The sequence below is a fragment of the Mustela erminea genome, chromosome 4 (genome assembly GCF_009829155.1).
Source record: "Mustela erminea isolate mMusErm1 chromosome 4, mMusErm1.Pri, whole genome shotgun sequence".
NCBI lineage: Eukaryota > Metazoa > Chordata > Mammalia > Carnivora > Mustelidae > Mustela > Mustela erminea.
Window position 1 is genome coordinate 83,153,291 of NC_045617.1, and position 144,179 is coordinate 83,297,469.

The following is a 144,179-nucleotide window of genomic DNA, read 5'->3' on the forward strand; positions in this document are numbered from 1 at the left end:
GGTTTTGTTAATCATAAAGGGGTTAATGCATATGTAATTCTAAAGGCAATATCTTGCATACAGAAGGTGTCAATATTTAATTACTTTTGAGCACAAGATTTCCTACCATCTCCCCCACATAAATCCTAGCTTGAGAAGAAATAAGGAGAAAGGAAGAGAAAAGGGAGGTCTCCCTCCAGTCATATATCCCCCTTCTAAGCCCTTAGCTGTGGAAGTTAGGAGCCCTGGGAAGAAAGGATTCGGGAAGGCAGGAAGTGGTATACCAGAAGCCACCCTGGAAGAGGAGAAATCCCTCCCGATGCAAGGACCAGGGCCCTTTATATTCTTGTGTAAAGCTGCAGCTCAGGAAAGAAATGAGGTGTGTTTCTTAGAAACAATAAAGAGAGCAAGGTTCAGTGGAAGTCAAGACACATAAGGCAGCCAGCAACCCCTGGGCACAAAAAGCAGACATATGTCAGCTGGTCTGCAGAATCTGATAGGTGAACGCACCTACACCCCCACACTCCTGCAGGCCGCACTGACTGCCCTGTTTCCACTCAGCCAGCCTTACTACCAGAAACCCAGGAGATACGTGAACAGGCAAAGCTCCAGGAGCAGTGATCAGCAGTTGGAAAACATAACTCAAAAATATGCTCCTCCCATATTACGTTTAGCGAAATATTTCTATTGGTGAAAGACAACTATCACATGATCTCCCTGATATGAGGAGGTGGAGATGCAACGTATGGGGTTTGGGAGGTAGGAAAAGAATAAATGAAAGCAGATGGGATCGGGAGGGAGACAAACCATAAGAGACTCTTAATCTCACAAATTGACGGTTGCGGGCAGGGTGGGGGAGGTGGGGGGGAGGGGTGTAGGGAGAGGGGGTTGGGCAATGGACTTCAGAGAGAATATGTGCTATGGTGAGTGCTGTGAAGTGTATAAACTTGGCAATTTACAGACCTGTACCCCTTGGGCTAATAATACATTATATGCTTATTTAAAATTAAAGAAAAATTAGTAAAAAAAAAAAACCTCCTCCTCCCAATAGCTACAAATACCACAGAGGCCTGCTTAGGATAAACTGCACAGGAGATAAGTGAGGCTTGTATGAAACCCATGCATCTGTACCAAATGACAGGAAAGAAAACACAAATTAATGCTGAGGGTACAAATCTTTGAATGGGAAGATAATCAATTAGTGGTAATGTCAGTTTTTAAATGACTTTTTAAGAATAAATCAGTACTCAGCAACATTCTAACACAACTCATTATGACAGTTGATTAGCTTCTTTGAGAAATTATGGTGTGGTTGTGAGAAACATATAACAGCAGAAAAATAGGTCCTTTTGCCCGAGTCTGCTCATGTGCATGGAACTGATGGGAATGAGGTCATGTCTCTTTGAATTTATTGAAATACCTTTTTAACATGGTGGCTCTTTGATAAATGGTCTTGGGTCAATTTTTTGTGTGTGAGAAAAATATAGTTGTCTTACAACATAAGAGAAAGAAAAATAAGATTTATGAATGCATGAAAATACTCGTGTTGGCAACCCTCAAAGTCAAACACAAAACCTAGAAGCCATAAAATGAAAGGTTGACTCACTATGTAAAAATTAAAACCTGACATATGAAGAAAGGCCATAAGTACCCTTTTTATAAATGACAAGGCTTCTATTACAAGATGTAAATTGATCACATGCTATGACCTCCTATTTGGCCAAAGACCTTTGGAATTTCTGGATATAAAATAAAAAACTCTTCCCTAATTATATGCCAAAACCAAGAGGAAACCCTCTCCTAAACAGGCACTGGGGGATCCCCACCAATGGACAACAGGCCACAGATGGCAAATGATGGAGAGTTGGATATTCATAGTTATTCATCACTCAGGTTTTACAGTAATGATTCAGTGACAGTCAAAGATGAACGTGGACAATTCAATATGCTTCCTTCGACAGTGCTTTTTTAATGGATCTGTGCTTTGCTTCACATTCTAGTCTTCATTCATGTCCCAGATGAACTCCAGGGGAAAATCCTTCATCTCCCTTTGGAAAATCTTGTCAAACCTTTCATTCTGCTCAACAGTCAGGTGATTTTTCCAGTCTCCGATGGTACCTGGGAGGAAAAACAAGTCAACTGCATCAGTGAAGATTCCATGGAAGAGGGGGCTTGATACCTTAGTGGTGTTGGGAGAAGCATTTCTGGCACTCTCATTTTTCTCCCCAAAAGGGCCCCCCACTGACTCCTGCACATGGCCACACCCCATCACTCTCTCACCTCCTGGCCAGGGGGCAAACTCATCCTGGCAGTTCTGCTGTAATTGAAGATCACTAGCCCAACTTCTCAGCTGGCAGCCAGCTGGAAAAGAAGAAAACCCTTGCAACTTGTTTACTATTGCGTTCCAGGCTAGCTTGGGCTCTGGTAGTTTTCTGAACTCCTTTAAAAGTTCCACACAATCACATATCGATGAGCTAACATTTATTGATGAGGACACAGATGCTCAGAGAGACATGGAAAATGCCGCCCGAGGTCCTACACTTTGGGTCGGCTCACCTGTAGTTACTCCTTTGTTACCCACTTTAGGTTCACAACAGTCTTACTTTAAACTTCTAGATATGGAGTCCTGATGACACACAGAGGCTGACAGAAGCAGAGGCCAGAACAGAAACCCTGATCTTCAAACACACTGCACTGTAAACAAATAACTGAAACAGAAACTCTAAGGAAACCGGAGACACAAACCACAACAGTGCAGGACCCTCAGCTAGTGCAAATGACGTCCTGCCCTGTTGCACCTCACCTAAGAGAAGAGTGCGTGTTAGTGCACAATAAACATAAGGGGACGCAAGTCACTTCCACAGGTGGTTTGGCTCCTCTTAGCCATTCCAGTATGTTATTTTTAGGTGTGTGAGAGACAGAGGAACACAGAACATTTTCTCTTTTCAAACAGAAACAAGTTGCAGATGCCAGGACAGGGATAGTTGAGAAGGGCCTTAGCATCAACAACACGGTAGGGTTTGTGGGGCATAACAGGAAGACAAGTCCCCCCCTCAGGTGGGCTCCAAGGTACCAGTGGTCATATTTTCAAGTTGAACAGGAAAAGACATAGGAAGAGATTTAGTGAAGTAAATCCTAATTTAGAGAAATTAAGGTGCATATTTCTTGCTACTTGACACAGTGTCATAGAACCTATGATCGAACGCAAAATTTATGTCTCTAATTCTGTATTATACATTATTTGTGTACTAAAATCAGAAAATATCACTTAGCATGATGGTATGACATAAAAGAAATATTTTAACATGTTCAAATGAGTTAGTTATATAAGGAGTTATACATTTAAAATCCCAGTCACAAGAAGTATGAGATATTGAGATAAATTAGATATTCCTACAATTTTTATGACGTAAGAATCTGGTTTCCTAGAGGACACATGACAATCCTGCCCAAGAACAAAAGTGCAGTGAATGTGTGTTCTTAAGTCAACCCTGGAGGAGACTGAGGGTAAAGCACAGAGAAGGAAGAGCAGCCAGTGAGGGCCACAGACCTGTCATTACCTCTCCATCGCAAGTTGAGCCCACACTAATGAGGGGAAGCAGTTTAACACTAAACAAACAACCATTTTGTGGCAGACATTGTGCTAGGAATCAGTAGATTGTCAGGGGGCCATGAGGAAGACCTTATAACTGTAAGTTACTCATTAGATTTATTCAGAGAACAAATACTAGAATCTCTTGTAGAGCACCAGAAGAAATCATAGGAAATAATCTTCCTAGCGAAATGAACAGGCCCATGAGGGCCCATGATATTAGGAAAGTCCACCAACAAGCTTAGAAGCTACATTCTGGCTCATTGCTATCACAGTGCCACGTGGCCACTCTGTGTTCACCCTCACCTCTGCGAAGGAAATGACCTTTTACATTCGGCCCATATCCAATGGCTATTATATTGTCATAATTTGCCAGTGGGTCATCCTTCATGTTCTCAAATGTGGCCTGTCTCACAACTGCATCCATATCCTCTTCACTCAATCCTTTCCCCAGAAACTTGCAGATTTTTGACACAGAACCTCTGAGATCCTGAAATAAATCAGAGTATGATATTATGCACAATATAAGAAAGAAAACACCAATAAAAGTCATAGCTAACTATTGTTATAGGAGTGAAAAATCTAAGTGCTTATGCTGGCTGGAAAAATGGAGTTGGACCATGAGAAGTGACTTGCTTATTCCTTCTTGGTAAACTCATCTTTCACTGTGCACTGTTCTAGAGCACATTTGGGTTCATTTAGGAACACTCATATTCATTTTATCTGCGTGAACTCAGCAAGTATTGGGGGAGCAGATACTTATATCAGACACTGCCCGTGCGAAGGAGCAAGGGCACAGAGGCACAACAGGGAATTGGAACTGGGAAGTCAGTACAAAGACCTATGGGCAGAGAGTAGCTGTGTAACAGAATTCAGAAAAAGTCTCAACAGAGATGACAAATTTGTCCTGAGAATTCAAGCAAAAAGAGGCGGTTTCTAGATAGTCACACTGAAGGGGTGGAGTCCAGACAAAAGAAAGAATATACGCAGTGTTGGAGTTTATGGAAAGTATGGATACCAGGTCACAGGACCATCAGAATTTGAGTTTCCCTGGTGGAGCTTCACAGGCACATGGCTCAGGTGAGAAAGTGGGGAGAAGAGGCTGGAGGCAATGGAGAGGCTATAGTGTGGGGAAGGTTGTAAGGCCAATCATAGTAGGAGTCTCCCTTCAGTAGGTGTTACAGACTCAACAAGAGAGTCCAGGCAGTGTGTCATGAGCTTGGGGGAGGGGTAACAGAAACCAGGGACAAATACTCAGCAGGTGGCAGCCCTTAATCTTGCCTGGTTTGCAGCTCTTTCTCTTCTTTCCTGCTTAGAGATCCCTGGTGGTGTTCAGGCAGCAGTGCCCAGTCCCTGTCCTGTAATGATCCTGATTGATCCAAGATATTCATGGTAATCCCATTGCCCTTTATGAGACATGCATCTAGGGTGGTCACAGACTCCATTTTGGTATTGAAACAGAAAGATGAAATCAAATAGAAGTTTAAAAGAGTGATTTTCCTCCTAGTGATGATAGCAAAGCAAGGCAAGGAAGTCCTTCTTGTCCCACTTCCCTCTCTTTCTGCCACACATGCTGTCATGAGGACATCACTTTGGAGCTACAACAATCATACTGCTGCTATGAGAGGAGACATCATTGCCACACTAGATATGATAGGAAAGAAGGACAGAAAATGCCTGGGACATTCACGACATGCTGGAGTTGTCAGAACCAACATTAGGATAGCCTGCCTCTGGGATTCAGTCAGTCAGTAATAGAAGTTCTTCTGTTTTAATGTGTTCATCGTTGACTACTGGGAGCTACATTCCCTCTAATCATACACAGACATTTCATTTAATTTTTCATGCAGTGCTTAACCACATACAGATAAGATTAAAGTTTCCCATGAGATGCATCCCACAATGATGAATATAACATCTAGAAGTTACTAGAATCAAAATGTAGAAAATTAATTTCATAATCCATCAACGGGTGACCAAAAATCTGGCTCATGATAGTCAAACACATGTATGGCCTCATAGATAAATAGACAATGCCTCACACACAGTTTTTGAAAAGAAAGGTCCAATTAATTAATTGTAAATGACCACCTGGTAATCAAAGTACAGGAGTGATAGAAGAAAAATGTCTCCTGTACAACTAATCACGGATCTCAAATTTGATACTGTTTTTGGGTGTTCTACCCACGAACGATCAATTCATTCATTCAGGGTGCCTTTCAGCTGCCATGTAGTCTCTGACGTCATGTTTCTCACCTTCTTCATCTCCTCATAGGTCATGAACTGAATGTTGAAGAGGCTTCTGTGCTCATACCAACCTTTGATGTGGTCAAACCAAAGGCTTCCCATCACTGTGGGAAAAGCAGGTACATATTTAGGTAAATATGTTGAACAGGTTGAAAAGAAGCTACAGTTGTTGGAGATGCAGGAATCTTTACTAACAAAGAAGGAAAAGGAAGTCTATTGCTACATTTCAGATTTCATCTAGCACCTGGTAATGGGAGAGCTAGCCACCTTCCCCTAGGAAACAATTACATGAACTCAAGGAGCAATCGGTCCCTTAAAAATGCATTTCATATAGACAGAAAACTATCTTCCCATGGGGAGAGAAAAACTGAAACTGGAAATCAGAGAAAAGAATCCTCTCCTTTTTGCTCCTCCCCTGTCCCCAAAGACACAGGGAGCTATTTCCCTGCTGCATGCAACATGAAAGCTCCCTGGTGGGTCACTTGAGCTCTGCACAGAGACTAATGTTAGTTAACTCTCCTGTTCCAGATCCTCATCTCTACCTCTGTAGGCCTTTCCCCCTGCTCAAACAGCCACACTGGCACCTCAGAAAAGAATCAGGGGGCACATGCTACCTCCCAGGATAGAGTATGCAATGCTTAATCATGGGGTTGTGAGTTCAAGTCGAACACTGGGCATAGAGAACACATACAAATGGCTATCAGACACATGAAAAAATGTTCATCATCCCTAGCCATCAGGAAGATTCAAATTAAAACCACATTGAGATATCACCTTACACCAGTTAGAATGGCCAAAATTAGCAAGACAGGAAACAACATGTGTTGGAGGGGATGTGGAGAAAGGGGAACCTTCTTCCACTGTTGGTGGGAATGCAAGTTGGTGCAGTCTCTTTGGAGAACAATGTGGAGATTCCTCAAGAAATTAAAAATAGAACTTCCCTATGAGTGTGCAATTTCACTACTGGGTATTTACCCCAGTAGTAAAAAAGATACAGATGTAGTGAAAAGAAGGGCCATCTGTACCCCAACGTTTATAGCAGCAATGGCCATGGTCGCCAAACTGTGTAAAGAACCAAGATGCCCTTCAACGGATGAATGGATTAGGAAGATGTGGTCCATATACACGATGGAGTATTATGCCTCAATCAGAAAGGATGAATACCCAACTTTTGTAACAACATGGACAGAACTGGAAGAGATTATGCTGAGTGAAATAAGTCAAGCAGAGAGAGGCAATTATCATATGGTTTCACTTATTTGTGGAGCATAACAAATAGCATGGAGGACAAGGGGAGTTAGAGAGGAGAAGGGACTTGGAAATTGGAAGGGGAGGTGAACCATGAGAGACTATGGACTCTGAAAAACAATCTGAGGGGTTTGAAGTAGCAGGGTGGTGGGAGGTTGGGGTACCAGGTGGTGGGTATTATAGAGGGCACGTATTGCATGGAGCACTGGGTGTGGTGCAAAAATAATGAATACTGTTATGCTGAAAATAAATAAAAAACAAATTTAATAAATAAATAAATAAATAAATAAATAAATACTTAATACAAGTTAAAAAAGAGAGAGAGAAAGGAATGTGGAACACAATTTTGTCAAATAGAGCTTCCCATGCAATATGCTGTGCACAGCCCAATCCTGTGATCTAAATTGAGATGCTTCTAGCTGAGCTAGAAGAGAAAACTGTAAGCTCATGAATCCCCTTTGCCACGGTTAGATGTAAATATTTTCTGGTGATATAACTGTAACTTGATGGTCCCCTGTGAGGGAGCAGGAGTAAGCAAAATTTGTAACAATGGCTGGTCATGGTCATCCATGACAACCCTACCAACTGGCTTGATACATTGATTACTGACTCCCATTTGACTCTCTCTCATCATCTTCTCCCTGCCAAATTCACTAAGTGTAAAAATTTACATGTTGCTTATGCTATAAATTATAGTTACCTCTTCCTTCGAGAAATTGTTTCATGAATTCCTCAAAGGTACCTGTAAATTGTAACACCACATTCTTTGCAAAGTGAAAATATGAGCACATAACATCCTTAGGGTTTCTGTATACATAAATAATCTGGAAAGAAAGGAGGCATTCATTATTTCCGAGGCTTTCATTCTCTCATATTTTTGCCCTACTACCTTCCAATCAGATGAAGCCTATTGTCTTAACTTTATACTTTCCTAATTACGTTATGTGTATACTCAGCCCTCTTTGTATTTTGGGTTTCCCCTTCTCAGCCATGCCTTTTCCCTTACAATTGGCCTAGTGACTATCAATTACTCCTCAAGGCACACCTCCCATGGTACCTCTTCTCAACTCACCCTGACAGAGAGCAACAATAGTCTATTGTCCCTATAGCAACAAGCTAATACATGTGACAATTACCTGTAAGTATAAAATTATATAACAATAGGAAAAACATACTAAGTTATTTTGCCCAGATAATCTGCTATAAGGGCAACCTTGAGCATCATAGGGCATTTAACATCATCCTGGACCTCATCCCACTAAAGACCAGCAGCATCACCAACCTAACCAAAAATGTTCCAAGCATTCCAAATATTCTGTGGGGCAAAAAGTCTTTCATTTGTGAAACTGTGTGATAGATAAAAGCAATCCAAAAAGGGATCCAAACCATGAGTGGAGAAGCGGATATGTAATGAGAACAGAAATGATCAACTCATCCCTCTTTTCTTCTTAAGGAGGGAAGGCAGTGAGTGGAAGTCTCTATTGTGGAGATCTATGATTGGCAATGGTTTTCTGGAGCCATTTACTGGGACAAGTGGAGCAGAATGCTACTAAAGTTTGAGAAGACAGAAGACAATAGCAAGCAGTTGTTTTAGGAAGGTGGAGGGAGCAAAACACTTAAAAAGTAAAATTTGAGGATTGAGGCCATAAAAGTAAAGCGAAGATACAACTTTTAAGTGTATTGTTTTTTTTCCCTATCACACTACCAGAATCATGAATACAGGTACAAATATACACGTATTGGGTTTCACCAGAATTGGGTGTTGGCAGATGATCATAATAGAGTTGACTACAGCAAGAGAATTGAGTCAAAAGTGATTTGAATGTCAAATATGGAGCCATTGGTGGATGTGGAGAAGAGGAAGAGATGGATGAGAGAGTGTGGAGAGGGAGTGGAGAAGTTGTGGGGAGGGGTACTGGAACTCTGAATGTGGTGACTGGTCACTCCAGGGACACCTGAAAGGAGTGGGAGGCAAAGGAGGCAGCTCTCAGAGAACAAGGTACTTCAAGTCAGGATTCAAGTTAGGGCAATTACTGGTGATGCCTTTGTTCATTCACTCAACTCTACTACCCTCTGGACACTCCTCTGTGTACTGCAAACTCCATCTCTCTCAAGGGTTTACACTCTGGCTAGAAATGGACATAAATAAATAGGTAAACAGATGGGAGATGGCGTCATAAATAAAGGCAGGCTTATCACCCATTATAAACTCTAGATGTTGGTGGAGGAAAAGGTCGCTGGAGGTGACATCAACACTGAGAGTTGTGGCAGAGCTAGGCATTTGGGAGGCCAGTGTAGATTCTGAGGGGTCAATGTGAAGGAGACAACCTTGCCCTTGCATGACCCTGAGAATGAGTGCCTCCTTCCCCTTGACCCCGCTGGGGCAATTTGGCTCACCCTTGTCTGGCACTCACAGAAAACCACTCACATCAAGTTTGAACTAATCCCATGAGTGATAGGAGTGCTAGTAGGGAGGAAGGTAATGAGTAAAGAGCTGAAATTACCAATGGGTAGAGGTGATGATCCAGGGAGAGGGAGAGATAGGTACAATTGAAGAGAAAATAGGCAAAATAGGGGAAGTGTGAAAAAGAGAGAGGGCACACAGAGCAAAGAGAAAGAATTGCTAGCATTGTCTATATCATTGTTACTACAGCTGATTCAAGTACAAAAGAACATCTTTTGGAGAAGTGTCTGTTCATGTCCTTCTGGCCATTTTTTGACATGATTATCTGTCAAATAGTTTGAAGAATTCTTTATAGATCTTGGATATCAGTCCTTTGTCTCTAGTGTCATTTGCAAATATCTTCTTCCATTCCGTGGGTTGCCTCTTTGTTTTGTTGACTGTTTCCTTTGCTGGGCTGAGCTTTTTATCTTGATGAAGTCCCAAAAGTTCATTTTCTCTTTTGTTTCCATTGTCTTTGGAGACGTGTCTTGAAAGAAATTGCTGTGGCCAATGTCGAAGTGGCAACTACCTATGTTCTCCTCAAGGATTTTGATAGATTCCTGCCTCACATTGAGTTCTTTCATCCATTTTGAGATTCTTTGTGTATGGTGTGAGAGAATGGTTGAGTTCATTCTTCTGTACATAGTTGTCCAATTTTCCCAGCACCATTTATTGAAGAGACTGTCTTTTTTTTTTCCACTGGATATTTTCTTCCTGCTTTGTCGAAGATTATCTGACCATAGAGTTGAGGGTCCATATCTGGACTCTCTACTCTCTCCCAGTGGACTATGTGTCTGTTTTTGTACCAGTACCATCTGTCTTGGTGATCACAGCTTTGTAGTAGTTTGAAATCAGTCAACGTGATGCCTCCAGCTTTGTTTTTCTTTTTCAACATTTCCTTAGTGGTTCAGGGTCTTTTCTGGTTCCAAATAAGTTTTAGGATTGTTTGTTCCAGCACTGTGAAAAATGCTGGTGGAATTTTAATCGGGATGCAATTGAAAGTATAGACTGCTCTGGGCAGCATAGACATTTTAACAATGTTTATTCTTCCAATCCATGAGTATGGAATGGTCTTCCATCTTTTTGTGTCTTCTTCAATTTCTTTCATGAGTGTTCTGCAGTTCTTTGAGTAGAGATCCTTTACCTCTTTGGTTAGGTTTATTCCAAGGTGTCTTATGGTTCTTGGTGCTATACTAAATGGAATAGATTCTCTAATTTCCCTTTCTATATTTTCATTGTCAGTGTATAACAAAGCAACTGATCTCTCTGTATTGATCTTTTATCCTGCCACATTACTGAATTGCTGTGTGAGTTCTAGTAGTTTGGATGTGGAGTCTTTGGGTTTTCCATGTAAAGTACCATGTCTTCTGTGAAGAGAGAGAGTTTGACTTCTCTGCCAATTTGAATGCCTTTTATTTCATTTTGTTGTCTGAGCAAAGATGCCCTTCAGTAGGCAAATGGATAGAGAAAATATGGCACATATATACAATGAATATTATGCAGCCCTCAGAAAGGGTGAATACCTAACTTTTGTATCAGCATGAATGGGACTGGAGGAGATTACGCTAAGTGAAATAAGTCAAGCAGAGAAAGTCAATTATCATATGGTTTCACTTACTTGTGGCGCATAAGGAATAACATGGAAGAACATTAAGAGAAGGATAGAAAAAGTGAATTGGGGGAAATTGGAGGGGGAGAATAAGCATGAGAGACTGTGGACTCCAAGAAACAAACTGAGGGTTTTGGAGGGGAGGGCAGTGGGTGGATGGGTGAGCCTAGTGGAGGGCATTAAGGAGGGCTCATATTGCATGGAGCATTGGGTGTGGTGCATAAACAATGAATCTTGGAACACTGAAAACGTCAAATAAATTAAGATGTAAAAATTTTTAAAAAAAAGAATTTTGAATAGAACTCCAAGAACTAAATAAAGTGTGCTACAAATTGCAAAATCAATAAGTTTCTAAATAAATATACCATTTAAAAATGTTAAAAAGATTTAAAAATTTATATGAAATATTATTGATGGAAAAGCATACATATCATATAATGTTTTAGAAGCAAGAAAGAAATAATAGCAGTTTACTGTGTGAACATAATAATGTTATTATTATGTTATTATATGTCATTATTATATGTCATTATTACATGACATTATTACATGACATTATTATATGTCATACCGTATGAACATAATAATGTTCAATTACATGGTAATTACATGTAATAAAACAAATGCATATTTGAAACATAAAAAAATGAAAGAATATATATTAATGTGATAATATAACACACTCTATAAGGTAAATTAAATGCACACATATATATACTTTCATTTTTTTAATGTCTGTATTATTTGTACAATCAGAAAACAAAGGGTGCAAGATACAAATCTGATATTATAAAAAAAGAAGGCTATTGAAAATTGAAGTAAAGGGGTGCCTGAGTGGCTTAGTTGGTGTAGCATCTGCCTTCAATCCAGGTCATGATCCCAAGGTCCTGAGATCAAGCCCCACGTGGGTGTGGTGGGGGGGAGGGGGGTCACTGAGCAGCAGGGAGCCTGCTTTTCCCTCAACCTGCCCTGCCTGTTCTCTCTTTTTTTCTCTCTCTCTCTCAAATAAATAAATAAATTCTTTAAAACAAAAAAGAAAACTGAAGTGTGTATAATGCTACATTTGCCAACAGCTGGATGAATGCAGTGTTGATGTCATGAAATGAAATGAAATAATGAAAAAGAGCAGTTAGCTCTCAGCAGTCAGAGCCCATTTCCTACTTTGGCTTTTTTGTTCTTCAGCCCACTGGGAACCAAGTAGTATGGCAGGTGGGTAGAGAAGAGACGAGGGGATGGCCTTTCCCCAAAATCCACTTTTCGAAAGTTGTACTCAAGGAAGGGTACTTGATCCATGGTTTCCAGTTTTCCAGCACCTTTGCGATGGTCCTCAGAATAAATCAGACTTAATAATTGCTGAAACCAGATGGTTCCTGTAAAGAAATAATTTTGTTTTCAATGATGATCCAAAATGGAGGTGATGTATCATTAATTTTTTTAATCAGAGTTTGTTACTATAATAAGTACAATGTAATTTCATCTGAATGAGATCGTTAATATATGTAAAATGCAGTGTGGGAGAAAGAAAACAAATATGGCCTTTCTTTTCCTGCTTCAGGAGATGCTCCACTTGAAACTCCGTGGGCATTTGTCCCACAAATTTATTCATTGTCTCTTCCGTGTTTTCTTCTGCTTCATATACAGGACTTTTAAATGATCTTCTATGCCTGTCTCTCTATTTCCTTCCCCAATCCCAATCCTAGAAAATGAGCCAAAAGAATCCAATGAACAGGATTCTTTTGTAAGGAGGCATTTCCCAGCCTTCTGCTCTTCCCCTCATCTCCTTCTGTACCCATGGTCTCCACTTCAGGAAATACTGTTTATTATAAATCCCTAAAGGAGGCCCCAGAACACCCATCTGGAGACAGGAAGGAATTTAAGAAACAAAACAGGTTAACATAGAGGGGGGAAAAGAGAGAAAGGGAAACCATAAAATAGTCCCTTAACTCCAGAAAACAACTACAAAGAACAGAAGTAAATGACAAGAATCATGAGATGGATGAGGTCCATAAGGAACTGGAGCGCCAACAAGGAAATGACCCATTTACAGAAGGAGCTGGAGCGCCAACAAGGAAATGACCCATTTACAGAAGGAGCTCACAGCCATTGAGACTAAGCTTGAACAGAAAAGTAGTGACCAGCACAATCCACTCCAGGCCTGCCAGATGCAGGACATCAGGTGGGCACTGTCTAAGGGCACTACGCAAGGCGTTATGAGGGAAAGTGTAGCTCCTAGGAGGAGGATTCAGTGAGTGGTTCCCAGTGAACCTCCAGTTCTCTGTGTGAGAAGCCCTCATTGAGAGTGACTTCAGAGACCTGAGTGAAGATCCAAGAATGCCCAGGCTGAGGAGATCAAACAGGAGGTGGATACACTGCAGCAGAAGCTGAGTGAGCAGCGAGTGTACTCCAGCATATAGCTGGCCCTGACATGAAAGCCGTGGAAAAATTAGGAAGTGTCTGAGACAAGTTCCAGGAGCCCTCAGATCCGTTGGGGGAAGCCCAAAAGCAAGCCAGGAAAGCCAAGCAGGTATTTGAACAAATCAAGAAGAAGCACTTTGAGTGCTTCAGTGCTTGCTTTGAATCTGTGGCCACCAACATTAATGAGATCTGCAAGCCTTATCTGGCAACAGAGTGTCCAGGCATTTCTGAGCCCATAGAACCCTGAGGAGCCCTACTAGGATGGCACCAGCTACAACTATGTGGCTCCTGGCAAACGCTTCTGGTCTATGAACAACTTGTCAGGGCGTAGAACAGGGGCAGCTCAGGCCTTGCCACAACTACACTAGAAGCCAGCCTCCTTCTTCATCGTGGGTGAGACCGATGCTGCCCTGGATGACACCAGCATTGCCAGGGTGGCAAATTACATCAAGGAGCAGTGAACTTGCCACTTCCAGGCCACTGTCATCTCTCTGAAGGAGGCTGAGAACCTTCTTGCTGCCTACCCTGAGCAAGGGAATTATATGAGCAGCAAAGCCCTGACCTTCCAGCTCACCATGTACCCAGATGCCACCGCCAACCCCAATGAACAGTAGCAAAAATTCTGCCCTCCTGCCCTGTCTCTGGCCCTAAGCTATGCCTCTTTTAACCTCTGCATATTTAGCCCCAACCTTCCCCTTCCTCTTGTCCCTAACTGGTATAATTATGGGATTCAGGCACTGCTGACAAATATCAAAGTGGAACAGAGGTGATATTAGGTCTGGAGCAAAAATTCCTGAGCTACAAGGAGCACCCAGAACTTTGGAAGGAAGTGCTCAGCTGAACTGTGCTGAACAGGGCCATCTGTCCATTAACCCCATCCCCTCTCCTCGACCTCCCCCACCATCACCCATAATCATGGGCCCTTGGGCCCTTTGCATCTTACTTGTATGTAGGTATGTATGTATGTATATATGTGTCCACATGTGCATATATGAGTGTGTTTGCAAAATAATAAAGATATTGGATATCTTAGAAGGAGTCCAGACTGAATCTGATTTGAAGAGAGATCTGTAACAGCACCCCAGGGTGTCATATAGAGGTATTTAGGCAGACGTATTTAGGACCTCATCAGAATCAGTCAGGTGAAACTTCCCTCCTTCACTCATTCGTGTTTTCATTCATCTGTGTATTGATCAGGCATATCCTCAGCATTCTTTATTTGTCAGGCTCTTTTCTCAAAATACAGAGCTGAATCAGATATGATTTCTACCCTCCTACTGAGGAGATGCAGTGCGTTCCTGATTTCTCTGGTCTGCAGAATCATATTTGTACATACTCTGAATGACAGAAGAGGATGATCACCTCCAGACTTCCCGAGCTGAATCTTGACAAATTGGTAGGATTTGGTTGGGCACTAGGAGCAGAGCCTGGGCTCTAAGGACAGACAGCTGTGGGTTCTAGTCCCTTTTTAAAATCACTTATTAGTTTGATGTTGGGCAAGCAAGTCTTTTGACTTCTTGTGCCTCCGTTTCCTCATCTGTAAAAATGGAGCTAACAATATGATCTACTCTGTAGGATGTAATGATGTCAAGCTCTTTGCTGGGGCCTTATCTGTGCTTGGAGCCCAGTACACGCCGACCCATCAGAGGACAAGCCTTCTCATACTTAGACCCCTGAGGGCTCTGATCCCGATTGTTGGGGATAGAAGGAGCCTCCAAACCTGGGACATGCTAAATGCCTAGGTTACTGAGAAAGCTCCAGGGCCCCACTGGGATTTACCTGGTAAGTGAAGGGCCTAAGGAAGCCTCTAGCTTCAATCATGTATGGTATCCAGGTGCCTGGGCTCCAACCTAAGTTGTAAGGAACTAGAGGAGAGGTAGACTGGGCCACATCCTGGCCAAATGTGTGTGAAGGTGCCTCTGGGAACTAAGTGTGTCAGCTGCAGGGACCGTGCAGAGGAAGCACAGCCTGCTGCTATGAGGTCAGCATTTGCTCGTTCACAATGTCAGACCGTCACCTTGTCCTGATTGTCTACTGCATTCTTGTTTTATAAATGTTCCACCAGATCTGATTACTCAAGTGTCCCATGAATCCATTCTCTAAGACATAGATTTATAAGAAGATCTCGCCCCTTTTGACTACCATTGGCCATCCCTCTCAAACTGCTGTTACATCTGCTAGACTCTTTTAAGACTTCGATATATATGAGTTCATTGAAACTATTACGGTGTATTTAATACAAATGGTATATTGAGTCGCTCTGCAACGTGTTTTCTTCACTTAACATTGTTTCTGAGATCTATGCGTGTTGTTTTTGCTAAATGTAACTTCAACTCATCCTTTGCAACTGCCTAATAGAGTGTGATCATATGACTCTAACACACCTTCCCCCTTTCTTTTGTGATAACTAGTTAAGACAGTTTTCCACTTTTGCTATTACAAAACACGACACAGAAACATTGTGTGTGTGTGTGTGTGTGTGTGTGTGTGTGTGTGTGTATGTGTGTTTACCATGGATTGCTTCCTTGAAGTTCAATGCAGAGTCATAGGCTATTCATACTTTTGTTTTAAAAAGATACTTCTAAATTGCTCCCCTTTACTGTGACTTATATTTTTCTGGAAGTTGTCCTAAGTGTAACATTGCTGCCTCCTTGAGATTCATCCTACGTAGTGACATCTGTAAAACCACGGAGTTGATGTGCTAATCATACATTTTTCTAATACATATGAAAAGGCATAACTGAAAAAAGTTTTCTGTGCAGCAAGGAGAACTATCCACAAAATGAAAAGGCAGCCTATTAAAAGGGAAAAATATTTGGAAATCATTTATGATTAGGGATTAATATAAAAACATATCAAGAACTCATATGACACAATAGCGAATATAACAAAGACAATTAAAACATGGGCAAAGGCTGTGAATAGACGTGCATGTATATATACATGCACAAAGATGAACATATGCATTATACACATGTCTATATGTTTCGGTCTGATCTGAGTGCTATAGCAAAAGTACACCCAAATAGTTGGAGATTATTACACATTCTGGAAACAGTGTAAGTTACTTTCCTCCTTCTCATGCACTTGGTTATTAAATACAATTTCAACTCTCTGTCCAAAGTAGCTGCCTAAATGGTAAATATTTCTGCAAACTTTCCAAGCCCACTTTAGCACCTTAGTGTTTGATAGGGTGTCTTCAACATAGTTACTTCAGTATTTTCTCCATTTCCTTGTCCACATCAAAAATAACTTCTAGAGACACCTGGGTGGCTCAGCTGGGTTAGCATCTGCCTCAGGTCAGGTCATGATCCCAGGGTCCTGCTTCACCCTCTGCCTGCCACTCCCCCTGCTTGTGTGCTCTCTTGCTGTCTCTGTCTCTCTGACCAATAAATAAATAAATAAATCTTAAAAAAATAACTTCTAGCTACATTGTAAAAGATCTATTTCATAAGATATTAAATTCAGTTGACACTATAATATCCAATAGATTATATGTACATATCCATATAGAATACTACTAATAAAACAGAGTTCCCACATTATAAAAGTATCATGTTACTTCTTAGATTAACTATCAGAACAGAGAACTCACCAGATTTGGGGTATGTGATTATGAAGACATCATTTTCTCTGATTTCAAAATTATCTAAATTTTCTATAAAGCCAATATCAAGTGGTAAACGATTAAAATAATATCCTTTAAATTTGAATAAGAATTTCTCTATGTCTTCCATATTTCAGTCGCCTGCAAAAGAGAGACAAAATGATTGGAAGGAAATTAGTAAAATTTTGTTTTCTTCCCTTCTGTCTCTCAGTTGTTGACCATATGCTGAGAAAAGAAACTGATATCTTGTTTTCTTCACAGTCACTGCAAACTGGCTGGCTCTAAAAGTTACTGTCCTGGATTCTGAGTGTGAGTTTGGTCCAATGCCAGGAGCCACCTGTTCACAGGCTAAAGGTTAGTTTTATGGGTATGTGCTCCATTTTTATAGCTACAGGGAAAATGATTTGAAAATAATTTTTGTAGTTGCAAAAAGATTCTTTAATCAAAAAGCACACATATATATGTATACACACACATACAAATGAACATACAAGTTGGACTTGAGCAGGCTTCAGACACACTTGTCTCCCAGCACTCCATCATCACCTGGGCTTTTTCCCCCCATAACTGAAGTACAATTGTTAGCTTTCAGCAGGTTTCTAGAAGCTTTCCTTTATATATTTTCTGGGTGGGAGTTATCTATTGATGAGCTCTTTGGTAACTTTAAATTGTGTTTTCTTTCTAACGTGCCACTTGTTTAGAATGACTGGGGTAGTGCAAGCATGAGTTAACAGTCACGACTGTCTTCTAGGAAGTTTGACAAACTGCATGTGAGCAATTCAGCTGTCCATTATGATAAAATGAACAAAGGCACAAAGTAAAAGTCTGAGAGAAAACCCTCAAATAATGGTTGACACACTGAAAGTGCAAATGTAGTCTCAAGAGTCATCATTTATGTGTACTTTTTGCATTTCATTACTACCCCTCACTGACCCTAGGAAAATAATCTACTTTGGTGCTATGGAACCTGAGGTTACGGCAGACTTGTGGGTTCTTCCAGATGACTCTGAAGTGACTTTTTTTTCTGTTTCCCAAAGTAGTTGGACATAGGAACAGCTGAGAAAATCAGAGCTTCAGAATCCCACAGTTTGAAAGCAATTCCAGGATGACCCAGAAAGGGTCATTATAAGACAAAGGGAATAAGAAATCTTTAAAATATATTGTGACAGTCACACTGTTAATAAAAAACAGAAAACTGATAAACTCTCTTTACAAAGGAGATTTGGGGAGTCTGTGAGTCAAGATGGCGGAGAAGTAGCAGGCTGAGACTACTTCAGCTAGCAGGAGATTAGCTAGAGATTATCTAAAGATTGCAAACACCTGCAAATCCATCAGCAGATCGAAGAGAAGAAGAACAGCAATTCTGGAAACAGGAAAACCAACCACGTTCTGAAAGGTAGGACCTGGCGGAGAAGTGAATCCAAAGCGTCGGGAAGATAGAGGGTGGGGGGGGGCGGCTCCTGGCAAGCGGCGGAGCAACGGCGCACAAAATCAGGACTTTTAAAAGTCTGTTCCCCTGAGGGACATCGCTCCAGAGGCTAAACCGGGGCGAAGCCCACGCGGGGTCAGTGTGGCCTCAGGTCCCGCAGGGTCACAGAAGGATCGGGGGTGTCTGAGTGTCGCAGAGCTTGCGGGTATTGGAACGGGAAAGCCGGCTACAGAGACAGAGCCGACAGTAAGCTCACAGCTCGGTGTTACCTTGAACCAGCCACAGGCTCGACAAGCTCGGAGCGCGGCCGGAGGTCAGGCAGACGGGAGTAACTGGGCGCTGTTCTCTGAGGGCGCACTGAGGAGTGGGGCCCCGGGCTCTCGGCTCCTCCGGGCTGGAGATCAGGAGGCCATCATTTGTATTCCCATCCTCCGGAACTCTACGGAAGGCACTCAGGGAACAAAAAGCTCCTGAAAGCAAACCCGAGAGGATTACTCACCCCGGCCCCTGATAACGGCGGTGCAATTCCGCCTGGGGCAAAGACACTTGAGAATCACTACACCAGGCCCTTCCCCCAGAAGATCGACAAGAAATCCAGCCAATACCAAGTTCACCTACCAAGGAGTGCGGTTTCAATACCAAGGAGAGCAGCAGAATTCCAGAGGAGGAGAAAGCAAAGCACGGAACTCATGGCTTTCTCCCTGTGATTTTTTTTTAGTCTTGCAGTTAATTTAATTTTTTTCTTTTTCATTTTTTGTTTTTTTTCTCGCCTTCTGGTAAAATATTTTTTAACTTTTACCCTTTTCTTTTTTAACGTTTTTTAACTAGTTTTTCTAATATATATATTTTATTTTTTTTATATTTTTCTTTATTCTTTTTTTTTAATTCTTTTCTTTTCTTTTTTTTTTCTTTTTCTTTCTTTCTCCCTTTTTGAACCTCTTTTTGCCCCCTTTCACCCCCTCACGATTTGGGATCTCTTCTGATTTGGTTAAAACATATATTCCTGGGGTTGTTGCCACCCTTTTAGTATTTTACTTGCTCCTTCATATACTCTTATCTGGACAAAATGACAAGACGGAAAAATTCAACACAAAAAAAAGAACAAGAGGCAGTACCGAAGGCTAGGGACCTAATCAATACAGACATTGTTAATATGTCAGATCTAGAGTTCAGAATGACAATTCTCAAGGTTCTAGCCGGGCTTGAAAAAGGAATGGAAGATATTAGAGAAACCCTCTCGGGAGATATAAAAGCCCTTTCTGGAGAAATAAAAGAACTAAAATCTAACCAAGTTGAAATCAAAAAAGCTATTAATGAGGTGCAATCAAAAATGGAGGCTCTCACTGCTAGGATAAATGAGGCAGAAGAAAGAATTAGTGATATAGAAGACCAAATGACAGAGAATAAAGAAGCTGAGCAAAAGAGGGACAAACAGCTACTGGACCACGAGGGGAGAATTCGAGAGATAAGTGATACCATAAGACGAAACAAAGGAGATTTGGGAAAGCTGCAAAGTAGCTGGAATCATCAACATGAATTGGTAGCCGGGGAAGAAATGGGGACCAGACAGGGAAGGTGAGAGGAAGAGAGAGGAGGTAAGTTATTCTGCCACTAGAGTTATTTAAGCTCCTCAGCATTGCCATCCTTGGTGTTCGAAGAAACAATGTCATTTACAACTCCATACCCATTGGGCTCTAATGTTAACTTCCATTATCAAGGAGCACTGGCTCCCTAACAGAAGCCAATTCCATGTCTTGGGATCAAAACAATATCAAGAGCCTTAACATCTTGACTTTTTGCTGAAGGAAACATAATTCTACCACCTTATACTCTACTTATATTACATTCTAGCATAATTACTACTCTCATGGTGAATTAAATATTTCTTTTAGTGTATGTTCTTAAATGTCTAAATAAATATTTAGAAATAAATATTTGATTTCCAGTTCATTGGAAATCAAAGCAAAAGAAAGACAGTGTAGTCTTGCTTCCTACAGAGGAGCTGACACTTTACACATTTTTAGCCTAGTGTTTAGAAAAACACCAAACACCTAAAACTGCATAACTATTAAGTACAGACAAGAGAAAGGAAGCAGAGAGTATGTTATCCCAAAAATATCAATTTGGCATGTGGATGATGTTTTAGTTGAAAACAATTAAGAGCCAGCAGACTCACAAGAGCTTTCTACCTTCTGCTTAAAAGGATTTAGATAGGGAGCTACACCAGGAATAGAGTTCCTACCACAAGTTACTTTTTCTATTAGAAAGACTCTTTTGATGGCATGGTACACATCTCTACCACATACGGGCTGTCTTAATCTACCTGTGAATTGTCTTCCCCCTCTTTCATTTCTGAAGCATTTCACCCCTTCCTCCTTAGCTTAGGATGGTTTATAAGACTAAGTTGTCAGACTGCCTTTGACTCATCATGACTTTGTGGGTCTCCCACACAAATGAAGTTACATTTCTCTTCTGTGAATCTATCTGTCTTATATCAATTTAATTATTAGACCATCCAGAGAACCTAGAAAGGAAAAAGGAAACTTTTTTCATCCCCAAACTAGAATGAGGCTACTCACCTTAGAGTTCTTTGAAATGAAGTATGAACTTCTGATATGAAGGCAAGTGAGAAGAATAATTGTGTGCCATTTAAGGGGAAAGACACAGATAAAAACTAAGTTTTCCCCTAAGAGATTTAGCAATTCACCAATTAGAGCTCCCAGAATTGAACTCATTCAGGAGGAGGGATTAGGCTGATGTTAACCAGTAGATCACCAAAAGGTCTAGTGAAAAGCACAGAGGTGTTTACCATAAATAAAAGGAGATAAATGCTTCAAGCAGCTTGGTGTTACTCAGAGATGCTGGGTAGGGTTCAAAGTCTCTGCTTTTGAATTATAGCAGAAAGTATGCATGTATTCTCTTGCTGTCCCACTCATGATACTCTAATGGCCAGAAACAAGTAGTACAATGGATTGAGTTGCTTCTTCTTCAATAGCACCAGTATTGGTGTCTTTGAATCTTTGTGTTGTTTCTTATGGAACAGAATGGAGAGTAAGTGTAAAGTGTGAACAATTTGAAGTTGAGGGAAAAAATCCACATCTGCAAGAAGAAAGTACAAGTATTTTGAGGGATTAGACACTTTTCCAAATTCTCCAATATGCTTGACACAGACATAATATTCACTTAACTACCAAACACCATTTACCTGCCATTAAGCCCCTCCACTGTGTTCCTATTGGCAAATCTTTATACCACTATATCACAGAGCGAGAGATAGGTCCTGGGGTTGGCTCCTCAAGGGCTGTTTTGTGTCTTCTTTGTCATGGGTTCCACATTCTCTCCAGTTAGTTTGTTTTCCAAATAGAATGGACATAAAGGATAAACATTCAAAGGTTTACTCAAATTCCCTCTCTATGTACTTGGATTTTTGACCTTACATACTCTTCTCATCTATTGTTACTTCTTCCTGAACAACAAACATCTCTTCACATGCGCTCAGATAAATCACCACTCGCTGGCATTTGTTGATGTCATGGCATGCACACTATCAGATCTGAACATGACTCAGGCACTTCCTAACGTATCTCCTCTCACTCTTCTTCTGTAAACACTTCACCAGGCAAAGGTAGCTTGTGTTTCTCACTTATAACGACTCTCAAGAACTTTAGAGTTCATCTTTGGTTTCATCTTTCCTATTGTCACCTTTCATTAAAAAGAAATCTGATCTAAGGAAGGCTTTAATCCCTTTTGTTGGAGAAGTTTTACTGTTCAGAAAATAAGTGTTTAATGTGACAGAAATTTGGCCTGGCAATTATTCAGAACACCTTTTCCTCACAGTGTTCTCTGATGAAAATGTAACATATTCCATGAAGCAAAAGTTGTGGATTCCTAGAAAGGAATAATTGAGATTCCCTGAAATAAATAACTTGAGGTTGGTGGGAATGCAAGTTGGTGCAACAACTTTGGAAAACAGTGTGAAGATTCTTGATCCCAGTGCCCTGGGATCGAGTCCCGTATCGGGCTCCTTGCTCGGCAGGGAGCCTGCTTCTCCCTCTGCCTCTGCCTGCCTCTCTGTCTGCCTGTGCTCACTCGCTCTCTCTCCCTCTATCTCTGACAAATAAATAAATAAAATCTTTAAAAAAAAACATTTCAAAACAGAACTACCCTATGACCTGGCAATTGCATTACTGGGGATTTACTCAAAGGATACCAATGTAGTGAAAAGAAGGGCCATATGTACCCCAGTGTTCAAAGCAGCAATGTCCACAAGAGTCAGACTGAGGAAAGAGCCTAGATGCCCTTCAACAGAGGAGTAGACAAAGAAGATGTGGCCCACATATACTCTGGAATATTACTCAGCCATCAGAAAGGATAAATACCCAACTATTACATCAACATGGATGGGACCAGAGGAGATTATGCTGACTGAAATAAGTCAAGCAGAGAAAGTCAATTATCATATGGTTTCACTTACTTGTAGAACATATGGATAACGTGGAAGACATTAGGAGACAAAAAGAAAAAGTGAAGAAGAGGAAATCAGAGGCGATGATGAAGCCTGAGAGACTGTGGACTCCGAGAAACAAACTGAGGGTTTTGGAGGGCAGGGGATAAGGGGATGGGTGAGCCCGGTGATGGGTACTAAGGAGGGCATGTATTGCATGGAGCACTGGGCATTATACATAAACAATGAATCTTGGAACACTTCATTTAAAACTAATGATGTACTATATGGTGAGTAACATAACACAATATAAATAAATAAATAACTTGAGGAAAGTAAACTGAAACTTCTGGTTAAGTTAATTTTCATTATTTGCCAAACTTTGAGGGTGAAAAGTGGAAAAGTTTCCTGCTTAAGGGTTTTATGCACAACCTCTGACCTATTATTGACTGACTGCCATGCTGTGTTGGCCTTGTCTTAAATAGAACACAAGAATTAAGAAAAATATATATCTGAGTAGTAACATCAGAATGGGGGTAGACTCCACTGAATTAGTTTTAGTAAGTCACCATATAAAAAAATTAAAATAAAACAAGAAAGCAGAACAACCACTTCCAGGATAAGATCAGAATCCTAAAATATCTAGTTTTCAAAAAAAAAAAAAAGTACCATATGCCAAAAACCAGGAAAGTATGATACACATACAGAAATAAAAAGCAATTAATAAAAACTGTGTCTGAATGGACCTAGATGCTGGACTTAGCAAACAAATCAGCTATTAAAAAAAATATGTCCTATTTGTTGAGTCACTACATCTCAAAAAAATTTTGATCTGACAGAAGAAAGAATTAGGAAACATGAAGACAAATCAACAGAGAAAATAATTACAAACAATAAAAAGAATAGAAAGACAAAGAATGAAGAAAACTGAACATAGCCTCAGAGACCTGGAGAAAATATCAAGCATGCCAATGTAAATGCAAGAAGAGGAAAGGGCAGAAAAGAATATCTGAAGAACTTATGACCCAGATCTTCCCAAATTTGATGGAAAATACTAATCTGCACTTCCATGAAGCTCAACAAACAAGCAGGATCAAAGTGAAGGGACTTAAAGCTACACAGATCATAGTTAAATCACTGAAACATACATTTTAGGGTCCTTTTATTTCTGGGAAGGGTGCTTTCGGTATTTTGAGGAGGATTGTGTTACATCTGTAGACAGTGTTGAGGCGTAGGAACATTTAATGATATGCATCCTTCCAATCCACAAACATGAGACGTTTTTCCATTTGTGTGTGTCTTCTTCTTGGACTTCCTTCCTCAAAGTCATGTAGTTTACATTATGCAGGTCCTTCAGTTCCCTGGTTACATTTACAAAGATTTCTTTGGTTTTGTTGCACCTATGAATGAGATACCTGTGTTTCTTTTTCAGATATTTCATCATTAGTGTAAAGGAATGAAACTTTTCTGTGTATTGATTGTGTATCCTACAACTTTACTCTGATTATGGATTCAACAGTTTTTTGATGGATTCGTTGAGATTTTCTATATATAAAGTTGTATCATCTGCAAGTGGTGGCTATTTTACTTCTCTATTTCTGACTTGTATGCCATTAACTTCTTTGTCTTCCCTAACGGCTCTAGCTAGGGCTTTTAATATGAGAAGAGTGGTGAGAGTGGGCAGCCATGTCTTGCTCCTGATCTTGGAGGAAAAGCTTTATTTATTTGACAGAGAGAGAGATCACAAGTAGGCAGAGAGTCAGGCAGAGAGAGAGAGAGAAGCAGGCTCCCACTGAGCAAAGAGCCCGATGCGGGGCTCGATCCCAGGACACTGAGATCATGACCTGAGCCGAAGGCAGCGGCTCAATCCACTGAGCCACCCAGGCGCCCCGGAGGAAAAGCTTTAAACCTTTCACTACTGAACATGATATTTGCTGTGGCTCCTCATAGATAGTCTTTATTATGTTGAGCTATATTTCTTCTGCACTCACTTAAGGGTTCTTAGCACGAAAGGATGTTTTCTATTTTCAGTTTTCTTTTTAGCATCTATTGAGATAATCATGGTATATTATCTTTGATTTTATTGCTATATTACATTTATTTAGTTGTGCGTGTTGAATGAAACTTGCATACTAGAGATAAATCCCACTATATCCCAGGGATATACTACTATAATGTATTTTTTCAATTTGGTTGACTTTTTTGTGCAGAATTTTGCATCAAGAATATTGGTCTATATTTTTTGTTTGTTTGTTTTTATTTTAAATTCAATTAGCCAATATATAGTATATCATTAGTTTCAGATGTAGAATTCAGTGATTCATTAGTTGCATAAAACACCCCATGCTCATTACATCACATTCCCTCCTTAAGCCCATCACCCAGTTACCCCATCCCCCCACCCACCTCCCTTCCAGCAACTCTCAGTTTGTTCCCTACAGTTGAGACTCTCTCATGGTTTGTCTTCCTCTCTAATTTCTTCCTGTTAATTTTTCCCTCCCTTCCCCTATGAAACTCTGTGCTATTTCTTTTATTTGACATATGAGTATATGCATAATTGTCTTTTGCTGATTGACTTATTTCAGTCAGAGCAATACCCTCCAGTTCCATCCATGTCAATGTAAATGGTAAGACTTCATCTTTTTGATGGCTGAGTAATATTCCTGTGTGTCTGTCTGTCTGTCTGTGTAGTAAATATGTACTATAAATACTGTGCTTTCTATTGTGCTATTTCTATTCTTTCTGCTCCTTCTACAGTTTGACTGTTGTGGACATTGCTGCTCTAAACATTGGGGTGCTGGTGCCCTTTTGGAGCACTACATTTGTGTCTTTGGGCTAAATACTTCATAGTGCAATTGCTGGGTCATAATGTACCTCTATTTTTAACTTCTTGAGGAACCTCCATACTGTTTTCCAGTATGGCTATACTAGCTTGCATTCCCACAAACAGTGTAAGAGGGTTCTCCTTTCTCTGCATTCTTGCTAGCATTTATTGTTTCCTGTCTTAATTTTAGCTATTCTGACTGGGGTAAGGTGGTACACCATTGTGGTTTTGATTTGCATTTCCTTGATGCCCAGTGATTGCGGGGCATTTTTTTCATGTGTCTGTTGACCATTTGCATGACTTCTATGGAGAAATGCCTGTGCATGTCTTCTGCCCATTTCTTGACCAGATTATTTATTTTGGGGTATTGAGTTTGACAAGTTCTTTATACATCTTGGATACTAGCCCTTTATCAGATGTGTCATTTGCAAATATGTTCTCCCATTATATAGGTGCATTTTACTGGTTATGGGTCTGTTTAAATTTTCTGTTTCTTTTGGTTTCAATTTTGGTAGTTTGGTGTCCTTGTCTGATTTTGGTACAAGGGTTAACAGTGGCATTACAGAATGAGTTTGGAAATGGGCCTTCACCCTGGATATTTTGGAAGACTTTGTGGAGGATTGGTATTGTTTCCTTCAATGTTTGGTAGAACTCATCTATAAAGCCATCTGATCCCAGGGATTTTGTTTTGGGCTGATAACTGATTCAATTTGTTGACTTCTCACTTGTCTGTTCAGATTGCCTATTTCTTCTTGATTCAGTCTTCTAGGTTGTTTGATTCTACAAATGCATCCATTTATTCTAGATTATGTAATTTGCTGGCATATAATTGCTCACAGTCATCTCTTATGCTTCTATGTTTTATTGCTGTAGTATTACCTGCAATGTCTCCTCTTTCTTTTCTATTTGTTGTTGTTGATGTTGTTTGACTCATCTGTCTTTCTTCTTTGTTAGTCAAGGTGAAGTTTTGTCATTTTGGTTGATCAGTCTTAGTTTTGTTGATACTTTTTATTGTTTTTCTGGTCTCAATTTCATTTATTTCTGCTCTGATCTTTTTTTTTAAGATTTTATTTATTTATTTGACAGACAGAGATCACAAGTAGGCAGAGAGGCAGGCAGAGAGAGGAGGAAGCTGGCTCCCTGCTGAGCAGAGAGCCCGAGGCGGGGCTGGATTCCCGGGTCGTGGGATCATGACCTGAGCTGAAGGCAGAGGCTTTAACCCACTGAGCCACCCAGGCACCCCTCTGCTCTGATCTTTTGATCTTTATTATTTCCTCCTTCTGCTTACTTTGGGCTTAACATGTTCTTCTCTGGTTCCTCAAGCTGTAAAATGGAGTACGTTATTTGGTCTCTTTCTAATTTGTAATATGTGATTAATGGATTTATATGTCCATGTAGTACTGTTCTCTCTGCACCCCGTAAGATTTAATATGATGATCTAAAAAAGTTTTGATATGTTGCATTTCCATTGCATTTGTTTTGAGATCAAGTTTTTTTTTATTTATTTTTTATTATTTTTTATTGTGTTATGTTAGTGACCATAAAATACATCATTAGTTTTTGATGTCATGTTCCAAGATTCATTGTTTATGTACTAGACCCAATGCTGCATATAATATGTGCCCTCCTTAATACCCATCACCAGGCTCACTCATCCCCCACCAACTCCCTCCCCTCTAAGACTCTCAGTTTGTTTCTCAGAGTCCACAATCATGTTTTCTTTTCCTTATAATTTATTTTTGACTCACGAGTTATTCAGAAGTGTCATTCAATTTCTATATATTTGTAGATGTTTTTGCTTTCTTATTGTATCATACAAAGTCAGCAAAGATGGTATAAATTTAATCTTCTGAAATTTCTTAAGATTTTTGTATCCTATTATATAATCTATACTGCACAATAATGAGATGAATGTATATTTTACAGGTGTTGGATGGAATCTTCAATGGATGTGTCTTAAGTTGGTTTCTTCTAAAGTATGTTTCCATTCTAATGTTTTCTTGTTGATTTTCTGACTGGATAATGTGTCTACTGCTGATAGTGGCGTGATGAAGTCTCTTAGTACTACTGGATTGCTATACACTTAGCCCTTAAGCTCTGTTAGCATTTGCTTAATATTTTTCATTGCTTCCATTTTGGGAGTAGAAATACTTGTGGTTTTTATACCTTCTTGATGTATTGACCCTTCACATTCATATAATGACCTTCTTCTCTTTTGTTACCACTTTTGACTTGAAATCCATTTCATTTGTTATAAAACAGCTATAAAACAGCTCCCGTCTTCTTTTGGTTTTCACTTGTTTGGAATGTAATCTTCCATCTCTTCACTTTATGTCTTTAGATGTAAGTCTCCTGTAGGCAGCATATAGTTGAGTCTTGTGTTTGTTTTTTATCATTCCAACCACTGTGTGCACTATTAATGGGTGAGTTCATCCATTAATTAGGGTACATAATTAGGGTAACTATATTAATACATAAGGAATTTCTTTTATCTTTTGCTTTCTGATTATTTTCTATTTATATTGTTCCTTTTTCATTCTGTTTCTATTCATCTTTGTAAAGTGGTGGGTTTTGTCATGATTTGCTCAGTCTTATTGGTGTGTGTGTGTGTGTGTGTGTGTGTCTGCTCCAGATTTTTGTTTTGTGATTTCCCTGAACATTACATAAAACGTGCTAGTCCTTTTTCTCCTGCTAGCAACTCATACTGATTTGTGTCTGCTGAGTTTTGCCTTGTGCTTATATTGAGGCTTACATAAATAATGCTAGTCTTATATCTGCTGCTGGAACTCATATTCATTTCCCTATAATCATTCCACACTTTTACTCCTTCACTTTTATGTTTCTGATGTCAAAAATTACCTCTTAAAAGTGAAGATGCTACATGGGGGGGTTTGAGGGTAGGAAAAGAATAAATGAAACAAGATGGAACGGGGAGGGAAGCAAACTGTAAGTGACTCTTAATCTCACAAAACAAACTGAGGGTTGCTGGGGGGGAAGGGGTCGGGAAAGGGGGGTGGGGTTATGGACATTGGGGAGGGTATGTGCTATGGTGAGTGCTGTGAAGTGTGTAAACCTGGCGATTCACAGACCTGTACCCCTGGGGATAAAAATACATTATATGTTTAGAAAAAAATTTAAAAAATTATCTCTTATTATGCGGTGAATTCCTTAACCGATTGCACTTCCCACCACCATTTTCAATACTCTTCTTCCTTAAACTTTATTCTATAATTGTTTAGCAAACTATTCTTAAACTGAGCTAATTTTCCTATATTGACAGTCTATATCATCTCTATCAGAATTTTGTGTGATTTCATTTTTTGCATGTCACTCGTGTCTTTTCATTTCAGCTTAAAGAGCTCTTTCAGCCTCTCTTACAAGGCAGGTCTCGTGTGGCAAACTCCCTCAGCTACTGTTTGTCTGGGAAAGCCCTTATTTTCCTTCATCTCTGATATCTTTGGTGGACAGAGTATTCATGACTGCCATTTGTATCTTTCAGTAACTTGAATCTGTCTCTCCTTTGTCTCCTGGTCTGTAGTATTCCTGCTGAGAAATCTGCCCAGAGGCTAAGGGGTGAGGTGTTCCTTTGTGCACCAATTCTTTTCCCCCTGCCTCGAAATCTTTACCCTTGGTTTTAGACACTTAGAATGTCTCCTTGAGGAAGATTTTTTGGCATTGAGATGATAAAGTGTCCTATTAGCTCTGTGGACTTGTATGTTAAGTTCCTTCTACAGATTTGGGAAGCTCTCAGCAATTATTTCTTTAAATAAATGCTGTCTCCTTTTCTTCTTCTGGTATACTCATTATTCCTATATTGGCTTTTTTCAGTGTCTGATAACTCACATAAGGTTTCTTGACATGTTGAAAATCTTAGTCTCTCTCCTCTTCTACTGGAATCATTTTTAAAGTCCTTTCATACAGAGAGCCTATTTCCTTCCATCTGACCTGCTATATTTCCGATGCTTTCTTTTTCTTTTTTTTTTTTTTAAGATTTTATTTATTTATTTGACAGAGAGAGATGACAAGCAGGCAGAGAGGCAGGCAAAGAGAGAGGAGCAAGCAGGCTCCCTGCTGAGCGGAGAGCCTGATGCGGGGCTCGATCCCAGGACCCTGAGATCATGACCTGAGCCAAAGGCAGCGGCTTAACCCACTGAGCCACCCAGGCGCCCCTCCGATGCTTTCTAATTCATTTTTCATCTCACTTGTTGAGTTCCTCAGATCCAGAATTTGTTTGGTCCCTTTATATAGTTTCAATCTCATTGGTAAAGTACTCCTGTTCATTAATTTTATGCCTGAGTTCTCAGAACTGCCTTCTAAATGTACTGTAGCTGAGTTTCTTCATGAAAGCTGTTTTTAGTTATATATGAATAGGATCACAATATTCAGTGTCTTTGAATTGTCATCATTTTATGATACCATTGTGCTATAATTTTTCATACCAGGTGAAATGTGCCTTTGTCAACTCACTGGACATCTTTCTTATTTAGGAAAGCATCTTTCTTATTTAGGATCAAGCATCTTTCTTTTTTTTTAAATTTATTTTTTATTTATTTTCAGCAAAACAGTATTCATTATTTTTGCACCACACCCAATGCTCCATGCAATATGTGCCCTCTCTAGTACCCACCACCTGGTTCCCCCAACCTCCCACCCCCCTGCCACTTCAAACCCCTCAGATTGATTTTCAGAGTCCATACTCTCTCATGGACTCTCTCATTGTCTCTCACCTCCCCTTCCAATTTCCCCCAACTCCCTTCTCCTCTCTAACTCCCCTTGTCCTCCATGCTATCTGTTATGCTCCACAAATAAGTGAAACCATATAATTGACTCTCTCTGCTTGACTGATTTCACTCAGCATAATCTCTTCCAGTCCCATCCACATTGCTACAAAAGTTGGGTATTCGTCCTTTCTGATGGAGGCATAATACTCCAAAGTGTATATGGACCACATCTTCCTTATCCATTCGTCCGTTGAAGGGCATCTTGGTTCTTTCCACAGTTTGGTGACCGTGGCCATTGCTGCTATAAGATGGCCCTTCTTCTCACTACATCTGTATCTTTGGGGTAAATACCCAGTAGAGCAATTGCAGGGTCATAGGGAAGTTCTATTTTTAATTTCTTGAGGAATCTCCACACTGTTCTCCAAAGTGGCTGCACCAACTTTCATTCCCACCAACAGTGTAAGAGGGTTCCCCTTTCTCCACATCCCCTCCAACACATGTTGTTTCCTGTCTTGCTAATTTTGGCCATTCTAACTGGTATAAGGTGATATCTCAATGTGGTTTTAATTTGAATCTCCCTGATGGCTAGTGATGATGAACATTTTTTCATGTGTCTGATAGCCATTTGTATGTCTTCATTGGAGAAGTGTCTGTTCATATCTTCTGCCCATTTTTTGATATGCTTGTCTGTTTTGTGTGTGTTGAGTTTGAGGAGTTCTTTATAGATCCTGGATATCAACCTTTTGTCTGTACTGTCATTTGCAAATATCTTCTCCCATTCCCTGGGTTGCCTCTTTGTTTTGTCAACTGTTTCCTTTGCTGTGCAGAAGCTTTTGATCTTGATGAGGTCCCCAAAGTTCATTTTCGCTTTTGTTTCCTTTGCCTTTGGAGACATATCTTGAAAGAAGTTGCTGTGGCTGATATTGAAGAGATTATTGCCTATGTTCTCCTCTAGGATTCTGATGGATTCCTGTCTCACATTAAGGTCTTTTATCCATTTTGAGTATATCTTTGTGTACGGTGTAAGAGAATGGTCGAGTTTCATTCTTCTACATACAGCTGCCCAGTTTTCCCAGCACCATTTATTGAAGAGACTGTCTTTTTTCCACTGTATAATTTTTCCTGTTTTGTCGAAGATTATTTGACCATAGAGTTAAGGGTTCATATCTGGGCTCTCTACTCTGTTCCACTGGTCTATGTGTCTGTTTTTATGCCAGTACCATGCTGTCTTGGTGATCACAGCTTTGTAGTAAAGCTTGAAATCAGGTAACGTGATGCCCCCAGTTTTACTTTTGTTTTTCAACATTTCCTTAGCAATTCGGGGTCTCTTCTGATTCCATACAAACTTTTGGATTATTTGCTCCAGCTCTTTGAAGAATACTGGTGGAAGTTTGATCGGAATGGCGTTAAAAGTATAGATTGCTCTAGGCAGTATAGACATTTTAACAATGTTTATTCTTCTGATCGAAGAGCATGGAATGGTCTTCCATCTTTTTGTGTCTTCTTCAATTTCTTTCATGAATGTTCTGTAGTTCCTCGAGTACAGATCCTTTACCTCTTTGATTAGGTTTATTCCCAGGTATCTTATGGTTCTTGGTGCTATAGTAAATGGAATCAATTCTCTAATTTCCCTTTCTGTATTTTCATTGTTAGTGTATAAGAAAGCCACTGATTTCTATACATTGACTTTGTATCCTGCCACGTTACTGAATTGCTGTATGAGTTCTAGTAGTTTGGGAGTGGAGCATCTTTCTTATTTAGGAAAGTCTTTGTTGATCTTGATTTTAAGAATTAAGCACATTGGCTATCAGAAACTTTACTTGTCTTTCCCAGAAGGTCATGATATCACACAATTCTCCTTTTCTCTTACTGGAATATTTCATTTTCTCTTGCTGGAGCTAATTCATTGCTAAAATTAGGAGCACACCTAAGAGAACTGACATTAAAAAAAAAAAAAAAGTTGGTGGCAGAGTGGCAGGGCCGTTGTGGGCTTTAGCACTTGGGTCATGGGTGTGCCCAAGGCCAGTGGGATGGGTAAGTGGGGTCTCAGACCTCCCAGACTTCTTGAAATCCCAAGGCACAAAGCAGGAAACACCTTCCTTCAATTCTTTTAGTCTTTCTTCCCTTTCCTTCCCTTGTGCCAGTCACAGAGCTCTCCTTAGGAATCTAGATGCTGCTGAAGAACAACAGGTCCCTCCATGCACCTGAGCAGCCAACAGGACTTCAACTTACCCTTTGCTTTCTGCCTCCTCAGTCTCCTCTGCTAGAACCAGCACTGGCACACTGCTGCTCTACCTCCCTTGGCCCTACAACCTCTCTGATTCCAAATCTACCCACTTTGGGATGCAGGTGCAAGGATCTCTCAGTGTCCTTTAATGCTCTGCAGGGGTACTTTCATCAGTCACAGATGTCCAATTAGATGTAAATGGAAAGGGAGAGAAAACACGCAACTCACACTGCCAAGATGCTGATGGGACACCTCTTGCTCATTTCAATAGAATTGAATGAGAAATGTTGAATGAGGAATTTCTTCTGTCTGGTGTTTTACCTAAATGAGGATGGAGATGAATTTGAAATGCAGTACAGGTGTTACCTGGGAAAAACAGGCATATACGAAAGGGTGGGGAAGAACCTGAGGAAGGCCAGGTTCCAAGGACAACCACAGATGCTTGCTTTCCTCTACAAATACATGACTCACACAAGAACAGTGAGAACTCTTCCAAGATGCCACAACTTTATCTGAGATCCATCTATTCTAGAGCAACTTTAGACACCCATAATTGCCCAAACTCCATTTAACCTCCTGGAATCATAACTCTATCACTCTAGCTCTGGTCCCATGATAATAACACAAACACCCTCCAGTCCATCTTTCACTTATCTATAAAATCTGGACAAATACCAAAAAACCCACAATTAGCCACAGACACCAAAGAGTGTACGGGAGACAAAACTTGAACAAGGGGCCAGCAAAGGGAATAAGGTTTCCAGGTTTCTATTTATTTTTGTGCCTTTTGTTTCTGCAACAGCTCTTCCAATTGTGGGGCTGTCTTCACAACTCATGGAACGTGTTTGGCATCCCTGGCTTCTTCCCACCCTGATAGCTTGTGACAAACAGAAATGCTCCCACGTATTTCCAGGCCACACCCACAACTGGTTTCCTAGGACCACTTGGGGTCTATGGGGAACAAGGATCCTGGCTCAACACCCATCCCACCAAACTGTCCTCAGCGGATTCTGTACCACTGCTGTCCCGCCATTGGGTCACCAGGCTGCTTTAATTGAAATTATTTCATAGGATGTTTTCCTTTGGGATCCTCTGAGGACACAGACTGAGATTTGCATGAGGACTGGGAAGGGCCCTCAGGAACACCACCTGTGAGGGAGTGATGGCAGCTACTATGGGCAGAGGAGGAAGTTGAACTCCAATGACAGAGCATTAAGACCCTCAAGTGATCAAACAGGGAGCTAAGGAGCTGGGCTGCCCTTCAAGTTGCTTTAACTTGAGGCAGTTTTGCTGCTAGCGTTGGAATGCAGGGCGTCAGCTGTGGCCCCGCAGCTGAAGAACTCAACACCTGCACTGCTACATGTTTTGTTTGCTCCTTGATTCACTTTTTTGATGAAATAAAGGCAAAAGAAAGATGAGTATTTGTCTAAGTCCATTCAGGCTGCCATCACAGGACAGCATAGACTGGGTGGCTTCTAACAGCAGACCCACACCTCTCACAGTTCAGAGGCTGGGAAGTCCAAGGCAATGCCACCAGGATTTCGTGTCTGGAGAGAATAATCCCCTTCCTTCCTGGTCTTCTCACTGTGACCTCACATGGCAGAAGTGGCAAGGGAGCTCAAGGCTTTGTAAGGGCACTAATCCCAGTCGTCCCCTCCCAGAGCCCACCTCCTCACATCATCACCATGGGGCTCAGGATTTCAATATATGAAACATTCAGCCCACACAGTACACCTCTCCCCTACAATTTCATTGTGTGTAGCAGGAGGACAAGATGGAGAGGAAATGTGGGGAGATTTGGGAAAAAAGCCCTGTGAACAACTGCAGTGTTAACTCACCAATTTGAACACATTTATTTGTTGTCATTTTTAAGTTATTTTTTCATATTCAGAAATTAATGTAATCCCCATATTACAGAGGAAATCAAGAATCAGAGATTGATAATTATGTGCAAACTCTCAGTTATTAGAAGAGCCTATTACTCCAGTTCTCACTCTTTCCACGAGAGCCATCTTATATATCTTCATACTATGCATGCATTAATTTTTGGTGGTGAACTAAAATATGAAGTATTAAACATTAAAATCATTTTTTTTCCTTTGTGTTCAAGCTCTCTGGGGCTAGCTCAACATGTCCTGTTTCTTTATCAATTGAGTACCAATGTGAGGAAGAGAGACATTTCAACCTCACTTCATAAACTACATGGACACAGACACTTCCTATCTCAGTAAGAATCCAATAAAATAAGTTGATGATGGGGGAAAAAAAGGGGGGGGGCACTAAATGCATACCTTAGAGAATGTGCCTAAGACTCTCCTTTTATGTTGTTTTTCAAGGGCCTTAGCATCAATATTTCCATTTTAAAACACTCTTGGTAACAGATTCTAATGGCTAGGGGCCATTTCAAACAACAGAGATAAATCAGTCTAACCTCTAACAAAAAACTTAAATGTCAGAAGATACATCCAAATATCAAGTTCTTTTAAAAATATCCCAAAAGTCTAGGTGGAAAATGTTCCAGATCTGTAATTTCTAGACAGTGAGTTCCACAAGAATCAATCTATTAAAGATACCACCAAATTTAGAGTATAATTCATTTTACTAAAGATTATATCACACCTATGGTTGGATTGGTATGGTCAAAGCTATATCCTATTTTTTTAATTTTGTTTTTCCAGTGTTCCAAGATTCATTGTGTATGCACCACACTCCGTGCTCCATGCAATACATGCCCTCCTTAATGCCCACCACCAGGCTCACCCATCCCCCCACCTCCCTTCCTTCCAAAACCCTCAGTTTATTTCTGAGTCCAGAGTCTTTCATGGTTTATCTCTCCCTCTGATTTCCCCCAATTCACTTTTCCTTTTCTTCTTCTAATGTCCTCCACGTTATTCCTTATGTTCCACAAATAAGTGAAACCGTATGATAACTGACTTTCTCTGCTTGACTTATTTCACTCAGCATAATCTCCAGTCCCGTCCATGTTGATACAAAAGTGGGGTATTCATCCTTTTTGAAAGCTGCAGAATATTCCATTGTATATATGGACCATATCTTCTTTGTCCATTTGTTTGTTGAAGGGCATCTTGGCTCTTTCCACATTTTGGCAATTGTAGCCACTGCTGCTATGAACTTTGGGGTACAGATGGCCCTTCTTTTATAACCTATTTTTTAAAGATTTTATTTATTTGAGGGAGCACAATCGGTGGGGAGTAGAGGAAGGAGAAATAGACTTCCCGCTGAGGAGGGAGCCTGATGTGTGGCTCCATCCGCACCTTGGGGTCATGATCTGAGCCAAAGGCAGATGTTTAACCAACTGAGCCACCCAGGTTCCCAGCTATAACCTATTTTTTGGGATGTCTTAGGCATGTGACAGTAGCACATAGTCTAGTAATTTCCAGGCCCTTAATTGCTTTAGCTTAATAACTGCTTGAAGCTGGTATGATTCATTGTTTGTTTCCTGAGCATCTGCATTTACACAAAGGAGCCCCCCTCCACATGGTTTCACCTCCAGGCCTGTCTCAATATTCTTAGGATAGAGACCAGAGAACCCTGAAAGCCTTTTGGAACTATCAAGGACTATGGTAAGGTAAGTGGCACTGATATTAGTTGCAAAATTAAAGGAGGCACCAAAAACTCAGTTATTAAGTTAAATACTATTTAATGCAGTATTTTAAAAAATAAAGATTAACATAAAATCCAAAATAAATAAAATATTCCAAATTTTAATTACTGGTTTGTCCTTTTACCTCAGGTGCCAAAATGGCTCTGCACAGCAGTTATTATTTAAAATTTTGTTTTGCTATCCCTTATAATGTTCTTGAACATTTTCGAGCATTTTTCCATTTTTTATTAATGGAAGGTAAACTAAATTGTGCATTCCCAAACTACCTCACCCATTTCTTTCCAAGTCCTTTGCCCAACTAAAGTGGTAGGAAACAGAAGGCTATCAACATAATATACCTTTTGGCAACATTCTGCATCTCTTATTCTGACACAGGTCCTAAAGCAGCGAAGAACCTAATGTCGTTGCTGTTTATACATTTATATGGACTCATACTCCACATATCATTTGCAAAACCCTTTCCCTATCACATTAGATATCGATGGTCTCTCCAAAATTACTCTCTACAGTTGTGGAAGTGTCAACCCATTTTAATATATCATACAATGTCTACCTTTGCTGCTTGATATGTATGTTCTCTGAAGGACAAACACTGTGAGCTACTGGAGGTCGTTTACTACCTCGTGTTGTAACATGAACTATGTGCTAGCACATAAATACTGAAAACCCACACTCCCCTCTCTCCTGGACTCCAAGAATGCATCTCTTTGCATCTTAGCACATGTATCTTTGGAGTTTGTGACAGTACAAGCCATGAACTCATCCTGTGCATCCATAAGAGCTGTTATTCATCCTCTTCCTGGTCTTACCTCAACTAGGAAATGTTCCTGTAACCTTTTAGATGTGTTTGCCTTAAGTCAGTATTTATCCACCTCTTCCCTAAGGCACCTCTGCTAGCAGAAGAGTATAAAGTAATGCAGAATCCAGTTATGCAAAACTGAAGATGGCAAACAGAACACTGAACTGTCATGTTTTATCTTTAAAAAATGCATGCCAATTTTCATTCTATTTCGTAATTCACTCATTCAACAAATATTAGATGCCTACTCAGTGCCAGACATTGTCACAGGGATACAGCAAAGGATACACATACCTGTATTTGTTTTTAATCTTATATTTTATACAACTTAGCATACATAGAGAAACAAAGGCAAAAATTATCCCAAATCCAAGAACCAAACTGATAATCTGAGATGGCCAGTGATTGCTTCAAATACCACCAGTCATGCTTTTGCACATCCTGGGATTATGTGTGCTCCATTTTGAAAAGTAGAGTCCTTGTGTAACTCAGAAAACAAAAGAAAAATTAGTATTTACTCTGGATGAAAATACTTCAGAGTATCATTAGAACTAACTCTTTGTCTTCATTTCCATACCATTAGGTTCTGCCTATATTCTGAAATGACAAAGGCAGAATTCAATTCAATACCTACAGAAAATGTAAAAAACTTATACTTTAAAAGAAAATCAGGAGTGAAGAGGAGGTGGAATCACGCTGGACACTCGAAGGTCAAATCTTCATTGACCATAGCACTACATTTCTTCATCATTGCTTGTTTTATCCTTTATTAAACTGCTCTTGAGTTCTTAATGCATCTTCAGAAAGGATCTCTCCTTAGAAAAAGTTAATTTTTGGGGTGCCTGGGTGGCTCAGTGGGTTAAAGCCTCTGCCTTCGGCTCGGGTCATGATCTCAGGGTCCTGGGATCAAGCCCCGCATTGGGCTCTCTGCTCAGCGGGGAGCCTGCTTCTCTCTCTCTCTCTCTCTCTCTCTCTGCCTGCTTGTGATCTCTATCAAATAAATAAATAAAATCTTTAAAAAAAAAAAAAAAAGAAAAAGTTAATTCTCACACAAAAGAAACTTTTAGACTTGTCTCTGCAGAGAAATGCTGAGCATTACTGATATTCCCTTTTATTGGTCAGAACCAAAGCTAGTGACAAAGTATTACATTCCTCAATGATAGTTTTGTCTTAAATAGTATGATTTTAGCCAGAGTTCTAACTCCAAAATTAAACATGGGACTGAGGTGCTTGTGCTTGTGGATATGTAGTATATGTTCTTTTGAAAGGAGGCAGTGATCTGCAATAGCACAAGTAACTTCCTATTAGGATTAAGACTCAATTCTCCAAAACTACAGTGACTGGCTAACCTGCATGAAGCCTGGCTCACCTACCTGAAGTCCCCAAGTCAGTCGTTCCAAATCATTACAGAAAAGGTCTCATATGTGCATTAATGTAGGTATGTGTTCTCCTGCAGACAGTGTACGACCTCAACAATTCAGAGCTTTTCAGAACTGGTTAAATTAGAAAAGTAAGGGAACATTACAAATATATATATTTCACGACTGGAGGATAAGGATTATCCAACGATGAAACCTGTGTCAACTGACATGAGATTTCACTGTTTCAAAATTCAGATTAAAGTCAGTGTTTAATAAACTAAACTGAGAAGAGCCTAGGAGTGCACACCTTTTAATAATTCCACAGAGGATGCTGACTCAAATACTACCATAAGACTAAAGTCCACGTTAATCCTGAATACAAATTAGACTTCTGTTTTTGTAAAGACTTAAATCTATCAAGACCAAAGGCTAGAATTCAGAAGGTTTAATGTGCTCTTTACCTCCGTCTGCTAGTATTTTATATTAATGATAGCACTCAGAAGCATAAAGCCGTCAGTGTCTCCAGCATAGGAATTCCAAGTTACTACAATTCCTTGTATATGAACCCTCACCTGTGCACTGCTGCACTCTATCTTCAAGTCTTAGTGTTACAGGCTGGATCTCTCTCTAACAGTAAATGATTTTAAATATGTGACCTTATTCCTACCAAGAAGAGGAACTGAACATGTTATATTTGAAACTTTAAGGTCAGTTTATTAAGTTCAATGATGAAAGCTATCAGAAGAATATTCTCCTGAAAATTATTTTTTCTTAGAAAAAAAGAAAGAAAAATCAACACCTCAGCACAGCCACAGATACTGTGGCAGTCACACTTCTCTGCAGCTGGGGACAGTCCATTAGTCAGTCAAATCACTTTCTGGGTCAGCAGGATTATAGTCTGGATCATCTTCATCATCCTCTAGCTCCAAGTCATCCATTTCTTGGAACAGAGATTCATCTACCTCCACGTTGTTTCCAGCTGCAAAAGACGAAAGATTTCACTTTCAGTCTTATACTCAGGAATAAATCACATAACTCACTGGCAACACCACACACAAACTTCTAAATGTGCAAGTGAGGTGCCCATGATGAAATCCTAAACTACTACTGCAAATCAAAGCAACAGTGATCTGCATTGGTCAGCACAGACACATATTTTAAGAGCAACTTCATGCTTCAAGTTTAAAAAAAAAAAATCCAGTTATTAAAAAAAATCTTTCCTAGAATGAATTATTTATGACATGGCATGTTCTAAGCAGAGGACAAAAGTATATCCTGGTTATACAAAGTTGACTGTTACTGACCACGGGGCCTGAACCAGGAGTTTATCTCTTCCAGTACTGGCAGATATGTACATCATTAAAGCTCAACTATACTTGTTATTTCATTGTTAGATATAACCTGACCCTTCCTCTCACGTAGTTCCCCTTATAACCAATGGTATGCCTTCCTCAGATTCCAAATATCTGAGCACTATACAAAACAATACCTTGGCCTTGCATTAAACATCTTTACTCTTCTGTTTGTCTCAAGTACATAAACGTGGGATAGTACAGTACTCTTAAATCACCAAAAATTGTTCATCTTCTGTTTCTGGCAGACTCCAGCCCACTAACATTCAATTCAATGAGAATGAGTCTGGCTTCACGCCTGTGAGCTGTTAAGTAATAAAATACACTTTTGCTAAGTGCGGGCCAAAGAATAATTCACTGTCTCTGGGAGAGACAGAGAAGATTTCCCCAAACAGATAATATCTAAAATATCTTTATAATAAATTTTAATCCACCAAGAAGAAAAGGGGACAGGATGAAGCAATTATAGGTAGAGGTATACACAAAGGGAGAAAGAAAAAATAAGACTGAATATTTCCAACTGGAACACAAGATTCTTTAGGAAAAATATCTGGAGATAACATAGATGAAGTCCAAATTGAAGGACTGTGTAGGCCAACCTTTTCCTCTAAGTAACACAGAACCATCAAAAGATTTTAAGGAGAGAAGTGTCATGATCAAACATGAGTTTTAGGAATGCCACCTCAGGGGCGGTGACTAAAGGCACCAAAAAGAGGAAGGGACTGAAGCAAGGAGACAATGCAAGAAGCCAGCACAAACACTGAGGGGGTAAAGAATGATAAAACACTCAAGTTAGGAGGAAAGAGTTGAAAATGTCTGGAAAAGACATTTCTGATGCAGAATCGATGGAGAGCTTTTGGGGTGAGTCACTGGATATGAAGAGATACTTGATCCATTAGACAGGGTAAGGACTCAGGGATGAGGGGAGACAGTAAAACTTCTAAAGAACAAGAGAGAATAAGACACAGCTTTCTGGTTCCAGAATTTTTCAATAAAATAGGAGAAAAACAAGCTAGAAAAGTGAGGGGGGGATGCACAGGGACAACCTTGCTGGGTCGGGATGTCTATCTGTTTGGGGTGTTTTTGTTTGTTTGAGACTAATAAATGTCTTGGAGCAAGAATGCAGTAAGATAAATAAAATAAAATGGTGAGTGTCCATAAGGGCCTAGCTCTAGTTAAGAAGCATGATTTGGCAGTGAGGTCACATCAACATTGCTTCTTAAGCTTTTCCAGGAGATAGTCTAGGAACAAAGCTGAAAGGCCAGATGCTACAGGATCCCCAACTGGCAAGATGAGCATGAAAAAATGCTAATGAAGCAGAACTCTAGGACACTATCACAAGTGTGACTGAATACGGAACCCAGTTTAAGAACACACATAGGCCAGGGCAGGGAATTTGTCTATACTGTTCTCTGCTGCTGTATCATCAGCAACCAGGGCAACGCTTGGCTTATACTAGAGGTGCAAAATATCTATAGATGGATGAATAATGGATGGACAGAAGACTGAAAAAGGATAAGGTTTAGGATAAAAAGGAGAAGGAAAGTACAGGGAAATAGATGTTCAGGACAGTAAGATTAGTATGAAACATAAGATTTTCAGTTAGAGGGCATGAAGACTTTCAGATTTGAGGTCTTTATAAAGTTCCATGACCATGAAATAGTTTCCAGAGATTTTTGATACTAGAAATTTAAGTAAACCAGGTCACCTGGTTTACTGAGTTACAGTGGCCTGGTTTACTGGTTATCAGAGACTAATGTGACCACAGTTGTTTACTTCTATCTTTGATATTGCTTAAGTTATCAGAAAACTTTAAAAAACATATTGCTATGGTTTAGTGTATAAATTAATCAAACATTATAATCTATTCTTCAAAATGTGTGTGTTTTTAGCCTTGGAGGAAAATTTTACATTAAGTTATCTCTCTGATTTTCATGGTTTGATATTAAGAACAGTGCATTATGTACACATGGAATCTTAATATTATCTTACCATCTTCCAGAAACTGGATATCAGATGTGTCAAGATTATGATCTGTCTCAAAGAGCTGTTTCCCTAAAAGAAACAAATATATTTAATTCAAACATATTTTTCCTATATGTTCCAGTTTCCCACCTCTCCAGTTTTCCTCCATCTTCCCTACAATCCTTTAAAAAGTATAATAATCCAAGAAAACAAGAAAACCTATTTTTCTGTGAATTTCAATAAATTTATCAATTCAGTAAGTAACTAAGAGGCATGTGATATGTATCTGCATTAAAATCAAACAAGTGAAAACCCAGTCTGCTTCAGAGTCCTAGAAAACCAAATGCACTTGTCTCTACCACTTCTAACCACTGTGATTCAGAATGTTGTGGGAGCCACATCTCAAGATCTATCCGTTGCGATATTTTCATCAGAGGTAAGCCATAAAAATTAATTATAATTATGGATGAAGAAATGTCATCATGTCGATAGAATGCTTTCTCTTTTTGTCCTAGATGCCCAAATATGTTACTTTTTTTATAGAAATCTGTCCAAATGATCCTCTTGCTGTGTAAGAATATAGAAGAGCCTGGGCAGCAGTGACGGGAGTCATACCACTTAATTTATTTTTTCCTGCTTGTTCTTCTTCTTTCATTCGTTTCTTTTTAATTTCCAAGAGTTCTGCATCAAACTTGGCCTTCCAGCTTAAGAAATTCTCAATTGTAACAGGAGTGCCATGAAATAATTGCTTAGAAAATAAAAAAGACATATGATTACATAAATAAGAAACTTAAGATTTATTAAAAAATTAATACTTTATAAAGAAATAATGTATATTTCTCAAACTTACTTGCATGAGCTCTACTAACCTTTTATTATTACCCATGCTATGTGACCAATGCAGTAAGTGACTTCTAACATTTTATGTAGGAAAATTTAAGTAAATTTTACTCTTATGTATTTTGCAATTGCCAGAATTACTGAAATTTCCAAAAACAAAAAATCCCACCAAACAATTAAAAAAAAAAAAAAAAAAGATGTAAAAAATAATGAAAGAAAACCCAGCTTTATAGTATACCTTTTCAGCTTCCTCTGCCTCTTTTTCTTTTTGTTTCTTTTCTTCTTCTCTTCTAGTTTTTATTTGATCTACTATTTCATTTAATTTTTCTTGTACAGCTGTCACTAAAGTAAAGATCATCACCATACCAAGGTTTTCTTCTGCCTATGTAAACAAAAGAAAGATTGTAATAAGAAACATACTTCTCAGAAAAACAGAAAAACTAACCAATGAATAAGTGCTTCATCATAATCACTAAATTCCAGACATTTATAATATGATTACTAATTCAGTTACAATGTAAGTTCAGATACCCGGATAAATGAGCATTTAAGAATTGAGCACATACATACATACATATAACTATATGTTAAATTTTAAAAGACATGTAATTTGCTACCTCCAACCTGAAACAGATACCTATTTTAATCAATTCTGTTTAATAACCAGAATTCAGAAAACTTTTTCCTACAGCAGCTAGTAACATGAGCTCTCCACCAAATTTTCACGATTTAGATCTTTTGGGCTATTTTAAGAGCTGTGACAATGAACTGAACTTTGAGGTCAAAGTGACTTTCTAATATACAATAATAAAGAATATAGATTGTGATTTATCTTTACCTATCTTTTTCCTTCAATTTGAAATGGCTTAAAATCAAATATAAAAGTTCTCCAACTCAAGAAAGGGACAGACAGTTGACCAGTTGACCCTTGAACAATATAGGTTTGAAATGCACAGGTCCACTTACATCCATTTCCCCCTTCAATAAACACAGTATAGTACTGTAAATGTATTTTCTCTCTCTTATGACTTTCTAAGAACATTTTCACGCTTATTTTAAGAATACAGTATAAAGAACATATATCATACAAAATATGTATTAATCAACTGTTTGTATTATGGGTAAAGCTTTAAGGTCTTTAAAAGTCTGTTCCACTGAGGGACAACGCGCCAGAGGCTAAACCGGGGCGAAGCCCACGCGGGGTCAGCGTGGCCTCAAGTCCCGCAGGGTCACAGAAGGATCGGGGTGTCTGAGTGTCGCAAAGCTTGCGGGTATTGGAATGAGAAAGCCGGCTACAGAGACAGAGCAGACAGTAAGCTCACAGCTCGGTGTTACATTGAACCAGCCACAGGCTCGGTGAGCTTGGAGCGCGGCCGGAGGTCAGGCAGACGGGAGTAACTGAGCGCTGTTCTCTGAGGGCCACTGAGGAGTGGGGCCCCAGGCTCTCGGCTCCTCCAGGCCGGAGACCAGGAGGCCACCATTTGTATTCCCGTCCTCCGGAACTCTACGGAAAGCGCTCAGGGAACAAAAGCTCCTGAAAGCAAACCCTAGCACATTACTCAGCCCAGCCCCTGGTAGGGGCGGTGCAATTCCACCTGGGCCAAAGACACTTGAGAATCACTACAACAGGCCCCTCCCCCAGAAGATCAACAAGAAATCCAGCCGATACCAAGGTCACCTACCAAGGAGTGCGGTTTCAATACCAAGGAGAGCAGCAGAATTCCAGAGGAGGAGAAAGCAAAGCACGGAAATCATGGCTTTCTCCCTGTGATTTTTTTTAGTCTTGCAGTTAATTTACTTTCTTTCTTTTTCATTTTTTGTTTTTTTTCTCGCCTTCTGGTAAAATTTTTTTTAACTTTTACCCTTTTCTTTTTTAACGTTTTTTAACTAGTTTTTCTAATATATATATATATTTTTTATATTTTTCTTTATTCTTTTTTTTTAATTCTTTTCTTTTTTTTTTTCTTTTTTTTTCTTTCTCCCTTTTTGAACCTCTTTTTATCCCCTTTCTCCCCCTCATGATTTGGGATCTCTTCTGATTTGGTTAAAGCATATTTTCCTGGGGTTGTTGCCACCCTTTTAGTATTTTACTTGCTCCTTCATATACTCTTATCTGGACAAAATGACAAGACGGAAAAATTCACCACAAAAAAAAGAACAAGAGGCAGTACCGAAGGCTAGGGACCTAATCAATACAGACATTGGTAATATGTCAGATCTAGAGTTCAGAATGACAATTCTCAAGGTTCTAGCCGGGCTCGAAAAAGGAATGGAAGATATTAGAGAAACCCTCTCGGGAGATATAAAAGCCCTTTCTGGAGAAATAAAAGAACTAAAATCTAACCAACTTGAAATCAAAAGAGCTATTAATGAGGTGCAATCAAAATGGAGGCTCTCACTGCTAGGATAAATGAAGCAGAAGAAAGAATCAGTGATATAGAAGACCAAATGACAGAGAATAAAGAAGCTGAGCAAAAGAGGGACAGCTACTGGACCATGAAGGGAGAATTCGAAAGATAAGTGACACCGTAAGACGAAACAACATTAGAATAATTGGGATTCCAGAAGAAGAAGAAAGAGAGAGGGGAGCAGAAGGTATACTCGAGAGAATTATTGGGGATAATTTCCCCAATATGGCAAAGGGAACGAACATCAAAATTCAAGAGGTTCAGAGAACGCCCCTCAAAATCAATAAGAATATGCCCACACCCCGTCACCTAATAGTAAAATTTACAAGTCTCAGTGACAAAGAGAAAATCCTGAAAGCAGCCCGGGAAAAGAAGTCTGTAACATACAATGGTAAAAATATTAGATTGGCAGCTGACTTATCCACAGAGACCTGGCAGGCCAGAAAGAGCTGGCATGATATTTTCAGAGCACTAAACGAGAAAAACATGCAGCCAAGAATACTATATCCAGCTAGGCTATCATTGAAAATAGAAGGAGAGATTAAAAGCTTCCAGGACAAACAAAAGCTGAAAGAATTTGCAAACACCAAACCAGCTCTACAGGAAATATTGAAAGGGGTCCTCTAAGCAAAGAGAGAGCCTACAAGTGGTAGATCAGAAAGGAACAGAGACCATATACAGTAACAGTCACCTTACAGGCAATACAATGGCACTAAATTCATATCTCTCAATAGTTACCCTGAATGTTAATGGGCTAAATGCCCCTGTCAAAAGACACAGGGTATCAGAATGGATAAAAAAAACAAAACCCATCTATATGTTGCCTCCAAGAAACTCATTTTAAGCCCGAAGACACCTCCAGATTTAAAGTGAGGGGGTGGAAAAGAATTTACCATGCTAATGGACATCTGAAGAAAGCAGGAGTGGCAATCCTTATATCAGATCAATCAGATTTTAAGCCAAAGACTATAATAAGAGATGAGGAAGGACACTATATCATACTCAAAGGGTCTGTCCAACAAGAAGATTTAACAATTTTAAATATCTATGCCCCCAACGTGGGAGCAGCCAACTATATAAACCAATTAATAACAAAATCAAAGAAACACATCAACAATAATACAATAATAGTAGGGGACTTTAACACTCCCCTCACTGAAATGGACAGATCATCCAAGCAAAACATCAGCAAGGAAATAAAGGCCTTAAACGACACACTGGACCAGATGGATATCACAGATATATTCAGAATATTTCATCCCAAAGCAACAGTATACACATTCTTCTCTAGTGCACATGGAACATTCTCCAGAATAGATCACATCCTCGGTCCTAAAGCAGGACTCAACCAGTATCAAAAGATTGGGATCATTCCCTGCATATTTTCAGACCACAATGTTCTAAAGCTAGAACTCAACCACAAAAGGAAGTTTGGAAAGAACCCAAATACCTGGACACTAAACAGCATCCTTCTAAAGAATGAATGGGTCAACCGGGAAATTAAAGAAGAATTGAAAAAAATCATGGAAACAAATGATAATGAAAATACAACAGTTCAAAATCTGTGGGACACAACAAAGGCAGTCCTGAGAGGAAAATATATAGCGGTACAAGACTTTCTCAAGAAACAAGAAAGGTCTCAGGTACACAACCTAACCCTACACCTAAAGGAGCTGGAGAAAGAACAAGAAAGAAACCCTAAGCCCAGCAGGAGAAGAGAAATCATAAAGATGAGAGCAGAAATCAATGAAATAGAAACCAAAAAAACAATAGAACAAATCAACGAAACTAGGAGCTGGTTCTTTGAGAGAATTAATAAAATTGATAAACCCCTGGCCGTACTTATCAAAAAGAAATGAGAAAGGACCCAAATAAATAAAATCATGAATGAAAGAGGAGAGATCACAACTAACACCAAAGAAATACAAACTATTATAAGAACATACTATGAGCAACTCTACGCCAATAAATTTGACAATCTGGAAGAAATGGATGCATTCCTAGAAACATATAAACCAGCACAACTGAACCAGGAAGAAATAGAAAGCCTGAACAGACCCATAACCAGTAAGGAGATTGAAACAGTCATTAAAAATCTCCAAACAAACAAAAGCCCAGGGCCAGACAGCTTCCCGGGGGAATTCTACCAAACATTTAAAGAAGAACTAATTCCTATTCTCCTGAAACTGTTCCAAAAAATAGAAATGGAAGGAAAACTTCCAAACTCATTTTATGAGGCCAGCATCACCTTGATCCCAAAACCAGACAAGGATCCCATCAAAAAAGAGAGCTATAGACCAATATCCTTCATGAACACAGATGTGAAAATTCTCACCAAAATACTAGCCAATAGGATTCAACAGTACATTAAAAGGATTATTCACCACGACCAAGTGGGATTTATTCCAGGGCTGCAAGGTTGGTTCAACATCCGCAAATCAGTCAATGTGATACAACACATCAATAAAAGAAAGAACAAGAACCATATGATACTCTCAATAGATGCTGAAAAAGCATTTGACAAAGTACAGCATCCCTTCCTGATCAAAACTCTTCAAAGTGTAGGGATAGAGGGCACATACCTCAATATCATCAAAGCCATCTATGAAAAACCTACCGCAAATATCATTCTCAATGGAGAAAAACTGAAAGCTTTTCCGCTAAGGTCAGGAACACGGCAGGGATGTCCATTATCACCACTGCTATTCAACATAGTACTAGAGGTCCTAGCCTCAGCAATCAGACAACAAAAGGAAATTAAAGGCATCCAAATCGGCAAAGAAGAAGTCAAATTATCACTCTTCGCAGATGATATGATACTATATGTGGAAAACCCAAAAGACTCCACTCCAAAACTGCTAGAACTTATACAGGAATTCAGTAAAGTGTCAGGATATAAAATCAATGCACAGAAATCAGCTGCATTTCTCTACACCAACAGCAAGACAGAAAAAAGAGAAATTAAGGAGTCAGTCCCATTTACAATTGCACCCAAAACCATAAGATACCTAGGAATAAACCTAACCAAAGAGGCACAGAATCTATACTCAGAAAACTATAAAGTACTCATGAAAGAAATTGAGGAAGACACAAAGAAATGGAAAAATGTTCCATGCTCCTGGATTGGAAGAATAAATATTGTGAAAATGTCTATGCTACCTAAAGCAATCTACACATTTAATGCAATTCCTATCAAAGTACCATCCATCTGTCTCAAAGAAATGGAACAAATAATTCTAAAATTTATATGGAACCAGAAAAGACCCTGAATAGCCAAAGGGATATTGAAAAAGAAAGCCAAAGTTGGTGGCATCACAATTCCGGACTTCAAGCTCTATTACAAAGCTGTCATCATCAAGACAGCATGGTACTGGCACAAAAACAGACACATAGATCAATGGAACAGAATAGAGAGCCCAGAAATAGACCCTCAACTGTATGGTCAACTAATCTTCAACAAAGCAGGAAAGACTGTCCAATGGAAAAAAGACAGCCTCTTCAATAAATGGTGCTGGGAAAATTGGACAGCCACATGCAGAAAAATGAAATTGGACCATTTCCTTACACCACACACGAAAATAGACTCAAAATGGATGAAGGACCTCAATGTGCGTAAGGAATCCATCAAAATCCTTGAGGAGAACACAGGCAGCAACCTCTTCGACCTCAGCCGCAGCAACATCTTCCTAGGAACATCACCAAAGGCAAGGGAAGCAAGGGCAAAAATGAACTATTGGGATTTCATCAAGATCAAAAGCTTTTGCACAGCAAAGGAAACAGTGAACAAAATCAAAAGACAACTGACAGAATGGGAGAAGATATTTGCAAACGTCATATCAGATAAAGGACTAGTGTCCAAAATCTATAAAGAACTTAGCAAACTCAACACCCAAAGAACAAATAATCCAATCAAGAAATGGGCAGAGGACATGAACAGACATTTCTGCAAAGAAGACATCCAGATGGCCAACAGACACATGAAAAAGTGCTCCATATCACTCAGCATCAGGGAGATACAAATCAAAACCACAATGAGATATCACCTCACACCAGTCCGAATGGCTAAAATCAACAAGTCAGGAAATGACAGATGCTGGCGAGGATGCGGAGAAAGGGGAACCCTCCTACACTGTTGGTGGGAATGCAAGCTGTTGCAGCCACTCTGGAAAACAGCATGGAGGTTCCTCAAAATGTTGAAAATAGAACTGCCCTATGACCCAGCAATTGCACTACTGGGTATTTACCCTAAAGATACAAACGTAGTGATCCAAAGGGGCACGTGCACCTGAATGTTTATAGCAGCAATGTCCACAATAGCCAAACTATGGAAAGAACCTAAATGTCCATCAACAGATGAATGGATCAAGAAGATGTGGTATATATACACAATGGAATACTATGCAGCCATCAAAAGAAATGAAATCTTGCCATTTGCAACAACATGGATGGAACTAGAGCGTATCATGCTTAGCGAAATAAGTCAAGCAGAGAAAGACAACTATCATATGATCTCCCTGATATGAGGAAGTGGTGATGCAACATGGGGGCTTAAGTGGGTAGAAGAAGAATCAATGAAACAAGATGGAACTGGGAGGGAGACAAAGCATAAGTGACTCTTAATCTCACAAAACAAACTGAGGGTTGCTGGGGGAGGGGGGTTGGGAGAAGGGGATGGGATTATGGACATTGGGGAAGGTATGTGCTTTGGTGAGTGCTGTTAAGTGTGTAAACCTGGTGATTCACAGACCTGTACCCCTGGGGATAAAAATATATGTTTATAAAAAATAAAAAATTAAAAACAAAAAAAACCAAAACAACACAAAAAATCCCAAATATACAAGCCAGAATCTCCATCTTAGAAGCAGAAGAGATTTCCAGCCACTACTTTGACAGGGCTGGCCTCAGAGGCATTCAAGTAGATATTTTATCTCCTTGGCCTTCTCTGAATACAAGGTCTCAAGCTAGCTCCTATGATTCTCTTCTGGGGGTTTCTCTGTGGTATCTTCATGCTAACCTTCCTAAATCTGACTACATAAACCTATCTCCTGAGTGCAAAACCCATATTAAAACTGCCCAGTGGACAGCAATATGATGTTCGCAGGCATGTGAACACTAAAATCATCATCTTCTCCACAACTATTTCTATGTTCCCCAACTCAGAGAACCAAACCACCAACCACCCAGCATGAACACTCACATCCTATCATAAGCTCTGCCCCTGCCTCTAATCTATTCTTAAAATGTCATTTCAATCTGCCTATTGTTCTCTATCAACACTTATTACCCTAACCCAGGGCACCATCATCTTCAAGTATTACAAGAAACTCCTAACCGGTTTTCTTAAAACCTGTGGTCTTGCCACCCCTGATAACAACTTCTCTAGCCACTCAATACACACACATAACTGATCCAGTCAGTCTCTCACTTAAAATTCCTGACAGCCTCCCAAATCAATCAGAGCAACACCATACTTTTTAAAATAGTTCAGAAGATCCTTTGGGAATTAATCTTTTTAGTTCTGTCACATAAGATCACTAACCTCAAATTCTAAGCTCAAGAAATTTAGTATGACTAGAAGCTCTGGAAGGAAATATTGATCTCTTCTCTCCCTCTCATTTCTATGCCTCTGAACAAGCTTGTTCCTCTGTCCTGAATCTTCTCTTCATTGCCTGACAAACTCTTTCTCTTGAAAGCTTCTCCAGTGCCTCAAGTCTATGTCCACTCACAGCACTTTTCCACACAGAATAACAATTTCCAATTTGCTAGTCCACATTCCTCACCAGAATATAAAACCTATGAAAGGGGGGATGGTGTCTGTCTTGGTCACTTAACTTAATGCTTGATACATTTCAAAATCAAATCCCAGTAGGCTCTCTTTTTTAACAACTTAAGTATTCCAGGGCTCCAATAAGAAAAGCAAACAAAGAATCAGTTATATGAAACTAGACAATGAGAAGTCACACAAGAGATTTCCACATCACTACTAATTAAAGAATTTCAAATTATGATTAAATACTATTTTCATCTTACCTTTTTTTTTTCTTTCTAAATGAAAAAAATCTAATGTTAGCAGAGGTGGGCAGACACCTCAATGGCTACAGTGAGATCATAACCTGGCGCAACCATTTTGAAGGTCTATTTGGCAATGTGTTAGAAATTAAATATGCACAACCTTTAACCCAGTAATCTTACTTATAGAAAACACTGGACTATATACTCATCAATAATATACTTTCTTCATTTATTCAAAAAAATATCTGAGTGTCTACTATATGCCAGGCAATAGGGATTCAATGGAGACTCTGCTGTAAGGATTTACGAATAGTGATATAGAAGAATGTGCAAAGGGACACCTGGGTTGTTCAGTCAGTGGAATGTCTGACTCTTGATTTCAGCTCAGGCATGATCTTGGGGTTGTGGGGTCAGGCCCCATGTTGGGCTCCGCACTGGGAGTGGAGCCTGTTTGGGATTCTCTCATTCCCTCTGCCCCTGCCCCTTCCTTCCCCCACAAAAAAAGAAGCATGTTCAAAGAATTACATATTAAATCAGATAAAAATGGTAAATATTGTTTCAAAAAGGATATGTGTAATTACACACAGTGAAATTCTACACAGTTATCAAAAATGATGATGGAGAACAGTGTGGAGATTCCTCAAGAAATTAAAAATGATGATTCATCTGCATGTTTATTAAAATGGACAGATGCTCACATCTGGATGTTATAAAACATTATATATAGAATGATCTAATTTGGGGCAGAAGAGGAGTACTAGGAGTATAAGCATAAGAAAAAAAGTCTGGAACCATATCATACCAAAATGTTAGTAGGCAGTTATACCTGGTTGGTGAAATTAACAGTAATTTTAATTTTCTTTTTTATGAGTTTCTATACTTTCTGAGTTTTTTATAATATGAATTATTTTGATATTGAAAATCAATACTATTTTGGAAGAAAAAGTATAAATATTCCCTCAATAGATATGATCTTAGGTAAGTATGAGAAAGAAATCAAAACTACTTTTCTGAAATGACAAAGCTTGAGTACAAACAAAATATAAAACACATAGAAAGTAATCACTCAGATCAAATAACTTACATTAATAAATGACTAACTGAATTAGCATATTGCCTCAGGTTCTCTGCAATGTTTTAAAATGAAGCATTTTAAGTCAAATATTAGAATTAGTATAACTTCATACTGGGTAGTAGAATGAACAGAGCCCGCCCAAGATAAGCATAAATTCATGTTTGATCTATTTCACTCTTCATTCTCTAATAGCTTCAGATATTTTTAAAATATCAGCAGTCAGAGGACCAATAGTCCTTGAAATATACCAGTCACATTTAAAGTGTAGATATGTTTTCTGTCAATTGTTCTTAGAACAAATAAGCAAAACTAGGACTTCTATTTATAACATGGTGGAATAAAGATTTTACTCGTCCTCCCTACTCCCTACTCTGAAGAAGCCAGGAAAACGCTCAACCAAAGCAAGACAGAGCTTTAAATTCTGGCTAAGCACAAACTATGGGGAACTTTTCCTACCACAGAACTAGCCAAGAGTTTTCCAATACCCACTTTTTCTTCACAACCCCCCATTCTCAGAGGGATCATAAACCCTGGCTGCTTCTTGTAAGCCTCAGGAGATGAAAAATAAGAAAAACAAAACAATCACCAGGCCTCTTCCCAGATTGCAGGCAACTAGCCTACAACAGGTCAGAGGGTTAGGAGTTTTAATTTTTTTAAAAGTCGGAATATTTTTATTTTTTAAGTCAGAATTTTTAACTGCACATGGGGCTAGACATTTTGAGAACCAGATCAAAACTATGTTTAAACTTAAAGTACTTACCAGACATTTTATTAACTAAAAGTCATGAGGCTGACTGAGTTCCAGGAAGTATATAGGAACGTCAGTTACTCAAATTTTAAATGTACAATGGGAAACAAAAAAATATGCTTTGTGAATACCTGTATCTGTACATACATATACATACATACAGATCTCATGAGAGAGAGAGAGAAAGGGAGAGAGATACATCAGGAATTCTCCTTGTTCAAGGTACTGGTTATACATATTTACTAGCATTTTCTGACTCTTGAAATTATTGCATACTATTTAAAGCCAATAAAAATGCCATTACAAAACGTATTTCCTTACCTGTAATGCTAATAGTTTTAAAATCTCTGAGACATCACTATCTTCTAGATTTTCCTGGGAGAATATTTCATAAAGAGGGGCTTCATCTGGGTATTTTTCACTGTATGTAAACTTGAGAGTAGTCTGGACAGCTAAAGACATGAGATAAGAATTTGATATGAGTATTTTAAAATGTAAAGTGTAGAGAGGTCAACATTTTTGTTGAATCAGTAATTAATTTACAATGTGTCAATGAAAAGTAGCACAAGAAATTTTCCTGCAAAGAAAAACAAGGTTACTATGAGATCAGACAGATAATCACTAAGATAGATAACACATACCACAAAGATAAGTGAAAACAAATCATGGGAATACCAAAAATCACCTCTAACACATGAAATACATTTATTACTTATGAGTATTTTACCACACTGCATGTCTGAGAAAGAGGATGGATAAAAGCCACTCTTTTTAAGACCCTCCTTAAGATGAACAAAAGGCACAGAATATAATACATAGGGAAAAAAAATACTACCTTAGGCTTATTTTCAGGCCTCTACCAGAGCCAGCTCCCAGTGAGGAAGATCTGCGTCAGCCCTGAAGTCTGTATATCTATATACACAGTGCCAGCAAGGGACTGCTAAGGGGTTGCTAGATGACAGGGTTTGGGAGATTGTCTGAGAAACTTTTTGCTTGACTCATTATACATTCTCACTCACTCTTTTAGCCATATCAATGCATACACCTGACATTTGTATAGGAATGAGATCCTTATAGGCAGATCAATGCAAGGTATCTCCCTACAGACCAACCTGGTGAACTCAGTTCCACCAGGAAATTTGCAACTAAGCAGCAGTGCTAAACATTTTCTATTAAAAATTAATATTCACAAATACATAAATAAGATCCTTTGTCTAAACTTCACCTTTCTTATAAAAACTCACATTTTAATTATTAAAAACTCCTGATCTTGACAATTTTAACTCAAATCTAGATTCCTCCCCATAAGAGGAAAAAAGAACCTTAAAATGTGTGAGTTTGATATTTTAATTTTTGTGTATGATATCAGTAAGAAATTTTATGAGTCAATGGATATGAGAAAGACTGGGGGCACCTGGGTGGCTCAGTGGGTTAAAGCCTCTGCCTTTGGCTCCAGTCATGATCTCAGGGTCCTGGGATCGGGCCCCATATCGGGCTCTCTGCTCAGCGGGGAGCCTGCTTCACCCCGCCCCGCCTGCCTCTTTTCCTACTTGTGATCTCTGTCAAATAAATAAATAAAATCTTTAATAAAAAAAAAAGAAAGAAAGAAAGACTGTTAACCCAAAAAGATAAAATCATGACTGAAAGAGAGATCAAAATCAACATCACAGAAATACAATTATAAGAGAATACTATGGAAAATTATATAACAAATTGGGCAACCGGGAAGCAAATGAATAAATTCCTAGAAACCTACAAACTACCAAAACTGAAACAGGAAGAAAAAGAAAATTTGAATAGAACCATAACCAGCAAAGAAATTAAATCAATAATCAAAAATCTCCCCCAAAATGGAAGTCCAGGGCTAGATGGCTCTCAGGGGAATTCTACCAGACATTTAAAGGAGAGTTAATACCTATTTTCCTCAAACTATTCCAAAAATAAAAATGGAAGGAAAACTTCCCAACTCATTCTCCAAAGCCACCTTGAATCCAAAACCAAAGACCCCACTAAAAAGGAGAAACATGCCATCAGAGGATGAACACGGATATAAAAATTCTCAACAAAATACTAGCAAATCGAATCCAACAGTACATTAAAGGAATCATTCACCATAATCAAGTGGGGTTTGTTCATGGACTGCAAGGATGGTTCAATATTTGTAAATCAATGCATGTGACACACCACATTAATAAAAGGAAAAGAACCATATGATCCTCTCAATAGTTACAGATAAAGTATTTGACAAAATGCAGCATCCATTTTTTATAAAGACCTTCAACAAACTACAGATAGAGGAAACATATCTCAATATCATAAAGGCCATATACAAAAAGACCCAAAGCTAATATCACCCTCAATGGGGAAAAACTGGAGAACCTTTCCTTTATGGTCAGGAAAAAGACAAGGATGTCCATGCTCACCATTACTATTTAACATAGTACTGGAAGTCTTAGCCTCAACAATTATACAACAAAAAGGAACAAAAGGCATCCAAATTAGCAAGGAAGAAGTTAAACTTTCACTATTTGCAGACAACATGACACTCTATGTAGAAAACCTGAAAGACTCCACCAAAAAATTGCTAGAACTAATACAGGAATTCAGCAAAGTTGCAGGATATAAAATCAATATGCAGAAATCTGTTGCATTTCTAGGCACTAATAATCAAACAGCAGAAAAAGAAATCAAGGAATCAATCCCATTTGCAACTGCACCAAAAATGACAAGCTACCTAGGAATAAACCTAACTAAAGATGTAAAAGATACATACTTCGAAAACTGGAGAACAGTTTTGAAAGAAATTGAAAAAGGCATTAGGAAGGGCACAAAGAAATAGAAAAATATTCCAAGCTCATGGACTGCAAGAACAAACACTGTTCAAATGTCTATACTACCCAAAGCAATCTATACATTAAGTACAATCCCTATCAAAATACAATACCACCAGCATTTTTCACAGAGCTAGACCAAATAGTCCTAAAATCTGTATGGAACCACAAAAGACCCCAAATAGCCAAAACAATCTTGAAAAAGAAAAACAAAACTGGAGGCATCACAATTCTGAACTGTAAGCTCTATTACAAAGCTGTAGTCATCAAGATAGTATGGCACTGGCACAAAAACAGACACAATGATCAAAGGAACAGAACAGAAAATCCAGAAATGGACAAGAACTATATGGTCAACTAATCTTTGACAAAGCAGGAAAGAATATCCAATGGAAAATAAGACAATCTCTTCAACAAATGGTGTTCGGAAAACTGGACAGCAACATGCAGAAGAATGAAACTGGACAGCATGCAGAAGAAAAGACCACTTTCTTAAACCATACACAAAAATAAATTCAAAATGGATGAAAGACCTAAATATGAGACCGGAAACCATCAAAATCCTAGAGAAGAACATAGGAAGCAACCTCTTCAACCTCAGCCATAGCAACTTCTGACTAGACATGTCTCTAGAAGCAAGGGAAACAAAAGCAAAAAATGAATTAATTCATCAAGATAAAAATCTTCTGCACAGTGAAGGAAACAATCAACAACTAAAAGGCAGCCTATGGAATGGGAGAAGATATTTGCAAATGACATTATCTGATAAAGGGTTAGTATTCAAAATCTATAAAGAAATTATCAAACTTAACACTCAAAAAACAAATAATCCAGTTAAGAAAGGGGCATTAGAGGGGTGTCTGGGTGGCTCAATGGGTTAAAGCCTCTGCCTTCGGCTCAGGTCATGATCCCAGCATCCTGGGATCGAGCCCCGTGTCGGGCTCTCTGCTCAGCAGGGAGCCTGCTTCCCTTCCTCTCTGCCTACTTGTGATCTCTGTCAAATAAATAAATAAAATCTTAAAAGAAAGAAAGAAAGAAAGAAAGAAAGAAAGAAAGAAAGAAAGAAAGAAAGAAAGGGGCATTAGACATGAACAGACACTTTTCTAAAGATGACATACAGATGGCTAGCAGACACATGAAAAGATGCTCAACATCACTCATCAGGGAAATACATACACATCAAAACCACAATAAGGTACCATGTCACACCTATCAGAATGGCTAAAATTAACAACAAAAGGAACAAAAGATGTTGGTGAGGATGCAGAGAAAGGGGAACATTCTTGCACCGTTGGGTTAAAAATTAGGGGTGCCTACGTGGCTCAGTTAGTTGAGCATCCTCTTGGTTTGGGCTCAGGTTAAGATCTTATGGGTTATACGACAGGCCTACATCAGGCTCTGCACTCAGTGTGGATCCTGCTTGGAATTTTCTCTCCTCTCCCTCTGCCGTCCCCTCCCCGCAACACACACACACACACACACACACTCTCTCTCTCTCTCTCTCTCTCTCTCCCTCTCTCTCTTTCTAAAATAAATATTATTAAAAATAAATAAATAAAATTTTTTAAAGTGAGAAACAAAGCTACCCTACAATCCAGCAATTATACTACTAGGTATTCATCCATAAGATACAAAAATACAGATTCGAAGGGGTACATGCATCCTGATGTTTATACAGCAACAGCCAAACTCTGGAGAAAGCCCAAGTGTCCATCAACTGATGAATGGATTAAGATGTGGTATATAGGGGTGCCTGGGTGGCTCAGTGGGTTAAGCCTCTGCCTTCAGCTCAGGTCATGATACCAGGGTCCTGGGATCGAGCCTCTCTGCTCAGCGGGGAGCCTGCTTCCTCCTCCCTCTCTCTGCCTGCCTCTCTGCCTACGTGTGATCTCTGCCTGTCAAATAAATAAATAAAATATTTTTTAAAAAAATAAATAAAAAGTTGTGGAAATTTGTTTAAAAAAAAAAAGATGCGGTACATATACACAATGGAATATTACTCAGCCATCAAAAAAATGAAATCTTGCCATTCACAATGATGTGGATAGAGCTATAGTGTATTATACTAAGTGAAATAAGTCAGAGAAAGAAAAATATGAACTCACTGATATATGGAATTTAAAAAAGAAAACAGATGAACATATGGGAAGGGGGAAAAGAAAAAAAGAAGAGGGAAACAAGCTATAAGAGACTCTTAACTATAGAGAACAAACAGAGAATTGATGGAGGAAGGTGAGTGGGGGGTGGGTTAAATAAATGTGTGATGGGTATTAAAGAAGGCACTTGTTATGATGAGCACTGGGTGTTGTAAGTAAAGTGATGAACCACTGAATTCTATTCCTAAAACCAGTATTACATGGTATGTTAACCAAGCAAAATTTAAATTAAAAAAAAAGATTGTCAGGCCAATAAGGATACATAGTATCTTCTGGCAAATTCTTTCTTTTTTAATTAACACACTTCTAATTTTATTGCTAGGAAAAGAAATCTTTAATACATTTACTGATTTTACTGTTTGATATAACAGACATTCATTATAGAAAATTTGGAAATATATTAAGGGGAAAACAAAATTACTAATAATCCCACCACCAGGAAAACATCACTGTTACCATTCTGGGATATTTAAAGCATCATAAAAATATTTTTTAAAGGTATTTTAAAGTATCTTCTATACATTTATTTACATTTCAAAGTATAAAAGGATACTCTGTATTTGAGATTCTATGTATAAAACCTACGTAAATATATAAATATATATAGAAGTAAAAATGACTGTGTCCAACACCTTTTTAATTCAGATTTTAGTAATATCTCTGTGCTAATCTCTTTTTCAATTGTACAAGACAGATTTAGAGTTATCAGGTGATACCACTAAAATTTGCATTATTGATTGCTCATAGCGAATTTTAGTTGACTAGCTTAACGTTAAAAAAAAAAAATCCTTGGGGTTAACACCAACTTATGTAACATTTTATCAAATTCCAAAATTAACTGAACTAGACGAATGGTGGAAATGAACTTCAGATCCTCCCCCAACATCTGCCACATTTAAATCAATCTATTTAATTTTAAATTATTGGTTTTATAGCTGTTTTACTTCCATCAGTATATTTATCTTGATTCAATCATTGTATAATAATGGCTTTTACCTGGTTTTATGTATATATGTATTTAAACAACAATACAATATCCATCCTAAAGAGAGAGAAAATCATAAAGAAAGACATTTACTCAGTTTAATTTATAAATAACAGCAAATGTCCAATAAGCAATCTAAATGCCCAAAGAGTAAAAACAACCATGGGAAAACAACACTCAATGGAATACCACAACATAGTCACTGAAATATACTTCAAAGTCTCATTTTACAGAGTAATCTTCTAACTTTTCTCCATTTGCTATATTGTTAATGTTTCTTTTTCACTTTTCAAAACTAAATTCATTGTGTCAGAATACATCTCGGTGACTGCCTGTTTCTCTGTAAGTCATGTTTACATAGTAAATGCTAATTAGGAAATACACAACATTCATGCTGGATTCCTAACAGCACCATACTTATTAGCACCTCCACATCTTCAATGCCAACATAATGGCTGCAGGAATAACATTCCTGAGAGCAACGTAGAAAAACCACAAGTATTTTCGATTGGACTTACTTTCATCATTTTCTCCAGCCTCAGATGTCACAGTAATGGTGAAACTGGGTGGATTTTCTGATAATACTGCAAGAAAATATACACAGGTTTTAAGTTATTAACATGTCTCTTAAGGCAAATGCTTTCCTTATTACCAAAATACCACTACACAGTCCTGGAAACTGATCCCTAGTCTGTATTTCCATTTCCACAAACACAGACTGAACTGCACATTCAAATAATAAAACACTTATCAATTTTCTATTTAAATCAAGGGTTACCTTTCATTTGGAAAAAATATATATATCTATAGTAGACTCTTGGGAGTTTTATCCAATCAATTAAACTAATTAAGTAATTTACCTTTTAATTCAAAATTTCCATCTATACATGGAAAATTACATTCTAAAAAATTCCCAAACAGAATGACAAAAAAGTTTGATGTTTCATCAGAAACTATCCACTGACAGTATTATCACTAATTTGTAAACTTATATATTCTAAGCTATAATTCAGAATCTCCATGACAAACAGTAAATATTAACTTGTTAACAGTTGTGTCTTCTTTCTCTTTCTCCCACATCATCCCTAAAACCAAACTTTATTCTTCCCCCAATCATTAAGTCTCTACCATCTTTCATGGAATTACAAAATTAGCTATGAATCCCAATATCAAATTGCTTACAATTTGTTAAGCAAGTCAAGACATGCAAATCAACACTTATATAAATAAGAAAGCATATATACCATCTTACAGCCTGATGCCTGACAGTATATATGTTTATATCTCTTCCCCCACAAGAATACTATAAAAATTATAAGAGCTCCTAGATCAGTGCCTGGCAGTATCTAGAAATTCCACAAATTCTAGCTAAATGGTAGAGCTAAAACAATGGAATGAAAGCAGAAAAACAAAAACAAATTAGACTTATATTCAGAACCATTAGAAGAGTAAACAAGAAAAATACAGGCCACCTGGGATTGCTGCTGAGCCCCTGAGAAAAGCCTGTGCCTCACTCCAGCCCTGGGAAGCACTGGCCCCTGTTAAGGTTGGCAGCAGCTCAGCAACCTCTTTCTGAAATGAAAGGGCAAGGAGATCTCTGAAGAAGTCACCAAGGAAAATACTCAGTTTTTCCTACTTAAGAACTTCTGAAGCTTTCATAAATATTCATTATCAATAAAATTTTCAAGACATATACCTTCATTTTAATTGAAGTTTAAAAGTACTTGAAGCATGATGAACATCTATGATTACTATGAAAGTATCTGTCAAGAAGGTAAGACTCACTGGACTCATATTTTAATAGGCCTTGGATAGTCCAGCCCACGCTAAAAAAAAGTCCCTGAAAGGTAATTAAAATAAAGCTTTTAAAATATGATTGACCCTTTTTAAAATTTTTTAATGTGTATAAAATATATTTGATGCATCTCATTCCTACTTCTTTTCATGACCAACTTTAGCATTCATATATCATCAAATGTAAACATAGCAACTACAGAAATAAGGGTTCAACTCAATGACATTCCAACTGATTACCACTTTTAGGACTCCATGAGGCCATAATTTAAGGGTCATCTATACCTAATAACAGCTAACATTTATTGAGCACTACTCTGGGCCCGTGTGGTACTACGCATTTACACAAAGATCGTTAATTCTTACACCAAAACCACGATATTACATTATTGCCATATGATACCAAATTTAAGATACTATCAAGTAGGAGATGCACTCCACTTTATGTACTAAGAAAAAAAATCTGCCAATTAAACTTTAATTATAATCAATTTTAAGACAAATTCCTATTTAGACATGTTAAAACATAGAAATGTCTTAGAACCAATTAAATATAGTATTACCCCAATTTCACAGATGTAGAAACTGAGATAAAAGAGCTCTTAAATACTCTGCTCAATGTTATTCAGCTAGTAATTGGAAGAAGTGAATAAACCATATTGAGTTTCATGTAAAAAGAGAATGTTTTTTCCTGCTGAGAAATTCCGGCAAAGTCACTTGAGCTAGACTGTGAATTAAGGCATATTGTAAAGATGGAGAAAAGAAATATAAGCAACAGAAACATGGCAGCAAGGGCATAATGGTTTAAGGAATATATATGGAAGAAGAAATTATTCCGTTTGGTGGATGTATATGTGGGTAAAGAAAGCTACTTGAAAAAATACTGCTGAAAGTTTAATTGTGGACAATGATATTTTTTCTAGCAGAAGCAGTATGGGCAGAATTGTATTTCTAAACATAGGAAGATAAGTGTAGCAACAGGACATAAATTGGAAGGAAAGAAACAAGACCAGAGGCAGGATGAAACTAGATAGCTATTAAGATCATCCCAGTAAGGTTAATGAGGTTCTGAACTAGGTTAGCAGCCATGGGAATCGCAGGGAACAGGAAGGACTCTTCGTTCCAAATTTGCAGGCAGAGGATGGTAGCACCACTAACAAAAAGCAAAAAATACAAAAGAAAAATCAGACATGATATACTTAAATGACACAGGAAATTTCAGTTGGAGATATCGAGTATGCAATATGCAATAAGAAATGGGCAAATGGAGCTAAAGCTATTAGACCAAATGAGATCACCAGAGGAAAAAATAGAGAAATAGGGCCAACAGCGACTTTGTAAGGAATCCTAAATTTGGGAGAAAAAAGTACGAGCAGAAAAAACTGCCAGAGAGAAAAACAAAAGCAGCAGCCATGAGAGGTCAAGACAAACTCAAGAGAAGCCTATTTTATTTGTGAAGACATCCCAACTATTGAGATCCAGTTATGGTATGGCACCGTTTACAATGTGTACTATATGGGTCTGTGTAGCTCTGTCAGGGGGAAATTGGCGATGAACCACTGGCCTACAAGATCAGATCTAAATCCCTAACAAGGCCCTCTGCAATCTGGTCCCTGCTCACTTGTCAGGCTTCATTTTTCATAACTCTCAGTACTCATTTTATGTCCTAGGCATATCAAGCCATTTTCCCTTTAAATACATTTTGCTTTTGCAGAGTCCTGCTTTTCCACATGCTATGTCCCTTCCCCTGGTCTCACCCACTTGTTAGTTCCTCATCACCCCTCAGTTCTCCAAAACAACCAAGACCCTCCCCTTTTCCTGTGCTCTGGCTGTATCCTCCATGAAAGAATCATCACATTATGTTGTAAATTACGTATCTGATGTCTCTGGTAAATGAGGACATGGGATGCTAGCAAGAACATCACTGAATTGCCTGACCTTCAGAAACATAAAGAATAGGGAGGCAAGACAGACAAGAAGCTGATAGACTCTTAATCCATGAAAAATCACGATGAGAGGCATGTTCAGCAAAATAACTAGAATGAAGAACTGTGGGGCAAAAAGTTTAAGGAGAGAAAGAGGACTTTCAGAGGGCAAAATTCTAAAGATGACCTTAAAGATTGCATGCCCTCATGCAATTGAAGGAAATGGAAATCAAAACTGGTCACCAATAAAGACAAGGAATTATGAAGCCATATTATTAGAAGAATGAGCAACTAAGATGGTAAATTTCTAGGAAAGAGTATCTTATATTTAATAGTTAAAAAGTATTTGCATACTTTGTATTACTCCCCATTAAACACATATGGAAACTAAAGATTGGAGAGGTTGTAAGAGTTGCCCAAAGACACAGAGCTCATACCCACTACACCAAGCTGCCATTAAAGAGAAAAAAAAATGTGAGCCAGAAACAACAACAAAAAAGGATACTGGAAAACACTACTTATATCCCCTACTATCTTATCTACTCACCCCATCTTCTAGTGATACCACTTTTAACTGAGCATATTAACCACCCAGAATAAAGACTATATTTCCCAGCCTCCCTTCCAGTTAGGTCTCACCAAATGACTAAGTTCCAGCTATGAAGATGGAAGCAAATAAGTTCTTTGACAGTTTCCAGGAAATTTACTTAAGAAACTGCTGTCTTTGGCTTCTCCACCCGCCCCCACCCCCCATTCCTACTTCTGGAAAGGAATACTGACATCTTCACCATGAGGTAGAGACTACATCTTAGGAATGGCAAGGAACTAAGATGCAGCCTGGGTACCTAAGGAATTTTTGGACTAGAACTACATAACTATCTTTTATTTGCAAAACAAATAAAGTTTACCATTTTAAATTTACTTTTATTTATTTAGAGAGAGAGCATAAGCAGAGGACTGGGGTCGGGGGGTGGGAGGTGGGTACAGAGAGCAGAGGGAGAAAGAATTTCAAGCTGACTCCGAGCTAAGTGTGGAGCCCAATGCAGGGCTAGATCCCATGACCCTGAGATCATGACCTGAGCCAGCATCAAAAGTCAGATGCTTAACCAACTGAGCCACCCAGGAGCCCCTAAACTTTTACCTTTTTAAAACCATTGCTTTTGGGGGCTTTCTGTCACAGCTGAACCTAATCCAAGGAAAGGAAAGGAAGGAAAGGGGAAAAAGGAAAGAGGAAAGGGGAAAGGGAAAGGAAAGGAAAGAAAAAAGAAAAGGAAAGGGGAAACGAAAAGATAAAGAATATTCCAAAACTTGGAGGAAGCTAACATAGGAATGGGGAAGTTATTTAACTGGACTTGCAAAGATGAATGTTTCATCAGCACTTTGATAAAGGAATAATCCCATTCTAATGCATTACTGTGAGTTGGGATAAAATTAGCCTTCACTAAAGATGTCGGATTTCCACCACTGTAAGTGAATCAAAATATTTTTGAGAAGAAGAATAAGGCTGCTGGGCATAGTGGAAGGAACCAGTGAGCAAGCAGGGGAACTCTTAAGCGATAGAGGGGCAGATGATGGCAAACTGGACAGAATTAAGGACAAACATAATGGAGGTAATAGCTCAAAGGTACGCTAAAGGGACACACACGAATGACATCAAGGTTTTCACAAAGAACTAGACAGCCCAGATTAAAATAAGTCCCTGTGGTTCTTAGGGAGTGTCTCAGAAAAACTGCTTTTAAAAGATGACTTCTGCCCCATCTCTAGGATGCAGTTCTAACTGTTAAATGCTCATGGATGCTACTTAGAGGTACTGACACAAGTAAGTACAGAATTACGTACCCCTCTTTGTAAGACCAAACAGAATTAAGGGAACTTGACTTTTGGTTAGCTCAAAGCCAACCAATGTGTTTCAACAAAACTCCCCATAGTCAGAGATTTTGATACAGAAATGGAAATAACCAAATTCTACTACCTTAGCAGGGCCTTGTCAAGTGAAGCACTACTGAAGGAGAATGTGGTATCAGGAGAGTCCATTTATATTTTGGAAGACTAGTTGTTAGGAGGATTGGATCAATGTGCAATCAAGCTACAGAACAGGCAAAAAGAAGAAACTGTATTATGATTTGTTATAATTCACAACAAATTCAACAGTGGACCAAAAGTTCTTTGCAAATAGTCAAGCAATCAATTCTGAGGTTAGGCTAGGTCTATGTGGCTAGAACTATGGGCTAGCTGAATTGTGCCTCTTAGAGCATCCACAAAGGGATCATGATGTGCTTAACAAAGGTTTCTCTGTCAAGCACCAAGTTCTCTATTAAAAAAATACACACACACACACACACACACATATATATATACACATATATATACTTCCTTCATCAAGAGCATTGAGCATTTACCACATCTAATATTAAATGTGATTCAAAATGAAATTAGAAAACTGTCAATCAGTGTTCCTTGACAAACTGACACAAGCAAGCTCTCTTCTTAAATCTGGTACAAAAATAGGAAAGTATGAAATCATCAACACAAAAGAAGGCTGTAAACAGTAAACCTTACAAATCCTCATGATTCCAAAAGATCTAACAGGGAAGAGTTTTATTCCAAACTCCTCTGCCTTTTCCCTGAGAGGTTTCATAAACAACATGATCACGAGTAAGGCAAAGTTCCTAAAGAACTATAAATCAAGACATCTTATTTTAAAATTTATTTATTGCAAAGTTTTAGGAATACTGGTAGGAATTAGAGACAGATGGGCTCAGCTGATAATGCAGAATACTTGAATGCATCAAAGATTCATAAATTGTCTTTTATTGCCCTAGCTCAGAATCCTCAAGCACTTTTGCATCTGACAAGAATTTCACATACTGAACTATATCAGAGCTTAGTGTAATTTGAAAGAACCATAAGATTGGTTTAGGATTTAAAATGTATCACTTTTTAAAATGCTTATAGGCACAGTATTTAATGAGGGATACCTTATGTCCATAGAAAAGACTAGCACACCTTATGCTTTAACTCAACCTACACAGTGCCAATTACATTTCCAATGTGCTAGAAATAACCAAACGTCACGATTAAGAATATATCCAGCAACTGACCCTATATTCTCTTTTATTTAGACATTGATATATAAGAAAGGATAGAGAAGGGAGCCAGACTCCATCCACACTCACCCAGTTAATGACACTCTCAAACCCCTCTTCACTCATCCCCTTAACATCCTCACAGCACAGCTGTACTGTTGGTGAGAGAGAACATGAACAGGACTGGAGCTATACAGGGGTAGCTGAGAGACATCTGCCTGTTGGCAAAGCAGAACAAAATTTGCTACCATTGCAAGCAGTGGTCAAAAGGTGGAGCTAAGAAAACTAAGCTAAACAAGGAAAGGGAGAGGGATCGGAGTTGAACATACCTTACATTCTGAATTCTGACAATCAGTGATGGACAACAAAGGAAGGGACAGGAGCTGTAAATCCCACAAACCTAGGTTCTACTCACACTGGCTTTACTGGATCACTCCTCAAACACTGAGTGTCATGCGAGAAAAGCCGTATTGATAGCGTTACCTTGCGGCACTTTCAAAACTATCTGAAGCACGGCTTAATACAGAAAAATTCTCTTCCCTTAAAACATACCGAATGAGTTTCTCAATAATATTTTACATTAGCCCAACCTATCCAGTAATCTTCTGCTCCCCTTCATCCCAGCTGGAGCTAGATCCCAAGTTCCACAGGTCTGCAAAGTGAAGGAAGAGGAGGGGGGTCCAGACCTAACTCTTAGTACCAGTTCCGCCGCTAACTGCTGGTCAGACCCAAAGCAAGCCACTTACCCTCTTCCTGCGCCTCCATTACCTTGCTTGTAGCAAGACGCGTCCAGGCCAATATCCCCCCCTAACAAACGTGAATCTGCGGTGGAGCTGAAATTTGTGCCACATCATTCACTGGGCATTCACAGAATATTTAAAAAAAAAAGACAAATCCCAGGGATTCTCAAAACTGCTTCTTCTGGGTAACTCTGAGAACAGCACTCTGAACCCCCATAAACTTTAAAACACCAACATATGAAAACAGCTTCTACCCAAGTAAAAGTGAAAATCGACACCTCTGCAGCTCTAGAAAAACTACTCCCACTTGGAATTATCTGTTTTCGTGTATTTTCATTAAACCTCGTGTCGCTGTAAGTTACACAGAAACCAAAGTGCACCCAATTCAATTCCAGGCCTAACACTCTCCAGGAACCTCGCCAGTCTCTCCCGGACTTTCAGATCTCAGGGAATAAACCGAGAACGGGAAAAAGCTGTGGAGTTACTCCTAAGTGCCTGAACACTTCGGGAAAAGAGGGTGAAGAGAGAGTAGCGAGCGAGGTGGCCACGCGGCCTCGCTGTCCCTTTCTCCATCCTCGCCCGGGAGGCCGAGGGCTCCGGCCCATCCCACTCCACCCCGGGGCCGCTCCAGGCCCGCAGTCGCGGAAGTCACCTGTGAAGGAGTCGGGATAGATGGACTCTAGAGCCTCCAGCTCATTGCGCTGCTCCTCGCCGTAATCTGTCATCGTGGCCCTCGCTGCTGCCCATGGACCGCCCAGCCACCCAGGCGGCGCGCTGCTGCTGGGACCGCGGCCGCACCAGGAGAGCCGGCAGCAGCCGGACGGGCGCAGGCGCAAAGTCCCCGGCTGGGAGGCCCGGGGCCCAAAGCCAGGCCGGGCCTGCTGAGCAACAGCCCCGTAGGGGCCTAGCCTGCTCTCTAGTTCCGCGTTCGACTCGTTAGGCCTGGCCAGCGGAGCACTGCGAAGCTGCCGGTCGCACCGACGCTTGGGATTTGCTAATATGGAAATGGTACCCGGCCGGGCATTCGCTACGGACACCTGGGGCCGATTCCTGGGCTTTTCAGGGCCTGAGCCTGAGAAGCCACTCAGCGCGACACCATCGTTCGATGGGTCTAGACTTAACGCCGGCCACGCGCACAGAGCGGGGACAAGGTGGCTGCGGGCGGTACGCGCGGTGCGTCCGCGAACTCGGCCGCTTCCGGTTTCCGGTTTGCGACCCCGTGGCCGAGGCGAGGGGGATCGGTGCACCGCATAAGTCGGCTCATGGTGGCGTCCGGGTGGATTTTACGCTTGTCTAGTCTCCTAGTTCCTTGGCATCCCAAGGGAGTTGTTTGAAAAGCCGACCAGGGTAGGCTCCAGTGGGCAGAGAAGCAGAAATTCTGCTCGTGCTAAATGAGCACATGGATGTGTTAAGTCAAAAGGGAACATGGGGAAATATAATACTCCCAGCATATTAAAAGATGATAACATTCTTTGTAATTTCCTTCGTTTTCTGTATTAAACTGATTTCACTTGTGTAGTGGGGGTAACAATTTTTAAATAAGTTCCCCAATGATAAAGTCTCTTAAGTTTTCTCTTGTTAAAATGGTAATGTACTATGGACCAGAAATCATCTTGATCTTCTATTGGGAAGTATTACTTAGAGCAGAGGAATACGTTAAAACAAACGTATTCAGGTAGACTTTGGTACTGATTCTGTGTCTTTAAGAGTTGGTTTGGGGCATTCTTTTAGACTTTGAGGTGAAAAGTTGGGAACTCTACTGCCAGTGGTGAGAATCAAATAAAATACAAGAGTTAACTTTGCAAATATAAGGTGCCTATCTTTCTGGATATCCTGAGTTCACAGAAAACAATGATTTGTTGGGGGGGGGGGGAGCTGAACAGCAGAAGAGTCAGTTCAAAGGTCCTAAGGTGAGACCGCACTTGGTATTTTGGAAGCCAAGGTAACTAATGCACAGTGAACTGGGGGATGAGAAGGAATTTGCAGATCCTGTGGGATCAGGATTTGATGTGGTTTGTAAAAAAAAAAAAAAAAAAAAAAAAAAAGTCAAAAACTGTTTTTGACTACAACAGGAAAGATGAAGCTCCAGTAACCAAATTGACAGGTAATGACAGAATGAGCTTGGCGCAGAAGTTGATAACGCCTTTAAATAATGGATCAAAGAAAAAAGTAAAATTTTAAAACTTTTCCTTATGTGATAAAAATCTATCAAAGTAGAGGAGGTACAGCAAAACAACAAATTTAAGGTTTATATTCAGAAAAAGATTAATGTTGGTTGCAAGTTTTAACTTAGTAAATGAAGTGCTCCTATGTTTCACTACTAACAGAATTTTTGGTTAAAAAAAAAAAAAAACCTTTTTTCAAGCGTGTTAGCTATATTCACTACAAAGCCTTCATATTTCAGAATGTTCATGTGGTGGTTTTGTTCTGTTTCTCAATACTGCAGATAACTGCCTTAGAGAGTTCTAGTGCTAATGTAATCAAGAGAGCACCCCCCCCCCCCGCCGCCCAAATCTTCTTTATCACATCACTAGGAATTTTTTTTGCATTTTTAAAATTTATTTTTTATTTATTTTCAGCATAACAGTATTCATTGTTTTTGCACCACACCAGTGCTCCATGCAATCCGTGCCCTCTATAATACCCACCACCTGGTACCCCGACCTCCCACCCCCCACCCCTTCAAAACCCTCAGATTGTTTTTCAGAGTCCATAGTCTCTCATGATTCACCTCCCTTTCCAATTTCCCCCAACTCCCTCTCCTCTCTAACTCCCCATGTCCTCCATGCTATTTGTTATGCTCCACAAATAAGTGAAACCATATGATTACTGACTCTCTCTGCTTGACTTATTTCACTCAGCATAATCTCTTCCAGTCCCATCCATGTTGATACAAAAGTTGGGTATTCATCCTTTCTGATGGAGGCATAATACTCCATAGTGTATATGGACCACATCTTCCTTATCCATTCATCCATTGAAGGGCATCTTGGTTCTTTCCACAGTTTGGCGACCGTGGCCATTGCTGCTATAAACATTGGGGTACGGATGGCCCTTCTTTTCTCTACATCTGTATGTTTGGGGTAAATACCCAGGTGCAATTGCAGGGTCATAGGGAAGTTCTATTTTTAATTTCTTGAGGAATCTCCACACTGTTCTCCAAAGAGGCTGCACCAACTTGCATTCTCACCAACAGTGTAACAGGGTTCCCCTTTCTCCACATCCCCTCCAACACATGTTGTTTCCTGTCTTGCTAATTTTGGCCATTCTAACTGGTGTAAGAAATCACTAAGAATTTTTTGGTTGATCTCTAATTTCATTTCATTTTGACAATGACAAAGACACTTCACAGATGCAGGAAGGCCCTTTACTCCCTGAAATGGGGGAATTGTTATGAGGCAAATTGGCTTTCTTTTAGTGTTTCATTTTTAACATATAAAGATGTTAGAGGATAGGAGTGTTTCAAGCTCTGCAGATAGGCAAATGGTGTAGGGAGAACATTACAGGATCTGAGGCCAGAAGTGAGAAGCCCAGCTTTAGCTACTTATAAGCTAAATAAGCTTATAAGATCATTCATAGAACAGGAAATAATGCAAATTCAAAAATAGGATATTAGTGTTATTTATAATTTTGAATGTATAGAATATCTTCTGAAGCACCTCTGCTCTCTGTTGCTGTTCTCCATTCATCCTCATTACTAAAGAATACTGTCCCTAAAATATTCGTCTTACTCATTCGTATGCATCTAAGTTTCTTTGCAAGTAATGCAAACTCTCAGTTGCTATTTCCTAATATTATCAGTCTTTAAAAACTGTTTTGGTGTTTTTTACTTGTCTATGCCTATGAATTTTCTAGGCACTCTTCACTACTCTCAGATGCACAGAATTTCAAATTCCCTATTTAAAGGTTAATCCTAATTCTTTTAGTTCTTGTGGCTAATGTTTCATTTAGCCAGGTGTCCCAACACTCATCACTAGTCACAAGTACAAATAGCCATATGAAATTCTAATTTTGTGTCCTCTGGAGTGTTCCCTTGAAGGGTAGTGATCCCAGTATCACTTCGAGCCTAACACCTCCCTACTTACCCCCTCATTTACAATCTGCTTTAACTCAACATAGGTGTCAGAGTGATCTTGCTACAGTGTAAATCAGGTCATGTCACTGTACTCATAACTGACTGCTCCCCCCCCCCAAACTGAAGGCCCGTCTGGCTTCCTTAACCCTCACCTGCACATCTTGTTACCCTTCTGACCTTATCTCCTACTGCTCTGACACCTATTTTCTGGTCCTGCCACACTACCCTCCTTACAGTTCCTGCAGCATGCAATGCAGATTCTCCTCCTGACGTCTTTGCACTTGCTTTCCCTCTGGTTGGCATGCTCTTCCTCCCATACCTACATGGTTCCCTCCCTCGCTTCCTTCAGGTTTTTCCTCAAATGTAACTCTCCCTGAGGCTACCTTGATTAACTGGCTTAAAATTACAACCACTCTTCTCAGTATGCCCTATCCTCTTTACCTAATTTTATTTTTCTCATGGCATGTTAAAATTGCACTAGAAATATGTATTCATATTATTCTCCCCCATTTCTCTCTCTCTCACACACACACACTCACACATACCTTTGCTTTGGATTTGAAAGAGACTGGGTGGGGAAGGAGAGAAAGTGAAGGAGCAAAAATATAGAAGATAGGGTTAGGGAGATACAATATAAATTACTTAAAATGTAGAAAGAAAATGAACTTGAGAGTTAAAAAACACTTAAGTCAAATTATTTTTTGGCTTCTTGTGAGAAAATATAGTGAAGGGTTGAGTCAGCAGCACCCCCAAGGGTATGTAGTTTCCTGGGCAAACATGTTTTTGGGGGGGTCTATCTATATAAGCAATATTATTAAAAGGTGTATTTTAAAAATTCATGGGCAAAGTAAGATGTGGTGATTTACTGATAAAGATTTAGTAGAAACATGTATGCATTTCTTTGTTTAATCAGTGAGCATGAAGGTTGTCTGTACTGCCCATGTACCATCTCTTCACATTCTTTATCATGAAATGCACTGCTCCTATCTAACTGCCTATCTCCCACCATGAAAAAAAGAAAAAAAGTAACAGTGCTGTTACTACTCAGAATGCCAAGACTCTTTGTAACTTCTACTGAAACAATCAGTTCTTGCTTCTGCAGTATCCTAATGCCATTAAGGTAATGTTGGCCATATCCTTCTCATTAAGTTCCATCATCCAACATGTTGCTCTTGAGTACTGGCTTCTAGTGGTTTTCTCAAAGAATGTGCTCTTTTGTTGGTGTCCACAAATGCAAGTCTTACCCAGAAGTATGCCAGAAAATGAGAGTGATCATTTGTTTTCTAGTCACACTAAACTTACTACACATCTTCCAACCGTGTCTTGATTTCTTCGGGCCTGGATCACCGCATCCCTAGAATGGGATCTCTTTCAGTGTCAGCAGCACCATACCTTCCAGGTGGGTGGATCCGGTTCAGCAGTTGCATTGGCCAGCAAGAAATGCACTTGACTAGCCCGGGAGAGCACAAAACCACCACATGATCTGGGGCTGGGGAGGACAGCCATCTGAAGGGCCAGTTGTAAGCCTCAGAGGACTTGAAGCACCACGCCAGTGGTCTACCAAACCCGAGGCACATAGCTTGTGCTTGTCCCTACCCTGGGTGCCGGTGCAGTGCACTTGAGTTAGGGACCTGCAACCACCCCACTTTGGGTGCCATAGACATAGTGGGGAATACCCCCGGCTCTGTGCTCCAGGAAGGAAAGACCTAGGTCCACCCAATGAGGTCCAACTCCAAGAGCCCCATATGAGGGGGCTCTAGAAAATTTCCAAGAAGGAGCTCAAAACACCCGATGCCCTGATGGCAAGTAGTACTGAAATGCATACCGAATTATACTATTCTTGCTCCACCATTTGGATAGTTTTTGCCTTTGGCTTTATCGTCCCCACAAAATACAGATCTTTCTCTGGTCTGCTAGGACTTCATAGGATCTGTAAAATTATATTGGAATAAAAATGCTTATTTTGTAGGCAGCTTTCTCAAAGTCAAGTTAAAGTGAAAGAATGAGAAGCATAACCTAAATAATAAGCCCATTTTTCTTGATCTCTAAAACTTATATAATCAAAAAACACCACATAGATCCAGATTTGCCTTCCCCCCTCCGTTCCTACAATATGTCCATGTTATGAAATAATTCACAGTACATAGTTCTGTTGATGTCACTCACTGGCAACTAAAGAAAAATATATTTAAATGTTTTGTATTTGTAGTTTAGGCTGAAATATCTATTGATACCTAAAAAATGTGTATCCAGCTGTTCTTTCTGCATTTTAGAATACCTTCAGTTCTAACACATTATTTATAAAGTATTCTATTATAGATTATTTATTTACCAGGAGCAAGTTTTACCTAGGGCAGAGCATCAGTGCATATAGAATCCCAGGATACTTGTGCTAGAAATTACCTTGAAGAGGTCCTAACCCAGGACATGTCATTCATGACCAGCTTGTGGGTTCATAAATTTCCTGAAATGCATTGGTAGGTATATTAGTTTGATGCCCCTGGAACAAATTACCACAAACTTGGTGGCTTTACACAGTGCAAATTTATTAAAGTTCTGTAACTATAAGAATAGTATATAATTCTGACTGGTCTGACACCAATTACACAGGTTTCAGTAGGCTGAAGTCAAGGTATTATTGGGGCTATGTTCCAGAGGCTTTAGGAGAAAAATCTATTTACTGTGTTTTGCAGGTTCTAGAGGCTGTCTGCCTTCCTTTGGCTCATGACCCCCTCCATCTTCAAAGCCAGCAATGGCTAATTTCTCGGGTGTCACTCTGATGCTCCTTGATACTCCTTTTGGGTTTTCACTTTGCCTTTGCTGACTATGCCCCTCTTACAAGGAAGCTTATGATTACTTTGGGCCCCCCAGGATAATCTGGGATATATCTCCATTTCAAAATACTTGATCACATCTACAATGGTTCTTTTGCCATGTAAAGCCCAGTATAACATTCACAAATTCCAGGATTCTAACATCAACATCTCTGGGGAGACCACGATTTAGTCTACCCTAGTGTGTAAACTCCGAGACCAATGAGCCCATCTCCATGTGCTTTTCTGAAAAATAGCTTGCCCCGTAATGGCTTTTCAAAGAGATCTGTGACTTGATATAGTTTAATCACTCCCACAGTTTTGTCACCCTCCCCGTCTCATGTAAGGGAACATTAAAGTCCCAGAGAGATTGACTTATCCAAAACCATATGAATGAGAGATGTTTCCCAGACTCCATTTTTGACCCTTCATAACTATAGCCTGCCAAAAACAAGTTGGCAGACGATAGCAGTGTCCTGCCCATTCCGTGCATGGAAAGAATGCCTGAGCCTCCTCGGAAGCCCGCAGTTTGTCTGCGGCTAACAGAATTGGTGCCACTGGCTGTAGCGTAGCTCACATCCAAAGTGATGCCCCAGTGAGAGTGCACATCTCACTTTGTTAAGAAGCACAGTGCCTTGAAGCTGAGCCTGTCTACCTTCAGGTACAGTGGAAATGGAAAGAGAGGGGCAGAGATGTGATAGAGTACCTTATTGTCAGAGCTCAGGGTATTTTAGTTATTCACTTTCAGACATAGCAGGAGAATTCTTCTGACACCTGCAAGGCCTTGGAAGGTTGATCAGCTGTCTGCTGTTGCTGTATTTCAGCATAGTACTATGGAGTGCAGGATCAGAAGTCCGACTGCTAGAGCCAGATTCTGTCTCTATCACTACGAGTCTGTGTCCTTTGGCAAATTGCTTGACTTCTCAGTATCTCAGTTGCTTCATCAGTAAAATGGGGGGACTTACTTTACTGGGGTAAGATAGGCTTTAGGGATTCCAATTATGAATGTTTCCATAGTTCACCAGTTATGTCAGTGAGACAGCATTTCCTATGTGTAGAATTTTACATACACAAAATTGCTTCACATTCTCTGTTATTCACGCCATTTCAGCAAGTCATATCAGAATATATGATTCTCGTTTACCAGTTTGTTGCAAAGAGTAAATGGGATAAATTTGTTTAAAGTAGCTGGCATATAGTAAATACTACATACTATTTTTACTACTATTAACCACTACTACAGATGGGTGCAGATACTTGTCTTGGCCACTGGGGACAGCAGAGGAAACAACACTTCGAATCCGTATCCGTCTAAAGTTCTGGTGTACTGAGATTAAAGAAGTTTAATTGTACCTGGTGGTTAGTGCAGAAAAATAATTCAGTTCGGAAATGATATAGTTTGCCTTTCTGGAAACACTGTTCATTGATCTTTGGTCCACCAAAGATGTGTGCCCCACAGCTAAAGGATAAAGTTGTGTAGCTATGTAGCTGAGGACAGCCTGCCGATATCTGTTCTTTAGTGACCAGGGCTAAATTTTGGTAGATTTATTTAGAAGCTAACATTATATTGCTACACTTCATATTTTGAGGTAGCAAATAACTACCTAGTCTTGCATTTGAAAGGCCTTTTGTCGACGGTGATATTTTGAAGTTTTAAGGTTAATGTGGTTTTCCTTTGCACTAAACCAAATGCAGAAAGCACTTTGGAAATTCACTTTCTTATTTCTTATTACAATCCTGCATTTGAATTTTTTAATAGAATTTGATATTGGGAACAGAGAAAGGAGACAAAGAAGATAAATGTAAGTATGATTCTGCAATTTGGCTTTGGAAAACATAAAGCTGGAGAAAACACATCTAAACATTTATATTGCATTTGTCTTCCAGAAAGGAGGCAGCTTAGATTGTGGTGGTGGGATGGGGAGCTGACAAAGTCAAAGTTAAGAAATGAGCAAGTCTGTACATATGCCAACCCACAGCATTTGATGTAGTAGCCAAAAGCATTTGGTAACAAAATATGAGGTACTATTAGCATATAATTGATTTTAATTATATGTCTTAAAATTACATATATCCACTAGGCATTAAGAGGAGGACGTACAATGTTTTTAATGGAAAAGTCTTGTCTAACTGGCTGTGGAACAAAAGAATATTCTGGACAAACACACATATACACACACACAAACGTACATACACATACACACATACACACACACATGAATGAGAATTTTATTTATTTAATTGGAAATGGGTAGTATACAATGAAATCTTCAGGGATGTGAACCACCCTTCAAATGCTCACGTAGTGGCTGTAAAGCATCTGAAGCCATGTAGAAAAGCCAAAGATTACTTTAATCCCTTGCTAAAAAGCTCTAGTGGAAGATCATGATTACATGATTTAGAATATAAACTGTGCATGTCATAGTCTGAAGGAGTTTGGTGTAAAATGGGCTTCCAGAATCTAGTAAAAAGAAAATTTCCTGGTGTTACTGTATATAAACAACTATTATCGTCTTTCTAATGATGTAATGCTTTAACTTTATATACTCTTTGATCCTTCTGTTAACTGAAAATCTTATTGGAGAGTATGTACTATGGCATAATCCCCCAAAACTAATAAAATAATTCTGAGCATGGTGTAAAGTGTTGATTGAACTATTCTGTCCCAATACAGAGGAATTTCAAAAACTCCCAGACAAATAGAGTGATAGAATTTTAGTGCTGGAGGAGACTGTGGAGAACAAAGTGGACATAACCTTCCATATTTACACAGCTCATTTACATCAGAGCCAAATGAGGACCCTAGTCACCTTCTACAACTTCTGGGTTTTTTTTTTAAGGATCCCTCTTGTAATATCAAGTCAGCCAGTCTTGTGTATGTATTTATGTGATAAAGTTGGAATAGCTTTCCTCAGCCACTTTAAAAAGTTCAGTACATTAACATTCTTTTGAAAGTGGAACACCAGCAAATGTCTTTAGAAGAAGAATTGAACTCAGTGATCTTTTCCTTCTAATGGAGACAACCTGGGCCTACTGCTATTCCAGAAGGTTGCATACATATGGATCTGTATATATTTGAACATGAACATCAAAATCTTATCAGATTTAAAAGGAACCTCAAAATACACTTGCTTCGGTTCCTTGCCCTACAACAGGTAAGGTATCATTATCTACATTTTATAGATGAAACAGTTGAGTCCCAGAGAGACCAACTGACCTGCCCACTAAGTAATCATAAGGGAGAGATAGGTCTCCTGCTATAGCAAAGTACTACACTATGCATCTCTTTCAAAATTTTTTTTAAATGAACCTCTTCAAACTCATTTTCTATTTGTTTCCATTAAGTTTGTGGAACCCATAATTTCACACAGAATAGACTCTCTTCCACAATTGTATAAAAGTAATTGACTGCATTTTAGTTACTCAAGTCTCCTTGCAAGTGAATCTTGAAGGTCAGCTTGACAATTGGCATTTGGTCCATTATCCAGTAAGCAGCCATGGTTTTGGTTTAAAAAATAAACAAAAGCCCTCATTTTGCTGACTTTGGCAATGAACCAGTTGCTTAAGTGAATGTGACAAACATCAGGCACAAAACACTACGTATGCCAGGGAGTGCCTGGGTGGCTCAGTAGGTTAAGCCTCTGCCTTCCGTTCAGTCCATGATCTCAGGGTCCTTGGATTGAGCCCCGCATCAGGCTCTCTGCTCAGCGGAGAGCCAGCTTCCCCCTCTCTCTCTGCCTGCCTCTCTGCCTACTTGTGATCTTTCTCTCTGTGTCAAATAAATAAATAAAATCTTTTTTTAAAAAGACACTACGTATGCCAGAAATAATCAGGATAAATTAGAAAACTCAAATATTAGAAGTATGAAGTCACAGAGAAGAGTCAGGTGGGTCTCCCCTTTCGGAGTTTAAGACAACAGATGTACAAATGTAGGTGGCAGTCTCATATCCCTCAACAGATTTTGAGTGCAAGGGTACAAACTGATCATGAGAAGACACAGATAGTGTCTCTGCAGTAGAGACACACTGCACAGAAGGGAAGCTTTCTAGAATAAACTTTATATGTTGTGGCTATAAAAATGCTCCTAGTGTGCAGCTGCTATAAATAACATTTATGATACTAATGATGATAGAATAATGCATCATCGTCCCCTGGTTATGGCAGAATGACTCAAGACCTTCTTGCATGGGTTTCTCCCTTTCATGTTATCAGCTTAGAAAGGATTTTTTATTCTAGTTCCCAAAAGGTCAGATATTTAAGATCAAAAGAAGGGACAGAAACAAGTGAAAAGTTGCTGAATATTAAAGAGGTAGAAATAAAGAAAACTAGAAATTAGAGATGGGGGAATAATGATAGGAGACATGGAACACAAAGAGAAAGGGAGAAAGTAATGTGTGTTGGCACTTATTTTAGGAAAGGCACTGTGCTGAGCACTTTGCTTATATTATCACCTTTAATCCTCACCACAGCTCTATGAAGTAGTTATTATGTGCAGATAACAAAATGGCATTCAAAATATTAGTTTTCCCACAGCTAACCAAGTAACAGAACCAAGATTCCCATTCTAATATGACTTCAAAATCCATATTGTTTTAATTAAACCAATACAGACATCACCAGACCACCAAAGAGATTTCAAAAACAGAGATTGGCACAATGATCAGATAAACTGCTTTCGGAAGAAGCATCTTGAATGGACTTATTTAAACAAATATCGGAAGAGACAGAAAAGATGAAGGGATTACACTGAAACTCCATCATCACGAGAGTGAAGTATCTATCTGTTAAGCAACCTGAATATGTTAGAGCAACCTGAGGTGCTATAATCAAGGTTTTAATTCAATCCCTTCCGATTTGCTTTCCTCATTATCCTCATCCACCCTATCTCTAAGGAAGCTGTAGTGACCTTGCAAGTCCTCACCCATGCAGAGAAGACTGGGTGCTGAAATATCTCTCCAGTCCTGACACGAAGGAATACGGATGTGTCTGACATCTTCCTTTCCAGGAATGAAGCCGAAGAGTTTCTTTATGCGCTGCATGATGAGGAGTCGTGAATGTTGCTCGGCGGCTTGTTCAAAGAGCTCCTTCTCATTGTGGAGGTGGTTGGTCCAATAGCAGTGCTGCAGAGATGTGAGGGGAGAGCAGCACCTCGCCAAGCAGCGGGAGACTAGGGCAGCGATGGTTGCCAGGGTGATCAGAATCCAGCCCAGCATCTTGATGTAGTTATTTAAAAGAAAAGCAGAAAATGTAAATATAGTAAGTATCAAAGGAACAGACCCCGTAAGAAGAATTCCTGAGAAATAAACTGTGGGTAAGAAATTTTGGTGGGGGGAAGCCTAGGTGGTTCAGTCAGTTAAACATCTGCCTTCTGCTCTGGTCCCAGCCTCCTGGGATCAAGTCCCACATCGGTCTCCTTGCTCAGCGGGAAGCCTGCTTCTGCCTCTGCCTGCCACTCCCCCCACTTGTGTGCTCGCTCTCTCTCTCTCTCTCCCTGTCAAATAAATAAATAAATAAAAATTTTCCAAGAAAAGAAAAGAAATTTTTGGGGCACCTGGATGGCTCAGTCCTTAAGTGTCTGCCTTCAGGGTCAGGTCATAATCCCAGAATCCTGGGGTTGAGCCCTGCATCCAGCTCCCTGCTCAGCAGGAGGCCTGCTTCTCCCTCTCCCACTCTCCCAAGGCCCCTGCTTGTGCTTCCCCTCTCGCTGTCTCTTTGTCAAATAAATAAATAAAATCTTTTAAAAAAATTTGAGATCACCTATTTAAAAAAAAAACAAATTTGTTTTTCTAGTCTTTGAAATAATAACAAGGTACTGATCACTTAGTATGGATATAGGCATGATGGAGAGAATAAGCCCAACCATTTCAGTTTGGTTTGGGGACTACAAAGGATATTGACCTGTTAACTTGGAATGGATTAAAACTACTGTCCTTGAAGTGGCAGATGCTATAATTCACCAATTACTCTTGTGTAGGATACATAAACCATACTCTTTGGTTTTAGCTCAACTTTCCTCCCCAACAATTAGGGACAGATCAAACATCCTTTGGGTGCTTAATAACTATTTGATAATGAGATAATGATGGTGATGAAAATGATGATATGATAGATAATAATGGTAGCTTCCTAAGTGCCTTCTTAATAATGTGCTAACAGGTATCCATTGATATTTCTTCCTGAATTTTTTGTGACCAAAGAAGACACTTATGTACCTAAATGGAAAGCACCTTATTATTTTCCTTTTCCTTTCCTTCCTCCTTCAAATAGTTATTTGCTGACCAGTTTTATGATTCATTTTTGAAATATACTGTGAAAGGAAAATTAACTATATTTTACTTACATTTAGTGCCCTCTTTGAAAGACTGACATAAATGGCTGTTTTCTAGTCTTAAAACTCTTTTTTTAATTATTCTTTTTTCAATAATTAGCTATTATTATATAAAGTAAGAGAGGCAAGTTCCACAGGTATAAGGAAGCCAGCAGTCAGCAGCCTCAGTCTGGGAAGTGAAGGTCTCTCCCCCAGCTTGTGATTCACCAGTAGGCCTGGAATTACCAGTGTGAGCTCAGCAGAGCTGCTGCACTCAGTGGAGGCTAAAATCTACAAAGTGACACTCACAGCAATTTAATTTGAGAGAAGACAGCATAGTGGAGGAAAGGCCATCTGAGATGCCCATTAATTCATCAGCCATAATTTATTGAGTCCCAGGTTGACCTTCCACCATGTTCTATACATGGTTGTTGGTGATGCGGACTCAGATGTGAATAATTTAAGATATATTCACTCTTTCCACAGTCTTTAAGCCTAAAGAGGGAGACAAAATAACAAACTAGGAAATATGGTAAAATGTAATCGTTTCTTGTATCAGTAAGCACAGTGGGAGAGAAGTGAACTCATCTTAAGAAGAGGAGGATCAGGGAGTGCTTCCCAGAGGAGACGATGTTCAGACTTAAATATTAAAGGGTAGTTCACCAGATGCAAGAAGTTGAGGAGAGTTCTAATAAGAGAAGAAGAAAAATAAGAGCATGAAGAGTTAGGGTAACCTCAACAAGTTTGTACCTCCAGGGTCATAAGAGTCATACAGAAAAGTGGTGAGAAACCAGACACTGAAGGACCTTGTATTTCATGACAGGATTCTGGATTTCGGATCGGACTAGTCGAAAATCATCAAAGAACTTTATACGGGGATTGGGAGAGGTGGTGCTCATCATTCAATTTGCATTTAGAAAGATAATTTTGGCATGGTTGTGAAAAATTGATTAAAATTGGGTAAAACTCATGTCAGGAAGCTATATTAGAATGAGGTATGGGCAGAGAAAGGTTTTGAACGTAATATGATCTTGTGGTCAACTCAGAAAAATCAAACAGAAAGACAGTGTATATTCTTCAAATGAGATTGAAGTTCAAGGTGGTTGTAAAGGAAAGACAGCCTGGTGAAGTGGAAACAGTATGACTTTTGACTATCTCAATCAACCATTTATTAGCTCTGTGAACTTATAAGGGTTACATTAACTCTTTGAGCTTTGGTTTCCTCATCTGTAAAATGGGGTTGATTATACCTCTCTCAAGAGTCTAAGGATTAGAATTAAATGTGAACTGTTTATGCAGTAAATGATAAACATCTTAATAAATATTAGTTTTGTGGCCATTGATCCAAAAACATCCACTGGCTGATGACATTCTGAACCATAAAACTATCTTTTCACAGAAGTCTTTGTATGTATCAAATAAGACATTTTATTTTCACTTTAAGAAAATCTTACCAGGGGCACCTGGGTGGCTCAGTGGCCTAAGCCTCGCCTTCGGCTCAGGTCATGATCTCAGGGTCCTGGGATTAAGCCCTGAATCCGGCTCTCTGCTCAGCAGGGAGCCTGCTTCCCCATTTCTCTCTGCCTGCCCCTCTGCCTACTTGTGATTTCTCTCTCTCTTTCTCTCTCTCTCTCTCTGTCAAATAAATAAATAAAATCTTAAAAAAAAAAAAAAGAAAGAAAGAAAATCTTACCACTGTGTATTACATGTTAGTTTTTCTTGAGCAAGAACATTTTTGAAAGCTTAAAATTGCCTCACTGATTATATGACTTTTCACCTATCTTCACGTAAGTCCTCTGCCTGAGCTTTAGGGCTAGTGTAAAATGTTGAGATGGAGCCTACCATAATGAGATTTCTAATTTTGCTTAAATAGTGCCATGCAACGCACAGTATTCTGTGCGCTGATAACAATTTTTCTTCAACAAAATAGCACTAGCACTTCTAAATTTTAATAGTTAAAAAGCGATGAATGAAAAAGAATATGCCTTTGCAATAAAGAGTTTAAAATTAATGTATTTTTATTGTATTGTAGTGGTTTACAAATGTGCTTTTTATCCCAGATCCCTTGGAGAAAGTGATGAATGCCAATGACTCTCTGTATTCACAAAATACACTTACACTTCTTAAACTTAACCTGTAAGTACAGTAGATACAGGCCTTTTCCCTGACTCCTCCCACTGCTTCACATAAACTGGTCTAAGGACATTAAATTTAGAGCCATCACTGGAATTTATTTTAACCTCTACTTTAACCTCTAATTTTAGATAAAATTTTAAGACACGAGAATGAATATTTCAGAATATGCAAGGTGGAATGAGGTAATTTAGTATTATTATTAAAATATCAAAAATTGTTTGTTTTTAATATGGAATGTGGACACAAGGCTGAGCCCTTTAGATGTATTAGCTCATTTGTTACTCACCCCAACCTTATGTGGTAGACCTTGTTAATATCACCATTTTACAGTGGAGAAAAGTGGAAACATGGATAAGTTATATGACTTGTTCAAGGTTTTGCAGGTTAATAAATGGCAAAGCAAGATTCCAACACAGGTTTGCTTACTCAGAAGCCCAACATCCTAACCGTATGTATATAGCCGCTCACTAAAAATCACTTTGATGGATGGCATTGAGTTTGTGTACTCAGATAACACGAGAAGCATTAGGAATGTGAAATGTTTCCAATGGCTGTGGTTAAGTTGGGATACCATAGCAAGAAAAAAGAAAAAAAAACAAAAAACAAAAAACAAATCAAACAAACAAACAAACAACAAACAAAAAAACCAAGAACTTACTTGTGACTGGTATCTGTGCCGAAGAGCTACTTCATCTCTTATCAGGATCATGTCAGATGGAGCTGATTTGCCGCATGGAAACCCAGCCAAGATCTCCTTCCGTTTGTTGACGCTGACATTGTCAAACACAGAGTAATGGTCCACAGGTGCAAATTCACTTGCCGCACATTCATAGTAGGTGCCTGTCAGCAGGGTTACGGCCAGCCACGTTAATGGCGCAACAAGTGCCCTCCCGGTGATGCTGAAGAACCGAAGACAGGCCAGCTTGCGCTCCAGAGGGCTGATTCTCCGTTGAGGAGGGCCACAGCTGCAGCAGTATTCACTGGTCATGGTCCACATCTGGCTTCTCAGAGCATAGCCAGCAACCAGAAGGATCAAGGCTGGAATGACTAGAAAAGCAGAACCATAGTAGAAATTTTTCCCAACCTGACAGGGACAACTGAAGGTGAAAGAGGAGAAAAGCTGTTGCGCACCAATGGTCGAAGCAGCAATTAAAGAATTCATAAATGTTCCACTTCTCTGCAGGGAAGATACGATATTGTTGAGAGTCGGGCTCATTGTTGGGAAGCTCTGACACAAATGGCCCTTTCTGATCATTACACTCCACCAGCTATAACCATTTTATGGGATCTTACTGGTTTAACTGGCTGTGTCAAGTGACCCAACATCCTCATATGTTTAAAGGATTCTAGCATCTTTCCTTATGTAGTTTGTGAATCCTGAGCTAATTAATGGACTTCAGATTCCATCCGGGAAAAACTAGAGGAGAGATTCATCTGGAACGAGTGACAGGAAAAACTACTGCAGCGTATCTTTCCACTAAGAAGAGAATGGCTTGCTTGCAAAACAAACTGCTGCCGTCTCTCCATGTGGTGCTCCGTGGGACACGACCTGCTCAGCACCGGCAAATAGAGCATTGGAAGCAAAACAGAGAACATTCTTACCCTGTACTAGACCAGGATTTAGTTACCATAAAATTATGACACAAGGCATAACAGAAATTATCAAATAATAGAGTAATCCAAGCTTTAGGGCTGTCTGGAACGTCCATAACCTAAGAGTTCTGCCAGAAGATCCCACAAGCTTTCCCCAAAAGAAGAACAAGAGCTAGGTACCCCTAAAGCCAAATCCCAACACAAATATTCTAATTTTGCATAAAAGTGCAATTTGTATTGACAGAACGTAATATAATAATGTGTTGCCTTGTAAGTTAAGTTGAAAATTTGTTTATATGCTATCTTTTTGTCACATGAAAATGTGATACTTAGGCATTGGTAAAATTAAGTATCTATGAAAAGAAATAAAATAATCAAATACATGAGGTGTTTTCTATATTTATTTAATCAGAAAATATTTATTATATGACTTCTATAAAGAAGGCACTGGACAAGGCTTGTTTGGGTTAATAAAAAGTGAGTAAGATATAATTTCTCTTCTCAAACTTCAACTGGGTGTGGTTAAATACATAATTACTGAATTGAAACATAATGCCGAGGAATTCACCCAAAGTATACAATCAAGTATTACAGTATAAAATAACATATTTTAAAAACCAATTCAAGGAAACAAAAGACAGATTAAGCAACTCCATAATAGGAGTCCCAGAAGGAAAAAAAAAATGAAAGGATAGGCAGAGAAAAAATATTTGAAGAGAAATAACTGAGAATTTGGCAGAATCGACGGAAGTTCTCACATCAGAAGAGTGTTAGATGTTCTGAACAGTGCAAATAAAGACAAATTGACATATAAACATGCCACAGTAAAACTGCAAAGTGTGAAGCATGAAGAGATGTTATAAAAAAGTACCAGAAAGAAGAAACAGAAAACTAAAAAAGAATGTCCTTAGATGGAGGAAAGATTTCTCATTAGCAACACTAGAGACAAAAGGCAACATGTTCAGAATGCTTAGTATCAGATACAATACCACTCAAGACAGAATTAAATAAAGATACATACGTTAATTTTAAAAAGAGATACATAAAGGCTAAGGGAATTTACTACTCCCAAGGTCTCATAAAAAGCATTATTAAAGGATATAGTTCAACAAGAAGAAAAATGAACTCTAAGGAAAGACATAGGACAAAAAATAATGATGAGTATAAATATGATATTTTAAAGTTATTTTCTTTAATTATTAGCTGTAGAAAGAATTACTTTTTTACTTTAAGAGACGGAACTAAGGCAATACAGGGATATAATAAGATATCACTGGGAAATGGCTAAGATTAAGAAAACTGACAATACCAGATGTTGGTGAAGATTGTGAAGTAACTGGAACACACACACACTCTCTCTCTCTCTCTTCTTTAAGATTTATTTATTTTAGCATACCTGGGTGGCTCAGTTGGTTAAGTGTTGCCCTCAGCTCAGGTCATGATCTCAGAGTCATAGGATCAAGTCCCACATCAGGCTCCCTGCTCAGCAGTGAGTCTTCCTCTCTCTATCCCTCTGCCCCTCTGCCTGCTTGTGCTCTTTCTGTTGCTCTCTCCCTCTCAGATAAATAAATAAAATCTTTTTTAAAAAGATATATTTATTTTAGAGAGAGAGAGAGCATGGCAGGGAGAGGCAGAGGGAGGAGAAAGAAAATCTCCAGCAGACTCCACTCTGAGCATGGAGTCCAAGTTGGAGCTTGATCTTGACACCCTGGAATCATGACCTGAGCCGAAATCACGGGTCAGATACTTAACCAACTGAGCTACCCAGGTAGTGGGAATATAAAATGGAATAACCACTGTAGAAAACTGTCAGTTTTTTCTAAAACAGTAACTATGTACCCAGTATATAATACATTTACCTCCTAGATACTTGCTCAAGAGAAATGAAAGTATAAGTCCGCATGAAAACTCATACTTGAATGTCCACAGTAGTTTTATTTATAGTACCTGCAAATCGAAACAACACAAATGTCCATCAATAGGTGAGTAGATCAAAAAATTGTTATATATCCATATGATGAATACTACTCTGCAAGATAAAAGGATTAAACTATTGATATATGCAATAAGAAGAATGAATTCAAAAGGACATTCTGAATTAAAGAATTTAAGCAAAAGAGTACATAATGTATGACTCCATATAAAATTCTAAAAAATTCAAATGAATTGCTACTGACACAAAATAAGCCAGTACTTGCCTAGGGAGTGGAGGAGGAGGAATAAGAAGAGAGTGATTACCAAGGGGCGTGAGAAGACTTTAAAGAGTTGTATCAATTTATAATGACAGGGTTTTAATTTATGGAGGTGACCGAGAGATGACAGGGAGATGCCAAAGCCATTGACAAAAGATTTCTTACTTTCATTTATCAAGATAAGAGGGCATGCCGGGCCATGCAGGGAAGCACCAGGTTTGGTCAGGGTGCAGAAAGGAAGACAGAAGACCCTATGCCAGAGCTTTTATTGGGATTTCCATGGTAAAGATAAGGTAAGGCATGGGAAACAGCTTAGGATTGGTTAGTTTAAATAATTCTGATGGGCTTTGGGGCATAAGGGCTGTCACTGCTTGTCCAGTACCTGGTCCCAGGTTGGTCTAGAGCAGGGGAAACAGTGGCTTGATGTATGAAAGGTAGATAAGAAGGTGGTTCTAGGTATGGGCTCTGGATTGAGGGAGGAGATACAAATGGCTTTGGCTGGTAGTGCAGCCCTATAATTAATGGATGCCAACTTGACAAAGAATAAGATAACAGAGTTCAAACAGGGGTAGTGGGAATAATTATGTTGATTGATTTGATGGCTTCAGGGGTGTATACATATGCCAAAATGCATCAAATTGTAAATCAATTTATATCTCGTTAAAGCAGTAAAATTTTAAGTATAAATCAAATAATTGATATATAGATCATTCAAAAGCAGGAAAGAAAAAAGGAATACTAACTGGAAAAGAGATTGTAAGCAAAGGGGAAATGATGGTAAAAGAAAACACAAAATAATGGTAAAAATGAAACCAAACACATCAGTAATCACACACACACACACACACACACACACACACACACACACAAAATTTTACATACCTAACAATTACCGCAAGTCATGACATGCCAGGCACTGTTCTAAGAACTATGATGAGATACTAATGTTATCCTCAACTTCTTTACACATGAGAAAACTGAGGCGCGGAGAGATAGAGGAAATTGCACAGGGTCATACAGAGATGCTGGAAGAATCAGGATTAGGAGCCCAATTGTCTGGCACACACATTTCACCACCACACCAAAGCTGGAGTAAACTTACCTCCAGAGTGATTAAAAAACAGAGTCATACTGCCTACAAAGGACACACCTAAAACTAGACCACACACAAAGCTTGAAAAATAAAGGTATTAGAAGATATTTAACTGAGAATAATAAAATTAAAATATGGCAAAACTTAACTAAAGACAAAAAAGTGTCAAAAGGGCTAATTTGGAACGCTCCATTATAATAAAAGGAACAATCCATTAGGAAGCTATAACAATTGTCAGCTCATATGTCTGTGACTGCATCACTCTGAAATATATAAAGCCAAAACTGGTCAAGTTACATGGAGACTTGTTATAATCAGAGATTTTATCCATATCTTTATCAGAAATGATTAACATTAGGGTATAAAGGATATGAACAACAAGCAAGCTTTATCTAAAGCATATGTAGTAGTCCATCATAGTATTTCCATTCCATTTCATTAGTAATGTCCAATAACAAAGAAACAGATTAATAAGCCACAGAAATAGAATGCTATAGACGAGGGGTGTACCATATAGGGCTCATAGACTAAACTGGCCCACAGCCTGTTTTCTGTGGCTGTGAGCTAAAAATAGTTTTTACGTCTTAACACGGTTGGAAAAAAATTTTTTTCAGTATTTCATAACAAGTGAAATTGCATGAAACTCAAATCTCTATGTTTACAAATAAAGTTTTATTGGCACCTAGGCACACCTGTTCCTAAATTGTCTATGGCTGCTTTCCCACCATAATAGCAGAGTTGAGTGGTTGTGACAGAGTCCCTATGTCCATAAAATTTAAAATATCTACTCTCTGGCCCTTTACAGAATAAGTTGGCTGACCTCCGCTATAAAGGCTGTGAAAATAAACTATCTAGAGTGACAGCTATTTATATGGATAAATTGTAACAAAGAACTAAGAAAGAAAAATGCAAGCTCTAGGATAGGTACAGTATGACCAATTATGTAAAGTTTTTGGAACAACACGACATTACATATTCTTTGTGGTTACTATCATATGTAGAATTTAAAAACAAGAATAGGGGGGCGCCTAGGTAGCTCAGTGGGTGAAGCCTCTGCCTTCGACTCAGGTCATGATCTCAGGGTCCTGAGATTGAGCCCCGTATCCGGCTCTCTGCTCAGGAGGGAGCCAGCTTCCCCCCACCCCCTGCCTGCCTCTCTCCCTACTTGCGATCTCTCTTTCTCTCATTCTGTCAAATAAATAAATAAAATCTTTTTTAAAAAATAAAATAAAATAAAAACAAGAATAGGAATGAGAAAGACCGAGTCCTGCGTAGTGATGACCACTGAGGAGGACAGACTAAAATTAAGGAGGGGGCTGGCTAACTACTTGTATCAGTACTGCTTTATTGTTTACAGCAGAGCCCGAAAGATCTAGCAGCTCATTCAGTAGAGCTTGGTAATAACCACATCTTCCTTATGCTTATAATTTCATATTTTAAAAGTCCATTTCATGGAACACATAGGAAGTAAGGAAGCAGAGAAGGAAACTGTAGGCCACTCAGGGAACAAGGCAGGAAAGGATGGAGCATTGATTGATGAGAACTCAATACAGGGCATCAAAGTCTTGCCATAGAAGCATTTGTTGATCACAAATTCTGGAGTGTTTATTGTTGTTTACAGTCAAAAGAACCAAGTGGCTTCCTCAGGGGTACCTGTGTGTCACTTGTCAGTGATCGTCAAGGATTACCTCTGACTGATCAACTTCCTCCAGGGTTTTGTAACCAAACGGTCTTTTCACTAAAAAGAGCTTGCTGTCACCTGTCTATCCAACATATAAAATGTCTGTTCGTCAGCGGAGACGCATCTAGCAGCTCATTCGCTGGGGACATGCTGGAGCACCGATGGGGAAATCAGATATGACAGCTGGAGCAGCCCTCAGAGGGTTGGGGTGTTGAGCGTATCATCACTCATTTTACATAAAGAAGTTTGGTTAAAATAAACACAAAAGCAGTCTTACAAGAGAAGTTGCAAAGAGAGAACAAGTTCCCGGTACAGATGTGATGTGATGACCACGTCTGAGAGTTTGTGGGAGCTCTCAGATCACGATAACAGGGCTGACACATCAACAGATGTTGCCTTCTGTTAGCACCTCCCAGGTCCCTACCCAGCTACCCAGGAACCTGCCAGGGGACCACTCTCAGGGAGCGGCCCAGTTCATCATTTCCTTGGGCTCCAAATTCTAGCCTAGGCTACCAAAAGAACTCCTAATAAAACAGCAAAACTCCTCTGCATTATTGTGAAACCATTCGTCTTCCTAGTCTGCCTGCCGCCAGAAGAGATATTATCTATCAGCTACCTGTTTGAAACATCCCTTCCTCTGTATTTTTCTTCTATTTAGGTGAAGGAGTGAGCGAGCCTGGGGCACAGCAGACTTCCTTGATTCCCAACAGCTGCTCAAGGCTGGTGGGTTTCACAGTCTGGTGTCCCATGCCACTGGCTGTGTTCATGCAGGCTGTGCTCTTGGGAGCGAATGCCAGGCAGGGACTCTTTCCTTAAGCCCCACGGTCCTGGATAAAGGGGCAGGAGAGGGGAGAGGCCTATCAATCCAGTGGAAGAGCTGGCTTTTCCTACAAGTATCCGGGATGTCCTGAATCCGCATGGTGTCCCTGATGTCAGCACAGCACAGCCACTGGAGTTTAGTGAAATTGATTCCAGTCTCACCACTCCCCACCTACCAAGCACACAGGCCTTTTCTTGGTTTTTCTCAGAACCCAACATTGCCCCACACTAGGCTCAGCGACATGTTCTCACCATACCTTAGCAGCTATGGGGAGTCTACCTCTGAAATATTTTGCTCTACCATAGAGTGTGTACAGAAGAAAAAAAAATGTTTGATTTGGAGTCAGCAACTTGAGCCCAAATCCCTCTTTGTTGCCAACTATCCAGTGACTTTGAACAAATTTCTTAACGTGACTTTTAGATTCTCATCCTAGGAAATGGTAATCATTAATGATTACAGTACTATTTTGCAGATGGTATTTGAATTAAACTGAGATAAAATAAAACTATGTTGTAAATTTTAAACTTTGCATAAATATGAGGTGTTGTTAATCAACCACTGAAAACAGCCCCCCACACACACACACCACCACCCAGCAAAACTGACTTTTCCTGGGAATAGAGTCATGGAACATGGGCACGAATAGGGATACCCTAAATATTGTAGAACCTCATTCAACATACCCACTTATGAGAAAAATCCACAGTAATTAATGTTTCTATAGTGCATTATAATGTGTTTTATAGCACACATTATCTCTTTGATACTCACAATTATTTTGTGAGGTGGGTATTATTATTGCCAGTTTGCAAATGTGGAAACTGAGTCATAGAACAATAAAATGGCTTGTCCAAAGTCACACAGCCAGTAAATGGTAGAACTGCAGCTCAGCCTGAGACTTCCAGATTCTCCTAGGTTCTTTCAACTACACCACTCTTTCAAAGTAGCAAGTAGCCTGTCACTTTATAGCAAGAATTTTCTAGAACACACAGAGCTAATTGACTCAGATGGCAAGGAGCAGGAAATTACTTTCTTAAATTGAGTTGTAGGCTTCTATTTCTGGAACAGTTTTGATCCTCCACATCCTGCAAGTTGTCAAGATGGGAGAGTTTATCATTTTAACTTCGAATATCTATACTCCAACATAAATAAAGAGAAGCTTCCATAACTAACATCTCAGGAACTATCAAAAGAAAGCTAAGGACTTGCTTTCTCTGCCAGAATCATTATACATTATTAAACTGTAGAACACCCATTCTGAGCAACAGTTTTATGAAAAAAAAAAATACCAACACCCCAAATCCATCATTCCTTAAAACTGCTGCTTAGGAAAACAAGTGTATCGGATATATTTGAATTTTGTAATCACTCAAGATGGGGGTCTGTGATACCCATTAGAGTTGTTGATTAGGTTTGAACCCAATATGTAGTACCTACAGATTGCTGATCCTGTCTCGAATTCACACATCAATCAATACAAAGACAGAATAATGCTAACATTTAGATCTATTGGATTGTGAAGGTTTCTTTTTTTTATATAATTTTTTAATTTATTCTCAGCATAACAGTATTCATTATGATTGTGAAGGTTTCTGTTTGTGATTTTAGAACAATGCCTTGGCATGAAAGCAAAACACCATTCTTATACTCCCTTGGGCTAAAGAATTTTCAGCAGCTGATGCTTCTGATCTGACTTCCTATTATCAGCATTTATGCTTCTAGATTACAACTTGTACTCCCAAGAGAAGCAGTATTTGATCAGGGGCAAGGTACATGCCCATTAAGACTGTCCTGCTCAGAATTGTTTTCCTCTTCAACCTAGCAAAGAACAACAGCAGGAGAGTGCAGAAGTAGCACTCTTGTCTCAAAGCAAGAAGGAACGTGCAAAAACAGAAAGACAGAGATGGATACACCTCTAAGGTAAAAGCCAATTAAAAGAAATCAAAGATCACATTCTTCATCTCTCAAGCACCATGTCTCTCCCTGCGCACAGAAGACCAGAATACCATAAAATCGTTAAGATCTTTTTATAAGCATATTCTCAAAGAGGTCTTTCTTCTGCTTCAAAGGAAATGTTTTCTTGAGTAAATTCTGATTTATTTCAAAAGGTGGCACTATACATAGACTTTTCTTTTCGGTAGAGCAAGGGAGTGTTGAGTGGATCAGAAATCACACCACTGGGAATAGTGCAATGATCTCTAACACGCTATAACAGAATACTTGAGTATTTATACATATTGCAGGGTTTTCTTCTGTGACTAATTAGATCCATAAAGTGTCAAATTTGTCTCTTGTGTCTGACAGAAAATATGAAAAGATTAAGCAATTCTTTGTATTTCACACTTGTAATTCTTTATATTTCGTCCTTCGTGAACTAGGAAATGAAATGTATATAAATATATATATAAAATAGTGATTATGTGTTAAGTTAATGGGGATAGATCAGCAAAAAACTCAGCATTAAAAGATTGCCTTTAGGGGCACCTGGGTGGCTCAGTGGGTTAAAGCCTCTGCCTTTGGCTCAGGTCATGATCCCAAGGTCCTGGCATCCAGTCCACATTGGGCTCTCTGCTCAGCAGGAAGCCTGCTTCCTCCTCTCTCTCTGCTTGCCTCTCTGCCTACTTGTGATCTCTGTCAAATAAATAAATAAAATCCTAAAAAGAAAATTAAAAAAGATTGCCTTTAGAAATGTGTTTCCTTGTCTTAAATGTAAGTATCTATTATTATAATTTGGTATGTGCTATTATCCTTTCTATATACTCCAAGCTTAGAGTTATTTTCAAAACTTAATTATTTGCAGATTAGCTTTGGATAAATATTCTTCTTTCATCCTCTCAGTAGAAGTTACAGATGTGAAAAATCTATTGTTACATTTAAAGCTCTTTTAATTATTTCAGGGAACTGATAAGCATTGAAGAAAATTAAGTGATTTCAGTTATGGGTACTTGGAATTGTATGATTAGCTGTCACACCCCAGTTGGGAATGTCTGCAGATGGCCCATCTGGCATTCTGGGATCTTGATTTATTTTTATGTGGGTCTCTGAAATACTAAAAGATATTGCAGAGCTCATCCTGCCCCTTAACTCTTCATTTATGTGTCAGTTAAAACACACTTTTCAGGGGCACCTGGGTGGCTCAGTGGGTTAAGCCTCTGCCTTCGGCTTAGGTAGTGGTCCCAGAGTCCTGGGATCAAGCCCTGCATCAGGCTCTCTGTTCAACAGGGAGCCTGCTTCCCTTGCTCTCTCTCTGCCTGCCTCTCTGCCTACTTGTGATCTCTGTCTGTCAAATAAATAAATAAAATCTTAAAAAAAACCACACACACACACACTTTTCATCCCAATGTATCCAAAGCCTCGAATAACTAATGGTGTCCTATTTTGCATATGTGAAAACAACTGTTTTTGTTGTTTTATAAATTGTGGAGAATAAATTTTATGTTGACATTTTCTGTGACTGGTAGTATAGATTTGAGACCTACTGGGCAAAGTACAGAGAACTCAGAATGGAGAAAACTGACCCTCATGGGTATTAAACTTGAAACTCAGCTACAAGTAAACTGTAGTTAGTATTCATCCATCAGAATAAGAGAGAAAGAGGAAGAAAAAATGCCATGATTTCAGTTTGGCCAAATGGGCACAATACTGAAGCTCTGGCATATTAAGGAAGGTATAATTTCATTTTCTTTTATCTCTTTTTCAAATTCTTCTGTTTTTGCTGCTAATGGCAACAACCACGTTATTCTTTCTGTCTCTCTCCTTCAACCGTTGCTTATTTTTATGCTGTGCTCTTACCGCAGAACAGTAATTTATCTTTTGTGCTGGCTCCATATATACTGAGAAGATATTTCATATTTCATATGCTGAGAAGATATTTCCATATAATTTACAGACATTTCTTGCCGTGTATGGTTCAGTTTTCTGAGTTTAATAAGAACAGAATTAAAATTGAATACATCGTCACCCTTTAGTGACTTAATATTTTTGTTAAAATCACTTGCTTTACATTTGTTTTCTAGTAGAAATATGAATGTACTTGTTATTTTCCTGTACCTGATTCATCTAGATTAGTCGTTAATGTAATGTCAATTAGTGTATCTAATGTACATTCTACACACACATTTTGATTTATATTTTCAACATAAATGATGTCTACATGTAGACCTACTTTTGTGACTATAACTATTTAGACTCTATCCATTTAAAACTTATTTAGTTATAACAAATATTCTATCTGATTAAAGAAATATATTTGTCGATGTTTGGCAGAAATCTCCTGAGAATTGGCCAGAAAGCCCTGGTGAACTCGCATCCGGTGGCGGGGGCCTTTCGGGGAGCCACCTGGGCAGCCCAGGATCCCACCTGGTGTTCCCAGAAGCTTACAGGAAAGTGCTCTAAAGGGCGGGCGCACACATGGCCCCAGTCGCCTCCAAATGCCATGCCGGCCAAATCCACCCTCTACTCAGCCCCTCAGGGAGCCCACCTCAGCACCATCAGGTGGGGTCTGCCATGCCCTTGGCCCAAACCCTAACTCAGGGTTGGATTCTCAGGCTTCCGTCCCCAGAGGCCTGGACCTCAAGCCCTCCGGATTGGGGAACCCTGAACAACACTGCAGGACTCCCCCTGCCGCCCAGGAGGAAGCTGTGCCTTTGGGAGCCAAAAAAAGCCAGAGCCTGAAGCTCAAGCTCACACCTAACTCAACTCTGCCCCCTGGGGAGCTCGCCTCTGCGGGGTGCCTCCGGGGGCCCCCTGGGCCCAGCTCGAGCTCTCACAGTGCCACAACATGCACCTAGCAAGAAAGCACTCTCAGCACGGGCCGGTGTGCAGCCCCAGTCGCTACCCAATGCCGGCCAATTCTAACAGCCAAATCGATGTCGATTTGGTCATAAAGTTCGTGAGAACTGGCCAGAAAGCCCAGGCAAACTTACTTCTTGTGGTGTGACCTTCGTGGGAGCTACCTGAGCTCAGCCTGGGGTCCCACATAGTGTCACCCTAAGCCTATGAGAAAGCACTCTAATGGGCGGGTTCACATGTGACCCTGGTCACCTCCAAATGCTGACCAAACACGGCCTCTACTCAGTCCCCCCACCCCCACGAGGAGCCTGCTTCAGTGGTGGCAGGTGAGCCCTGCCAGGCCCCTGGGCCCAAACCCCAACCCTGGGTTGGGTTCTCATGCTTCCATTCACAGAGTCTTAGCCCTGAAGACCCCATATTGGGGACCCCTGAACCACACCTCAGGAGACAGCCTGCCCCCCAGGAGGAAACTTGCCATTTGGAGCTGCCCAGAACCCTCAGAATGGGAGAAACTGCATGCGCCCCTGAGGCCACCACCAACTTCAGCGGCCCCCCGCCACAAACCTGGAACCCAATGCCCCCTTTGACCACATCCCTCCACTCAGATCCCTGGCGACCCTCAGCACCTGCAGATCTTTCCTGTACTCCCAGTCTCTCATGAGACTCTTTATGGGGCATATTCTGAGAACAAAGTTCATGTCAGAGCCACAGAAACCTCTGACACTGGTTATAATGAGACTCTGTGATGACAATGGAGTCCCAAGCCATGGGCCATCTCAGAGTTTGTTTGCAAAAACATGGTTGGTAGGAAACCCACATGTTGAGAGAGGGTAGAGGAGATGGAAAAAGCTAGGCTTTCCCACCGTGACTGCACAAGTGGCCTAGGCCAGGCCCATGCCAGTGCCACACAGGGCCCAGGAAGCCAGGTGCTCCATAACATTGCTGACGGCTGAATCAGACTCATCTTGAAGCCCATACATGCTAGAATCTTCTGCTACCTCAGGAGAACCATACATGTGCTCATGGCATTGGTCTGGACAAGATGAGCATCTGTGTGGTATGTAACCCATAAGATAAACCCACCAGTCAATGGGGATGAACTCAGCCAATCAATACCTACATGGAATTCAACCACAGATAAACGTGTTGTGGGAAGCTGGAGGCCTCCAGAGACATGGGGTGGGGTGTGTGAGGGGAAATTCCTGAGGTCTTAGCTGTTGGTCAATCTCACTATCATCATTTTTTTTCTTTCACGTGCAGGGGCTGGGGTCAGACAGGATAGATCCCAGTGTCTTCCCACTCTGCCACTGGAAAAGAAGAGTCTTCTCTCCCATCATCCATTGTTTTGCAGATCTGGGGTGTGGGAAACTACCACCCATGGGCCAAATGGACCTCCCCCCATATTCTTGCAATCAAGTGTGTCTGGAACAGTAGTTTATGGATGGTCTGTGGCTGCCTTCAAGCCATAATGCAAGAGTGAAGTCATTGTCAAAGACACCACATGGACTGCAACACCTAACAGAAAATCTTTACAAGACTTTCCAGAAAAGTTCGTGCTGATTCCTGGTCTCAAAGATCTTAGGATCATGTCCCTTCTTTGAGTAGAACGTAGCGCCTTCTGGCTCAAATCTAATTTCTTCACCCCCAGAGGCAAGGACTTCCATCCTTTTAGCCATAGCACCATCTCCATCCTCCTCTACTGACACCTTGAATGTCACATCTACAGGTCTATAGCCCAACGGGAATTCACTGTCATTTCCATGATAGTGATTGCTCAGACACGGAGGTGTAAGTGTGAACTTGTGAGGGTGAGCGTGTATTTCCTCTTTGGTAGCCACAGTGTGCAAGGAGAATACAATACAGTAGCATGCTTTCTGTCCTCCAGGAATGGCCATGCAATGTGGTTGCATAGTGATCTCAGAAGGAAACCACCTTCATAGAACAAACTTCATCTGCAAGGACTCCCAAGTCCCTTGTCCTGGACACTAGGTTCCACCAAGGGGCCTGTGGGGGCACACAGAGGGGCAGAGACTCCCCCTGCCCGTTGGGGTTTTGAAGGACATCTGCTATCCAGGACAAAAGATCCCGAAACCATTCATCCACCTGTCATCCAACAAGACATCTGTGAAAGAGATATACTCCAAGCAGAAAGGACAGACCAAGAGACAACAAATGACAGCCTTGTGTGCCAAGTGCCACAACAGAGGAAACTCAGGAGGACTGGGGGTGTGCAGGGTTGGCCAGACTGGGGAGGAGGGGGACCAGGGGTGCTCCAGGAGGATGTCACATCTGTGCCTTTGTGTGACTACATGTGTCAGTGTGACTGGGCATAGGCCAGACTAGAAATGACAGTACGGGTGAGGGGCAGTGTTCCTAAACTGTCTTCTGCAAGGCAAAAGTTCACTAATGAAATTTCTTTCAGCGCAATTTCATGTCACATGCATCTGTGAGTCCCTAAAGCTGATTGTGTAGAACAGGAAGTACATAGTGGGCCAAGATTTTCAAACCTGAGGTGCTGGGGGCAGAGCACACTTGATTTTTCTTTTGGCTGCTTTTAGAGTAGGATGACTTTTCCCACCTTCATCTCTGAACCCAGGAGAGGGAACAAAGGCAACACAGATCTACACTTCGAAAACTCAACAGAAATCTGCAAACCCAAGTTCTCACAGGAGCTAAAGGTTCAAGACCAGGGTGACAGAAAGGGGAGGCCGACAGCAAGGAACCAAGGGAATACGTCATGTGCATGGGAGCAGGCCCACTTCTTTACTGGTCGGAAGCATACTGAGAGGAGGGAGTCCCACCTGCACCTAGTCCCTTTGTTTGCTTACCTTGAGCAGAGCAGAGGATGCACTGAGCTGGGTGTGGCTGTGGTGGGGAGATGGCCAGCTGGCCACAGATGCTACCTGCCAAGCACATATAGGCCCATCTCCTGGTCCTCAGCTAAGATGAAACAATCATTGTGTTTAGTGACCTATTTCCGGGGACAGATCATGTGCTCAGTGCTTTGGTAACTATATCTTCTCTTATTGTATTCTTTAAAAACACCTCAGCCTCTCTCTTTGCTTAGAGGACCCCTTTCAATATTTCCTGTAGAGCTGGTTTGGTGTTCGCAAATTTTTTTCAGTTTTTGTTTGTCCTGGAAGCTTTTATAAGTCAGTCGGTGAAAGACAACTATCATATGATCTCCCTGATATGAGGAAGTGGAGATGCAACATGGGGGGTTAAGGGGATAGGAGAAAAATAAATGAAACAAGATGGGATTGGGAGGGAGACAAACCATAAGTGACTCTTAATTTCACAAAAGAATCTGAGGGTTGCTGGGGGGAGGGGGGTTGGGAGAGGGTGGTGGGGTTATGGACATTGGGGAGGGTATGTGCTATGGTGAGTGCTGTGCAGTGTGTAAACCTAGTGATTCACAGACCTGTACCCCTGGGGATAAAAATATATTATATGTTTATAAAAAATTTTAAAAATTAAAAAATTTAAAAAACACCTCAGGCAGGTAAGATTGACATACAAGAAGCTGTCCTATAGTTAATGTATGTAACTTGACACTGACCCAACACTAATTTAACCCTAATTAACTCTAATTTATGAGCAGTATTCTAAATAGGGTATATATTTAGCAGTATTCTAAATACTGCTAAATATATACCCTATTTAGAATACTGCTCATAAATTAGAGGATGGTTTTTAGGAGCTAAGGAATTCAAGGACCAACCTTCTTCGGTCTTATTCTCCCTTGAATCCAGTAAATCTGACCCATTGGGCCACGTGCTATCTGGAGAGTGGCCACACGGGGGCAACAGTGCCCCAAACCCCACTGCAAAGCCCATTCTTCCTCCATCCTGTCAAAACTTATTCATTCCATGTTTACAGATCATGGTAGAGATGATGAAAAGTGTGACTTTGTTGAATTTTCTAAAAACTGAACTAATTCTTTCAACTTGTTAAGAATAGAATATATTTTCTAAAATCCTGGGCTTCGAGAGCACATGAAGGCCTGGGGCCTGGGAAAGGGCTATTACTATGGAATCTATTCAGGTCTACTTAAGAAACAAGGATAGCTTCTATTCCATGTCTTTTCAGCAAGAATTTGTGTCAACGAACAGCACTGAATCCACACAAAATTGTGCAGCTCAGAGAAAAACAAAGGAGAATAAACAGCCTCCAGAAGCAGAGAAAGAACCACCCCCAGGAACAAAGAAGAGAGACCAGGAAGGCTCTGCTCAGGCCAATTTGCATTTCTGTAGATCCTCTGGAGCTAGAATGTCCCAGTATCCCTGGGGGTCCTGGGTCAGGCAGAGCGCACCCCCTGATGCTACCCTGTTGGAACCTGTGAAAGCCTCCTGATTCCTTCCTCCACAAGACACCCTCTACCCCTTGATGACTCCACCTGCTTCTTGGAACTCCCCTTCCCCTTTTTGATGCCATCATTCACTTTTCCTATCACAGCCATTATATTGAGTACATTGAACTACTTACTATTCTGTCATTTAAATGTTTTTTGCATCGTTTGGTGGGAATCAATACCTTGCATCATCCACCCTGATGTAGAATCCCTTGTCGCATTGCATGACTTCACTGTGGACTCTGAGTGCCCTCACAGTGTCATGGGGCTACTGTCCTGGGCAAGGTCCTCACTAAGCCAGCTCAGTGGTTGCGGTGAAGGCCTGACCCAGGCACTGCTATTTGTGTGCAAGGAGGGCAGAACAGCCAAAACCTTGGTTTGGATTCAGAATTAATTGCTCATGGCCCGTCAGCCCATCAGATGGCTTGGGAGCACACCCTGAAGACACTGGCTAGTCCAGTGTTGCCCTGGGGAATCTTCATGGAATAGCCTTTGTGTCCAATGAGGGAACTCCATAGGAGCAGGGTCAATAGGATTCAGAACTCCTGAGATAGAATCCATTGTGGATCCTTAGGGTAAATACCCAATAGTGCAATTGCTGGGTCATAGGGCAGTTCTATTTTCAACATTTTGAGGAACCTCCATGCTGTTTTCCAGAGTGGCTGCACCCGAATGTTTATAGCAGCAATGTCCACAATAGCCAAACTCTGGAAAGAACCTAGATGTCCATCAACAGATGAATGGATCAAGAAGATGTGGTATATATACACAATGGAATACTATGCAGCCATCAAAAGAAATGAAATCTTGCCATTTGCGACAACATGGATGGAACTAGAGCGTATCATGCTTAGCGAAATAAGTCAAGCAGAGAAAGACAACTATCATATGATCTCCCTGATATGAGGAAGTGGTGATGCAACATGGGGGCTTAAGTGGGTAGGAGAAGAATCAATGAAACAAGATGGGATTGGGAGGGAGACAAACCATAAGTGACTTTTAATCTCACAAAACAAACTGAGGGTTGCTGGGGGGAGGGGGTTTGGGAGAAGGGGGTGGGATTATGGACATTGGGGAGGGTATGTGCTTTGGTGAGTGCTGTGAAGTGTGTAAACCTGGTGATTCACAGACCTGTACCCCTGGGGATAGAGTATTACGCCTCCATCAGAAAGGATGAATACCCAACTTTTGTAGCATCATGGACGGGGCTGGAAGAGATTATGCTGAGTGAAATAAGTCAAGCAGAGAGAGTCAACTATCATATGGTTTCACTTATTTGTGGAGCATAACAAATAGCATGGAGGACATGGGGACTTAGAGTGGAGAAGGGAGTTGGGGGAAATTGGAAGGGGAGGTGAACCATGAGAGACTATGGACTCTGAAAAACAATCTGAGGGTTTTGAAGGGACGGGGGGTGGGAGGTTGGGGTACCAGGTGGTGGGTATTATAGAGGGCACGGATTGCATGGAGCACGGGGTGTGGTGCAAAAATAATGAATACTGTTATGCTGGAAATAAAAATAAATAAATAAATAAATAAATAAATAAATAAATAAATAAAAAAGAATCCATTGTGGAGACTGCCCAGAACTTAAAAACATTTAGAAATAGAGCTACCCTACAACCCAGCATTCGCACGCCTTGGTATTTACCCCAAAGATACAGATTGAGTGAAAAGTAGTGGCACCTGCCCCCTCCCCCATGTTCATTGCAGCATTATCCACTCTAGCCAAACTATGGAAAGAGCCCAGGTGTTCATGGACAGATGAATGGATAAAGAAGATGTGGTTCATATCTACAATGGAATATTACTCAGCCATCAGAGAAGATGAAGACTTACCATCACATCCACCTGGCTGAAACTGGAGGGTATTATGCTCAGTGAAATAAGTCTATCAGAGAAAGACAATTGGGACATGGGCTCACGCATATGTGAAATAGGAGAAACACCACAGAGGGATCAGAGGGTAAGGGAGGGAAATGAATGGGAAGTCATCAGAGAGGGAGAAAAACCACGAGAAACAAACTGAGGGGTGTTGGAGGGTAGATCGATGGGGAATAAGGTAACTGGGTGATGGGCATTAGGGAGGGCATGTGATGCAAAGAGCACTGGGGGTTATACAAATCTGATCTATTATTGAACAGTACATCTGAAACTAATGATATACTATAGGTTGGCTCATTGACATTCAGTTAAAGAAAAAGTATTCAAGCAAACACTCCTAAAAATCTGTATGGAACCACCAAACATACTGAACAGCCAAAGCAATGTTGAGAAAGAAAAACAAAGCTGGAGGAGTCACAATATCTCCTCCAGCTTGAAATATCCAGATTTCAAGTTATACTACAAAGCTGTAGTCATCCTAACAGCATGGCACTGGCACAAAAATACACACAGTGCCCTAGGGAACAGGAGAGAAGCTCAGATATAAACCCGCAATGGTGTGGCCAATTAGTCTTCCACAAAGCAGGCAAGAATATTGAAAAGGAAAAGGACAGTCTCTCCAACAAACTGTGCTGGGGAAACTGGACATCTACTCACAGAAGAATGCAATTACTTTGCTTCCTTACACCATACAGACACATAAACTCAAAACAGTTTCAAGACCTTAGTGGAAGACCTGAAACCATAAAAACCCTACAAGAGGGTATAGACAGTAACTTCTTGACATGGACCAAAGCAACATTTTTCTAGACTGTCTCCTGAGGAAAAGAAAATAAAAGCAAAAATAAACAACTAGGACTATATCAAAATAAAAAGTTTCCGCACAGCAGAAGAACTAGAAAGAAAAAAGTAATAATAAGAAGACAACCTACTAAAAGGGAGAAGGTATTTGCAAATATCCTATGTAGTAAAAGGATAGTGTCAAATATATGTGGAGTGGATACAACTCAACACCAAAAAACAAACAATCCAGTTAAAAAATAGTCCAAAGACATGAACAAACATTTCTCCAGAGAAGAAATACAGATGACCAATGGTCCCATGACAAGATGTTCACTATCAGTCAAGCTCAGGAAAATGCAAACCAGAAGTATAATGAGATATTAGCACATACTGCCAGAATGGCTCCCATCAACCACACAAGGAACAGCAGGTGCTGGGAACATGTGGAAAAGGGGACCCTCATGCACTGTTGGTGGAACAGCAACCTGCTGCAGGCACTCTGGAAATCAGTATGGAGGGTCCTCAAGATGTTACAAGTAGAGCTACCCTAGGACCCAGCAACCACACTACTGGGTATTTACCCAAAGTTTACAAAACATGCACCCCTATGTTTCTTGCAACATTATTTACAAGATCACAATATGGAAGCAACCTAAGTGTACAATGATAAAGTGCTAAATGAGCTGAGAGATGTGTACACACACACACACACACAGTGGAAATTTACTCAGCCATAAAAAGAATGAGATCTTGCCATTTGCAGCCACATGGGTGGATCTAGAGAGAATTACCCTAAGTGAAGTCAGTCAGTCAGAGAAAGACAATACCATCTGATGTCACTCTTCTATAGGATTGAAGAAACAAACACACATAAATAAAGGAGAAAAAAGAAACAAACCAAAATACAGATTCTTAACAATAGAGAACAAACTGACAGTTACCAAAGCGGAGGTGGGTGGAGGGATAAGTGAAATTGATGAAGGGGACTAAGAGTACACTTGCTTGATGAGCAGTGAGTAATATATAGAATTACTGACTCACACTATTGCACACCTGAAACTAATATAACACTGTATGCTAACTTGACCAGAATTAAAATAAACAATAAATAAAATTTTTTCTTTTAGTAACCTATTTGAAAAAGCTTTGATACACAATGTTCATATGCCCTACTTGGGAGTATTTTCTCATCAATATTTATTCATTCTATGCCTCCAGTTCAAATTTCAGTAAATTCTTATATTTTACCTGTTAATCCTAGCCCACAAGGAGCCATGGTCCCTTTCCATCCAGGATCAGCACCTATGCATTCAAGAGAGTGTAAGTAGAGAAAGATGCCATGTCATAATCCAGAAAGCTATTACTGTGTCTGTTTTAGTACAAGATGGTCACAGAGTGTGGGACACGTTTCAGACCTGGTTTGTTCTCTATACTGGATCACTAATTCAGTGACGATGACTTGGATCCATTTGGCTACTAGATTTCCTGTGATGGAGCTTGCTTCCAAGCGCATCCATGGAAGACACGAAGGTGGGTGGGCTCAGTGTGGGATAGGAAGAGGGTCAAGTACAGACAAGGGTATGACCCCTCCCCTGATCCAGGAACTGCCAAGGGTGCAGGTATGGGACACAGAAGCAACGGAAAGCCACCAAGCTCCCCAGCTGAATGCAGAAGGCATAGGTCAAGGGATCTCCTGATGTGGGATGTAGAGGCTTCTCTGAGCTACTTCTGGGGAGGGGGAGGAATAAGAAAGAGAAACTGCCTGTCCCAGACCCATGTCACCTGCCCAGTGCTCCTGGCACACATCAGTCTACACTGCTGACACAACCTGGGCTCAGGATGGGCTGGGTCCAGGGCTCAGGGACATGCAGAGGGTAGTGGCAAGGAAGGCTGGCCCTGCAAGGCCATCCCATCTTTGAGTAGACAGCCCTGCAGGACTGCTGAAAACCCATTGAGAGGTTTGAAAGACATGCCATGGGTGAATTCAGGCATGGAGAAACACAAAACAATATTGGTTTTTAAGGTCACAGCTGTCTCCTGAGGAAGTATGACAGTTTCCCTGAGGAGGACTGAGGGGAGGGCAGGCCAGGCTGAAAAGGAAGATGTGGGTCTCCTTATTGGGACCTGCAGCTTCCTTCCAGAGCGGGGCATCATCCTTACCTCACAGGGGACCGATGGAAGTGTTACATCAGGGGACTGACAGAGCTACCTCTTGAGATGGCTACCCTGGCATCAACTTGCACAAGGCAAAGGATGAGGGTGAGATGGAGGGAGGGCAGTGCCCCAGGGGGACACAGGGCAAGAGCATGGGAGCCCCTGGCATGAAAGTGCCACGGGCACAGTGCCCACAGTTACAGTGACTGTGTGCCTTCTGTGCCAGGCATGGTTCACTTCAGGGAACTCCAGATTGTGCTGACCACAACCCTAGGAAGTGTGCATCACCACCGCCCTCCTCTCCCCATGCTGCTGCTAGGAATCACAGTCACCAGATCCCGATTGGTTTTCATGGAAATGGAGCGCTGGCTACCACCACACACTGACCCTCTGGTGTGACCTTCATGCATGTCTCCACACAACTCAACAGACAAGAGGGTGTCCCTGAATTCCATAGGTTCTAATGAGACAGACCACAGGCTCCACTTCCCCACCCACCACCAACACCCAGTGGATCTTTCAGGACCTTGGCTATTGTCATGAAACTCACCATGCCCTGTTCCTGTCACGTACAACAGCAAGTTGGATTCTGATGCCCCAGTTTACTGTACATCCTGATTTATGACTTGGGTACCTGTTAGAGAAGGCCCCCCTGCACCTCCTGGAAAATGTTTCTAAAGAAGTACATGTTCATCAGGGCTACAGTGTGAACAGTGGTACACAGCTGGCATGGTAGTAATCAATAATTCTAACAAGGGTTGACCACCTCCCCCATCCCCAGTCTCACAAAAACTTTCTCTGTCCCCATGGAAGTCATGGTCTGCTCTCAGAAAATATCCCAGGAAACTAACCTTTAAACCGAATGTTCCCTTCACACTCTGGTTCAAATCTTGTCCAACCACAGGAGTATGAAAGTAGAAATCAGTCAGAAGAAGAAAATGGGACAGTCACAAATATGTGGAAATGCAAAAACATGCTAGTAAACAACCAATAGTCAAATAACAAATCAAAAGAAAATTTAAAAGTACCTTGAGACAAATGAAAAAGAGAACCTATGAAAAGCTATGGGATGCAGCCAAAGTAGCTCTAAGTGGGAAGTTCATAGAAATACAGATCCTCATCAATCCATCTGAAAGCTCTCCAATAACCAACCTAATATACACAGGAAAGAAGTTGGGGGGGGGGAAGCAATGCCCCAAATCAGTAGTTGGAAGGATCTAACAAAAAAGAAAGTGGAAATAAATCCAATGTAGATGATAAAGATAAAAAATCAATGAAAATATGAGCTGCTTTTTTTTGGAAAGTTAAACCAAACTAACAAACTTTTAGCTAGAAAATGAGAGGCCTCAAATATAATGAGGAAAGAAAGATAATTGAATCCTGTCTCGCATCAAAATCCTAGAGGAAAACACAAACAACAACCTCTTCAATCTTGGGCACTGCAACTTCCTGCAAGACATGTCTCTAAATGTCAGGGAAATAAAGCAAAAATGAACTATTGGGACTTCATCAAGGTAAAAAGCTTCTGCACAGCAAAGGAAACAATTAACAAATCTAAATGGCAATGTACAGAATGGGAGAAGATATATGCAAGTGGCATGAGAGGTAGAGATCTGGTATCCAAGATCTACAAAGAACTGCTCAAACTCAACACCCAAAAAACAAAGAAACTACTCAAGAAATGGGTGGAAGACAGGAAGAGACACTTTTCCAAAGAAGACACACAAATGGCCAACAGTCTGTGAAAAAATGCTCCACATCAATTGTCATCAGGGAATTCAAAACCACAATGAGCTACCACCTTCCAGCAGTTAGGATGTCTAAAATCAACAGGACAGGAAACAGCAACTGTTGGCAAGGATTGGAGAAAGGGGAACTCTTACACTGTTGGTGGAATGCAAGCTGGTGCTGTCACTCTGGAAAACAGCATGGAAGTTCCTCAAAAAGTTAAAAGTAGAGCTGCCCTACACCCCAGCAATTCCATTACTGGGTACTTACCCCAAAGATACAGATGCAGTGAAATGAAGGGGCACATGCTCTCCAATGTTCATAGCAGCAATGTTCACAAGAGCCAAACTCTGGAAGGAGCTGAGATGCCCTTCAATAGAGGAATGGATAAAGAAGAGTTGGTATATACATATCATAGAATTTTACTCAGCCATCAGAAAGGACGAAGGACCACCATTTGCATCGACATGGATGGAACTGGAGGGGGTTATGCTAAATGAAAACCACCAAGCAGAGAATGACAATAATCATATGGTGTCACTCATATGTGGAACACAAGGAATAGTGTGGAGAACCACGGGAAGGGAGGGAAAACTGAATGGGAAGAAATCAGAGAGGGAGACAAAGTGTGAGAGACTCTTAATCATAGGAAATGACATGGAAGAGAGGTAGGTCAAGGGGTGGGGTAGTTGGGTGATGGATATTAAGGAGGGGACATGTGGTGATGAGCCCTGGGTGTTATATGCTATTAATGAATCATTGACCATTACATCAAAAATTGTACCTTGACTAACTGAATTTAAATTAAAAGTGTAAAAAACTTTTAAAAAAGAAAAAAACACGAGCTATTACAAGGAATGTTACAAAAATACAAAGGATCGTTACAGAGTGCTATGAGCAAATAGAGGCCAACAGCTTGGACAACCTAAAGGAAATGGATAAGTTCCTAACAACAACCTAGAATGAACCATGAAAGGTATAAAAAATCTGAACAGAGTGGTCACTAGTGAAAATGATTTGATTTGATAATCAAATCCTCCCAGGAAACAGATGCCCAAGACCAGACAGTTTCACTGAGAAGTTCAACCAGTTGGTTGAAGAAGAATTAAACCAACGCTTCCCAAACTGCTTTTAAAAAGGAGAGAAGGGCATACATCCAAACTCATTTCATGAAGGCAGCAGTACCCTGCTACCAAAACAAGACAAGGATGCTATAAGAAAAGGAAAGACCAATATCCCTCATGAACAGATGTGTAAAAAATCCTCAACAAATGATCAGGAACATCAATTCAACAGTCCATCAGGAGAAGCACACAACATGATCCAGTGGGATTTATTCCAGGGATACAAGGATGATTCCACATCTGAACATCCAACAATAGCATAGACTGCCTTAACAAAATAAAAGATAAAAATCCTAGGATTGTTACAATAGAGCAGAAAGAACACTTGACAAGAGTCAATATCCATTTATGATAGACTTTAAACCGTCTGGGTACTGAGAAAACATACCTCAACCAAACAGAGGCCCTCTATGAAAAGCCCACAGCTATCATTATACTTCAGGGTGAAATATTGAAAACTTTCCCACTACCAGCAAGAAAAAGATAATGATGCCCACTCTTTTTTTTTTCAGCATAACAGTATTCATTATTTTTGCACCACACCCAGTGCTCCATACAATCCGTGCCCTCTCTAATACTCACCACCTTGTTCCCACAACTTCCCACCTCCTGCCACTTCGAACCCCTCAGATTATTTTTCAGAGTCCATAGTCTCTCATGGTTCACCTCCCCTTCCAATTTCCCCCAACTCCCTTCTCCTCTCTAACTCCCCATGTCCTCCATGCTATTTGCTATGCTCCACAAATAAGTGAAACCATATGATTACTGACTCTCTCTGCTTGACTTATTTCACTCAGCATAATCTCTTCCAGTCCCGTCCATATTGCTACAAAAGTTGGGTATTCATCCTTTCTGATGGAGGCATAATACTCCATAGTGTATACGGACCACATCTTCCTTATCCATTCATCTGTTGAAGGGCATCTTGGTTCTTTCCACAGTTTGGCGACCGTGGCCATTGCTGCTAAAAACATTGGGATACAGATGGCCCTTCTTTTCACTACATCTGTATCTTTGGGGCAAATACGCAGTAGTGCAATTGCAGGGTCATAAAGATGCCCACTCTTACCACTTTCATTCACCATCGTATTGAAAGCCTTTGCCAAACCATTTAGACAAAAAAAAATAATAATACAAAAAAAGATATGAAACTAAATAGGAAAAGAAAATGGTCACTATTTGTAGATGACGTGATACTATATGTAGAAATCACGAAGGAGTCCACAAAAAAAAAGGTTTATTAACAAATAAACAAATTTGAATAAATTAGAATAAATAAATTCAGTAAAGCTGCAGGATACAAAGTCAATATACAGAGACATGTTGCATTTCTTTTTTTAAAAGAATGTATGTATTTGACACACAGAGAGACTGAGAGAGAGAGAGAGAGAGAGAGGATAAGCAGGGGAAGCAACAGAGATCAGGGAAAAGCAGACACCCTGCTGAACAGGGAGCCCAATGCCAGACTCATTCCCAGAACCCCTGACCTGAAGGTAGACACTTAACCAACTGAGCAACCCAAGTGCCCCAACTTGTATTTCTATCTACTGATGACCAACTTTCACAAAGAGATTAAGAAAGCAATGCCATTGACAATTGCATCAAGCAAAAAAAAATCTAGGAATAAAAGTAACCAAGAATGAGGAAGACTTGATATACTCTACAAATGGTGGAAAAGGAAGGAAAAATATGTGCATGTTGGTGGGTGAATGTATGGGCTAAAGATTTGGAAGATGATGCAAATAAATGGAAGAATACACCATGCTCATTAACTGGAAGAGTTAATAATCTTAACATGTCCACTAAACCCAAAGCAATCTGGAGAATGAAGAAGAGAGAGTCCAAGATGGCAGAGCAGTAGGACACCTTCATTTCATCTGGCACAAGGAATTTACCTAGATAGCTATCAAACCATTCTAACACCTGCAAATTCAAGCAGAGATCCAAGAAAAGAATAGAAGCAATGCTACAAACAAAAAAGCGACCACTTTCCACAAGGTAGAAAGTAGAAAAAAGTGAGTCTAAGCTGATAGGCAGGAAGATAAACCCTGGGGGGAGGGAGCCTCTGTCAGCCAGCTACTGCCAAGTGCTAGGGGCAGCAGAGCACAAAATCAGAACTTTCAGAAGTCTGTTCTGATGAGGGATGTTGCTCTGGCGGCTGAGCAGGGGGTGGAACCCTTGATTGGACAGTGTGGTCTCAGGATCCTTAGGGTCCCAGGAAGACCAGGGTGCTTGAGGGCAGCAGAGCTCCCAGGTATTACAGGAGGGAAGCTGCTGCAAAGAGTGAGCCCAGGAGTGGGCTCTAAGCTGGGGGTTGCCATAAGCTGTGATCTAAAGCACAGTCTGGTCACTCCTTTTTGAGAAGGGGCCCAAGAAGTGGCACACCTAGACAGAGCCCTCTTCTTCCCCCAGGAGGAGTGGTGCCTGAGAATGCTGCAAGAGTCTGCTGGGTTTGGAGACTTGAAACAGGGTAGTATACCAGAGACAGAAATGCTTGGTCACAGGTCTGGTGAGCACAGAGTGTGGACAGAGACCAGGGAGACACGAAGGATTGACTGCTTTTCTGTGAGAGTGCACTGAGGAGTGGGGCCCTGAGCTCTCAGCTCTGGGGTCAGAGGTAGGTAGGCTGCCATGTTCATTCTCATCCCAAAAGATTGGGATCATTCCCTGCATATATTCAGAACACAATGCTTTGAAAATTAAACTCAGTCACAAGAGGAAAAGTGGAAAGAACTCAAATACATGGAGGCTAGAGAGCATGCTACTAAAGAATGAATGGGTCAACCAGTCAATTCAAAATGAATTTTTTAAAATTCGTTGAAACAACAAATAAGTAAATAAAATCTTAAAAAAAAAATTAAATTAAATTAAATTAAAAAAAAATTCGTTGAAACACAGGAGAATAAAAACACAACCGTTCAGTATCTTTGGGATACAGCAAAGGCAGTCTTAGGAGGGAAATATATAGCACTACAAGCGTTTCTCTAGAACCAAGAAAGGTCTCAAGTACACAACCTAACCCTACACCTAAAAGGTGCTGGAGAAAGAGGAGCATAGAAACCCTAAACCCAGAAGGAGAAGAGAAATAATAAAGATCAGAGCATAAATCAATGAAGTAGAAACCAAAAGAACAGTAGAACAGATCAATGAAACTAGGAGATGCTTCTTTGAGAGAATTAATAAGATTGATACACCCCTGGTCAGATTTCTTTAAAAGAACTTTTGGAGCAACATGGACAGGACTGGAAGAGATTATGCTGAGTGAAATAAGTCAAGCAGAGAGAGTCAATTATCATATGGTTCCACTTATTTGTGGAGCATAACAAATAGCATGGAGGACTTGGGGAGATAGAGAGGAGAAGGGAGTTGGGGGAAATTGGAAGGGGAGGTAAACCATGAGAGACTATGGACTCTGAAAAACAATCTGAGGGTTTTGAAGGGGCAGAGGGGTGGGAGGTCGGGGTACCAGGTGGTGGGTATTATAGAGGGCACAGATTGCATGGAGCACTGGGTGTGGTGCAAAAATAATGAATATTGTTATGCTGAAAATAAACAAAAAATAAATTTTTTTGAAAAGACAAAAAAAAAAACACACAAAAAGGACCCAAATAAATAAAATCGTGAATTAAGAAGGAGAGATCATACCAAACACCAAGGAACTACAAACAAGTATAAGAACATAGGATAGCAGCCCTATGTCAACCAATCAGGCAGTCTTGAAAAAAATGGATGCTTTCCCAGAAACATAGAAACAACCAAAACTGAACAGGGAAGAAAAGGAAACCTGAAGAGATTCATAATCAGCAATAAAATTGAAGCAGTCATCAAAAATCCTGCAGGAAATAAGAGCCTAGCACCAGATGTTTCCCAGGGGAATTCTACCAAACATTTAAAGACCATTTAATACCTCTTCTTCTGAAACTTTTCCAAAAAGTAGAACTGGAAGGATAACTTCCAAACCCTCTTGATAAGGCCAGCATTACCTTGATCCTAAAACTGGACAACGACCCCACCCAAAAAAGAATTATGGACCACTATCCCTGATGAATATGGATGCAAAAATTCCCACTAACATACTAGGCAATAGGATCCAACAGCCCATTAAAAGGATGGTTCACCACAACCAAATCGAATTTATTCCTGGGCTGCAAGGATGGTTCATCAACCGCAAATCAATGGAATCCACTACCTTAATAGAAGGAAGAACAAGAACCATAGGATCCTCTCAATAGATGCAGGAAAAGCATTAGACAAATTAATGCATCCCTTCTTGATCAAAACTCTTCACCGTGGAGGGATAGAGGGTAGTTCCACATCATAAAGGGCATGTATGGGAAACCCACAGAGACTATCATTCCCAATGCGGAAAAACTGAGGGCTTTTCTCTTCAGGTCAGGAACAAAATAGGGATGCCCATTCTCATCACTATTGTTTAACATAGTATTAGAATTCTTATCCTCAGCCATCAGACAACAAAAAGAAATAAAAGGCATCCAAATCAGCAAAGAAGAAGTCAAGCTCTCACCCTTTGCAGACAATAGGATACTTTCAGTGGACACTCTAAAATTGCTAGAACTCATCTAGGAATTCCAGAAAGCAGCAGGATATAAAATCAATGCACAGAAATCACTTGCATTTGTCTGCAGCAACAATGTGACAGAAGAAAGAGAAATTAAGGAGCCAATTCCATGTATAATCGTACCCCAAACCATAAGATACTTCAGATTCTATCTAACCAGGATTTGTACTCATAAAACCATACCATAGTCATGAATGAAATGGAGGAAGAGAAAAAGAAATGGAGAAATGTTCCATGGTCATGGATTGGAAGAAAAAATATTGTGAAAATATCACGCTACACAGAACAATCCACAGATTCAATGCAAACCCTATCAAAATACCATCCACATTTTTCACAGAACTGGAATGAATAATTCCCAAATTTATATGGAAGCAGAAGAGACCCTGAATAGCCAAAGGGATGTTTAAAAAGAAAACCAATGCTGATGGCAATTCAATTGCAAACTTCAAGCTCTATTACAAAAAAGTAATATCAAGACAGTATGGTCCTGGCACAAAAACACACACAGATCAATGGAACAATATAGAGACACCAGAAATGGGACCTCAACTCTAGGGTCAACTAATCTTCCTCAAAGCAGGAAAGAATATCCAATTGGGGGGGAAAAAAGTGTCTTCAATAAGTGATGTTGGGAACATGGGACAGCCATATGCAGAATAATGAAGCTGGACCATTTCCTTAAACCATACACAAAATATAGATTCCAAGTGGATTAAATATCTCAATGTGAGACTGGAATTCATCCAGATCCTTGAGGAGAACAGAGGCAGCAACCTCTTTGACCTCAGCCACAGCAACTTCTTGCTATACACATCTCCAAAGATGAGGGAAACAAAAGCAAAAATGAACTGTTGGGATTTCATCAAGTTAACAAGCTTTTGCACAGCAAAGGAAATAGACAACAAAACAAAAAGACAACAAAAAGAATGAGAGAAGATATTTTCAAATGACATATCAGATAAAGGGCTCATATCCAAAATCTAGAAAGAACTTACCAAACTCAAGACCCAACAGTACAACTAATCCAATCAAGAGATAGGCCAAAGACATGAACAGACATTTCTCCAAAGAGGACATCCAAATGGCCAACAGACACTTTAAAAATTGCTCAATATCCCTTGATATTAGGAAAATACAAATCAAATCCATAATGGGATACACCTTACACCAGTCAGAATGGCTAAAATTAACAAGTCAGGAAAAGACAGGTGTTGGTGAGGATGTGGAGAAAGGGGAACCCTTTTACACAGCTGGTGGGAATGCAAGCTGGTGAAGCCACCCTGGAAAACAGTATGGAAGTTCCTCAAGACGTTGAAATAGAGCTAGCCTACAACCCTGCAATTGTACTGCTGGATATTTTCCCCAAAAATACAAATGCAGTGATCTGAAGGGTCACCTGCACACCAATGACTATAGCAGCAATGCCCACAAGAGCCAAAGTATGCAAAGAGCCCAGATGTCCATTGACAGATGAGTGTATCTGTATGGATACATATACCAATGAGTATTATGCAGTCATCAAAAAATGAAGTCTTGCCACTTGCAATGACATGGATGGAACTAGAGGGTGTTATGCTAAGTGAAATAAGTCAATCAGAGAAGGACAATTATCATATGATCTCACTGATATGTGGAAGTTAAGAAACAAGACAGAGGATCATAGGGGAAGAGGGAAAAAAAAAAAAAGGAAGCAAGATGAAACCAGAGAGGGAAACAAAGAAAAAGAGACACTTAATCTCAGGAAACAAACTGAGGGTTTCTGAAGGGAGGGGGGTGAGGGAATGGGGTGGCTGGTTGATGGTCATGAGGAGGGTATGTGCTGTGGTGAGCACTGTATGGTGTGTAAAACAGAAGTAACTAACCTGTACCCCTGAAACAACACATTATATGAACACAATAAAAAAGAAGTGAAAGAAAAACATCTAGAATACAAATATAAACTATGCAAAAATAAATAAACAATCTCATTGATAAGAAAGAAAGAAACAAACATCAGAAACTAGCCCACACATGTATGGTTTTAACTTATGACACAGCAGGAAATCGTCAATGAGGAAAGGATTGACTTTTCAGTGAACAGTACTGGGAAATCTTACACCTCACATACGAATTATGAATGGATGAATGACTTGAACATAAGGACTGAATCCACAAACTTCCAAAAAGAAAACACAGGTAGTAAGTTTCTCGATACTGGTTTTGGGGAAGAGAATTTTACATCAGACACCAAAAGCAAAAATAAACAAAAGGACATCAAACTGAAATTTCCACATGACAAAAGAAACCATCAAACCTTTAAATCGCAACCTCCCTATTGAGAAAAAATATCTCCGCATCATATGTGTGAGAAGAGGCTGATATCCAAAATACACAAAACACTCCTTCAAATCCAAATAAAAAATGAATAAAAACTGGGGAGAATAGTGAATAGACACTTTTCAATGATGGCATAGAGGTGGCCAACAGACACAGAGAAAGTTGTTCAACATCACTAATTGTTGTCAGGGAAACAGAATTCAAAACTGGAATGAGTTATCACCTCACAGCTGTGGGAATGGCGACTGTCCCAGAGACAGATAGCAGGTGTGGTCAAGGGTGTGTAGACAAGGGGACCCTGTGCACTGTTGGTGGAAATGGAAATGGGTGCAGCCACTGTGACAAACGCTATGGTGTTTCTGGAAAAAATTAATAAGACTACAACATGACCTCATAATTTCTCTACTGAGTATTTCTTTAGAGAACACAAAAACACTCCCTTCAAAAGAGAGATGAACTACCATGTTCATGACAGCATTATTCACAATAACAAGACATGGAAACAGTGACCTTGGGAGCATTATGCTAAGCAACTCAGACACAGAAAGACACACACGAGAGACTCTCATGGACATTCCACATGGAAAAAATGCATACAAAATGAGAACAGATGGGTGGTTCCAGATTCAGGGATGGAAGGGGGAAATGGGTGAAGGTAGTCAAAGGTGTCATGTTTGACTAATAAAATCCACAAGTCATGGAATGTTCTGTGCAACATGGAGATGAAAGCTAACCCTGTAGGATGGGGTACAGGCTCCCCCACCACTTGAAAGTACAGTGTTCCTGGGAAATCTTTCACGGCAGAAGTGGCATAAATGGAAAAATTAATTACCATTCATTTCTACAGAAACGTGAGTGATCATGTTTGGACACCAAAAGTTCCTTCTCTTTGGTTCTTCTTAGGCCTCAGGACACAACATCCTCACGGATGCCCAAAATAAATGGAGATAAAGCACAACAGATACTCACAAACACAATTCAAAGTGCTGGTGGCTGGACGTGGAGAGCAGTGCCCAGGAAGGAGCTGGTTGGGGTGCACACCACCTCTGTAGGGGTTGCCCACAAAACAAATGTTGAATGCAATGCCCACTTTTTTACTTTTTTCATAAGAGGGAAATCCCCTTCAGGTTTCTTCCTGCTACTGGAGCTCGGTAATAACATAGATCTTTCGAAAAAGCCAAGTGTCTTACCTCGAACTTTGAGAAAAGTGGGGAAGACTTGTACTTGAAAGTTGCTGAGGGGGTAGATGTTCAGAGTTCTCCCAGACACAAACATCAGCAGGTCAACTGTGAAATATACCTTCTTCAACAGGTGGAACACGGACTACCCCTTACCCCCAGAAACCTCCTCCTTCGCCTAGCTCGGGACAACCCACAAGAGCTCAGACTTACTTCAATTCCTCTTTTCTCCCATTCCCAATATCAAACCCATTGACAAATCTTGTGAGCTCCATTTTCAATAGGTACCCAGAATAGCACTAACCCTTCCTTCCAAGGCTGCCTGTCTGGTCCACACTGGAGCCCATCTCTTGTCTGACCTGGAAAAGCTTCATCATTGACCTCCCTTGCCCATCCTCAACACTGTGTCATCTGTTCTCAACACTGTAGCCAGGAAGTCCCAGTGAAACAGGGTCCCATGGGGTCACAGCCCTGCCATGGCTTTCTGTCACCATACTGTCACCTCTTTGAAGTCATGTCCTAAGCTGTCTCCTCCTAAGCTGTCTCCTGGGGCCACAGGGCTTGCTGCTCCTGGACATACCTGGTATGGCTCCTGCCCCAGGCCTTTGCATATGCTTTCCCTTCCATTTAGAAGACTCTTCATTGATATCACTCACCTTTTTTCGAACGTGACTCAAGCATCACCTTCTTAGTGAAGACCCATCTGGCCCTATGTGAATACCAAGCACCACTGTCACCTCCCCTTCAGCACCCCAGCCCTGTGTCCTGCTTTTTATTTCCAGACTAGTTATCACAGTCATCTGTGATAACAGATGGCCCCAGGCCATCTCAGCAAGGGGGAAATGGAGCCCTACTCATATGGTTTCACCACGGACTCCCTCTGATTTCCTAGTCCAGAGCCCTGGAGGAAATGGTGACCAGAACTCTTGCACAGCCAGGATGCCCAGGACAATGGGTCCCCCTCTGGCACCCTGAAGACCATTAGCAAAATGAGCCATAAGAGGAATGCACTTGCACATGAAACCTGAAACCAGACACCTTGCTCGATTCCAGGTGAGCACACATATGTCCTCCCCTTGCCTGATGTGCTCACCTGATAAAGCTGAGCAGAGAAGCATCCCAGGGTCCAAATCTTCCTCTGGCCAAGGTCCTGGAAAACAGACATCTCTCCTCCCTGCACCAGCCACTGTGATTGGCATCCGGCATCCTTCTGTGCTGGGGCAGAATGGTGCACCAGTCCCTCTTTCCTGGGTTGTCATCACAAACCAGGCTTTGCTGCACACTTTTCAGGAAGGAACCTGCAGCAGCAGAACAGCAGCAGCAGCAGCAGGCCGCCCAAGATTGGTGTCAGTCTCACATGTCAGGCCCCATGTTGAAGTAGAGCTTCAGGGAGACTAGTGTGCTGTGTGGCCTTGGAACCTCATGGCAGGAGCTGAGCTTTCAGTTCCAAATGAAAACTGGCCTCTTGCACCACAGCACAGGAAAGTGGATGATTTCTCAGGGGTGTGGCTCTGGAAGAAGTGCTTTTGCTGGCTGAATTCACAGACAACAGTCAGAAGACATCTGTGGTGCCTCATCCAAGGAGGCAAGGGGCACATTGGGCAAGAATCCAGAATGCTGCCTGTGGGCTGCTTCCCACCAAGCCCCCTGCTGAGACGAGGGCTGGAGAACCCAACAGGAAGGAAGTTTCCTATCACATCTGCAGCAGGAGGGTTGGCTGGGGAGCAGAGCCCTGCCCCTGGAGCAAGCTGGCCTGTACATCAAGAGCAAAAGCCCCACCGCTGCCTCACAATCTCCCAGCTATCTAATCTGACTTCCCTGCCAGGCTCATACCTGCTGACATGGTGACTCCTAAGATCCAGAGACTGCTTTCCTCCCCAGCTCAATGCTGCTCACAGAGAAGCCAACTCCAGCATCAGAAATGTGTTCACCATTAGCTCTGGAATTCCCTGGGTTTGTCTACACTGGCCCACTCAGGTGTCCCTTCCAGATCATTCCTCCAGTGCCCTGGGGTTTGAGCCACTTTCAAGCTGCCCTTCAAAAGGCCAGAACTGGTCCTATGTGGCAGACCTATGAGAAACTCTGTGTGCAGGAAACTTGGACCACATCCTCCCTGAATACCAATGCTTCCAAGTCCAAACTTCAAAACCTCACTCACTGGGCACGGAGCACCATATCAGCATGAACACTAATCTTTCAAGTCTCTTGTCTCCCATTTCTTCAACTCAGAAACCAAGCTCCAATCACCACTCTATTTTCCCTTCAGAGAAGTATGCGAAGTGTGGAGGGAGGAGCAAGATGGCGGGGGTGTAGGAGATCTAAATATCATCCGCCCAAGCAGAACTCCCAGGAGTTCTGCTAGATAGCTATTGAACCATTCTGAAAACCTACTAACTTGGTAGGAGGTAGAAGAAGAGCAGCAATTCTAGGAACAGAAAATTGACCACTTTCTGGAAGGTAAGACATGCAGAGAAGTGGATCCAAGGTAACCTACAGGAAGATAGACCATTGGAGGAGGGGCCGGCTTCTGGCAGGTAATAGAGCAGCAGAGCACAAAATCAGAACTTTTAGAAGTCTGCTCCACTGAGGGACACCACTCCAGAAGCTTAGTCGGGGGTAGTGCCATCCTGGGGATAGTGTGGTCTCAGGACCCGCAGGGTCACCAAAAGACGAGGGGTGTCTGAAGGTGGCAGAGCTCCCAGGTATTGGAGTGGGGAAGCCGGCTGCAGAGATGGGACCAAGGAGACAGTTCTCAGCTCAGGCTTACCTTAAACCATGATCCCAGGCACAGTCAAGCCACTGCTCTTCAAGGAGTGTCCCTACAAGTGACAGATCTGTAGACACCCCCTCCTTCCTGGCGCAGGAGCACATGGCAGGAAACTGCTGGGTTTGGAGACAGGTGCACAGGGCTGTGCACCTGTGATAGAAATGCTTGGTCACAGGCCAGGAGAGCAGGGAGTGCGGCCAGAGGCAAGGAAGAGAGGAGGGATTCATGGCTTTTCTCTGAGGGAGCACTGAGGAGCAGGGCCCCCAGGTCTCAGCATCTAAGGAGCCAGAGATTGGGAGGCCTCCATTTTCATTCCCATCCTCCAGAGCTCTACAAAAAGTGGAAAGCGTTCAGGGAACAAAAGCTCCCGAGAACAAAACCATGCAGATTACTTAGCCTGGCTCCTAGCAAAGGTGGTGCAATTCCACCTTGGGTAAAGATGTTTGAGAATCACGGAATAGGCCTCTTCCCCATTAGATCAGCAAGAACATCCAGCCAAGTTCACTGATCAGTGAGAGCTGCAGGACTCCACAGCTTAGAGAAGGCAACACACAGAATTCATTGCTTTCCCCCCATGATTCTTTAGTCTTTCAAAGTTAAATTTTTTAATTTTATTTTTTTCTTATTCTATTTTTTTAATTTTTCCTTTCTTATTTTAACCTTTTAAAACTATTTTATCTTATCAATACATTTTTTAAAATCTTTTTAAATTTTTTATTGGATAGTCATATTCTCTCCCTACTTTGTATTTAACCTTATTTTTTGTATACATATAGGTTTCCTTTTTCTTTAAAATGTTGGGATACAATTCTTCTAATAGATGAAAATATACCCTATTACATGGCTTTGTTCTAGTACATGGCTTTGTTCTAGTCTCCAGCCTGATCACATTCTTTCCTCTTTTTTTTTCTTTTTTCAACCAACTTATCAATTCCTTTTTTAGAATACTTTTTAATTTTCATCTTTATAGTCATATTCCATCCCTTCCTCATGTTTACCCGTATTTTTGTAAAATATATGTTTTTCTTGCTTTTAAATTTTGGGAAGCAGTTTCTTCTAACAGACCAAAATGCACCCCAAATAAAGTGTGTGGCCCTTTCTTCTCCCCCCAGTTTTGGGTCTCTCCTGATTTGATTAGTGTATATTTTTCTGGGGTTATTGCTATCCTTTTAGTATTTTGTTCTCCCATTCTTATCTGGATAAAATGGCAAGGGGGAAAAACTCACCACACACACACACACACACACACACACACAAACACACACACACAAATAGAACAAGGGTGGTACAGACAGCTAGGGACCAATTCAATACAGACATTAGTAATATGTGAGAACTAAAGTTCAGAATGACAATTATCAAGGTGCTGGCTGGGCTCAAAAAAAGCATGGAAGATATTAGAGAATTCCTTTCTGGAGAAATAAAATCCCTTTCTGGAGAAATAAAAGAACTAAAATCTAACAAAGTTGAAATTTTAAAAAGCTATTAATGATGTTCAATAAGAAAATGGAAGCCCTTACTGCTAGGATAAATGAGGCAGAAGAGAGAATTAGGTATATAGAAGACCAAATGTGGAGAATAAAGAAGCTGAGAAAAAGAGACAAACAACTATGGACAACGAGGGGAGAATTTGAGAGATAAGTGATACTCTAAGACAGAACCATATTAGAATAATTGGGATCTCAGAAGAAGAAGAAGGAGAGAGAGGGGCAGAAGGTATATTGGAACAAATTATAGCAGAGAATATCCCTAATTTGGTGGAGGGAACAAGGATCAAAATCCAGGAGGCACAGAGAAGCCCCTTCAAAATCAATAAAAATAGGTCCACACCCTGTCATCTAATAGTAAAACATACAAGTCTCAGTGACAAAGAGAAAATCCTGAAAGCAGCTTGGGACAAGAAGTCAGTAACATACAATGGTAGAAATATTAGATAGGTAGCAGACCTATCCACAGAGATCTGGCAGGCCAGAAAGGACTGGTAGCATGATATAATCAGAACACTAAATGAGAAAAATATGCAACCAAGAATACTTTATCCAGCTAGGCTGTCACTGAAAATAGAAGGAGAGGGGCGCCTGGGTGGCTTAGTGGATAAATCCTCTGCCTTCAGCTCAGGTCATGATCCCAGGGCTTTAGGATCAAGCCCTCTGCTCAGCAGGGAGCCTGCTTCCTCCTCTCTCTCTCTGCCTGCCTCTCTGCCTACTTGTGATCTCTGTCTGTCAAATAAATAAATAAATGAAATATTCTTAAAAATAAATAAATGTTTTTTAAAAAAAGGAAAATAGAAGGAGAGATAAATAGCTTTCTGGACTAACAAAAACTAAAGGAATTTGCATACACCAAACCAGCCCTACAGGAAATACTGGAAGAGGTCCTCCATGCAAAGAGAGCGCCTAAAAGTAACAGATCATAAAGGAACAGACACAATATACAGTAACAGTCACCTTACAGACAATTCAATGGCACTAAATTCATATCTCTCAATAGTTATCCTGAATGTAAATGGGCTAAATGCCCCAATCAAAAGACACAGGGTACAAAAATGTATTTAAAAAAAAAAAAAAAAAACCATCGTTATGCTGTCTACAAGAAACTCATTTTAGGCCCAAAGATACCTCCAGATTTAAAGTGAGGGGGAGGGAAACCCAAATTAATAAAATCATGATGGAAGAGGAGAGATCACAGCCAACACCAAAGAAATACAAACAATTATAAGAACATATTATAAGCACTAAACACCAGCAAATTTGACAATCTAAAAGAAATGGATGCATTCTTGGAGACATATAAACTACCAAAATGGAACCAGAAAGAAACAAAAAATCTGAACAGACCCATAACCAGTAAGGAGATTGAAACAGTCGCCAAAAATCTCCCAACAAACAAGTGCCCAGGGCCAGACAGATTCCCAGGGGAGTTGTACCAAACATTTAAAGAAGAAATAATACCTATTCTCTGGAAACTTTCCAAAAAATAGAAATGGAAGGAAAACTGCCAAACTCATTTTATGAGGCCAGCATTACCTTGATCCCAAAACCAGACAAAGACCACATCAAAGAGGAGAATTATAGACCAATTATCCTTGATGGACATGGATGCAAAAATTCTCACCAAAATACTAGTCAAGAGGATCCAATAGTACATTGAAAGCGTTATTCACCATGACCACAACAAAGTAGGTTGTATTCCTAGGTTGCAAGGTTGGTTCACCATTTGCAAATCAATCAATGTGATAAATACATTCATAAAAGAAAAAACAAGAACCATATGATACCCTCAAAAGATGCTGAAAAAGCATTTGACAAAGAATGGCATACTTTATTGATCAAAGATCAAGCTCAAAATTGATCAAAACTCTTCACAGTGTCGAGATAGAGGATACATACCTCAGTATCAGCAAAGCCATCTATGAAAAACCCACAGTGAATATCATTCTCAATGGGGAAAAACTGAGAGCTTTTACTGTAAGGTCAGGAACATAGCACTATCACCAATGCTATTCAACATAGTACTAGAAATCCTAACCTCAGCAATCAGACTACAAAAAGAAATTAAAGGTATCCAAGTCAGCAAACAAGTCAAACTCTCACTCTTTGCAGATGATAGGATACTTTCTGTGGAAACCCCAAAAGACTCCACTCAAAAACTGCCAGAACTCATACAGGAATTCAGTAAAGTGTCAAGATATAAAATCAATGCACTGAGGGGCACCTGCATGGCTCAATGGGTTAAGCCTCTGTCTTTGGCTTGGGTCATATTCTCAGGGTCCTGGGATCGAGCCCCAAGTCAAGCTCCCTGCTCAGGGGGGAGCCTGCTTCCCCCCTCTCTGTCTGCCTCTTTGCCTACTTGTGATCTCTCCCTTTGTCAAATAAATAAATAAAGTCTTTAAAAAAATAAAATCAATGCACCAAAATCAGTTGCGTTTCTACACACCAACAGCAAGACAGAAGAAAAAGAAATTAAGGAGTTGATCCCATCAACAATTGCACACAAAACCATAAAGGAATAGGAATAAACATCGGAATAAACCATAGGAATAAACCTAACCAAAGAAGCAAAGAATTGGTACTCAGAAAACTATGAAGTACTCTTGAAAGAAATTGAGGAAGACACAATGAAATGGAAAAACGTTCCATGCTCATGGATTGGAAGAACAAATATTGTGAAAATGTCTATGCTACCTCAAGCAATCTACACATTTAAAGATTTGTTTGTTCGTTTGTTTGTTTGTTTGTTTGACAGAGAGAGATCACAAGTAGGCAGAGAGGCAGGCAGAGAGAGAGGGAGGAAGCAGGCTCCCTGCTGAGCAGAGAGCCCAACGTGGGGCTCGATCCCAGGACCCTGAGATCATAACATGAGACAAAAGCAGAGGCTTAACCCACTGAGCCACCCAGGCACCCCTACACATTTAATGTAATCCCTATCAAAATACCAACAGTGTTTTCAAAGAAATAGACCAAATAACCCTAAAATTTATATGGAACAAGAAAAGACTCCGAATAGCCAGAGGAATGTTGAAAAAGAAAATCAAAGTTGGTGGCATCACAATTCCAGACATCAAGCTCTATTGCACAGCTGTAATCATCAGGACAGGTGTGGTACTGGCACAAAAAGAGACACATAGATCAGTGGAACAAAATAGTCCAGAAATGAACTCTCAACTCTATAGTCAACTAATCTTCAACGAAGCAGGAAAGAATGTCCAGTGGAAAAAAGACCGTCTCTTCAATAAATGGTGCTGGGAAAATTGGATAGCCATGTGCAGAAGAATGAAACTGGACCATTTCCTTACACCACACACAAAAATAGACTCAAAATGGATGGACAACCTCAATGTGAGACAGGAACCCATCAAAATCCTTGAGAAATAGGCAGCAACCTCTTAGACATCAGCCGCAGCAACTTCTTCCTAGAAACATTGTCAAAGGCAAGGGAACAAGGGCGAAAATGAACTATCAGGACTTCATCAAGATCCAAAGCTTTTGCACAGCAAAGGAAACAGTCAACAAAACCATAAGACAACTGACAGAATGGTAGAGGATATTTGCAAACGACATTTCAGATAAAGGGCTAATATCCAAAATCTAGAAAGCACTTATCTAACTCAACACCCAAAGAAAAAATAATCCAATCAAGAAATGGACAGAAGACATGAACAGACATTTCTGCAAAGAAGACATCCAGATGGCCAACAGACACTTGAAAAAGTGCTCAACATCACTCGGCATCAGGGAAATACATATCAAAACCACAGTGAGATACCACATCACACTAGTCAGAATGGCTACAATTAACAAGTAAGGAAATGACAGATGTTGGCGAGGATGCAGAGAAAGGGGAACACTCCTACACTGTTGGTGGGAATGCAAGCTGGTGCAATCACTCTGGAAAACAGCATGGAGGTTCCTGAAAAAGTTAAATATAGAGCTACCCTATGACCCAGCAATCCCACTACTGGGTATTTACCCTAAAGGTACAAATGTAGGGATCTGAAAAGGCACTGCAACTAAATGTTCATAGTAGCAATGTCCACAATAGCCACACTATGGAAAGAGCCTAGCTGTCCATCAACAGACGAATGGATAAAGAAGATGTGATATTTATATATATATAATATATAAGTATAATAATAATTATTATTATAAATAAAATTATAAATACATATTTTTATTATTTATATTATATTTATATTTAAATATATTTATATAAATATATATTTATATTTAAATATATTTATTTTTAATATATTAAATATAATTATATTATATATAATTACAATATAATTATATTAAATATACTATATTAAATATAATTATATAATTATATAAATGTAAATATATTAAATATAATTATATTTAAAATATATATTAAATATATATTTATAATTTATATTTAAATAAATATATAAAATAAATTTATATTTAAATATATATTTTAATATATTTATACTATTATTATTATAATTATATAATATTTATAAATAAAATTATAAATATAATAATTATAATTGTTTATTATTTATTATATTTATTATATGTTTTATATATTACATTTATTGGATATTTATATAATATATTTACATATATTTGTTATATATTATATATTTATATATTTATTATATATTATATTATAATATTATTTATAATATAGTTTTATATTTATTATATATTATATTATATTTATATAATTTGTATTTATTATATATTTATATATAAGATATATGAATATATAATACAATAAAATATATAATATATAATGTATAATATTATATTATAATTATTATATTTATAATTATAATTTAAATTTATAATTTATATATTTAATATAAATTATTAATCATAAATTATAAATATAATTAAAATAGAAATACAGTATAATTATTATAATTGTTAAATATAGGTTTTATATAATATATTATAATTATTATAATTATAATTATGATTTATTGTAATTATAATTATAAATATGATTATTATAATATTAAATATATATTATAATATTATATTATTATGTTTATGATTTATAATTATAATTATAAATTATTACAAAAACTATAAATTATATGATTTATAATTATAATTATGATTATTAGTTATGTAATTATATAATTATAATTATTATAAATTATTATTATAATTATTATATTTATAATTTATAATTATAATTATGGATTATTATAAAAACTATAAATTATATAATTTATATATATTTTTATATATATAATTTAACTATAAATTATATAATTTATAATTATAATTATGATTATTAGTTATATAATTATATAATCATAATTATTATAAATTATTATTATATTTATAATTTATAATTATAATTTATAATTATATAATTTGTAATTATATAATTCATTAAATTATTTCATTATTTATTATAAATTTATTATTAAAATTATATAATTTATTATTGTAATTTATAATTATAATTATTAGTTATATAATTATATAATTATAATTATTATATTTATTATTTATAATTATAATTATAAATTATTATAAAAACTATAAATTATATAATTATAATTATAATTATTAGTTATATAATTATATAGTTATAATAATTATAATAATATATTATAATATAATAATTATATAATAATTATAATATTATAATAATATAATATATAATATAAAATATATATATAATGGAATACTTTGCAACCATCAAAACCCTGAAATCTTGCCATTTACAAAGATATGGATGGAACTAGACAGTATTATGCTAAGTGCAATAAGTCAATCAGAAAAAAACAATTATCATATGACCTCTCTGATATGAGGAATTTGGAAGGCAGGGGGTCATGTGGGGTAGGTAGGAAAAAATGAAACAAGATGAGATCAGAAGGGAGACAAACCATAAGACTCCTAATCTCACAAAACAAACTGAGGGTTGCTGGCGGGGTCAGGGGTAGGGACAGTGTGGCTGGGTTATGGTCACTGGGGAGGGTATGTGCTATGGTGAGTGCTGTGAAGTATGTAAACCTGGTGATTCACAGACTAATTTCCCAGAACAAATAATACATTATATGTTAATTATTTATAATAAGTCTTTGCAAATAAATAAATATCTCTTACAATGAGCACACACAAATCTGCAGGGATGTAAGCTGGAAAAAAATTGAGATTCTTCCTCATATCTAGTCAACAAAACTTCATTCTTCATTGTATATACTTGTTTACCACGAATACTTCTGTTTATGAAAAAGTAAGATAATATAATAAGAAAATACAATTTGGGCTTCCTCTCCTCCAATTTTTATATACAGAACTGGCTGTAGTATATTTCAGCCAATAATTGTAATTTATATTTATTAATCATTTACTATGTGTTAAGCACAGTCTTAAATATCTTATATCCTAATCAATCCTCACAAATATATGAAATATTTATTGAAATCTTCAGTCTCACTTAAAGGTAAAGGAAATGAGTCATTGAGAGTTTAGGTAGATTTCCCCAGACATCACAAAGAGTAAGTGGAAGAACTGAGGTTTGAACCAACACAGTCTGGGTACAGACTCTTTGCTGTTCATCTTCATTCTTTTTGTCTAAATTAGACTCTACAGTAGGGATCATGAATGCAAAAAAGAAGGCAAATTGGGACTGTAGAGTTTAGAAAGGGGTATATTGGTAAACTGTCAACAATGTTTAATAATTGAAGTCATTATAGCCAGGATTGTCCTGGGTTATTCCCTCTCTTCTTTTATTACAATTAATAAGGCTTCTTTTATTCTCAAATTTTCCTTGTTTGGGAAATTAATTACAAATTCATTGTATAAATAAAGCATTTGTGCTATTAGAATATAAGCTAACATTTCAAGGTTATCAGTAAACAGGACTTGACATGCTGAAATTAAGGTTATCACAGACTCTTATTCTTTGGGGGAGAGTCAGTCATTGCACTTCAAATTAAATCAAAGTATGATAAGTTAAATATAGACAATATTTGGGAAAACATATAGGTAGAGATTACTCAATGATATTGTTGATGGAACTGATGTGTGCTCAGTATGTTTTTTCACATATTTATACAACAGGGAAGGTAATCGTTGACTTACTTCCTGTTTCTTATTTAGTGATGCATTTCAGTTTATCCACTGTGGTTTTCAATCTTACCTCATACTGATGAGCTAGGAAAGATGCCTAAAGCTAAAAGAACAGACTGAGCTTCCAGCTTAAGAAAAAATACACTGTATTCATTTAAAATATTTTAAAACTCACCATCATTATTCTCCAAAATTCCAAACTATAGGATGGTTTATTGAAGACATGACATGGAAAACTTCAGATGCCTTTTGGTAAGGAGAGATTATGACATTATTTATGTGCATTATAGCTGCCATAAATCCATTGTTACATCAACTGAACAACCTTATCAACCCCTCCCCTCCACAAGAAAAAAGGTAGAAAAACCTTTGAGAATATTTTATGGGGCATGAATTAAATAATAAAATAAATATCTCATTCATAGAACATGGTGATTAGAATAAATTATGTCTTTTTTTTTAATTTAACTCATCAATATATACAAGTATTTATATAGAGAACAAAAATATTTAATGCAAATTACTTACACCTGACTATATAAAACCAGTAGACTACATAAAACAAGTAGCACACCTAGAAGTAAAAAATAAAAAAGATTTTTGTGAAACAATAACAAACTTTTGACAACATTGCTCTAAAAACTCAAGCATGAATGTATGCACTGGGTAATTGGTACCAGCACTCAGGGCTGGATGACAAGTTTTTGTATGTATGTATGTTTGTATTTTGTAAATCTCATGTTGTTTTTCATTTCTCCAGTCTCTGTTTCGTCTTGACGGTAATGGTCTTTGTTATATAAGGTTATAAGTGATTTTTTTTTAAGATTTTGTTTGTTTATTTGACAGACAGAGATCACAAGTAGACAGAGAGGCAGGCAGAGAGAGAGAAGTAGGCTTCCTGCTGAGCAGAGAGCCCAATGCGGGACTCGATCCCAGGACCCTGAGATCCTGACCCAAGCCAAAGGCAGAGGCTTAACCCACTGAGCCACCCAGGTGCCCGGTTATAAGTGATGTTAATGAGAGCACCTAAAAGAAATACACAAAGTATCCACCTTTTCATTACTAGGGCACAAGATTAAAGTTCCCTCTTACTGTTTCCAAGGGAGAAAGCAAAGCGGGGAGGTGTGGTTTTGTCGTATTCTCCTCCTCCTCTTTTTTTCAAAAAGCTCAAACCTGCCAGTGAAAAAATGTCTTCAGCCTAACTAATGTCAAATTTTGGAAATGTACAGTCTGTGCTTTGAATACTGATATTTCTGGTTAAGAATATCGAAAATAAGACTTGGTAGAATTTGAGACAATGTATTACCTGTTAGTTTCAAAAAGTATTGATCCATACTTGAAACTTTTATGTAAGTCTTCAGTGCTGTGCCATTGCTACTTAAATCCATTTACAGGTTACTATACCATTGCTCCATTCTAGTTCACCTGAAGATTGTTGAGTAACTGCTGAGGGTTTATTCCATGCAATCTCAAAATGATCATGCTTTCGACAGCGGATGGACACATCTATATAAATACTCAAGTCAATTTTTTTTCCAAATTTTTCTTCAGAATGCATAATGGGTTTATGTGTATCTAAATAGTTGTCTCATGAAAGATTAACCTTATGTTTTAACTACCAAAATATTCCATTGTGCTGAACAAATCGTTTTTGTTTTATCTTTTTGTTTTCTGTAATTGGCTACTACAATGTTTTTCAGAGTTGTTGTTTTTTTTAAAACACTATCATGTCCAAATCCTCCTTGTGTGTTGGCTTTTCTAGTTGGCCCATGTTTTTACCTTTGATTCTAAGAGTCTTGTTCAGCTCTCTAGAATTTAGGGATGTCTGCTTTATCCTTAAAATCCAATTTAATTAAATTCAAAACTCCTATATTGAGTTAGAAACTGTGTTCAGCTCTGAGGCCAAGTAGGATAACAGTATCCTATGAGTTTCCCTTGGAAGTGGACAGAAGAATATAAAAGGAGACAAGGAAACAAATAATTATTATGAGTTAGAGATTTAATTAAAACGTGAACTTTGGTCTTGGTAATTTTTCAGTGGATACAATGATCAACTAATCAACTACTTTGATGAACTAATCTGCTTCCTTTTTTTTTTTTAAACCAGCATTCTTGAAAGACTGAGGCCACAGGTGGATAACTTTCTCCTACCTATTGCGGGAGATAGCAAATTACCTCATGTACATAACTGGCCTTTGATCTTAGAACACTAGGACTAAATTAGTTTAGAAAATAATTATAGTCTAGATAAAGCTAAGATTCTTGTTTCCTAAGAGTAAAGGAATAATAAAGCAAATTAATTTTAATACATTATTTCTAAAGCCTACATGGCCAGAAGTATGACATAATAAATCTGTGTTTAAGTTTTAAATTCGTTTTCAAAAGTATTTTTAACAGAGCTAAAACATGACACAGACACTCTAAAAAAAGTCTCCATTAAAAAAAAATATTTTATTTATTGACAGAGATCACAAGTAGGCAGAGAAGCAGGCAGAGATAGGGGTGAGATGCAGGCTCCACGCTGAGCAGAGAGCCTGATGCAGGGCTCGATCCAGGGTCCTGGGATCACTACCTGAGTTGAAGGCAGAGGCTTTAACCCACTGAGCCACCCAGGAGCCCAGAGTCTCCATTTTTAACATCAGAGGAAACTGTATGTGTATATCTTCTAGACCTCACACCCATATTTGGTCTAAAGAAAATGTTGAATAATGACTTTTTTTTTAAAGATTTTATTTATTTATTTGACAGAGAGAGAGATCACAAGTAGGCAGAGAGGCAGGCAGAGAGAGAGAGAGAGAGAGATGAGGAAGCAGGCTCCCTGCTGAGCAGAGAGCCCGATGCGGGACTCGATCCCAGGACCCTGAGATCATGACCTGAGCCGAAGGCAGTGGCTTAACCCACTGAGCCACCCAGGTGCCCTGAATAATGACTTATTAAAAAACAAAAGAGAAAAAAATATTTAAAACTCTAGAAAAAAATTCACTCCTATATAAACCTCCCTTTTCTAAACTATGTATTTTAAGTATTAAACACAGTCATTATTCATATTAATTTTGCTTTTGGTCTTTAGGGACCCAGAAAATAAAAACTGTAGGGAAAAAAATTTAAGAGAAAAAGTCAAGACTTTAAGAGAATAAAAATAAAGTGAGTCAGATTTTTCTTCCAGAGAGGTGTATTTGTATTCTTTCTCTAAATACACAATTTCTTAAAGTCCCAACTGCATAACTTGCAGCACCCAATAGAAAATGAAAATGTAGGGCCTGGTGTATAAGACAAACACAGCAGAGCATGAAACCAAGTGTGAAGTTGTCCTCAGGTTGGGGCTCTGTGTGACTGCCTAAGTCGCACACCCATGAAACCTACTACTTAGGTATTTTCCATGTAATTGCTTCTGATTATAAAATGGCTGGTCAATTCTTTGCCTTCTTCCATTTTAAAACCACACTAGCTCTTATTAGAAAGTAGATGAATATTGGTTAAAAACACTAAATGTTTTCATAATTTTTGATGTAAAAGAACAATAATGTTATAATACATTTGGAGAGTTTTTTGGTTGGCAGATATACTTGAGAAAATTAGTCTTGGTTAATTCATTATAAATACTGGCTACAGGAGAGCCGATGATGAACTTCCTAGTTGAATTGATGTCAGTTGCTCTGTAATTAATTTATTTAGATAAAATCATTTAGCCCTTGTCTATTGCACTGAAGACAGAATTTTATCTAATATCACTGCAATGTGGACTAAGTTTTATTAAGTACCCACTGACAAATTCAGACCCATTAAATGTAATAAAGAAATGAACACTATAATGTATCTATGCAAACTGTTAAATTGGAATACAGGCAGAACATGTGAGTAAATTGAGTGAGTAAAGGTCACTACTGAAAATTATGTCAGATTTATTTTAAATTAACATAGGAAAACTATCACTATGGCCCATAAAAATAAATTTCACCTGCATTTGATATATATCTGTAAGAAGTTATTAATTTCACAATTAAAGTATCAAAAACAGACATATACAGTGCACTGATTTGTTTACACATTTAATGTACAACAATGGGTATATGCATGGCACACAAAAAAATGAGGGATCATAATTGAAAGCCAGAGTCCTAGTCCAGTGCAGGATTACTTCTCATCAATCTCTGTATCACTGAGTAACATGTTCTGTGTTCTTTATTTATCTTAGAAATTTTCTCGTGAATTACTGCTAGGATGGCTAAGAGCACAGATCAAATTCACCATGCTGTCCCTACTCGTATCATTTTAATTTTTTAATTTCTGGGATATTTAAAAGATACATTGTAACTTCTCTTTTTTGACCTAACTGGTTTACATGCTGCCTCTTGATCTGCCTCTCAGATGAAGAAAATTCCTCCATCCACAGTTCTTTCTCCTTCCCATCAATCCTTTTCGGGCAGTTAGAATCTTTTGCTTTCATGTTGTCTAGGTTGATTAAAATTTTAAATTTTCACTGCTCAATATTGAAGCTTCCAGCCAAATGAAAAACAGTAAATGTTAAATTTCTATCACTTAGAATCATGCCACTTGCACAGGCAGCAGTATTCTGATGCCAAACCTGTTTCTCTGTGTTTCAGTGTCCTAGCTCTGAGCTCCTCAAGAATGGAACTCAAATCTTGTTGAAATGGATTCTGTCTTCTTACTCATCATCAAGGTCTCAAAAGTGTGATTTGTTACAGTTATTTTATATTTGAATCAGGTTTGTCTTGTCTTTTTCCAGAATTTCTATTTCACCTTCTGCTGTCCTCATTGACTGAAGTCATGTGAGCTTTCTTGAGCGTGGACTATTTATTCTATACATATTTTTTGGTATCTGATTGGTTACTTTTCTTTAAGACTATTTTCCCTTTAGATGTCACTCAATTTATGTTCTTATTGTAATGTTGTATTTCAAGGTCTCTTTAGTGCACATACCAAGTTACCATTTCCGTTTTGCTGGAATTCTAGGTGAACTTCACTATTGTGGGTATAGCCTTCCTTTATTTTACTTTTCACTTATATTTCTCTTATTAATATGTTCAGACAACATCCTTAAAAAGAAACAAAGATAGGGTAAGAGGCAGGCAGGAAGATTCACAGAGTGTGGAAGACATAGGAGGAGAGAAAACATAGGAGGTAAAATTTCTGTCTGGTGGTCTTAGTAGAGAATTTTAGGTTCCAAATCGTATTTTACAATCAAAATGTTAAATATACACCACAGTTTTATTTGTAGATTACACTCTGATGAAAATCTGATGCAGCCTCTTGTATTTTCTCTCTAGAAACTTAATGCTGTGCATTTCAAAGTTATGAAGGAGAAGATTTTCCACCTATTCTCAAGGGCACTGAGCAGTTCCTTTTATTGTGAAATTTGTGGAGTGTTTTTTCCCCTCAGCTTTTATCAATGACTTCTCTGCCTGCTGTAGGTATTTCTCCTTCTCCATTTTTTTCCCTTTTCTGTGATGCTCAAATTCATGCCATTCATATATGGATACGATTGGAATGCTGCGTTAGGCCGCTTTTCTCTCAAAATCAATCTCTCTCAGTCTTTTTTTTTTTTTAACATTGAATAGAATTTCCTTCTTTTGCATTTTAATATTTTAAATTTTTTAATTTACATAATGAATATACAATTTTAAAACTCTCTTTCCCACCCTATCCTACTTTTTTTGTAGTTCATTTTGTATAATATTCTGGCGTTATACAATACATTCTTGAGTCATTCTGAAAATAGGAATTTGAAATGTTTAAATTTTATCTTGAAACCTGCAATTCTAATTGTTTTCATTCCTTTCATGCTATTAGTTCTTCTTGGTCATTCCTTATTCTGCTGCTGATTTGCATCATGTGTGTAGCAATAAGAAGATAATTTAGATTCTGGGAGCAGCATCTACTATAGGATCTCTCATTCTTTCAGGAATTGTGATAAATTTCTGTCAAGGCGTGTAGTTCTCCACTGACCTGGGTAATCTCTATCCTCTGTGGAATCTAAAATAACCAGACACAGGAGACCAAGAGTGTGAGTGGAGGGGTGTCACCAATTCCACTTGTTCCATATATGGACTTCTTAGAAACCATTCTCAATCCTTGCTCCCCCCAACCCCCAAATTTTCTGTCTGTCTTGCTTTTTTCTAGAACTGGATCCAGGAGCCTTTCCAGATGACCTGCCTGGACACTTCCTCCTCTGCTTCATCTGTAAAGAAGTGTCCACCATCTCTTATTCTCCCATAAATAGATTTAATTCTGTTACCCATTGTGCTTCCATCCCTGGCTCACTCATACATCCCCAGATTTCTTGGCCATGACAAGTACATTTAATGACCCTCATTTTTTCAAATGGGTCTAAAGATGGATACAGGTCAATATAGTGCTCAGATCTCTCTTCAACAATTATCATTGTTCCTATTTTATCCATTCTTCTTTGGAATTTTCATTTTCTATTTTTTGATGAACTTTATTATTTTGAAGCTACTGCCTATTTAGAAATGAAACAGTAATTTTCAATTAGATAATTTTTTAAAAAATGTATTACTTGTTCTGTCACCATTTCTTCTTAAATCTCTTGTTTTCATTCTAGGCTTAGTTTTGTCTTGACATAAACCATGTGTAATACTTTCTACCATATTCTCCAGTAGTAAACTTTCTTGTGCGTTCTTCTGTCTGGGAATGCTCTTTTTTCCCTTAGTCTTGAATGATACCTTAGTGGCATATGAACACCCAAATTGTTATCACTGAGCACACAGGAAATGTTTTCTAGGGTCTGGTCTGTTTTGTAAATGTGAATCCTGACATTGATCTAAGTTTTTGTCATGTCATGTTTAGAATTACTACCCTTTCCCTCTGCTTTAATAATGTTTGCTTTAATTTTCTCCCTTTTTTACTATAATGTACACATATAAGGAGTTCACCTGTGTGTGTGTGTGTGTGTGTGTGTGTGTGTAGATATATCCCTATCTATATATTTATGGAGAGAATAACTTAAGATTCCTTAATGTGAAGATTAATATTTTTCAAAAGTTCTAGAAAATTATTATTATTTCTCTTAATACAGCCTCTTGAAAAGTTATTTCATTTTGTTGAATTTATACTATGATTTTCCATTCTATTATGGTGTCTTTTATCCCTTTATTTCCCATTTTTTATATTCTTTTAGAAATGATAGTTATTAAATGTGATGGAACCACCAGCTACAAATACATTGGTAATTGCATTGTAATATATAAACGGGTAAAATCAATCTATATACACCTTAAACTTGTGCAGTGTTATATGTGGAATAAATGTACATGAACCTGGGGGAATCCCTATGGGCTGTGTTGAGGTCAGTTGGTCCATTGCTACTTATTTCCTTTCCAGAGGTTATAAAGATATTCTTCAGTTTTGCCCTTTTTTCTGAACATTCTGCTGAATTTTTAACTTACAAGAGCTGTATTTTAACTTGCAGAAATTCTAGTGGTTATATTACCCATTTCCTTGCCAATTTCCCTGGTGTCTAAATTTTTAATATATTTTCTTTTTTAGGTTTCTCAGCTAAGTCATTATAGTCTTTTCAGATTTTCTGTTACTTTTTTTTTTCAATGTTCCAAGATTCATTGTTTTTGCCTCACTTTTTTTTTTTTTTCAGTTTTTAATTCCAGCATAGTTAGCAGAGTGTTAAATTAGTTTCAGGTGTACGATACGTTGAGCAAGTTCAACAATTCCATACACCACTCAGTGCTCATAGTCATAAGTGTGTGCTTAATCCCATCGCCTGTTTCCCTTTCTCCCCCACCCACCTCCACTCTGGTCACCATCAGTTGGCTCCATATAGTTAAGAGTTTGTTTCTTGGTTTCTCTCTCTCTCTCTTTTTTTTCCCCTTGTTCATTTTGGTTTTTTTTTTTTTTTCAGCATAACAGTATTCCTTGTTTTTGCACCACACCCAGTGCTCCATGCAATCCGTGCCCTAATACCCACAACCTGGTTCCCCCAACCTCCCACCCCCCACCCACCACCACTTCAAACCCCTCAGATTGTTTTTCAGAGTCCATAGTCTCTCATGGTTCACCTCCCCTTCCAATTTCCCTCAACTCCCTTCTCCTCTCTAACTCCCCTTGTCCTCCATGTTATTTGTTATGCTCCACAAATAAGTGAAACCATATGATAATTGACTACCTGTGGGACATCTGGGTGGCTCAGTGAGTTAAGCACCTGCCTTTGGCTCAGCTCGTTGCCTAGGTCCTGGGATTGAATCCTGTACTGGGCTTCTTGCTCAGCAGGGAGCCTGCTTCTCCCTCAGCCTGCTCTACCCTCCCCCACCTTGTGCATGTTCTCTTTCTCTCTGGCAAATAAATAAATAAAGTCTTTAAAAAATAAGAAAAATAATAAATTCTACCCACTGGGTGCTCTATGGTATTAATTTCTCTTCAGCTTCTTTCACTGAGCGATATATTCTCTAGCTCCATCCATGCTGTGCACATGTCAAGATTGCATTCTTTTTATGGATGGATAATCATTGTGTGTGCACACGCACACACACACACACACACACACACACCCCTTCTATATCCATTCATCTGTCTGTGGACACTGGCTGCTTCCCTACCTTGGCTATTGGAAATAATGCTACAATCAACATAAGAGGGCATGTGTCCCTTTGAATTATGTTTTTGTATTTTGGGGGTAAATACCCAACCGTGTGGTTACTAGGTCATAAGGTAGTTCTGTCTTTAACTTTGTAAGGAAATGTCGTACTGTTTTCCACAGAGGCTGCACCACTTCGCATTCTCACAAACAGTTCACCAAGTGTCCTTTTCCTCCGTATTGTCAGCAACACGTATTGTCCCTTGATTTTTGTTTTCAGTCCATCTAACAGGGGGGAGGTGGCATCTCATCATGGTTTGGATATGCACTTTCCTGGTCATGAGTGAGGGTAAGCATATTTTCATGTGTCTGTTGGCCATCTAGGTGTCTTCTTTGGAAAAATGTTCCTGTCTTCTGCCCATTTTTTAACTGGATTATTTGCTTTTGGGTGTTGTAGAACTTTTCTTTAAATAGATATATGTTGTATATTAACCTTTTACCAGATCCATCACTTGCAAATATCTTCTCCCATTCAGTAGATTATCATACAGTTTTGTTGATTGTTTCCTCTGCCATGAAGCTTTTTATTTGATGTTGTCCCGATAGTTTATTTTTGCTTTAATTTCCCTTGCATATCTTTTTCTAAAAAGGTTGCTACAGCCAATATCAGAGATCACTGCCTATACTCTCTTCCAGGATTTTTATATTCCCAGGTCTCACACCTGGGTTCTTAATTCATTTTAACTTTATTTTTGTGTGCACTGAAACAAAGTGGTCCAGGTTCATTCTTGGGCATGTTGCTGGCCAGTTTTCCCAATATATTTGTTGAAGAGACTGTTTTGCTGCTGGTCAGATATTCATTCCTCCTCTAGAAGAATAATTGACCATATAATTGTGGGTTTATTTCTGGGCTTTCTGTTCTGTTCTGTTGATCTATGTGCCTGTTTTTGTGCTACTACCATACTCTTGATTATTATAGTTTTATAACATAACATAAAGTCTGAAATTGTGAGACCTCCAGTTTTTACCTTTTTCAAGATTACTTTGCCTATTTGGGGTTCCATATAAATTTTAGGATTGTGTGTTCCAGTTCTGTGAGAAATGCTGTTGCTATTTTGATAGGGATTGCATTAAATCCATAGATTGCTTTTGGTGGTATAGACATTTTAACCATATTGGTTCTTCTGGAACACCTGGGTGGCTCAGTCTGTGAAGCATCTGCCTTCAGCTCAGGTCAGGATCCTGGGGTCCTGGGATCCAGATCTGCATCATCGGGCTCTATGCTCAACGGGGAGCCTGCTTCTCTGTCTCCCTCTGCTACTCCCCCTGCTTGTGTGCTCTCTCTCTCTCTCTCTCTCTCAAATAAATAAATAAAATCTTTTAAGAAAAAAAAATACTTGTTCTTCCAATTGAAGAGAATGGGGTGTTTTTCCATTTCTTTGTGTTATCTTCAAATTCTTTCATCAGTGTTGTATAACTTTCAGAGTACAGTTCTTTTACCTGTTTAGTTAAGTTTATTCCTAGATATGTTCTTGTTTTTGGTGTACATTTTTCTATTAAGTTTCTGGGTGCTGTTCCTCCTTTATGGGCTATCTTTCATGCTATTTAATTGCAAATTCTTTTTTTCTAATTTTGGGTCGTAAACTGATCTTGAATGTAGATTGGTTATTTTATGGCAGTTCTATGAAGCTTGATTGTGGGAGCACCTCTCTGTACAGCAGGTAGATTTGATTATATGAATATGTTGGTTAGCCAGTGTAAGTTCAGACTCTGACTTTAAGGTAGCATAGGCCAGAAGTTTGATTTTTTTTTTCACAAGGACAATTTATTTTGTTTTTTATTCTCCTTCTCCTCCTAGAGAACCTTGATCCTGAGTGCATATTAGCCTCCCTCATGGCTTCTTGATCAGTGGGTGGAGTTCTTTCTCCTGTCCCTTAAGGCAGCCTTGGGAGAATCCGTATAGAAATTTCACTTGCAGTTTCCTGGTATGTGCAGATGTGAAACCTTATTTTATAATTTTCTTCTATATCATCCATCATTGTAGGATCTTTTGGCAGAAAATGGTCTTACTCAGTTCAACATGCTGTTAGAGCATTCTTAAGGATAGGTTACAAGTTGAATTTCTGTTTCCCCACACATAAAGATTTTTGTTCTAGATTTGGCTAACTTTTTCTTTAAATGGCTAGATTGCAAGTACTTTAGGCTTTGTGTGTCATACAGTACTGTATCTACTCTCTAATTATAGCATCAAAGCAGCCATAAATAATACACAAGGTAATTGAGTTAGGCTGTATTCCAATAAACTTTCATTTATAAAATTGGCCAGTGGGCTGGATTTTTCCCATAGGTCATATTTTGCTCACCTCTGGTTAAATGAAAATTTTATTCTGATTCTCTAAACAGAAATCAGGAACATATGGTTCTTTATTTTAAAAAAATGAATTTACAAGGATTTTTTTAATGTTTATGAGTCCAAAGTATATACAAATGTGTATAATAGTGTCTGTGTGTGAGTATATGGATATGGGTAAGAGTGTGTTAGGTGGGATTAAGTGCATGCACCTGTGATTTTTTCCTCTGGGGAAAGTCTGCGTCTTTTTTCAAATGTTTGAAAATCCAAGACTCAAAAAATATTAATGACATCATGCAAATATTTCTGAATTCTGAAACTCAAGAATTCCCTGTTAAGCTTTTATCTTAACACATTCCCTTTCCAGCATAAAAATAAGTCAGTGCATTTTAAGTGATTTTAATACTTTGGTCCCCCTTTTCACCTGAATGTGGGCAAGGAAGGGAGAGCAGGTGGGAGAGAAGTGAAAGACAGTTGGACAAAACAAGATGAGAACATTATTTTTGGATAATTTTAAAGCCATGCCATGGCATTTAAAGAACTTACCATTTATTGAACAAATACTTTCTCTCTCACTAATTTAAACTGCTAATTTTAACCTCCTATCAGCAAAACCACATACTTGATGTTCAACTTGTGATGCACACTTCAAACCAACAACTGGACTGACTATTGTTTTCACCATTAATTGTTTGCTTCAAAAATAAAAAATTGTGCAATCATAGCTTTATCTTTTCAGTGCAGTACATGCTTCTCTTTTTCTTCCTTCCTGCCTTTCTTTCTTTTTTTCTCTTTCTTTTTCTCTTGGGCTAAGATAGATCTATCAGTAAATGCATGTGTTTATTTCTGACTTTTATCCAAGGTTTCTGTTTAAGGTAGTTGAATTGGGTAGGTCATCACTGGCAGGTGTTTTTTGCTTAAGTTGTTTCTTACAGAATAAAAGTAAAAGTAAAAGTTCTTTCTGAGTCTCTGTTAGGATTTAATTCTCTGTATATTCTTAGTTAATTGTTAACAATTATAAGTAGTATTTTATGATGTGTCTATCTACAAATCTACTTAGAAATATTAAACTAGGGACTCCTGGGTGGCTCAGTGGGTTAAGCCTCTGCCTTTGGCTCAGGTCATGATCTTGGGGTCCTGGCATTGAGCCCCACATCAGGCTCTCTGCTCAGCAGGTAGCCTGCTTCCCCTACCCCTGCCTGCCTATCTACTTGTGATCTCCCTCTCTGTCAACTAAATACATAAAATCTTAAAAAAAAAAAAAACATTAAACTAATATTTGAGTACAGTAAAACAATAGGTATTGACAACATGGATGGAACTAGAGCTTATCATGCTTAGCGAAATAAGTCAAGCAGAGAAAGACAACTATCATATGATCTCCCTGATATGAGGAAGTGGTGATGCAACATGGGGGCTTAAGTGGGTAGGAGAAGAATAAATGAAACAAGATGGGATTGGGAGGGAGACAAACCATAAGTGACTCTTAATCTCACAAAACAAACTGAGGGTTGCTGCGGGGAGGGGGTTTGGGAGAAGGGGGTGGGATTATGGACATTGGGGAGGGTATGTGCTTTGGTGAGTGCTGTGAAGTGTGTAAACCTGGTGATTCACAGACTTGTACCCCTGGGGATAAAAATATATGTTTATAAAAAATAAAAAATTAATTTAAAAAAAAAAATCCAACTTGAACAGTCTGACAGTCAAAAGTAATTTACATGTCACAATGTGAATAACAACTTTTTGAAAAAAAAAAAAAAAGAAATTTATTCTTAGAACAGTAAATCTCAGGAACATATCTTCCATTTTTATAACAACCAAAAGTATAATATTTATACATAATAGGCCATGTAATATTTCTTCCTATGCATTAAAAAAACTAATTCTAATATTCTCGTTCCTCTAATTTCACACAGTGGTCCTTCTAGAGTAATTCCACTCAAGCTGTTTATTTTTTTGTTTTGTTCTTATCACTGAAAAAAGAAAACAGTATACATATTTTAAAAATACATATTTATAGGGGCACTGTGTGGCACAGTTGGGTAAGCATCTGACTCTCAGTTTTGGCTCAGGTCATGATCTCAGGGCCATGAAACTGAACTCAGCATTGGGCTCCTCACTCAGAGAGGAGTCTGCTTCAGATTCCCTCTGTCCCTTTCCCTTTGCCCCTCCCCCTTGAACTTCCTCTCTCTCTCCATAAAACAAATAAACCTTAAAAAAAAATACATATTCCCAGTAGTGCAATTGCTGGGTCATAGGGCAGTTCTATTTTCAACATTTTGAGGAACCTCCATGCTGTTTTCCAGAGTGGCTGCACCAGCTTGCATTCCCACCAACAGTGTAGGAGGGTTCCCCTTTCTCTGCATCCTCGCCAGCATCTGTCCTTTCCTGACTTGTTGATTTTAGCCATTCGGACTGGTGTGAGGTGATATCTCATTGTGGTTTTGATTTGTATTTCCCTGATGCCGAGTGATATGGAGCACTTTTTCATGCGTCTGTTGGCCATCTGGATGTCTTCTTTGCAGAAATGTCTGTTCATGTCCTCTGCTCATTTCTTGATTGGATTATTTGTTCTTTGGGTGTTGAAAGAAATGAAATCTTGCCATTTGCGACAACATGGATAGAACTAGAGCGTATCATGCTTAGCAAAATAAGTCAAGCAGAGAAAGACAACTATCATATGATCTTCCTGATATGAGGAAGTGGTGATGCAACATGGGGGCTTAAGTGGGTAGGAGAAGAATAAATGAAACAAGATGGGATTGGGAGGGAGACAAACCATAAGTGACTCTTAATCTCACAAAACAAACTGAGGGTTGCTGGGGGAGGGGGGTTGGTAGAAGCGGGGGTGGGGTTATGGACATTGGGGAGGGTATGTGCTTTGGTGAGTGCTGTGAATTGTGTAAACCTGGCGATTCACAGACCTGTACCCCTGCGGATAAAAATAGATGTTTATAAAAAATAAAAAATTTAAAAAATATATACGTATTTATACACGTGTATATATGTTTCTATATGTGTGTGCGTGCACGCACATGTGTATATATTTATCAGTTACTAAATGCAACTGGACCAAGTGGACAAAGACTAAACAGTCACCTGCTAATGATGATGTAATTTTATTTATAGAAGGAAAAAAATCACAATTGACTAATATTAATCCCTCATAATTTCTTCCATTTCAGACAGTTGTGAAACACATTTTCTCTCTTTTTTTTAATAGCATTATGTTATTCACCATAAAATACATTATTAGTTTTTGATACAGTATTCCAAGATTCATTGTTTACGTATAACACCCAATGCTCCAGGCAATACATACCCTCTTAATACCCATCACTGGACCAGCCCATCCTCCCACCCCCTTCTCCTCTAAAACCCTCAGTTTGTTTCTCAGAGTCCACAGTCTCCCATGTTTCATCCCCCCCCCCCACGATTTTCCGCAACTGACTTTTCCTTTCTCTCCTAATGTCCCCCATGTTATTCCTTATGCTCCACAAGTAAGGGAAACCACATGATAACTGACCTTCTCTGCTGGACTTATTTCACTCAGCATAATCTCCTCCAGTCCCGTCCATGCTGATGCAAAAGTTGGGTATTCATCTCTTCTAATGGCTGAGTCATTTTTTTCTTTCTATGTATTGTCACCCAGCCAAGGTTGTCTGATCACCAGCTTCAAATTTATACAACCCAAATAAGCATTCCAGATTTATGTTTTCCTTTTAAAGCTGGACGTATTTTTCTGTTTAGGTAAATTTGAAAACCTGTCATATTAGCCATTTAAGGGTTCAGATTAGAGCCAGGCTTTAAGAAGTGGGTCTGGGAGGGAAGCCTAAAAGGAAATGGAACTCTTGAAAAAAACAACGGAAGTGTTTAACCACAATCCCCCATTCTCATTCCTCTGTTCACCTACTAATTCAATCCTGATAAATATTTATTTATTACTTATGCAATGCTAGACTCTATTCCAGAAGTGAAGATTAATAAAGTGAAAAGAACAGACAAGGCTCTACTATTTGGAGGCTATATTCTAGTAGAAGAAGTCAAAGAAGTCCTACAAAACATGCACGATATAGTCATATGGTCATGAATCCTGGGGAACAATACAAATCAGGAAGGAGGATAAGGACTTTATGAGGGGAAGGACAGGGGAGACAGGAGGACTCTATGGGTATTAGAACAAGGGCAGTGAAGAATGTTACGGATTTGGGTTTCTTTGTGACACCCTACAGAAACAGGACTAAGGAGCACAACAAAATTAGGCCTGAGGGTCTCTAGGCTAATAACCATGTCCAAGACACAAGGAACTACATTTTGTGAACAGTTGCATGTCTGTTCATTCTCTTATCTTTTCCAGTAGCTTGTGAGAGCTCATTTTTTTCTTCTGTTCGACCCTGCTTTAGTACAATTTTCATGTCTGTTCTTGGCCAGTAGAGGCCCCATTGCACTAATTATTGGGAACTTTCTGTTCCTGACCTTTTCTGTATAACACACTGCTGTAAAGATTGTAGACAGCTGTGAGATTTTACCCTAGATGCTAACAATTTAGCTGCCATAGTTTTATAGATGTTGGCAGAACGTACAAGACTCTTGGGCCAGAGACCAAGAACCGTATTACTCCTGGCCTAGCAGGAAACACAACATGTTTAGGATGGGAGAGCTGGCAAACTTGCTTTACCTATTCCCCAAAAGGAGACATTATCTTGAATAACCTAGCAGAGAAATGCATCTGTTTCCACCCTGGAAAGAGACACCGTCTTTTTCTTCTAAGGCTGTTTTCAATATGAAACTTGGAAAAGACAGTTGAGAACAAAAGCTGTCAGCAGCTCTTCACGAGATGTGCAGAATCACAAAGACCAGTGGGGTATTGTTTCCCCACCAGCTTCTTAACTGATGGGCCACATTCTAAGCTCCAAGATTTGTATGCTACCCTTGAGATTTGTCATCCTACTTTTCTCTTAGCCATCCTGTCTTAATCTTTGACCACTTCCCTGATTATGTGGAGCTTCTAAATCCAGGATTCTGTACCTGTTATTTTATAATAAAACTAAATTAAAATCATATTGAAATACAACTGACGTGCATCTTCTAGAAATTGGATGAAGCAGAAGTTTGATTTAAATAGTCAAAGCTTCTATAATACTTTGGGTCAGAATATGTTTTACCTATTTTCTTGCCTTAAGGAAGGGTTGTGAAAAGTAATTTATTTTAGTGTGTTAATAATTGATAATGGATTGAATTCATTACGCTGCAAGGACATTTGTGTTTTAACAAGTGTATAGTCATAACCAAAGGAACTCTCACTATTTGTACTAGCAATAAAGGTTAATGGAAAAGTTATCTTTTCAGAAAGATAGATAAGATGGGTAGATAGATGGATCAGAAAGAGTCTTTAGTCACCTATGTATGGGACTCCACCTAATTTAGAAAAGGACTTCACCATGTGAGTATAGTGCATGCATGACCTTAGCTGCCTACAGCAGGCCCAGTGACCCAGACCTGCTTCATCCAGAGCAGCTCTGCTTTTTTTGTTGAGTGGTGGGTCCCCACTAAAGACTTCTTTGAATTAAGAGCTTTCCAGCTCAAGAAAAGACAACAGCAGCAGCAATAACAAAAAACATTTGAAGGTCACTGGTCTAATTTATTGATGATTTGGAGCTGTCCATACCTGACTTCTTGCCTCTTCTCTTTTAAATATCCCTGAGGTGAGGAAGCAGTATTTGGAACAGATTATTTCTACCTTTGTTTCCTATTAACCACAGGACTAAGTTTTTAAACTCCAAACCTATCTCATTAATCTGGAAAAAATTAGTTCATGGTGATGCAGTTGCTCTACATTCTAGAGAACAAATGTTTGATGGAATGTGTAAAAACATTTAAAAATATTCAGATCACCTGGGGAAAACATGTCTTTCAGTTAAGGGGCATTTACTGCTAATTTCTACTATACCTGTTCATAGAAGACACATTTTCTTTCTATTATATTTGGGGGGACAGAATGCAGTGTCCATGAGTACTGGAAACTTGCAACAATCTAAGAATGTGACTTTAGAGTTGTAGAGTCAAGCCAGGGAGGATGTGCATAACTGGTGGAAATTTGCATTATGACTTTCCAGAAAAATTGGTTCTTCCTTCTATGATTGTATTCCCAGAATACCCAATTATTTCAACTCAATGAGATATACCAAAGACCTCTGTTCCAGTGACTCAATCATGAAAACTGCATGACGGAAAGAAACTTGAGTATAAGATCCAGTAGAGTTACTATTTCTCAGAATTTTTTTTAAAAGATGCCTTTTTTCCCTTGGGGTATTGTTTTTCTTGTGGGGAAAAAAAAAGCTTTAAAAAAAGAACAGGCTTTCCTTTTCCTCCCCCTTCCCCCAAGTAATCATTTTTAAAGTTTAAAGCTGATTTTAATTTCAAGTTGGTTATTACCCTTAAGGAGAAAGGAAATTTTAATAATTATTTAAATAGCACCCACGTTTTTGATGTCCGTAGAAACAGAAGCAAAGTGTTCCTAGTCCATACGAAATTCTTCCTGGTCAAGCTCACCCCACTGCCCCTCACATCCGGAGCATGTTTGCCTTTAGTCTACACGATCATTCGCTAAACATGGAGTGATCATCTGTCTACTTTGATTGACAGCACTGAGTCCTGTCTAGGGCTAAGCTCCCTCCCTCCAGGAGTTACATAAATTAATTCCTGTTACTTCTTCCACTGCCTACTAAACCTGGAAAATCAATATGCTTCTCTGTGCGTGTGGGTTCCTGGGAAGACTTCTCCTAAAAACTGCCAAATAAATACTGCTTGATAACTGAGCTAGTTCCAGTTTCAAGCATGTGAACTTGCTGTTCTGGACCACACCATAAATGCAAAATGTTACTACCAATTTAATGTGGATATTACTATCTTCCAGTCAGCACTGATTCCACAAGGTAAAACACCTCATTAAATGGCCTCATGGCTTCATTTATTTTGCCTTTTAATAATTGCCACATTTTGTTTCTTTTGTTTATTAAATGATTAAACTGCCATCTCCATTAAAACTGTAAATTTTTTTTACACAAAACCATCATTATTTGTATGAGATTTCATTCTCAGAAATTAGCACTGCCTATATCGGGATTGGCCAATTGGTAGGCATTCATTGAATTGTTTAATAACAGGTAGAGATGGAAACAAGTAAGTCATAAACATCGTTCACTTTATCAGGAAAAACTGCCCTCCCATTGCAGAAATGTCATTATGTCCCAAATTTGGACTCAGGAATGAAACCTTGTTCCCCAATTCAGATATATTAATGTTTCCTCCTCCGGAGGAGTTTGAGATAAACCGGCTGAAGTTTCTTTATGTTGATACAAATTGTTTTTGTCATAGAAGTGAAGTCAGAGAAATATCAGTGAGCCCCTAGCTCAAATTTTAAAGAAATCGGAAATCACATTGCCTGGACCTACCATTCCCGGTGAATCACCAACACAGAAACATTCCAGGTGTGACAGAGACACCGGCAGACAAACCAGGATTAAAGAAGGCAGGTGACCAGCAACAGCAAGCAAGACTGCAGCCTGTAGGGAATCCTACTTTCTGGTAGGAGAACAGAGAAAATCATAGTCAAAATATTTCTAAATTAATAACTGCCATCAGATTCAAATGCAGCTCTTGAGTAACTAAGAAATATTAATAAAATCTATTTTTGCTTTTTAAAGATGTGGATGTAACTACACTGATAGAGAACCCATTCTTTTTTTACCTGGAACTTGAAACTTTGACATCCGATGTGATACAGCAGAGGTAAGCACAGGGTCATCTCTGGACCTGGATGGTCACTTTGGTATTCACAGAGATGC

General features: G+C 39.2%; 3 protein-coding genes across 11 annotated transcripts; all 3 read right to left on the reverse strand.

Annotated features, from left to right (window-relative positions):
- Nucleotides 1-1,217: 1,217 nt before the first annotated feature.
- On the reverse strand, nucleotides 1,218-44,084 carry LOC116588540 (amine sulfotransferase-like). 5 transcript variants are annotated; one of them, XM_032339733.1, is made up of 7 exons: nucleotides 44,063-44,084; nucleotides 17,129-17,281; nucleotides 12,269-12,488; nucleotides 7,767-7,891; nucleotides 5,828-5,922; nucleotides 3,878-4,061; nucleotides 1,218-2,097 (listed from the first exon to the last, which is right to left on the reverse strand). In XM_032339733.1, exons 2-7 carry the CDS (start codon nucleotides 17,268-17,270, stop codon nucleotides 1,976-1,978), a joined length of 888 nt encoding a protein of 295 aa, XP_032195624.1. In that variant the 5' UTR covers nucleotides 17,271-17,281; nucleotides 44,063-44,084; the 3' UTR covers nucleotides 1,218-1,975. The 5 variants fall into 5 exon arrangements, with proteins under 5 accessions (XP_032195624.1, XP_032195621.1, XP_032195623.1 ...); XM_032339730.1 differs by lacking the exon at nucleotides 44,063-44,084 and adding an exon at nucleotides 21,149-21,248; XM_032339732.1 differs by lacking the exon at nucleotides 44,063-44,084 and adding an exon at nucleotides 19,188-19,212.
- RWDD1 (RWD domain containing 1) lies at nucleotides 39,259-67,665 on the reverse strand. 5 transcript variants are annotated; one of them, XM_032339737.1, is made up of 9 exons: nucleotides 67,140-67,665; nucleotides 65,838-65,965; nucleotides 60,415-60,514; nucleotides 59,461-59,526; nucleotides 53,292-53,422; nucleotides 42,966-43,109; nucleotides 42,503-42,635; nucleotides 41,915-41,977; nucleotides 39,259-39,549 (listed from the first exon to the last, which is right to left on the reverse strand). In XM_032339737.1, exons 2-9 carry the CDS (start codon nucleotides 65,871-65,873, stop codon nucleotides 39,428-39,430), a joined length of 795 nt encoding a protein of 264 aa, XP_032195628.1. In that variant the 5' UTR covers nucleotides 65,874-65,965; nucleotides 67,140-67,665; the 3' UTR covers nucleotides 39,259-39,427. The 5 variants fall into 5 exon arrangements, with proteins under 5 accessions (XP_032195628.1, XP_032195626.1, XP_032195631.1 ...); XM_032339735.1 differs by having other exon boundaries at nucleotides 60,412-60,514; XM_032339740.1 differs by lacking the exons at nucleotides 60,415-60,514; nucleotides 67,140-67,665 and adding an exon at nucleotides 64,634-64,747.
- A 10,033-nt stretch (nucleotides 67,666-77,698) lies between these two features.
- Nucleotides 77,699-83,034, reverse strand: CALHM4 (calcium homeostasis modulator family member 4). The gene is made up of 2 exons (XM_032338351.1): nucleotides 82,477-83,034; nucleotides 77,699-78,588 (listed from the first exon to the last, which is right to left on the reverse strand). The coding sequence occupies exons 1-2, from the start codon at nucleotides 83,032-83,034 to the stop codon at nucleotides 78,202-78,204; spliced, it is 945 nt and encodes a 314-aa protein (XP_032194242.1). The 3' UTR covers nucleotides 77,699-78,201.
- Nucleotides 83,035-144,179: the final 61,145 nt, after the last annotated feature.

Bases quoted from the DNA above. Each gene is read 5' to 3' on its own strand.
- LOC116588540 (XM_032339733.1), bottom strand. From the start codon at position 17,270: ATGGAAGACATAGAGAAATTCTTATTCAAATTTAAAGGATATTATTTT. The intron at 12,489-17,128 runs GTGAGTTCTCTG...ATTTCTTTACAG, and splicing joins AATCACATACCCCAAATCTG to GAACCATCTGGTTTCAGCAA. The intron at 2,098-3,877 runs GTGAGGGTGAAC...TTTTCCTCCCAG, and splicing joins AGGTCATTTCCTTCGCAGAG to GTACCATCGGAGACTGGAAA.
- CALHM4 (XM_032338351.1), bottom strand. From the start codon at position 83,034: ATGAGCCCGACTCTCAACAATATCGTATCTTCCCTGCAGAGAAGTGGA. The intron at 78,589-82,476 runs GTAAGTTCTTGG...AACTACATCAAG, and splicing joins GGCACAGATACCAGTCACAA to ATGCTGGGCTGGATTCTGAT.
- RWDD1 (XM_032339735.1), bottom strand. From the start codon at position 65,873: ATGAGTGAAGAGGGGTTTGAGAGTGTCATTAACTGG. The intron at 59,527-60,411 runs GCCTGTATTTTT...ATTTTCTTGCAG, and splicing joins CTCAGCAGCAATCCCAGGTG to TATTATCAGAAAATCCACCC. The intron at 41,978-42,502 runs GTATGACTCCCG...TGTTTCTTTTAG, and splicing joins AGGAAAAAATAAATTAAGTG to GGAAACAGCTCTTTGAGACA.